The sequence below is a fragment of the Rhamphochromis longiceps genome, linkage group LG14 (genome assembly GCF_057381845.1).
Source record: "Rhamphochromis longiceps isolate RC_006_pf linkage group LG14, R_longiceps_female_GT1.1, whole genome shotgun sequence".
Classification (NCBI taxonomy): Eukaryota; Metazoa; Chordata; class Actinopteri; order Cichliformes; family Cichlidae; genus Rhamphochromis; species Rhamphochromis longiceps.
Genome location: NC_140570.1, coordinates 10,425,380 through 10,546,677, shown reverse-complemented (window position 1 = coordinate 10,546,677; position 121,298 = coordinate 10,425,380). Strand labels below are relative to the sequence as shown.

The window sequence follows — 121,298 nt, the reverse complement described above, 5'->3', positions numbered from 1 at the left end:
TCTGTCTGGTCTAAGTATATTAAAATAGGAACTATTCGCTAACAAGAGTCTATGGAAAGACTGATTTTGTCCGCTTGCCTGAAATAGCGGCTCAAAGCCCGACAAGTTATCCGCTCGCCTGAAATAGGGCTAGAAGCAGTATAACGGTTAGCAGCTCGCCTGAAAGACGGCTGGTAGCAGATACTAAAGAGACACCCAGACTGTCCAGCATAAATTTTACGCGCATAAACTGTTTTTACTGTTTTGTTGGTGGAGTAAGTTGATTTAACAGCACATTAAGGTGGCTGAACTACTCCACTGAATTGTTTACCGTTGATAGCTCACGTACTGGCTGAATGAGAAAAAAAGTTGTGCGTCATCACGTAAAATCGACAACCGCTTTCAAGAATAGCTTGAAAGTAGAAGCCTGTTGTTGATAACTTATCTCGTTCTTCGTGCCAGTGACAGCTTCACGGGTCAGACTGTATATTTAACTCAATAAAATACCTTGTAAACAAACCTTCTACAAAACGAAACCAAATGGGTAATAACGAAACTAAACTCACGGCAGATGAACAGTGGTTAGACAAAAAATATCTCGGCGCCGGCCGAATAAGTGCAGGTAGGTGGAGAAATCCAAAGAAACTAAATTGTCCTGCGTGGGAGGGGAAATGCAGTCCCTCTGCAGTAACTATTTTAAGAGGAACCTTACAAACAGAACTAAACAATGAAATATAGTTGGCATGACGATCATGCCCAGATTGTATAAAATAAACAAAAGGAAATCATTCACATGAAAACCTTTTCTATAAAAAAAGAGAGATGCATAAGGTAGATTAAGACTGTGTCATTGTTCAGCCAAGGAAAGTGTGTGAAAAGGTAAATGTCTCCAGCATCGCTACCTTATCGTGGTGGAGGGGTTTGTGTGTCCCAGGGATCCCAGGGGCTATGTTGTCTGGGGGCTTTTGCCCCCTGGTAGGGTCTCCCATGGCAAATTGGCCCTGGGTGAGGGACCAGACAAAGAGCGATTCAGAAGACCCTTATGAAAAGGATACCGAGGGAACAGTTTACCCTGCCCGGGATAGGGTTACCGGGGCCCCGCCCTGGAGCCAGGCCCGGGGAGGGTGCCCGAGGGCAAGCGTCTGGTGGCCGGGCCTTAGTCCATGGGGCCCGGCCGGGCACAGCCCGAAGAGGAGACATGGGCCCATCCTCCCGCAGGCCCACCACCCGCAGGATGCGCCATAGGGGTCGGGTGCATTGTGTGCCGGGTGGCGGCCAGGAGCGGAGGCCCTGGCGGACTGACCCCCGGCTGCCAAGACTGGCAATAGGGACATGGAATGTCACCTCTCTGGTGGGGAAGGAGCCTGAGTTAGTGCGTGAGGTTGAGAGGTACCGGCTAGATATAGTCGGGCTCACCTATACACATGGCTTGGGCTCTGGAACCAGTCTCCTGGAGAGGGGCTGGACTCTGTCTCAGTCTGGAGTTGCCCCTGGTGAGAGGCGGCGGGCTGGGGTGGGTATTCTAATATCCCCTCGGCTTGCTGCCGGTACGTTGGGGTTTTTCCCGGTGGACGAGAGGGTTTGTTCCCTGCGCCTTAGGGTCGGGGAACGGGTCCTGGCTGTCATCTGCGCTTATGCGCCGAGTGGCAGTTCAGAGTACCCAGCCTTCTTAGAGTCCCTGGGGGGGGGGGGGTGCTGGAGGGTGCTCCACCTGGAGACTCTGTTGTCCTGCTGGTAGACTTCAATGCTCATGTGGGTAACGACAGCGAGACCTGGAGGGGCGTGATTGGGAGGAACGGCCTCCCTGATCTGAACCCGAGCGGTGCTTTGTTATTGGACTTTTGTGCTAATCACAGTTTGGCCATAACGAACACCCTGTTCGAACATAAGAGTGTCCATAAGTGCACGTGGCACCAGGACGCTCTAGGCCGTAGGTCGATGATCGATTTTGTAATCGTATCAGCAGACCTGCGACCATATGTTCTGGACACTCGGGTAAAGAGAGGGGCTGAGCTGTAAACTGATCACCACCTGGTGGTGAGTTGGATCAGGTGGTGGGGGAGGACGCTGGACAGACCTGGTGCACCTAAACGCGTAGTGAGGGTGTGCTGGGAACGTCTAGCAGAGGCCCCAGTCCGCGAGATCTTCAACGCACACCTCCGGCAGAGCTTCAACAGCATTCCAAGGGAGACTGGGGACATTGAGTCCGAATGGACCATGTTCAGCGTCTCCATTGCCGAAGCTGCTGCATTGAGCTGCGGCCGCAAGGTGGTTGGTGCCTGCCGTGGTGGTAATCCCCGAACCAAATGGTGGACACCAGAGGTGAAGGGAGCCACCAGGCTGAAGAAGGAGTCCTATCGGGCTTGGTTAGCCTGTGGGACTCCGGAGGCAGCCGACAGGTATCGACAGGCCAAGCGGAATGCGGCTCGGGCAGTGGCTGAAGCAAAAACGAGGGTGTGGGAGGAGTTCGGAGAGGGCATGGAAAAAGACTTTTGGACTGCCTCGAAGAGATTATGGCAAACCGTCAGGCGTCTCAGGAGGGGAAAGCGGTGCTCTACCTGCACTGTGTATAGTGCTGGCGGAGCGCTGCTGACGTCGACTGAGAAAATTGTCGGGCGGTGGAAGGAATACTTCGAGGACCTCCTTAATCCCACTGACACGTCTTCCGAGGAGGAAGCAGAGTCTGGGGATGAGGGGAATGACCCGCCAATTTCCGGGGGCGAGGTCACTGAGGCAGTTAAACAACTCCTTGGTGGCAGAGCCCCTGGTGTTGATGAGGTCCGCCCCGAGTTCCTGAAGGCTCTGGACGTTGTAGGGCTGTCCTGGTTGACACGCCTCTGCAATGTTGCGTGGAGATCAGGGGCAGTACCTGTGGACTGGCAGACCGGGGTGGTGGTCCCCATCTTTAAGAAGGGGGACCGGAGGGTGTGTTCCAACTACAGGGGGATCACACTCCTCAGCCTCCCTGGGAAAGTCTATGCCAGGGTGCTGGAAAGGAGAGTTCGTCCGCTAGTCGAACCTCGGATACAGGAGGAACAATGCGGTTTTCGTCCTGGTCGCGGAACACTGGACCAGCTCTTTATCCTCTCCAGGATACTTGAGGGTGCATGGGAGTTTGCCCAACCAGTCTACATGTGTTTTGTGGACTTGGAGAAGGCATTCGACCGTGTCCCTCGGGGTGTCCTGTGGGAGGTGTTGCGGGAGTATGGGGTGTCTGGCCCATTGCTACGGGCCATTCGATCCCTATACAACCGTTGCAAGAGCTTGATTCGCATTGCCGGCAATAAGTCGGACTCGTTCCCGGTGGGTGATGGGCTCCGCCAGGGCTGCCCTTTGTCTCCGGTTCTGTTCATAAATTTTATGGACAGGATTTCTAGGCGCAGCCAAGTGGCGGAGGGCTTTCGCTTTGGTGGCCTCAGAATCTCATCTCTGATTTTTGCAGATGATGTGGTTCTGTTGGCTTCTTCGGGTGAGGGCCTCCAGCTCGCACTGGAACGGTTCGCAGCCGAGTGTGAAGCAGCGGGAATGAGGATCAGCACCTCCAAATCTGAGGCCATGGTTCTCAGCCGGAAAAGGGTGGAGGGCCCACTCCGGGTCGGGGATGAGTTCCTGCCGCAAGTGGAGGAGTTCAAGTATCTCGGGGTCTTGTTCGCGAGTGATGGGAGAAGGGAGCCGGAGATCGACAGACGGATTGGGGCTGCAGCTGCAGTAATGCAGACGCTACACCGGTCCGTCGTGGTGAAGAGGGAGCTGAGTGTAAAAGCGAAGCTCTCAATTTACCGGTCGATCTACGTCCTGTTGAAATCTCCCAATTCTTTGAATCTTTGGGCTGAAGGAAGGACAATACTCGGTGTATTTATGCTCAATCAACAATCATTTATTTCCATACAATTCAACACTTAAGAGCATAAGGACCATCATGATGGGGAGACCTGCCTGCAGAGGGTCACAGCAAGTCTCAAAATGGTGACGGGTTGCTCAGCTTTTTATAGTCTCTAGTGGCCCCCACCTAGTCGTAAAAGACCAAACATTAACATTCTTTCTCTCTTACGGCGCCTAAGTTATGACCTCGGCAGTTGTTTCTCTGCTTTCTGTAAGGTGGGGGTGTGGAATGTGGTCTGTCTATCTCCCATGTCTTAGACACAGAGTCTCCTGCTTACAACCTTCTCTTCATGATTCAACAATTAAGCATGTAATACATTCACAGCAGATCAAGGATACAGAGTGATGCACACTTATCTAATAAACTAATCGGTGAATATGTTCTTTTAACTCAAAAGTATAATGAGAACTAAACTACATACAGATCACACACTCTATATTAAAGGGTATAATATGATCTACAGCAGTATTCTAATTCAACTACTTTGATTACATATATAAGGTAACATATAATAACAGAATAATCTAATAATTCCCCCTTTTGATCTCTTAAAAGAGATCACTTATAACCTACACTCCAGGGTCGCAAGGTCCAGTTCTTCTTGGTCCTGAGGCCCTCTGTCCCCCTTTAACGGGTGGACCATATGTGGGATGACCTCTGTGTTCACGCAGTTCAGATGCAAGCAAAGTTAGACTTACGACCATAACAGCAGTTACAGATGACACTCCCATCACTCCCCAATTCTCCCACAGCTTTATTTTGGTGCTCCAGTTTTCCACCCCCTTTTTAATGTCACCTTATACCTTTCAAATGTACTTAGACTAGAACCTCTGTCTAAGGAGCTTTTAACCTTTATTTTTATTGCTGCAGCTACCAGTGTCTTCCAGTTGGGTGATTCTCAGCTTCTTTCTTCGACCTCCGGGGTTAGACCACCCTTTAGTCATTGCACAGTTCTGGGGATTATTCTGCCCCGATTTCAAACAAGGATCTGTGTGTTTTGGGGTCACCTCCGTGTCCCCCTTTTTGCCAAGAGCCTCTTGAACCTCGTTGGTCTGGTGTTCCTGGTTTTCGCCAGCCCCTTCATGGTTATTGCTGTGTTTGTGGGATCCATCTTCTCCAGGAGCCCAAACGCCATGACACTTGACCCCAGTTGCTGTCTCGGCAGTCCCTACATCTGTCTCTGCTGTGAAGGGTCCTCACATCTCCGTGTCCCTGTCTGGTGTCTGTTCCTTTCTCTGCAAGAGACAGAAAACCAAAACACCTCTCTCCCTAGCCTTGATAATCTAATATTGTTATCCATTGTTCTTCTAATGATTCAAATTTGGTTTAAAATATTATGTTCAGGACCTATTCTAATCATAATCTATGTGTGTGTAAAAGAAATCAAAAATTAGTGAACCCTTCCTAAGTCTAACACATTATAAGCTTAAGTGTCTGTGAAGGTTCTCAGTCATCCAGGTCATCGTAGTCAAAGGAGCTTGGAAAGAAAAGCGTCTGGACTTCTTTAAGTTGCTTGAAGACGTTTCACCTCTCATCCGAGAAGCTTCTTCAGTTCTAAGGTCAAATGGTGGAGAGTCCCAGATATAAACCTAGTGGTAGTGACCCCCCACAGAGGGACAAAAGGACCCCCTGATGATCCTCTAATCGCCCGAGCCAAGGTGTGAAACTGGGCGTGGGTCCCAATCAGCCAGAGTTTCGGGTGTGTTCATTGTGAAACCTGGCCCCACCTTGTCATGCGAATTCCTGAGGTCAGATGGCCCAGGATGTGAGTGGGCGTTAAGGCGTCTGGGAAGGGATCTCAAAACTGGATTATAGATGGCAGAGAGTTGGTGTCGTAAACCCCCGCCTCTGTTCAAAGATGGTCGCTCACAGTGGACATAGATGGCTTCTTTCACTCCTCTTTCAAACCATCTGTCCTCTCTGTCCAAAATGTGAACATTGGCATCCTCGAAAGAGTGACCTTTATCCTTTAGATGCAGATGGACAGCTGAGTCTTGTCCTGTGGAGGTGGCTCTTCTGTGTTGTGCCATGCGCTTATGAAGTGGCTGTTTGGTCTCTCCAATGTAGAGGTCTGAGCATTCCTCGCTGCACTGTACAGCATACACCACATTGTTAAGTCTGTGTTTTGGCGTTTTGTCTTTCGGGTGAACCAGTTTCTGTCTGAGTGTGTTGCTGGGTCTGAAATACACTGGGATGTCATGCTTGGAGAAAACTCTCCTGAGTTTCTCTGATACACCGGCTACATAGGGGATGACAATGTTGTTGCGTCTGTCCTCCCTCGCTGGTGTCTGGTCTTCTTTTCTGTGCCTCTTTGCTGACTTTAAGAACGCCCATTTAGGATAGCCGCACGTTTTGAGTGCTTCCTTTACATGTGTGTGTTCCTTCTTTTTCCCTTCAGGCTTAGAGGGAACATGTTCTGCCCGGTGGTGTAGGGTCCTAATTACTCCAAGTTTGTGTTCCAAAGGGTGATGGGAGTCAAAGAGGAGGTACTGGTCCGTGTGTGTGGGCTTCCGGTAAACTTCGATGTTGAGTTTGCCGTTCTCTTCAATGTGCACGGCGCAGTCCAGGAAAGGCAGACAGTTGTCCTTTGTGTCTTCCCTGGTGAACTTGATGTTCTTATCCACAGCGTTAATGTGCGCAGTGAAGGATTCCACTTCTTGTGTCTTGATTTTGACCCAGGTGTCGTCCACATATCTGTACCAGTGGCTGGGTACTCTTCCTTTGAAAGAGCCAAGAGCCTTCCTTTCCACTTCCTCCATGTAAAGGTTGGCTACAATAGGTGACACGGGGGAGCCCATGGCACAGCCATGTTTTTGTCTGTAAAAGCCTTCGTTGTACTTGAAATATGTAGTGGTGAGGCAGAGGTCTAACAGTGTGCAGATCTGATCGGGTGTGAAGTTGGTCCTGTCCTCCAAGGAGCTGTCTTCTTGTAGTCGTTTTCTGACAGTCTCCACGGCCTCCGTGGTGGGTATGCAGGTGAAGAGAGAGACTACATCAAAGGACACCATGGTTTCATCTGGATCCAGGGTAAGTTTCTGGACCTTGTCGGTGAAGTCGGTGGAGTTCTTGATGTGGTGTGGGGTGTTCCCCACGAGAGGCGCAAGGATGGTAGCAAGGTGTTTAGCAATGTTGTAAGTGGCTGAGTTTATGCTACTGACTATGGGTCTGAGTGGGACAGCTTCCTTGTGGATCTTTGGAAGTCCATAGATGCAGGGTATGGCATCTCCTGGGTAAAGGCGGTGATATGTAAGGCGGTCAATAATTTTGTCCTTTTCAAAGTCTTGAAGGCAAGCTATAACTTTCTTTTTGTAGCTGCTTGTGGGGTCTCGCTTTAGGGCTTCGTAGGTATTGTCGTCACTGAGGAGAGTAGTGATCTTTGTATGGTAATCTGTAGTGTTTAGGACCACGGTGCATCTTCCCTTATCAGCTGGTAAAACAGTGATGTTGTGGTCTTTGCTCAGGGAAGCGACGGCCTTCTTTTCCTGTATTGTGAGGTTGGATGGAGGGACTTTGGCACTGGAGAGCGTGGCTGAGACTTTCATCCTGATTTGCTCTGCTTCTGTCTGTGATAATTTATTAATCCGTATGGCAGATTCTGTGGCTGTGATGAGGTCCACTATGGGCAACTGTTGTGGAGAAATGGCAAAATTGAGTCCTTTGGCTAATACTCTCTTTTCAGGTTCAGTGAGAATCCTGTCTGAAAAGTTCTTCACCCATTTCTCCTGACTGACTTCAGGTGTGTTTTCTTCTCTGGGTTGTGTAGATTCAGGATGAGGAGTGTGTGTTTTTGAAAGCAAGGTGTGGAATTTCCTGCGTTGTCTTTCTTTTCCTTTAGAGTGTTGGGTTAGCCTTGTCCACAAACTTGTAAACCTCTTCTAAGATTGGAGAGGGTAGAAGGATTTCCAGTTCTTGCAGGGTCTGGCTGATCTTGATCTGGCTCTTTGACTCTTTGACTCCCATCACCCTTTGGAACACAAACTTGGAGTAATTAGGACCCTACACCACCGGGCAGAACATGTTCCCTCTAAGCCTGAAGGGAAAAAGAAGGAACACACACATGTAAAGGAAGCACTCAAAACGTGCGGCTATCCTAAATGGGCGTTCTTAAAGTCAGCAAAGAGGCACAGAAAAGAAGACCAGACACCAGCGAGGGAGGACAGACGCAACAACATTGTCATCCCCTATGTAGCCGGTGTATCAGAGAAACTCAGGAGAGTTTTCTCCAAGCATGACATCCCAGTGTATTTCAGACCCAGCAACACACTCAGACAGAAACTGGTTCACCCGAAAGACAAAACGCCAAAACACAGACTTAACAATGTGGTGTATGCTGTACAGTGCAGCGAGGAATGCTCAGACCTCTACATTGGAGAGACCAAACAGCCACTTCATAAGCGCATGGCACAACACAGAAGAGCCACCTCCACAGGACAAGACTCAGCTGTCCATCTGCATCTAAAGGATAAAGGTCACTCTTTCGAGGATGCCAATGTTCACATTTTGGACAGAGAGGACAGATGGTTTGAAAGAGGAGTGAAAGAAGCCATCTATGTCCACTGTGAGCGACCATCTTTGAACAGAGGCGGGGGTTTACGACACCAACTCTCTGCCATCTATAATCCAGTTTTGAGATCCCTTCCCAGACGCCTTAACGCCCACTCACATCCTGGGCCATCTGACCTCAGGAATTCGCATGACAAGGTGGGGCCAGGTTTCACAATGAACACACCCGAAACTCTGGCTGATTGGGACCCACGCCCAGTTTCACACCTTGGCTCGGGCGATTAGAGGATCATCAGGGGGTCCTTTTGTCCCTCTGTGGGGGGTCACTACCACTAGGTTTATATCTGGGACTCTCCACCATTTGACCTTAGAACTGAAGAAGCTTCTCGGATGAGAGGTGAAACGTCTTCAAGCAACTTAAAGAAGTCCAGACGCTTTTCTTTCCAAGCTCCTTTGATTATAAGCTTAAGTTTTACCATAGCTAAATTATTAAACACAGAAATAACGTCATAAGATGTTCATAAAACCATTGTTTGATGTTCGGACTCAACTCCCCCCTTTTTGACACACTCCCATGTGTCAATTCATTGGAGCTAGACAATTAAAAGAGAAGGTTAGTGACATCATATCTCAGAAAGTATCAGAAATTCTTCTCTCGAGTACCGTTGCTCCAGCCTTGTCATCCCTGAGGATCTTCAATCCCGGAAATTTCCCTTCTCCTCATGTAATAAAGTCTATCATCCTTCCATGCCCTGGTAACTGGTCCATCCAGAGCTGTAACATTTTGAAATGTACATACAACAAGCCAAACCACACCTTGGTCACACCAACCCTTTTCTGCCCTGAAGATGTCCAACGCCATCTTAGTCTGGACCAGGGTTGTAATAGTTTTGCAATTTTCATTAATTTTTATTTTTATTTAGGTTCGACTTCAGATTTTCAATTTTATATCAGTTTTAATCAGTTTTTATCAATTGTTTGCTAGTTTAGTTTAGTTTTGATTAGTTTCAGTTATAGTTTTAGTCGTGTCTGCAATAATTAAGTGTAGCAAAATCCCAGTCCCATCATATCAGTCATGCTCTTGTGCTTATCCTTGGGTATTGTGACTATTAACTCTTGCAGCACCGGGTGCTCCTAATTTTGGTTCAAGTGAATTTATAAACTTTGTGAAGGGAATTGACTCCTCTGCACACTGGAATAAACATAATCAACATGATCTACATTTTACTGCGTGTTATTTCACCATCTTATTGATTCAAATGCTCCATCCTTCTGTGGTTTGCGACATTATGTTTATCCACTCTGTCTCTAAATGTTTGAAGAATCTTCAAGTTTGGGGTCAAATTTTAAGAATTTGACCATAAGTGAAAGTTATGGTGTTATCACCCCCTTCGGGGCTTACCTTTCCCAGTTTTGATGATATTCCTCCCTATTCTTTGCAAATACCCCCTGTTGGTGGCGAGAAACTGTTGGTGTGGTCAAGTGGGTGCTATAGAAACAAAAGCTCAGGACAGAACAGTTATCAGTAATGTACTTCATACAAATTTTGCATATGTTTTATTTCATATTGATCCTCTGAGTGTAATGGTACATTTTAATTTGAATTTATCCAAACTAAACACAATAGGTTTTTCTTTCTCTACTTTGCTCTTGTTCTTTTGCAGTACCACATCCTATCAAATGTCCCTGTCGATTATATTCTACTTTTAATAACTTACTATTTCAAGCGAGAACCTAAATCACGTGGCCCAATGTTTATTATTGCATATCTCTATTCTGAATGTGGCAAGTCATTCATAGGTATTGTTAAAGTTTTGGCGATTTTCCTCTATAAAATTTAATTGACTTTTTTACAGTGGCCTGCTGTGGTTAATAGTAACATATTCCAGTCATGAGTGATATCAATAGTTTTCTCCACTGTAGCATTTGGCATTCCCAATAATATAACATGATACCTTAATCAAAACACAGCTAATATAGCACAGTTTTCTTAATGCAAACATCAGTAACTCAGACTCAGCAACCAAAGTGTTAAGTCTGCAGTTCATACTTATGTGAAGCTACAGTCTCCTCCTCCAGTCTCTCTTATCCTCCTGCTCCTGAAAAAACAAAACAAAGCGAAGCATCCACCCTTCTCTTGTCCGCTGGGTGAATTGTTTATTGGCATTTACTAATCCTAAAGTGGGTGCAGTCATTGTCTCAGTATCAAGTCAGTCAAAACTTTTAGTCGTCAGTCCATCACAGTCCATTCACATGCATTCATCCACACACATTCATACCAGATTTTGCTGATAACGGAGTCTCCCTATTCGAGCCTCCATCACCAGCAAGATGACGTCATCATTTTAAAAGGAAAACAATTCTTTGTTCTTTTGTTCTGGATTGACTCGCTGCAATCCTTTTAGACTCAGGACTTCTCATATGATCAGTGTCCCCTATACGTGAATTCCTCCCAAGCCAATTACAATCATGGAGAAACACACTTTGCAACTGTTTTTGTAAGAATATTTCATAGCGCTTTAAATTTCAATCTTTCAGGCCTGGTTTAAAGAGCTGATTGTTAAATCATGAACTCACAAAATATCAACATATCACCACCGGTGGATCACACCTCTCAGATTTTCTTATCTCAGTGCACTGTAACAAAAACGAAAACAGACATAACCAACAAAATACTACTAAAATAACACAAACTAGGGCCCGTTGCAGACATGTCCAGCATAAAACTATCCCTCTCTCGCTTACGAGAAAGAACACAAGCCAAAGCTCACTGATAACATCAAGCTAGCGCTAAGCAAAGCCACAAAATCAACCAGAAATTCACAGGAACGTTTTGCTTCCTGCCGGGACAATATTGTGTGGGAATGAGAAGCTCAGGTGCCGTAACACCTTTTGTTCCTCCTTGAATTAAATCTCAATCACAGAAAATGCCATACTCCAACCTAAACTTACACTGTTAATTCATCATTTTCACTCTGTGCCACTGTTCCTCATCAGGGCTGTGTGAAGCACAGCAAAGAATTCAGTCAAGGCCTTGAGCCATAAACATACATCACGCACAGACATTGTTTTCATAACCAAACCGTTTTAGACCTTATTCCTAAAATCTACATAAATGCCCTCTGAGTGACATATAACACATTCTAAGTAATCAATGGTAATCAATGGCTCCTCATAAAAATTATGCATTGGGATGTTTGTGTGCAGCATTTTGCATATCAGCATAAGCAAAGCATTCTTCATTGCATCAGCGTGTATGTGTATGTGTGCATCACTCTTCATTGCACAAGCGTGTGCATGTGTATGTGTGTGTGCATCACTTCTCAGTGGATCAGCATTCCAATGTGTGTGTGAGTGTGTGTATGTGTGTGTGTGTCATTTCTCACTCAATCAACGAGTGCACATGTATTCATGTGTGTATTTCACTTCATTCTGAATCTGTGTGTGTGTAGACGTGTGTGTGTGTGTGTGTTTGTTCATCACTTTCCTGTTCTGGTGTTCTGGGTAAACCACGGCCTGAAGCATGCCCTGGGGTCCTGCCCTCCTCCTTTTCAGTTTGTTTGCGACCATTGCTGCTGCTGCTGCTCAAAGTTCAGTCCGTCCTGGTTCTGAGCCCAATTGGGGCAGTCCTTTCTCCAGTGTCCATGCTCACCGCAGGTGAAACCTGCATCTTCTCCTGTGTTTTTTTGTCCATTCTGAGGTGCCTTCTGTCCTCAGTTACTCCTCCTGTCCCGGTCACGCCCTTTTTGCTGCCCGATCATCCGTGTTGGTCCATCACTGTCCTGCACAGTGTAAATGCAGCATTATCAAGGTCAGCATTCTTTTGCTCAGCCTTACTTTTCCTTCAGGCTTGGCGGGCTTCTCGTCACAGCTCTGTCAGCTGACGCAGTCTGGGAATTTTCCCCCGTGTAGTGAAACGGGCCTTAGGTCTAGTGCTCTCCGTCTCTGCTGCATGAGATCACATTCCTGCAGCACTGTTGACATTTTCAGGTCGTTGTTGTGGGTCCAGCTGTTGCAGCATTTGGTCAGGGTCACGTATGGAGGAGAGCAGGAGTCCAGTCAGCCTCGGCTTTCAGGGCCGGCAAAGCAGCCTGTAATTAAATATATATAGAGAAAAACAAAAAACAAAAACAGACAAAAAACAAAAGCAAACGAACAGGAAAATGATGTTGTGTTGGCTGTATTACAAAGAGAGGGGAGAAACACCGGGACCAGGCCCTGTGTCAGCCTTCTCTCCCCCTTTTTTTTTTTTTTTTTTCTCACCCTATAATCAACTCATGACCCGCCAAGCTGACAGGACAACACAGGTACATATTAAAATTCTTAAGATCATGTTTAAAAGCCCAAAAATGGACTTTTCTTTCATTCAGTAATCACTTGTATTAATCAATCAGCAGAAAACATGTCACAATTTGAATCTTTTAACCCCTAAATTTGTCGTGTCTTCACTGGTTGGTCAGACCAGTGTCTTTTTCTTTGAAGTTAAATTGTTGTCCTGCAACCCAGAGAGTTTATTTGTCAGTAATGTATTTATCCTTTAACAACAGGTGTATGTTAAGTTTCGCTGCTTTAGCCTTGCTGGAAAATCTTCACGTGTTCATGAGTGTAAGCTGTTTCTTCATTGCGTGTGTGTGCATTTGTAGGCAGGCAGGTTAATTTGATCTTTTTTTCAAACTAGGCGTTACCTTAAAAGGAGCCTTTCTCTCAGATTTCTCTGCTTGTGTATGTTTTTGTTTCACCTTTTTGTTGTGATGCTCCGGACGCCTTCCCAACCTCCACAAGTCCGTTGGCCCCAATTTTATGTGTTAAAACTTCTCTTAATTTCTCCTCTAATTCTCTCCTCGCTGCTGTCTTTTTCACAGCTGCTGATTCTTACTGGGTGTGGCTCCCATTACTTATAATTTTGCTTCGGCCGCTGTGCTTGTGGGGGCAGTTGGTCCAGGTCCGCAGCTTCCTGTATTAACACACTAAGAGATTTATTTAATTTCATTTTCATCACTGTTAAACAGATAAGCAGGCAACACGCCTACCTTGACAGCGTAAACTGCACGCCAGTCTCCCAACACATTCCTCTCTCTACTCCTCCATAATTCTCCACTACACACCTCTTACTATCTCTCTTTTTTATTTTTTTATTTTTTTATTACACCACAGAGTAATACACCCAATTATGCCCGTCTATCTCTATGTGGCTCCAAATTCCCTCTTTATTTAATTTCACACTCGTCAGGGGACAGGCACACAACAATTTCAACCACTGAAACGAGGAATTCAACCTTTTTATATTTCACCTATGATAGAACTCAACCTTAGATGTAAAAGCATTCTCTTGTTCTATTCCAGAATAAATGTGAACCCGTGATTACACGGTCGTTCCAGTGTTATTCTGTAGCTATGCGGGGGTCCTCACCTCCCCAAGTCACCACCTCGGCATCCGGACGCCGCCGGGCCTGCCCGCGCGTCCACGAACAGGAGGGTTGCCACTCCTAGGACAAAATTATTTTCCACAGGTACACTAGGCGTCAACCTTAGATCTTAAAGCATCCTCTTCGCACTAGTGTCCTCCTATTCAAACACATCAACCGTCACTGTCACTGTGTTTCACGCTTCCCCCACAGAAACACACTCAGAGCGCGCCTCACACACTCAAAACAGTGAGACCCACAGAGAGCGCTTTTCTTCAGCAGAAATTTGCACAGAAACCTCTGAGCTCAACTGTTAGAATTCTTTTGATGCACAACAACCATAGACCAAAATACCCCTTTCTCTGCGCTTATGGCCGCCACAACGGGGCAAAATCGCATCATAAAAGTGATGCCTGCGTCCCCTGAAGTTATACCAGACACCATAAACCAGGTTTTGCTCTATGTACTTCTTGGCAAGTAAAATTTTACTTTGTTTTATGACCGCAGCCCTTGAGACTCGACTGACGCCATAAACCACCGTCAAACCTCTCTTCAATGTACTAAAACCAGCACCAACCACTACTGCACTTCACGGCCGCACCACCGGAACACGGCCGTATCATAAACCAAACCTACGGATGTGTTTCGCTTTCGCGTTGCCAGTGTTTAACCGCACCGTGAGCCAGCATCTGCTTTTCCTTAAATCAACTTCTATTTCATAGCCGGCAAGAGCCAGGACTTAACCGACACCATAAACAAACTTCAAAACCTCGACTTCAATGTACTGAACTAATGGCCGCGTCTCCAGAAGAAATTCTAATGTATTATTGCTACAGAAGCCAGTCTTAGACAAAATTAAATGTGGAAGGTAAAGTGGCTGCAACTAGTCCAACGTAGTATGTTATTAGTATCTCGGTAGAAGCAGTTTATTTAACACACTGGAATTCAGCCTCAACTTATGTTGTTAGTATCTTGCGCCAAAAACCAGACACTGTATCTTCACAGTTACATGTGAAGATACATGTAACTCAGTGAACAGATTAATTTGGAAAGCCCAATATGCACATTTGGTATTCATAATACAACAGGCTGTGCTTACCTTTTTATATTTGGACCGGTCCTCTGTTCACCTCGCCTCACGATCTCACCAAAGGCCAAATCTGCCCCTCCTCAGCACACCAAAGATTCGGGTCACACGGCACCAAGTTGTTGAAATCTCCCAATTCTTTGAATCTTTGGGCTGAAGGAAGGACAATACTCGGTGTATAAATGCTCAATCAACAATCATTTATTTCCATACAATTCAACACTTAAGAGCATAAGAACCATCATGATGGGGAGACCTGCCTGCAGAGGGTCACAGCAAGTCTCAAAATGGTGACGGGTTGCTCAGCTTTTTATAGTCTCTAGTGGCCCCCACCTAGTCGTAAAAGACCAAACATTAACATTCTTTCTCTCTTACGGCGCCTAAGTTATGACCTCGGCAGTTGTTTCTCTGCTTTCTGTAAGGTGGGGGTGTGGAATGTGGTCTGTCTATCTCCCCTGTCTTAGACACAGAGTCTCCTGCTTACAACCTTCTTTTCATGATTCAACAATTAAGCATGTAATACATTCACAGCAGATCAAGGATACAGAGTGATGCACACTTATCTAATAAACTAATCAGTGAATATGTTCTTTTAACTCAAAAGTATAATGAGAACTAAACTACATACAGATCACACACTCTATATTAAAGGGTATAATATGATCTACAGCAGTATTCTAATTCAACTACTTTGATTACATATATAAGGTAACATATAATAACAGAATAATCTAATAGTCCCTACCCTCACCTATGGCCACGAGCTGTGGGTAGTGACCAAAAGAACGAGATCGCGGATACAAGCGGCAGAAATGAGCTTCCTCCGAAGGGTGGCTGGCCTCTCCCTTAGAGATAGGGTGGGAAGTTCGGCCATCCGGGAGGGGCTCAGAGTAGAGCAGCTGCTGCTCCACATCGAAAGGAGCCAGCTGAGGTGGTTCGGGCATCTGACAAGGATGCCCCCTGGGCGCCTCCTGGGTGAAGTGTTCCAGGCATGTCCCACCGGGAGGAGGCCCCGGGGCAGACCCAGGACACGCTGGAGAGATTATATCTCTCGGCTGGCCTGGGAACGCCTTGGTATTCCCCCGGATAAGCTGGAGGAGGTGGCTGGGGAGAGGGAGGTCTGGGCCTCTTTGCTTAGGCTGCTGCCCCGCGACCCGGCCCCGGATAAAGCGGATGAAGATGGATGGATGGAATTATCCTCATTCAAAAGTCATGTAAGAACCTCATTGGTTTACGGAATTCTGATGTCACAGGCTTCTAAAGCTTTGATCCTTTGAAGCTTTGATCCTCATGAATTCTTAAGTAGGGGTGAGGAGGTACAACTTTTAGTCCGTTATTTGCAGCACTTATGTTAGCAGCATTCAAACGTTCACCAGTAAAGCATTTTCAAACATTTGGATCCTTTTCGTACTCATGGTATACAGACTCCAACATGTCTCAGAAAGAGCAAGAAAGACAAGAAGCTGACCCCAGCTCTATTCCATGGTATGAGTCCCTAGACCCTTACATCAGCTCTCTTCCTTGGGACAAACACGTAGAATTAGAGGAAAAGCGATTGGAAGAAATGGAGAAGGAAAATCTCATGAACAGAGAAAAGATTAAGATCCTGACAGAAGAAAATGAGAGAAAGAGTGCTGAATTAGAAAAATTATCCTACCAGCTTCAGGAAAGGGAAGGTATTATTGAGGAGAAACAATGGGCTCTCCAAGATAAGAAGAATCACGAGCTCCAAGAAAAGCTTGATGAAGCTCTAGAAAAAATTAAAGATCTGCTCCAAAATGAGAAAAAAGAGAGCATTAAAGGGGATAAAATGCTCAAGAAGAATCAGGAGCTCCAAGAAAAGCTTGATGGAGCTCTGGAAAAAAATAAAGATCTGCTCCAAAAGGAGAAAAAAGAGTGCATAAAACAGGAAAACATGGTCAAGAAGAATCAGGAGCTCCAAGGGAAGCTTGACGAAGCTCTGGAAAAACTGAAAGAAATCCACCAAGAATAGAAGCAACAGTCCACACAGCAGAGAGACATGCAGAGCAAACTCCAAGCCATGGAGGAAAAATACAAAGCGCTGCAGGTGAAACATGACAAAACTCTGCACAAAAGTCAACAGTTGCTTCAAGACAAGAAGAAAATGGAAACGAAACAGAAGGAAATGGACTCCAAGCTTGACGAGATGGAGGAAAAACACAGTTTGCTCCAAATCAAGCTTGATAAAACAGTGCACTGAAATAAAGAGTTCATTCAAGAGAGAGAGGAACAAGAAATGCTCGAGAAAGAAACGGACTCCAAGCTTGAAGTCTTGGGAGAAGAACTGAAAATGCTCCAAATAACTCTTGAGGAAACACTGCTCAAAAACAAAGAGTTGCTTCACGAGAAAGACCAACAGAAAATACAAAAGGAAGAAATGGATTGCAAGCTGAGGCACATCAAGAAACAGAATGAAGGCTTGCAAGTGATGCTTGATGAAGCTCTGGAGAGAAATAAAGAGTTGCTTCACGAGAAAGACCAACAGAAAATACAAAAGGAAGAAATGGATTGCAAGCTGAGGAACATCGAGAAACAAAATGAAGGCTTGCAATTACTACTCGATGAAGCTCTGGAGAGAAATAAAGAGATCCTCCAAGACAGGAAACAAGAGCCCGTAGAGCAGAGAGACCTGCAGAGCAAACTCCAAGCCATGGAGGAAAAATACAAAGCGCTGCAGGTGAAACATGACAAAACTCTGCACAAAAGTCAACAGTTGCTTCAAGACAAGAAGAAAATGGAAACGAAACAGAAGGAAATGGACTCCAAGCTTGACGAGATGGAGGAAAAACACAGTTTGCTCCAAATCAAGCTTGATAAAACAGTGCACTGAAATAAAGAGTTCATTCAAGAGAGAGAGGAACAAGAAATGCTCGAGAAAGAAACGGACTCCAAGCTTGAAGTCTTGGGAGAAGAACTGAAAATGCTCCAAATAACTCTTGAGGAAACACTGCTCAAAAACAAAGAGTTGCTTCACGAGAAAGACCAACAGAAAATACAAAAGGAAGAAATGGATTGCAAGCTGAGGCACATCAAGAAACAGAATGAAGGCTTGCAAGTGATGCTTGATGAAGCTCTGGAGAGAAATAAAGAGTTGCTTCACGAGAAAGACCAACAGAAAATACAAAAGGAAGAAATGGATTGCAAGCTGAGGAACATCGAGAAACAAAATGAAGGCTTGCAAGTACTACTCGATGAAGCTCTGGAGAGAAATAAAGAGATCCTCCAAGACAGGAAACAAGAGCCCGTAGAGCAGAGAGACCTGCAGAGCAAACTCCAAGCCATGGAGGAAAAATACAAAGCGCTGCAGGTGAAACATGACAAAACTCTGCACAAAAGTCAACAGTTGCTTCAAGACAAGAATAAAATGGAAATGAAACAGAAGGAAATGGACTCCAAGCTTGACAAGATGGAGGAAAAACACAGATTGCTCCAAATCAGGCTTGATAAAAAAGTGCATGGAAATAAAGAGCTGCTTCAAGAAAAAGACCAACAGAAAATACAACAGGAAGAAGAAAGACTTAATCTCCAGAGGAAAAATCAAGCACTCCAAGAATTGTATAACGAAACGAAGTACAAAACAACTGTACTGGAAGAAGAAAGAAAAAACTGGAAAAACAATGCTCAGCGATGCAGAGTAGCATCAATGAGATGCTGAGAAAAAATACCGAACTTGAGGAACTTTCTAAGACCTTGAAGTACAAAAACACTGAAATCCAGGCGCAAAAGCAAGAACAACAGAAAACACATAAAGACCTGCAGTGTAGACTTCAAGAAACCCAGAAGAGAAAGCAGCAGCTGGAAGACATGCACACAGATGTGCACAAGGCAAAGCGAATAGAGGAGGCAACAGTTAAAGAACTGAAAGACAAGCTTAAAGAAAAACAAGATTAATTAGAAGACATGGTGAAAAGATGCAACAAACGAGAAAGAAAACGCAGAAACAATCGATGAGCTGAAAACCCTCATCATTGAAAAAAAAAGTGCTCGTGGAAGAGTATTTGAAAAAGAAGAAAAAACGCTTCCACTGGTTCTGGAGGAGGGGCACTGCTGCTTCTCACCTGATGTAACCTCGTCTTCCTCCACCTCTATTCCATCTTCATTTCCCCCCTTCCCCTCCCTCCTTTTACTTTTTTCACCCTCACCCCCCGACCAGTCCCGGCAGTTGACTGCCCCCTCCTGAGCCTGGTTCTGCCATAGGTTTCTCCTTTAGGTTTCTTTCACTTTAAAAGGAGTTTTTCCTATCCACTGTCGCCTGGTGCTTGCTCAGAGGGGATTGTTGGGGTTTTCTCTCATCTCTCTCTTTCATTCTTTCTATCCCCCCATTCCCCCCCCCCCCCCTTCTGCCTTTTCCTTTACCCAATAAACACAATTGCGCACATTTTACATGTGTTTGAAAAATGTCTTCATTCAACAATAATTCATCCTAGGTATAAAAACAAGAAATAGGTAATAGCTGCATGTGTGTTTGTGTGTGTGCATAATATACATACTTGTTTCCCAGAAAGAATTAATACTAGATGGATAGAGACAGGTTTTAAAGACTAGAAATGAAAACATGTGAGTCCTGTCTGTCACGGTCTGCGGAGGCAGACCGTGCGGAAATGTGTGTGGTGGACCCAGGAGCGAACACAAGCGAGGATGCAGGAGTGGAGTTAAACAAAAGCGAGCCTTTTATTCTGGCTGATGAAAGGAACAAAACAGAGTGAGGGCAGCATAAGAGTAATAGTTCAAACAGAAACCTAAACTGGACATAAACTAAGGAAAAGCTATAGCTGGAGATACGGAACACAGGGGGTGGTAACACAGACGACGCGACACAGACTACATGAAACACAGAGACTAAATACACAAGAGGGATGATCAGGGGAAGTTGCCACACATGGGAACACAGCTGACACAGATAAACATAACAAGACATGGCAGGAGTAAACAACACTGACGGGAGACTGTCAAAGTAAAACAGGAAGTACACAGGTGCAAACAGGAGGAGAGAGAGAGCGCGGGCATAGTGGGCTGGGGAAACATGGAATGAAACAAGGAGGGGAGATGAGGGCTCACAGATACATAGAGGGGCACACAGGGGATAAAAGTCACAAGGGGAAGTCAAATAAGGAACAACACAACAGGACAACTTAGGAAACATGGCCTAAATAAGGAACGAAATACAAAAATATAAGAAACTAAGAATACTGGGCCCACATGGCCCAGGACCATGACATCACCCCCCCCTCAAGGGCTGGCTCCAGACAGCCCAAACACAGGAAAACAAAAACCAAACAGAAAACGACCCAGGGCGGAGGGCTCGGAACAGAAAACAAAAAGGAAAGCACAGCTCAGTTCAGGGGGCCGGCCGTGCACAAGGCAACGGCGACGACGTGGAAACAGTTCAGGGGGCCGGCCGTGCTCAAGGCAACGGCGGCGACGAAGGAGACGACGGAGCAGTTCAGGAGGCCGGCCGCGCGGAAGGCGGCGGCGGCGAAGGAGACGGAGCAGTTCAGGAGGCCGGCCGCGCAGAAGGCAGCGGCGGCGGCGGCGAAGGAGTTGACGGAGCAGTTCAGGAGGCCGGCCGCGCGGAAGGCAGCGGCGGCTCTCCAGTGTTAGGCGTGCTGGCCATGGCCCGGTGGCCACAGGACCAGACAAGGCAGGACCAGACGAGGCAGGACCAGGCGAGGCAGGACCAGGCGAGGCAGGACCAGGCGAGGCAGGACCAGGCGAGGCACAGGCTGAAGCTGGACCAGACGAGGCAGGACCAGACGAGGCACAGGCTGAAGCTGGACCAGACGAGGCAGGACCAGACGAAGCACAGGCTGAAGCAGGACCAGACGAAGACTCTGAGGCAGGGCCAGACGAGGACGAAGACTCTGAGGCAGGGCCAGACGAGGACGAAGCAGGAGCCGAGGCTGGACCAGGCGACGGCGAAGCAGGGGCTGAGGCCCGAAGCCGGACCAGGCGGAGCAGAAGCAGATGGTGGCTGGACGGGCTCCTCGGGCCCTCCAGCTGACGTGGCATGAGGCCGGACGGGCTCCTCGGGCCCTCCAGCTGACATGGCATGAGGCTGGTGTGGTTCTCCGGAACCACCAGCAGACGAGGAAGGCTGCTGGATGGGCTCCTCGGACCCCCCAGCGGAGACAGGAGGCTGAACAGGCCCCTCGGACCCTCCAGCGGAGACGGGAGGCTGAACGGGCCCCTCGGACCCTCCAGCGGAGACGGGAGGCTGAACGGGCCCCTCGGACCCTCCAGCGGAGACATGAGGCTGAACGGGCCCCTCGGACCCTCCAGCGGAGACATGAGACTGAACGGGCCCCTCGGACCCTCCAGCGGAGACGGGTGGCTGAACGGGCCCCTCGGACCCTCCAGCGGAGACGGGTGACTGAACGGGCCCCTCGGACCCTCCAGCTGACGAGACATGAGGCTGGACGCGTTCACCTGACATCTTACAGTTAACAGTCCAGAAGCAAACAGGTGTCAGATGTCCTGAGGCACAGACCAGCTCATTCACTTCAAGACTCATGTAGGCTGACATAACAGGCTCTAAAACAGAAAGTCCTGCTTCTATATTCCTCCCTTCAGTCTCGAGCAATGACAGAGCTTGACGGCCCAGATAAGCCGGGTCAGCCACAGGGAAAACAAGGACTACAAACATTCCCCAGAAAAACACGACTTAAGCCTTCACGGATAAGCTCCTGGGCAAACATGAAATGTTCAGGAATGAATCTGGGCGATGAGAACTGACCAGCATGATGGCGGTAAGTGTTATATTGACTAGGAACCATGTGTGAGGTGGACTGTAACTCAAGGGTGTTATGTAGTGTGTATGGTGAAATGGGTACGGCTAATGCTGTACTAGCATTCCTAGCTGAGACGGGTGATGTTACACAGGTCATGTTACCCTGATTTGACTCCATGTCGTCATCTTTAAGTACCAACGTGAGTTCATGATCAGCGTTCTCAATTTTAAGTTCATTGGGAATAGGAGCAGCATGCAAAACAGGATTACACATCATCTCACACTCAGTACTCTTATACTTTACGTCATGACCCCCCTTTAAATAATCCTTATGTGCTAAGGAAGCACAGGGGCCTACTTTAAGTAGCTCGTTGGTGAGCGGAGCGGGCTCGGGAAGGGAGGCATTAGCCACAGGTACTTCAGTCTTTGATGGAACCCCAGGCACATTAAATGACACAGAAGAAAACACTTCCACCCCACTCCCCACACAAGCAACATCACGGCCTGTGGAACTCTCTGTCAATCCAAGTGTAGTGTCAGAGGTCCCTACACGATCACTAGGCCTGTCCAAGAGCCTCTCTGAAACAAATTCACTTGGCTGTGGCTTGGTTAGCAGAGCATTACTCAGTCTGAAGTTAGCACTGGCTAATTCCGAAACAGTGGCTTTATTTTCACAAACAGAAACACACGAAACAGGGGATTCCCCGGTCAGCTTAGAGGCTGGACAGTCAAACACCTGTTCGGGTGGCGGTGACAAGAACACCGGCTGAAACTCCCCAGTGTTGGAATTCACAGTCTGAGTGGGTCTTACTCCCTGTTCGTGGAAGCCAGACGAACAGACCACACCATTCACAGTACCAGAGTCAGCCATTGCCACACTATGTGTCTCTGTTAACTTTGACCCGTGGCTTTGTAATTCTGAGTCCAGTTCATCTTCTACGGCTTCAATGGAGGCTGGTGATGACAGGTTGCATTCACTCACCTCCGGTCGTCGCGCAGCGCGACGGGCACGCGAACGCCGTTTCTTCCTGATCGCAGCGTCCGATGAACCAGGCAGGGGCGCCTCATGCGCGCCGGGGGGCGTCGCAGAGGCTGGGGAACTGGGCGCTGATGGAGCGGTAGGTGAGAGTTCTTGGAAGCTCAGGGGACCCCCGAGAGCCAGGCGAGTTCCCCGGAAGACCTCGTCATAGTCAGGAGCAAGCCACGGCTTCCGCCGGAGCTCTTCCTCCAGTCGAGCGCATGCCGCGCGCTGCCGCTCCCTGAGGTCGAAATCCACTGCCTCCACAGCATCCTCGCGTCGCACCGGGGAGGGCGAGACATGCCGTAGCGACGAGCGACGGCGACATGAACGCCGCTTCCTTTTTGAAGTGGTGGTGGGCGAAACGTGGATCTCTGTGGCGACCGGCTCCTCGTCTTCCGACCACATCCGCGCCAGATAATAAGCAGGAGAAAAATAGTCCGACCGAGGCGGCGAGGGCGGGCGGCCGGTCCGAGGCGGGGCGGCTGGCGGGAGCTCCTCCTCGGAGATAAGCCAGGGCTTCCAGCGTAGCTCGTCCTCCCGATACGCCCGCAACACCTGCTGCTGCTCCTCCTCACCGAAGTCAACAGCCTCGGGCATCTCCGTGCAGTCAGGCGGTGGCGAAGATGCGGAAGCCGATGAAGCGGGAGCCAACGGTGTGTCGGTGGTGAGCCTCACCGTTCCGACTCTGACTGCCACTGGCTCATGAGGCAGCGGGGTAACATCGCAACAGCATGGCTCTGGCGAAGGCACACGCACACCGGGCCGCTGCGGCTGCGGATGGAGTTGGAGAGTGGTGACGAGAAAGTCAACGATCAGTGGGTGTAGTGCCTCCCATAACCAGGGGAATACAGACGCGCATACTCCCACTTGCCGGGCTAACTCCTCCCGTTCCTCCACTCCGGAACACTGCAGCCATTTAGTACATAGTGACTCCACCGTCTGGATGATCTTCCTCTCGTGTGTCGCTGGGTCCGGCATGGTCGCGTCGTGCGGAAATGTGTGTGGTGGACCCAGGAGCGAACACAAGCGAGGATGCAGGAGTGGAGTTAAACAAAAGCGAGCCTTTTATTCTGGCTGATGAAAGGAACAAAACAGAGTGAGGGCAGCATAAGAGTAATAGTTCAAACAGAAACCTAAACTGGACATAAACTAAGGAAAAGCTATAGCTGGAGATACGGAACACAGGGGGTTGTAACACAGACGACGCGACACAGACTACATGAAACACAGAGACTAAATACACAAGAGGGATGATCAGGGGAAGTTGCCACACATGGGAACACAGCTGACACAGATAAACATAACAAGACATGGCAGGAGTAAACAACACTGACGGGAGACTGTCAAAGTAAAACAGGAAGTACACAGGTGCAAACAGGAGGAGAGAGAGAGCGCGGGCATAGTGGGCTGGGGAAACATGGAATGAAACAAGGAGGGGAGATGAGGGCTCACAGATACATAGAGGGGCACACAGGGGATAAAAGTCACAAGGGGAAGTCAAATAAGGAACAACACAACAGGACAACTTAGGAAACATGGCCTAAATAAGGAACGAAATACAAAAATATAAGAAACTAAGAATACTGGGCCCACATGGCCCAGGACCATGACACTGTCTTTAAATAAAAATTTATAATTCCCTATATTCCTATCTATTCCAAACAACGGTAATAAGTAACAAAGTTTCAAATTTGCTTTGGTTGCAATCAGATTGCCATAGTCATCTGCAGTTTGCATGTTGGATGCCAACTACTCACAAAGCGGTGGGAAAAGTTTGGTTTGGTTTAGTTTGGCTTTCATCTTTACTTTTGCGTCCTTTCTAAAAACACTAACATATAGGTCTGGTCTACCTGGACTGGCAGCATGCTCGAGGTGTCCCAGTCTCGTCTGTTTGGTGACGCAGTAGATGAGCTCGCCCGGCTCGCTGTCCTGGTCGCTGGCTGACAGCTGCAGCGTGGTCAGCTTCTGAAAAATTACATTTTCTTATGTTGCAAGTCTCAAATCTTGATTGCCTGGATCCATTTAGTGTTTTATCATATGTGCTTTAAGCAGTAAATCTCAGGTAAAATGAACTGTTCTATCTGCCAGGAAGGACACAAACACAGACCCAAGATAAACAAAGACTGGATACAGTCTTTACATTATCTGCATGTCGTTTGAAATCTACAAGACATGCTGACTCCATGTCTGTGTAGGTTCCTAGTCAATCAGGTCATGTTTGTCTTAAGAGAGGCAGCTGGACTCCTTTAAAACATTTCACTTCTCATCCAAGAGGTTTGTTCAGCTTGAAAAACAAAAAGGTGAAGAGTCCCAGCTATTTAAACCCTAATGGAGGTTGTTCTCTATGGAGGTGGTAGCTGACCTACCTACTATTAATCATGAGCTAAGGTTTGAAAAACCGCATTTGTCATTACCAACAGGGGTTCCAAGTAAAACCACTGGCATCATGGGAGAGTGTCTGCATCTAAATTTCACTCTTTCATGGATGCCAGCATATGCTTGTCAAATAAAGCCTGACTTTAGTTTAGTTTTCCTTCTATAAATAGAGATATTTCTAAACTGGAAATGTTCAAACTTCAAACTGGCGCAGAAAAACAATTCAAAGGGTATTGAGTGTCTGATGGTTCAAATTACCTTGAAGGACGATCATTGCAGTATACTGTAAAATGAAACACTGCATATACATATTATACTAGAGAGTACCTGTGTGAAGTATGAATAACATAACCACCACACCAGAGGTGTAAGCACCTTTTGCAAGGCACTCAAGGAAACCAGTGAACAGCCTCAAAAATAAATGAACAGGTGGAGATGCAGACTGTATTTGCAGATTACAGCTCCACCACAAATCAAACTTCCATATTACAGCGAGACTGCTCAGCAAGGAAAAATAGTCAATTTCAGTAAGACTGAATGAAGACAGACTAAAAATTAATGGCATCTGCTCACACATTACTCAGCTGTAAGGTTTTCTAAGTACTCAGATGTAACACTGTGGAGGAAAATCCAAAGAAATGGCAAACAGAAGTTCATTCGAATAAATTGGAAATGTGGATCAAGTCCATCAAAACATTTTAATTAAATCATTAATAAAACAGATAAAAATATTAAGAAGACTCTGTGTAATAAACATCTTCAGGTATGCTGGGTTGTCCTTCTTGCTACCTAACGTGAGCAGACAATGCAAACCAGCTTTCTCGAGCTCTCTCCTTGTCCATCTATTGACAATGGAGAAAGTTTTTTTCAAATCCAAGCAATGACATGTAAATAATGCACAGTGTGTGTGTGTGTGTGTGTGTGTGTGTGTGTGTGTGTGTGTGTGTAAAGACCTGGTAAAATCTGTGAGTCTTCAGTATTAAAGGAAAAATGTAACTTTTGATGCCTAAAGTGGGGGTCTGGGTGCTTGACTTTATCCTTTTAGAGGGAACCATCATTTTAAAGTAGTGTACTTTTTTTTTTCTGATCAATCACCTCTTCAAGGTGAATTTAACATTTACAACGAAGAGAGTGAAAATAATGTAAGATGACAGTGCCATTGGTGGGTCGCGTCCAACAGGGCAGAGAAGGATTTGGTCTTGGCAACCTCGGTGGCAACAGGCATCTGTAACCGAACGTCAAAAAATGGTGGTGGAGGAGGTGTGTCGAAAGGAGGAACCAGTAAGACACGCCAGAGCCATAGCGCTGGCCAAGCAGGGTCACTGGATGAATTGGGAGAGTTTTGAAAAGAGGAAACTCTTATGGAATGGCTGAGCGGTCTAAGACGCTGCGTTCAGGTTGCAGTCTCCCCTGGAGGTGTGGCTTTGAATCCCACTTCTGACATTGAAGCTTTACTCTTCTTGATATTGTGACAAAATACTCTTGGGTTAACCACGAGCTTTCTAAAAACTTGCATATAACAATTGTGCACCATTCATTCCTCATCTTTGCTGCCCATCATTACAACTTTGCTAATGATGGGCAGCAGGTTAGTGTCATGATGTTACCTCAGACATGGTTAAAAGCCCTGTTAACGTAAGTGATTCTCGCCGGGTGCGGTGGCGCGTACCTGTAATCCAAGCTACCGCGAGGCTGAGGTTTGAGGATCGTTTGAGCTCAGGAGCTCTGAGCTGCAGCAGGCTATGTCGATCGGGTGTCCGCATTGCGTTCGGCATTGATATGGTGATCCTGGGGGAGCCTGAGACCACCAGGTCACCTAAGGAGGGGTGCACCGGCCCAGGTCGGAGACGGAGCAGGTCAAAGCCCCCGTGTCGCTCAGTAGTGGGATCGCACCTGTGAATAGATGCTGTAGCGCAGCCTGAGCAATACAGCTAGACCCAATCTTTATACACATCCTTATACTTGTCTCTAGATCACACAGCAGCCTGATCAGCATGTCTTGGTCTTTTTAATTCAAGTCCAAAACACTCACAAATCTGCTGCTCTGCTTGTCCGGCACCACCTCCACCTGCAGGACAGCTGCAACTACATCCTCCACTCTAAACACGCCACCGCCCAGCAGGTGGAGACAAACTCAAAGTAGGACATTTCCTTGGTGAGGAGAGAGGATGGAACCAAAAATGCATTTATCCCCGTGTTCTGTGTTGATGAAAATCACCCAACAGGAAAGCAGCTGGGCATTCATTTGAAACCAGTTCACAGGTTGGGCTGTGGTTCCCCCTCTAGCGTGTCTGCTTGAACTTTCAACTGTGAACCTCTTAGATCCAACCTTCCCAACTGCTCATCTCGCAAAAGACAAAATAGAAGAACCCAGAATGTCTTTTTATACCTGCTCACGCTTTTTCACGCTTCCCTCACAGGACGTCACATTTCACACTTTGGCCATCCAATCAAGTTGTTGACATCTAATCATTCCTGTCCACCACACCTGATCTTTCTATTTCGATCTGACTTACAACATTTAACACAAACTTTTAAATCAATATATTTTCTTAGTAATTATTTTTATTTGTTTATTACATGCACTTAACATACAAGTATGTCAAATGGAAATCAGCAACTGCGTGGGATTATTCAACTAGTTGGCTGCTGCAATGTGTCAGGATGGCCGAGCGGTCTAAGGCGCTGCGTTCAGGTCGCAGTCTCACCTGGAGGCGTGGGTTCGAATCCCACTTCTGACAATTGTATCTTGGCACTTCTTTCTTCCTTCTACTCATGGGTCTTTGATCAGTGGTTGTTGATTAATGGTCATGAGAATTTGCATAATCGTGATGAAGGAACTGACCTCCAAGCCCACTGTTCCTTCAGGGGGCTACTTTCAGTCATTATGCAAATATACTGTTTATAAGATTGGGGAAACCTGCAGTCAGCTGACACTGAAGAAGTCACTTGGATGAGTGACGAGACATTTTTCCCACTGAAAACGCTACATTCAGATGAACAGAATCAACCTTTGGAGACTTCTTACTGTTGTGACAAAATACACTTGAAACTGGCAATTCTATATCAGTGGAGAACCAATTCCAACAGTCTAAGAGATGTCCATCAAGAGCCTGGGACGGTGGTATAATGTAGACCTCAATGATACCTGGCAACTTGACAAACGAAGGCAAAACTTGGCTAATGACCTCAGGCGGATTAACAACACTGCACTCCTTGAGTGAGGCTTGAGATGTCACTCAAGGACTCCCGGGACCCCATAGTGAGGGGCGCTGCTCCCACCCTAGCAACAGGGAGGAAGTGGACCACAGCCACGTCTGTGCTACAGGCCAAATCGGCTCTGAGCCATAATGACATGGTGGGTCGCGTCCAACAGGGCAGAGAAGGATTTGGTCTTGGCAACCTCGGTGGCAACAGGCATCTGTAACCGAACGTCAAAAAATGGTGGTGGAGGAGGTGTGTCGAAAGGAGGAAACAGTAAGACACGCCAGAGCCATAGCGCTGGCCGAGCAGGGTCACTGGATGAATTGGGAGAGTTTTGAAAAGAGGAAACTCTTATGGAGTGAAATCTGGTGAAATCGGTGGGACCTGATTTTTGGGGGGTGAAACCATACTGCATGTCTTCTCTGGCACATTGGATTTCTGTATGACTTGTGTTTTCTGTGAGAGCTTTATAAAATCAAGCAGCTAACCATGACATCTGCCTTTACAAAACACTTGTCAATCACTAAAGAGTTCCTTCACTTGTCAGTCACTATGTGGTACTAAAGAGCTGTCTGAAATTCAGTTACAACCCACACAAAGTTACAGATTGGAGTATCCGAGTGCTGAGGTGCGCTTGTGCGCAAAAGTCACAAACACTCTGCTGACTCACTAACTGTACAGCTCCAAACCTCTTCCGACCTCAAAGTCAGCACAGAAAGTGGGCGCCACGAGCTTCGTAGTATGTGTTTACATGGCTGAACAGCTGCTATATTCGAACAAACGCCTTCAGAGGAGACTGCGACCTGAACGCAGTGCCTTCGCCCGCTTGGCGACCAAAAACAAGTTATCACTATGTGACATGCAGTATGGTTTCACCTCCCAATAAGCAGGTCCCACCGAGATTTGAACGCGGATCGCTGGATTCAAAGTCCAGAGTGCTAACCATTACACCATGGAACCGATGTGAAACTGTGTGAACTGTCATGTCATGGCAACCTGCCTAAAAGTATTCAGCCAAATGATCAGTATGAATGACATTGTAGATTATTCGCACTACGTTTCCATGGCTGAACAGCTGCTATATGTGTTATGAGAAGGATAATGTGTGTTTCTTCCAAAGTATCTAACAGTGGTAACCTCCACCAAACTGGCACTGCAATGTCAGAATGGCTGAGCGGTCTAAGACGCTGCGTTCAGGTTGCAGTCTCCCCTGGAGGTGTGGCTTTGAATCCCACTTCTGACATTGAAGCTTTACTCTTCTTGATATTGTGACAAAATACTCTTGGGTTAACCACGAGCTTTCTAAAAACTTGCATATAACAATTGTGCACCATTCATTCCTCATCTTTGCTGCCCATCATTACAACTTTGCTAATGATGGGCAGCAGGATAGTGTCATGATGTTACCTCAGACATGGTTAAAAGCCCTGTTAACGTAAGTGCTTCACGCCGGGTGCGTTGGTGCGTACCTGTAATCCAAGCTACCGGGAGGCTGAGGTTTGAGGATCGTTTGAGCTCAGGAGCTCTGAGCTGCAGCAGGCTATGTCGATCGGGTGTCCGCATTGCGTTCGGCATTGATATGGTGATCCTGGGGGAGCCTGAGACCACCAGGTCACCTAAGGAGGGGTGCACCGGCCCAGGTCGGAGACGGAGCAGGTCAAAGCCCCCGTGTCGCTCAGTAGTGGGATCGCACCTGTGAATAGATGCTGTAGCGCAGCCTGAGCAATACAGCTAGACCCAATCTTTATACACATCCTTATACTTGTCTCTAGATCACACAGCAGCCTGATCAGCATGTCTTGGTCTTTTTAATTCAAGTCCAAAACACTCACAAATCTGCTGCTCTGCTTGTCCGGCACCACCTCCACCTGCAGGACAGCTGCAACTACATCCTCCACTCTAAACACGCCACCGCCCAGCAGGTGGAGACAAACTCAAAGTAGGACATTTCCTTGGTGAGGAGAGAGGATGGAACCAAAAATGCATTTATCCCCGTGTTCTGTGTTGATGAAAATCACCCAACAGGAAAGCAGCTGGGCATTCATTTGAAACCAGTTCACAGGTTGGGCTGTGGTTCCCCCTCTAGCGTGTCTGCTTGAACTTTCAACTGTGAACCTCTTAGATCCAACCTTCCCAACTGCTCATCTCGCAAAAGACAAAATAGAAGAACCCAGAATGTCTTTTTATAACTGCTCACGCTTTTTCACGCTTCCCTCACAGGACGTCACATTTCACACTTTGGCCATCCAATCAAGTTGTTGACATCTAATCATTCCTGTCCACCACACCTGATCTTTCTATTTCGATCTGACTTACAACATTTAACACAAACTTTTAAATCAATATATTTTCTTAGTAATTATTTTTATTTGTTTATTACATGCACTTAACATACAAGTATGTCAAATGGAAATCAGCAACTGCGTGGGATTATTCAACTAGTTGGCTGCTGCAATGTGTCAGGATGGCCGAGCGGTCTAAGGCGCTGAGTTCAGGTCGCAGTCTCACCTGGAGGCGTGGGTTCGAATCCCACTTCTGACAATTGTATCTTGGCACTTCTTTCTTCCTTCTACTCATGGGTCTTTGATCAGTGGTTGTTGATCAATGGTCATGAGAATTTGCATAATCGTGATGAAGGAACTGACCTCCAAGCCCACTGTTCCTTCAGGGGGCTACTTTCAGTCATTATGCAAATATACTGTTTATAAGATTGGGGAAACCTGCAGTCAGCTGACACTGAAGAAGTCACTTGGATGAGTGACGAGACATTTTTCCCACTGAAAACGCTACATTCAGATGAACAGAATCAACCTTTGGAGACTTCTTACTGTTGTGACAAAATACACTTGAAACTGGCAATTCTATATCAGTGGAGAACCAATTCCAACAGTCTAAGAGATGTTCATCAAGAGCCTGGGACGGTGGTATAATGTAGACCTCAATGATACCTGGCAACTTGACAAACGAAGGCAAAACTTGGCTAATGACCTCAGGCGGATTAACAACACTGCACTCCTTGAGTGAGGCTTGAGATGTCACTCAAGGACTCCCGGGACCCCATAGTGAGGGGCGCTGCTCCCACCCTAGCAACAGGGAGGAAGTGGACCACAGCCACGTCTGTGCTACAGGCCAAATCGGCTCTGAGCCATAATGACATGGTGGGTCGCGTCCAACAGGGCAGAGAAGGATTTGGTCTTGGCAACCTCGGTGGCAACAGGCATCTGTAACCGAACGTCAAAAAATGGTGGTGGAGGAGGTGTGTCGAAAGGAGGAAACAGTAAGACACGCCAGAGCCATAGCGCTGGCCAAGCAGGGTCACTGGATGAATTGGGAGAGTTTTGAAAAGAGGAAACTCTTATGGAGTGAAATCTGGTGAAATCGGTGGGACCTGATTTTTGGGGGGTGAAACCATACTGCATGTCTTCTCTGGCACATTGGATTTCTGTATGACTTGTGTTTTCTGTGAGAGCTTTATAAAATCAAGCAGCTAACCATGACGTCTGCCTTTACAAAACACTTGTCAATCACTAAAGAGTTCCTTCACTTGTCAGTCACTATGTGGTACTAAAGAGCTGTCTGAAATTCAGTTACAACCCACACAAAGTTACAGATTGGAGTATCCGAGTGCTGAGGTGCGCTTGTGCGCAAAAGTCACAAACACTCTGCTGACTCACTAACTGTACAGCTCCAAACCTCTTCCGACCTCAAAGTCAGCACAGAAAGTGGGCGCCACGAGCTTCGTAGTATGTGTTTACATGGCTGAACAGCTGCTATATTCGAACAAACGCCTTCAGAGGAGACTGCGACCTGAACGCAGTGCCTTCGACCGCTTGGCGACCAAAAACAAGTTACCACTATGTGACATGCAGTATGGTTTCACCTCCCAAAAAGCAGATGCCACCGAGATTTGAACGCGGATCGCTGGATTCAAAGTCCAGAGTGCTAACCATTACACCATGGAACCGATGAGAAGCTGTGTGAACTGTCATGTCATGGCAACCTGTCTAAAAGTATTCAGCCAAATGATCAGTATGCATGACATTGTAGATTATTCGCACTACGTTTCCATGGCTGAACAGCTGCTATATGTGTTATGAGAAGGATAATGTGTGTTTCTTCCAAAGTATCTAACAGTGGTAACCTCCACCAAACTGGCACTGCAATGTCAGAATGGCTGAGCGGTCTAAGAAGCTGCGTTCAGGTTGCAGTCTCCCCTGGAGGTGTGGCTTTGAATCCCACTTCTGACATTGAAGCTTTACTCTTCTTGATATTGTGACAAAATACTCTTGGGTTAACCACGAGCTTTCTAAAAACTTGCATATAACAATTGTGCACCATTCATTCCTCATCTTTGCTGCCCATCATTACAACTTTGCTAATGATGGGCAGCAGGTTAGTGTCATGATGTTACCTCAGACATGGTTAAAAGCCCTGTTAACGTAAGTGATTCTCGCCGGGTGCGGTGGCGCGTACCTGTAATCCAAGCTACCGGGAGGCTGAGGTTTGAGGATCGTTTGAGCTCAGGAGCTCTGAGCTGCAGCAGGCTATGTCGATCGGGTGTCCGCATTGCGTTCGGCATTGATATGGTGATCCTGGGGGAGCCTGAGACCACCAGGTCACCTAAGGAGGGGTGCACCGGCCCAGGTCGGAGACGGAGCAGGTCAAAGCCCCCGTGTCGCTCAGTAGTGGGATCGCACCTGTGAATAGATGCTGTAGCGCAGCCTGAGCAATACAGCTAGACCCAATCTTTATACACATCCTTATACTTGTCTCTAGATCACACAGCAGCCTGATCAGCATGTCTTGGTCTTTTTAATTCAAGTCCAAAACACTCACAAATCTGCTGCTCTGCTTGTCCGGCACCACCTCCACCTGCAGGACAGCTGCAACTACATCCTCCACTCTAAACACGCCACCGCCCAGCAGGTGGAGACAAACTCAAAGTAGGACATTTCCTTGGTGAGGAGAGAGGATGGAACCAAAAATGCATTTATCCCCGTGTTCTGTGTTGATGAAAATCACCCAACAGGAAAGCAGCTGGGCATTCATTTGAAACCAGTTCACAGGTTGGGCTGTGGTTCCCCCTCTAGCGTGTCTGCTTGAACTTTCAACTGTGAACCTCTTAGATCCAACCTTCCCAACTGCTCATCTCGCAAAAGACAAAATAGAAGAACCCAGAATGTCTTTTTATAACTGCTCACGCTTTTTCACGCTTCCCTCACAGGACGTCACATTTCACACTTTGGCCATCCAATCAAGTTGTTGACATCTAATCATTCCTGTCCACCACACCTGATCTTTCTATTTCGATCTGACTTACAACATTTAACACAAACTTTTAAATCAATATATTTTCTTAGTAATTATTTTTATTTGTTTATTACATGCACTTAACATACAAGTATGTCAAATGGAAATCAGCAACTGCGTGGGATTATTCAACTAGTTGGCTGCTGCAATGTGTCAGGATGGCCGAGCGGTCTAAGGCGCTGCGTTCAGGTCGCAGTCTCACCTGGAGGCGTGGGTTCGAATCCCACTTCTGACAATTGTATCTTGGCACTTCTTTCTTCCTTCTACTCATGGGTCTTTGATCAGTGGTTGTTGATTAATGGTCATGAGAATTTGCATAATCGTGATGAAGGAACTGACCTCCAAGCCCACTGTTCCTTCAGGGGGCTGCTTTCAGTCATTATGCAAATATACTGTTTATAAGATTGGGGAAACCTGCAGTCAGCTGAGACTGAAGAAGTCACTTGGATGAGTGACGAGACATTTTTCCCACTGAAAACGCTACATTCAGATGAACAGAATCAACCTTTGGAGACTTCTTACTGTTGTGACAAAATACACTTGAAACTGGCAATTCTATATCAGTGGAGAACCAATTCCAACAGTCTAAGAGATGTCCATCAAGAGCCTGGGACGGTGGTATAATGTAGACCTCAATGATACCTGGCAACTTGACAAACGAAGGCAAAACTTGGCTAATGACCTCAGGCGGATTAACAACACTGCACTCCTTGAGTGAGGCTTGAGATGTCACTCAAGGACTCCCGGGACCCCATAGTGAGGGGCGCTGCTCCCACCCTAGCAACAGGGAGGAAGTGGACCACAGCCACGTCTGTGCTACAGGCCAAATCGGCTCTGAGCCATAATGACATGGTGGGTCGCGTCCAACAGGGCAGAGAAGGATTTGGTCTTGGCAACCTCGGTGGCAACAGGCATCTGTAACCGAACGTCAAAAAATGGTGGTGGAGGAGGTGTGTCCAAAGGAGGAAACAGTAAGACACGCCAGAGCCATAGCGCTGGCCAAGCAGGGTCACTGGATGAATTGGGAGAGTTTTGAAAAGAGGAAACTCTTATGGAGTGAAATCTGGTGAAATCGGTGGGACCTGATTTTTGGGGGGTGAAACCATACTGCATGTCTTCTCTGGCACATTGAATTTCTGTATGACTTGTGTTTTCTGTGAGAGCTTTATAAAATCAAGCAGCTAACCATGACGTCTGCCTTTACAAAACACTTGTCAATCACTAAAGAGTTCCTTCACTTGTCAGTCACTATGTGGTACTAAAGAGCTGTCTGAAATTCAGTTACAACCCACACAAAGTTACAGATTGGAGTATCCGAGTGCTGAGGTGCGCTTGTGCGCAAAAGTCACAAACACTCTGCTGACTCACTAACTGTACAGCTCCAAACCTCTTCCGACGTCAAAGTCAGCACAGAAAGTGGGCGCCACGAGCTTCGTAGTATGTGTTTACATGGCTGAACAGCTGCTATATTCGAACAAACGCCTTCAGAGGAGACTGCGACCTGAACGCAGTGCCTTCGCCCGCTTGGCGACCAAAAACAAGTTATCACTATGTGACATGCAGTATGGTTTCACCTCCCAATAAGCAGGTCCCACCGAGACTTGAACGCGGATCGCTGGATTCAAAGTCCAGAGTGCTAACCATTACACCATGGAACCGATGTGAAACTGTGTGAACTGTCATGTCATGGCAACCTGTCTAAAAGTATTCAGCCAAATGATCAGTATGCATGACATTGTAGATTATTCGCACTACGTTTCCATGGCTGAACAGCTGCTATATGTGTTATGAGAAGGATAATGTGTGTTTCTTCCAAAGTATCTAACAGTGGTAACCTCCACCAAACTGGCACTGCAATGTCAGAATGGCTGAGCGGTCTAAGAAGCTGCGTTCAGGTTGCAGTCTCCCCTGGAGGTGTGGCTTTGAATCCCACTTCTGACATTGAAGCTTTACTCTTCTTGATATTGTGACAAAATACTCTTGGGTTAACCACGAGCTTTCTAAAAACTTGCATATAACAATTGTGCACCATTCATTCCTCATCTTTGCTGCCCATCATTACAACTTTGCTAATGATGGGCAGCAGGTTAGTGTCATGATGTTACCTCAGACATGGTTAAAAGCCCTGTTAACGTAAGTGATTCTCGCCGGGTGCGGTGGCGCGTACCTGTAATCCAAGCTACCGGGAGGCTGAGGTTTGAGGATCGTTTGAGCTCAGGAGCTCTGAGCTGCAGCAGGCTATGTCGATCGGGTGTCCGCATTGCGTTCGGCATTGATATGGTGATCCTGGGGGAGCCTGAGACCACCAGGTCACCTAAGGAGGGGTGCACCGGCCCAGGTCGGAGACGGAGCAGGTCAAAGCCCCCGTGTCGCTCAGTAGTGGGATCGCACCTGTGAATAGATGCTGTAGCGCAGCCTGAGCAATACAGCTAGACCCAATCTTTATACACATCCTTATACTTGTCTCTAGATCACACAGCAGCCTGATCAGCATGTCTTGGTCTTTTTAATTCAAGTCCAAAACACTCACAAATCTGCTGCTCTGCTTGTCCGGCACCACCTCCACCTGCAGGACAGCTGCAACTACATCCTCCACTCTAAACACGCCACCGCCCAGCAGGTGGAGACAAACTCAAAGTAGGACATTTCCTTGGTGAGGAGAGAGGATGGAACCAAAAATGCATTTATCCCCGTGTTCTGTGTTGATGAAAATCACCCAACAGGAAAGCAGCTGGGCATTCATTTGAAACCAGTTCACAGGTTGGGCTGTGGTTCCCCCTCTAGCGTGTCTGCTTGAACTTTCAACTGTGAACCTCTTAGATCCAACCTTCCCAACTGCTCATCTCGCAAAAGACAAAATAGAAGAACCCAGAATGTCTTTTTATAACTGCTCACGCTTTTTCACGCTTCCCTCACAGGATGTCACATTTCACACTTTGGCCATCCAATCAAGTTGTTGACATCTAATCATTCCTGTCCACCACACCTGATCTTTCTATTTCGATCTGACTTACAACATTTAACACAAACTTTTAAATCAATATATTTTCTTAGTAATTATTTTTATTTGTTTATTACATGCACTTAACATACAAGTATGTCAAATGGAAATCAGCAACTGCGTGGGATTATTCAACTAGTTGGCTGCTGCAATGTGTCAGGATGGCCGAGCGGTCTAAGGCGCTGCGTTCAGGTCGCAGTCTCACCTGGAGGCGTGGGTTCGAATCCCACTTCTGACAATTGTATCTTGGCACTTCTTTCTTCCTTCTACTCATGGGTCTTTGATCAGTGGTTGTTGATCAATGGTCATGAGAATTTGCATAATCGTGATGAAGGAACTGACCTCCAAGCCCACTGTTCCTTCAGGGGGCTGCTTTCAGTCATTATGCAAATATACTGTTTATAAGATTGGGGAAACCTGCAGTCAGCTGACACTGAAGAAGTCACTTGGATGAGTGACGAGACATTTTTCCCACTGAAAACGCTACATTCAGATGAACAGAATCAACCTTTGGAGACTTCTTACTGTTGTGACAAAATACACTTGAAACTGGCAATTCTATATCAGTGGAGAACCAATTCCAACAGTCTAAGAGATGTCCATCAAGAGCCTGGGACGGTGGTATAATGTAGACCTCAATGATACCTGGCAACTTGACAAACGAAGGCAAAACTTGGCTAATGACCTCAGGCGGATTAACAACACTGCACTCCTTGAGTGAGGCTTGAGATGTCACTCAAGGACTCCCGGGACCCCATAGTGAGGGGCGCTGCTCCCACCCTAGCAACAGGGAGGAAGTGGACCACAGCCACGTCTGTGCTACAGGCCAAATCGGCTCTGAGCCATAATGACATGGTGGGTCGCGTCCAACAGGGCAGAGAAGGATTTGGTCTTGGCAACCTCGGTGGCAACAGGCATCTGTAACCGAACGTCAAAAAATGGTGGTGGAGGAGGTGTGTCGAAAGGAGGAAACAGTAAGACACGCCAGAGCCATAGCGCTGGCCGAGCAGGGTCACTGGATGAATTGGGAGAGTTTTGAAAAGAGGAAACTCTTATGGAGTGAAATCTGGTGAAATCGGTGGGACCTGATTTTTGGGGGGTGAAACCATACTGCATGTCTTCTCTGGCACATTGAATTTCTGTATGACTTGTGTTTTCTGTGAGAGCTTTATAAAATCAAGCAGCTAACCATGACGTCTGCCTTTACAAAACACTTGTCAATCACTAAAGAGTTCCTTCACTTGTCAGTCACTATGTGGTACTAAAGAGCTGTCTGAAATTCAGTTACAACCCACACAAAGTTACAGATTGGAGTATCCGAGTGCTGAGGTGCGCTTGTGCGCAAAAGTCACAAACACTCTGCTGACTCACTAACTGTACAGCTCCAAACCTCTTCCGACCTCAAAGTCAGCACAGAAAGTGGGCGCCACGAGCTTCGTAGTATGTGTTTACATGGCTGAACAGCTGCTATATTCGAACAAACGCCTTCAGAGGAGACTGCGACCTGAACGCAGTGCCTTCGCCCGCTTGGCGACCAAAAACAAGTTACCACTATGTGACATGCAGTATGGTTTCACCTCCCAATAAGCAGGTCCCACCGAGACTTGAACGCGGATCGCTGGATTCAAAGTCCAGAGTGCTAACCATTACACCATGGAACCGATGTGAAACTGTGTGAACTGTCATGTCATGGCAACCTGCCTAAAAGTATTCAGCCAAATGATCAGTATGGATGACATTGTAGATTATTCGCACTACGTTTCCATGGCTGAACTGCTGCTATATGTGTTATGAGAAGGATAATGTGTGTTTCTTCCAAAGTATCTAACAGTGGTAACCTCCACCAAACTGGCACTGCAATGTCAGAATGGCTGAGCGGTCTAAGACGCTGCGTTCAGGTTGCAGTCTCCCCTGGAGGTGTGGCTTTGAATCCCACTTCTGACATTGAAGCTTTACTCTTCTTGATATTGTGACAAAATACTCTTGGGTTAACCACGAGCTTTCTAAAAACTTGCATATAACAATTGTGCACCATTCATTCCTCATCTTTGCTGCCCATCATTACAACTTTGCTAATGATGGGCAGCAGGATAGTGTCATGATGTTACCTCAGACATGGTTAAAAGCCCTGTTAACGTAAGTGATTCTCGCCGGGTGCGGTGGCGCGTACCTGTAATCCAAGCTACCGGGAGGCTGAGGTTTGAGGATCGTTTGAGCTCAGGAGCTCTGAGCTGCAGCAGGCTATGTCGATCGGGTGTCCGCATTGCGTTCGGCATTGATATGGTGATCCTGGGGGAGCCTGAGACCACCAGGTCACCTAAGGAGGGGTGCACCGGCCCAGGTCGGAGACGGAGCAGGTCAAAGCCCCCGTGTCGCTCAGTAGTGGGATCGCACCTGTGAATAGATGCTGTAGCGCAGCCTGAGCAATACAGCTAGACCCAATCTTTATACACATCCTTATACTTGTCTCTAGATCACACAGCAGCCTGATCAGCATGTCTTGGTCTTTTTAATTCAAGTCCAAAACACTCACAAATCTGCTGCTCTGCTTGTCCGGCACCACCTCCACCTGCAGGACAGCTGCAACTACATCCTCCACTCTAAACACGCCACCGCCCAGCAGGTGGAGACAAACTCAAAGTAGGACATTTCCTTGGTGAGGAGAGAGGATGGAACCAAAAATGCATTTATCCCCGTGTTCTGTGTTGATGAAAATCACCCAACAGGAAAGCAGCTGGGCATTCATTTGAAACCAGTTCACAGGTTGGGCTGTGGTTCCCCCTCTAGCGTGTCTGCTTGAACTTTCAACTGTGAACCTCTTAGATCCAACCTTCCCAACTGCTCATCTCGCAAAAGACAAAATAGAAGAACCCAGAATGTCTTTTTATAACTGCTCACGCTTTTTCACGCTTCCCTCACAGGACGTCACATTTCACACTTTGGCCATCCAATCAAGTTGTTGACATCTAATCATTCCTGTCCACCACACCTGATCTTTCTATTTCGATCTGACTTACAACATTTAACACAAACTTTTAAATCAATATATTTTCTTAGTAATTATTTTTATTTGTTTATTACATGCACTTAACATACAAGTATGTCAAATGGAAATCAGCAACTGCGTGGGATTATTCAACTAGTTGGCTGCTGCAATGTGTCAGGATGGCCGAGCGGTCTAAGGCGCTGCGTTCAGGTCGCAGTCTCACCTGGAGGCGTGGGTTCGAATCCCACTTCTGACAATTGTATCTTGGCACTTCTTTCTTCCTTCTACTCATGTATCTTTGATCAGTGGTTGTTGATCAATGGTCATGAGAATTTGCATAATCGTGATGAAGGAACTGACCTCCAAGCCCACTGTTCCTTCAGGGCCTGCTTTCAGTCATTATGCAAATATACTGTTTATAAGATTGGGGAAACCTGCAGTCAGCTGAGACTGAAGAAGTCACTTGGATGAGTGACGAGACATTTTTCCCACTGAAAACGCTACATTCAGATGAACAGAATCAACCTTTGGAGACTTCTTACTGTTGTGACAAAATACACTTGAAACTGGCAATTCTATATCAGTGGAGAACCAATTCCAACAGTCTAAGAGATGTCCATCAAGAGCCTGGGACGGTGGTATAATGTAGACCTCAATGATACCTGGCAACTTGACAAACGAAGGCAAAACTTGGCTAATGACCTCAGGCGGATTAACAACACTGCACTCCTTGAGTGAGGCTTGAGATGTCACTCAAGGACTCCCGGGACCCCATAGTGAGGGGCGCTGCTCCCACCCTAGCAACAGGGAGGAAGTGGACCACAGCCACGTCTGTGCTACAGGCCAAATCGGCTCTGAGCCATAATGACATGGTGGGTCGCGTCCAACAGGGCAGAGAAGGATTTGGTCTTGGCAACCTCGGTGGCAACAGGCATCTGTAACCGAACGTCAAAAAATGGTGGTGGAGGAGGTGTATCCAAAGGAGGAAACAGTAAGACACGCCAGAGCCATAGCGCTGGCCAAGCAGGGTCACTGGATGAATTGGGAGAGTTTTGAAAAGAGGAAACTCTTATGGAGTGAAATCTGGTGAAATCGGTGGGACCTGATTTTTGGGGGGTGAAACCATACTGCATGTCTTCTCTGGCACATTGAATTTCTGTATGACTTGTGTTTTCTGTGAGAGCTTTATAAAATCAAGCAGCTAACCATGACGTCTGCCTTTACAAAACACTTGTCAATCACTAAAGAGTTCCTTCACTTGTCAGTCACTATGTGGTACTAAAGAGCTGTCTGAAATTCAGTTACAACCCACACAAAGTTACAGATTGGAGTATCCGAGTGCTGAGGTGCGCTTGTGCGCAAAAGTCACAAACACTCTGCTGACTCACTAACTGTACAGCTCCAAACCTCTTCCGACCTCAAAGTCAGCACAGAAAGTGGGCGCCACGAGCTTCATAGTATGTGTTTACATGGCTGAACAGCTGCTATATTCGAACAAACGCCTTCAGAGGAGACTGCGACCTGAACGCAGTGCCTTCGACCGCTTGGCGACCAAAAACAAGTTACCACTATGTGACATGCAGTATGGTTTCACCTCCCAAAAAGCAGATGCCACCGAGATTTGAACGCGGATCGCTGGATTCAAAGTCCAGAGTGCTAACCATTACACCATGGAACCAATGAGAAGCTGTGTGAACTGTCATGTCATGGCAACCTGTCTAAAAGTATTCAGCCAAATGATCAGTATGCATGACATTGTAGATTATTCGCACTACGTTTCCATGGCTGAACAGCTGCTATATGTGTTATGAGAAGGATAATGTGTGTTTCTTCCAAAGTATCTAACAGTGGTAACCTCCACCAAACTGGCACTGCAATGTCAGAATGGCTGAGCGGTCTAAGACGCTGCGTTCAGGTTGCAGTCTCCCCTGGAGGTGTGGCTTTGAATCCCACTTCTGACATTGAAGCTTTACTCTTCTTGATATTGTGACAAAATACTCTTGGGTTAACCACGAGCTTTCTAAAAACTTGCATATAACAATTGTGCACCATTCATTCCTCATCTTTGCTGCCCATCATTACAACTTTGCTAATGATGGGCAGCAGGATAGTGTCATGATGTTACCTCAGACATGGTTAAAAGCCCTGTTAACGTAAGTGCTTCACGCCGGGTGCGTTGGTGCGTACCTGTAATCCAAGCTACCGGGAGGCTGAGGTTTGAGGATCGTTTGAGCTCAGGAGCTCTGAGCTGCAGCAGGCTATGTCGATCGGGTGTCCGCATTGCGTTCGGCATTGATATGGTGATCCTGGGGGAGCCTGAGACCACCAGGTCACCTAAGGAGGGGTGCACCGGCCCAGGTCGGAGACGGAGCAGGTCAAAGCCCCCGTGTCGCTCAGTAGTGGGATCGCACCTGTGAATAGATGCTGTAGCGCAGCCTGAGCAATACAGCTAGACCCAATCTTTATACACATCCTTATACTTGTCTCTAGATCACACAGCAGCCTGATCAGCATGTCTTGGTCTTTTTAATTCAAGTCCAAAACACTCACAAATCTGCTGCTCTGCTTGTCCGGCACCACCTCCACCTGCAGGACAGCTGCAACTACATCCTCCACTCTAAACACGCCACCGCCCAGCAGGTGGAGACAAACTCAAAGTAGGACATTTCCTTGGTGAGGAGAGAGGATGGAACCAAAAATGCATTTATCCCCGTGTTCTGTGTTGATGAAAATCACCCAACAGGAAAGCAGCTGGGCATTCATTTGAAACCAGTTCACAGGTTGGGCTGTGGTTCCCCCTCTAGCGTGTCTGCTTGAACTTTCAACTGTGAACCTCTTAGATCCAACCTTCCCAACTGCTCATCTCGCAAAAGACAAAATAGAAGAACCCAGAATGTCTTTTTATAACTGCTCACGCTTTTTCACGCTTCCCTCACAGGACGTCACATTTCACACTTTGGCCATCCAATCAAGTTGTTGACATCTAATCATTCCTGTCCACCACACCTGATCTTTCTATTTCGATCTGACTTACAACATTTAACACAAACTTTTAAATCAATATATTTTCTTAGTAATTATTTTTATTTGTTTATTACATGCACTTAACATACAAGTATGTCAAATGGAAATCAGCAACTGCGTGGGATTATTCAACTAGTTGGCTGCTGCAATGTGTCAGGATGGCCGAGCGGTCTAAGGCGCTGCGTTCAGGTCGCAGTCTCACCTGGAGGCGTGGGTTCGAATCCCACTTCTGACAATTGTATCTTGGCACTTCTTTCTTCCTTCTACTCATGTATCTTTGATCAGTGGTTGTTGATCAATGGTCATGAGAATTTGCATAATCGTGATGAAGGAACTGACCTCCAAGCCCACTGTTCCTTCAGGCGGCTACTTTCAGTCATTATGCAAATATACTGTTTATAAGATTGGGGAAACCTGCAGTCAGCTGAGACTGAAGAAGTCACTTGGATGAGTGACGAGACATTTTTCCCACTGAAAACGCTACATTCAGATGAACAGAATCAACCTTTGGAGACTTCTTACTGTTGTGACAAAATACACTTGAAACTGGCAATTCTATATCAGTGGAGAACCAATTCCAACAGTCTAAGAGATGTCCATCAAGAGCCTGGGACGGTGGTATAATGTAGACCTCAATGATACCTGGCAACTTGACAAACGAAGGCAAAACTTGGCTAATGACCTCAGGCGGATTAACAACACTGCACTCCTTGAGTGAGGCTTGAGATGTCACTCAAGGACTCCCGGGACCCCATAGTGAGGGGCGCTGCTCCCACCCTAGCAACAGGGAGGAAGTGGACCACAGCCACGTCTGTGCTACAGGCCAAATCGGCTCTGAGCCATAATGACATGGTGGGTCGCGTCCAACAGGGCAGAGAAGGATTTGGTCTTGGCAACCTCGGTGGCAACAGGCATCTGTAACCGAACGTCAAAAAATGGTGGTGGAGGAGGTGTGTCGAAAGGAGGAAACAGTAAGACACGCCAGAGCCATAGCGCTGGCCGAGCAGGGTCACTGGATGAATTGGGAGAGTTTTGAAAAGAGGAAACTCTTATGGAGTGAAATCTGGTGAAATCGGTGGGACCTGATTTTTGGGGGGTGAAACCATACTGCATGTCTTCTCTGGCACATTGAATTTCTGTATGACTTGTGTTTTCTGTGAGAGCTTTATAAAATCAAGCAGCTAACCATGACGTCTGCCTTTACAAAACACTTGTCAATCACTAAAGTTATCCTTCACTTGTCAGTCACTATGTGGTACTAAAGAGCTGTCTGAAATTCAGTTACAGCCCACACAAAGTTACAGATTGGAGTATCCGAGTGCTGAGGTGCGCTTGTGCGCAAAAGTCACAAACACTCTGCTGACTCACTAACTGTACAGCTCCAAACCTCTTCCGACCTCAAAGTCAGCACAGAAAGTGGGCGCCACGAGCTTCGTAGTATGTGTTTACATGGCTGAACAGCTGCTATATTCGAACAAACGCCTTCAGAGGAGACTGCGACCTGAACGCAGTGCCTTCGCCCGCTTGGCGACCAAAAACAAGTTATCACTATGTGACATGCAGTATGGTTTCACCTCCCAATAAGCAGGTCCCACCGAGATTTGAACGCGGATCGCTGGATTCAAAGTCCAGAGTGCTAACCATTACACCATGGAACCGATGAGAAGCTGTGTGAACTGTCATGTCATGGCAACCTGCCTAAAAGTATTCAGCCAAATGATCAGTATGGATGACATTGTAGATTATTCGCACTACGTTTCCATGGCTGAACAGCTGCTATATGTGTTATGAGAAGGATAATGTGTGTTTCTTCCAAAGTATCTAACAGTGGTAACCTCCACCAAACTGGCACTGCAATGTCAGAATGGCTGAGCGGTCTAAGACGCTGCGTTCAGGTTGCAGTCTCCCCTGGAGGTGTGGCTTTGAATCCCACTTCTGACATTGAAGCTTTACTCTTCTTGATATTGTGACAAAATACTCTTGGGTTAACCACGAGCTTTCTAAAAACTTGCATATAACAATTGTGCACCATTCATTCCTCATCTTTGCTGCCCATCATTACAACTTTGCTAATGATGGGCAGCAGGTTAGTGTCATGATGTTACCTCAGACATGGTTAAAAGCCCTGTTAACGTAAGTGATTCTCGCCGGGTGCGGTGGCGCGTACCTGTAATCCAAGCTACCGGGAGGCTGAGGTTTGAGGATCGTTTGAGCTCAGGAGCTCTGAGCTGCAGCAGGCTATGTCGATCGGGTGTCCGCATTGCGTTCGGCATTGATATGGTGATCCTGGGGGAGCCTGAGACCACCAGGTCACCTAAGGAGGGGTGCACCGGCCCGAGACGGAGCAGGTCAAAGCCCCCGTGTCGCTCAGTAGTGGGATCGCACCTGTGAATAGATGCTGTAGCGCAGCCTGAGCAATACAGCTAGACCCAATCTTTATACACATCCTTATACTTGTCTCTAGATCACACAGCAGCCTGATCAGCATGTCTTGGTCTTTTTAATTCAAGTCCAAAACACTCACAAATCTGCTGCTCTGCTTGTCCGGCACCACCTCCACCTGCAGGACAGCTGCAACTACATCCTCCACTCTAAACACGCCACCGCCCAGCAGGTGGAGACAAACTCAAAGTAGGACATTTCCTTGGTGAGGAGAGAGGATGGAACCAAAAATGCATTTATCCCCGTGTTCTGTGTTGATGAAAATCACCCAACAGGAAAGCAGCTGGGCATTCATTTGAAACCAGTTCACAGGTTGGGCTGTGGTTCCCCCTCTAGCGTGTCTGCTTGAACTTTCAACTGTGAACCTCTTAGATCCAACCTTCCCAACTGCTCATCTCGCAAAAGACAAAATAGAAGAACCCAGAATGTCTTTTTATACCTGCTCACGCTTTTTCACGCTTCCCTCACAGGACGTCACATTTCACACTTTGGCCATCCAATCAAGTTGTTGACATCTAATCATTCCTGTCCACCACACCTGATCTTTCTATTTCGATCTGACTTACAACATTTAACACAAACTTTTAAATCAATATATTTTCTTAGTAATTATTTTTATTTGTTTATTACATGCACTTAACATACAAGTATGTCAAATGGAAATCAGCAACTGCGTGGGATTATTCAACTAGTTGGCTGCTGCAATGTGTCAGGATGGCCGAGCGGTCTAAGGCGCTGCGTTCAGGGCGCAGTCTCACCTGGAGGCGTGGGTTCGAATCCCACTTCTGACAATTGTATCTTGGCACTTCTTTCTTCCTTCTACTCATGGGTCTTTGATCAGTGGTTGTTGATCAATGGTCATGAGAATTTGCATAATCGTGATGAAGGAACTGACCTCCAAGCCCACTGTTCCTTCAGGGGGCTGCTTTCAGTCATTATGCAAATATACTGTTTATAAGATTGGGGAAACCTGCAGTCAGCTGACACTGAAGAAGTCACTTGGATGAGTGACGAGACATTTTTCCCACTGAAAACGCTACATTCAGATGAACAGAATCAACCTTTGGAGACTTCTTACTGTTGTGACAAAATACACTTGAAACTGGCAATTCTATATCAGTGGAGAACCAATTCCAACAGTCTAAGAGATGTCCATCAAGAGCCTGGGACGGTGGTATAATGTAGACCTCAATGATACCTGGCAACTTGACAAACGAAGGCAAAACTTGGCTAATGACCTCAGGCGGATTAACAACACTGCACTCCTTGAGTGAGGCTTGAGATGTCACTCAAGGACTCCCGGGACCCCATAGTGAGGGGCGCTGCTCCCACCCTAGCAACAGGGAGGAAGTGGACCACAGCCACGTCTGTGCTACAGGCCAAATCGGCTCTGAGCCATAATGACATGGTGGGTCACGTCCAACAGGGCAGAGAAGGATTTGGTCTTGGCAACCTCGGTGGCAACAGGCATCTGTAACCGAACGTCAAAAAATGGTGGTGGAGGAGGTGTGTCGAAAGGAGGAAACAGTAAGACACGCCAGAGCCATAGCGCTGGCCGAGCAGGGTCACTGGATGAATTGGGAGAGTTTTGAAAAGAGGAAACTCTTATGGAGTGAAATCTGGTGAAATCGGTGGGACCTGATTTTTGGGGGGTGAAACCATACTGCATGTCTTCTCTGGCACATTGAATTTCTGTATGACTTGTGTTTTCTGTGAGAGCTTTATAAAATCAAGCAGCTAACCATGACGTCTGCCTTTACAAAACACTTGTCAATCACTAAAGAGTTCCTTCACTTGTCAGTCACTATGTGGTACTAAAGAGCTGTCTGAAATTCAGTTACAACCCACACAAAGTTACAGATTGGAGTATCCGAGTGCTGAGGTGCGCTTGTGCGCAAAAGTCACAAACACTCTGCTGACTCACTAACTGTACAGCTCCAAACCTCTTCCGACCTCAAAGTCAGCACAGAAAGTGGGCGCCACGAGCTTCGTAGTATGTGTTTACATGGCTGAACAGCTGCTATATTCGAACAAACGCCTTCAGAAGAGACTGCGACCTGAACGCAGTGCCTTCGACCGCTTGGCGACCAAAAACAAGTTACCACTATGTGACATGCAGTATGGTTTCACCTCCCAAAAAGCAGATGCCACCGAGATTTGAACGCGGATCGCTGGATTCAAAGTCCAGAGTGCTAACCATTACACCATGGAACCGATGAGAAGCTGTGTGAACTGTCATGTCATGGCAACCTGTCTAAAAGTATTCAGCCAAATGATCAGTATGCATGACATTGTAGATTATTCGCACTACGTTTCCATGGCTGAACAGCTGCTATATGTGTTATGAGAAGGATAATGTGTGTTTCTTCCAAAGTATCTAACAGTGGTAACCTCCACCAAACTGGCACTGCAATGTCAGAATGGCTGAGCGGTCTAAGAAGCTGCGTTCAGGTTGCAGTCTCCCCTGGAGGTGTGGCTTTGAATCCCACTTCTGACATTGAAGCTTTACTCTTCTTGATATTGTGACAAAATACTCTTGGGTTAACCACGAGCTTTCTAAAAACTTGCATATAACAATTGTGCACCATTCATTCCTCATCTTTGCTGCCCATCATTACAACTTTGCTAATGATGGGCAGCAGGTTAGTGTCATGATGTTACCTCAGACATGGTTAAAAGCCCTGTTAACGTAAGTGATTCTCGCCGGGTGCGGTGGCGCGTACCTGTAATCCAAGCTACCGGGAGGCTGAGGTTTGAGGATCGTTTGAGCTCAGGAGCTCTGAGCTGCAGCAGGCTATGTCGATCGGGTGTCCGCATTGCGTTCGGCATTGATATGGTGATCCTGGGGGAGCCTGAGACCACCAGGTCACCTAAGGAGGGGTGCACCGGCCCAGGTCGGAGACGGAGCAGGTCAAAGCCCCCGTGTCGCTCAGTAGTGGGATCGCACCTGTGAATAGATGCTGTAGCGCAGCCTGAGCAATACAGCTAGACCCAATCTTTATACACATCCTTATACTTGTCTCTAGATCACACAGCAGCCTCATCAGCATGTCTTGGTCTTTTTAATTCAAGTCCAAAACACTCACAAATCTGCTGCTCTGCTTGTCCGGCACCACCTCCACCTGCAGGACAGCTGCAACTACATCCTCCACTCTAAACACGCCACCGCCCAGCAGGTGGAGACAAACTCAAAGTAGGACATTTCCTTGGTGAGGAGAGAGGATGGAACCAAAAATGCATTTATCCCCGTGTTCTGTGTTGATGAAAATCACCCAACAGGAAAGCAGCTGGGCATTCATTTGAAACCAGTTCACAGGTTGGGCTGTGGTTCCCCCTCTAGCGTGTCTGCTTGAACTTTCAACTGTGAACCTCTTAGATCCAACCTTCCCAACTGCTCATCTCGCAAAAGACAAAATAGAAGAACCCAGAATGTCTTTTTATACCTGCTCACGCTTTTTCACGCTTCCCTCACAGGACGTCACATTTCACACTTTGGCCATCCAATCAAGTTGTTGACATCTAATCATTCCTGTCCACCACACCTGATCTTTCTATTTCGATCTGACTTACAACATTTAACACAAACTTTTAAATCAATATATTTTCTTAGTAATTATTTTTATTTGTTTATTACATGCACTTAACATACAAGTATGTCAAATGGAAATCAGCAACTGCGTGGGATTATTCAACTAGTTGGCTGCTGCAATGTGTCAGGATGGCCGAGCGGTCTAAGGCGCTGCGTTCAGGTCGCAGTCTCACCTGGAGGCGTGGGTTCGAATCCCACTTCTGACAATTGTATCTTGGCACTTCTTTCTTCCTTCTACTCATGGGTCTTTGATCAGTGGTTGTTGATCAATGGTCATGAGAATTTGCATAATCGTGATGAAGGAACTGACCTCCAAGCCCACTGTTCCTTCAGGGGGCTGCTTTCAGTCATTATGCAAATATACTGTTTATAAGATTGGGGAAACCTGCAGTCAGCTGACACTGAAGAAGTCACTTGGATGAGTGACGAGACATTTTTCCCACTGAAAACGCTACATTCAGATGAACAGAATCAACCTTTGGAGACTTCTTACTGTTGTGACAAAATACACTTGAAACTGGCAATTCTATATCAGTGGAGAACCAATTCCAACAGTCTAAGAGATGTCCATCAAGAGCCTGGGACGGTGGTATAATGTAGACCTCAATGATACCTGGCAACTTGACAAACGAAGGCAAAACTTGGCTAATGACCTCAGGCGGATTAACAACACTGCACTCCTTGAGTGAGGCTTGAGATGTCACTCAAGGACTCCCGGGACCCCATAGTGAGGGGCGCTGCTCCCACCCTAGCAACAGGGAGGAAGTGGACCACAGCCACGTCTGTGCTACAGGCCAAATCGGCTCTGAGCCATAATGACATGGTGGGTCGCGTCCAACAGGGCAGAGAAGGATTTGGTCTTGGCAACCTCGGTGGCAACAGGCATCTGTAACCGAACGTCAAAAAATGGTGGTGGAGGAGGTGTGTCGAAAGGAGGAAACAGTAAGACACGCCAGAGCCATAGCGCTGGCCAAGCAGGGTCACTGGATGAATTGGGAGAGTTTTGAAAAGAGGAAACTCTTATGGAGTGAAATCTGGTGAAATCGGTGGGACCTGATTTTTGGGGGGTGAAACCATACTGCATGTCTTCTCTGGCACATTGAATTTCTGTATGACTTGTGTTTTCTGTGAGAGCTTTATAAAATCAAGCAGCTAACCATGACGTCTGCCTTTACAAAACACTTGTCAATCACTAAAGAGTTCCTTCACTTGTCAGTCACTATGTGGTACTAAAGAGCTGTCTGAAATTCAGTTACAACCCACACAAAGTTACAGATTGGAGTATCCGAGTGCTGAGGTGCGCTTGTGCGCAAAAGTCACAAACACTCTGCTGACTCACTAACTGTACAGCTCCAAACCTCTTCCGACCTCAAAGTCAGCACAGAAAGTGGGCGCCACGAGCTTCGTAGTATGTGTTTACATGGCTGAACAGCTGCTATATTCGAACAAACGCCTTCAGAGGAGACTGCGACCTGAACGCAGTGCCTTCGCCCGCTTGGCGACCAAAAACAAGTTATCACTATGTGACATGCAGTATGGTTTCACCTCCCAATAAGAAGGTCCCACCGAGACTTGAACGCGGATCGCTGGATTCAAAGTCCAGAGTGCTAACCATTACACCATGGAACCGATGTTAAACTGTGTGAACTGTCATGTCATGGCAACCTGTCTAAAAGTATTCAGCCAAATGATCAGTATGCATGACATTGTAGATTATTCGCACTACGTTTCCATGGCTGAACAGCTGCTATATGTGTTATGAGAAGGATAATGTGTGTTTCTTCCAAAGTATCTAACAGTGGTAACCTCCACCAAACTGGCACTGCAATGTCAGAATGGCTGAGCGGTCTAAGACGCTGCGTTCAGGTTGCAGTCTCCCCTGGAGGTGTGGCTTTGAATCCCACTTCTGACATTGAAGCTTTACTCTTCTTGATATTGTGACAAAATACTCTTGGGTTAACCACGAGCTTTCTAAAAACTTGCATATAACAATTGTGCACCATTCATTCCTCATCTTTGCTGCCCATCATTACAACTTTGCTAATGATGGGCAGCAGGATAGTGTCATGATGTTACCTCAGACATGGTTAAAAGCCCTGTTAACGTAAGTGCTTCACGCCGGGTGCGTTGGTGCGTACCTGTAATCCAAGCTACCGGGAGGCTGAGGTTTGAGGATCGTTTGAGCTCAGGAGCTCTGAGCTGCAGCAGGCTATGTCGATCGGGTGTCCGCATTGCGTTCGGCATTGATATGGTGATCCTGGGGGAGCCTGAGACCACCAGGTCACCTAAGGAGGGGTGCACCGGCCCAGGTCGGAGACGGAGCAGGTCAAAGCCCCCGTGTCGCTCAGTAGTGGGATCGCACCTGTGAATAGATGCTGTAGCGCAGCCTGAGCAATACAGCTAGACCCAATCTTTATACACATCCTTATACTTGTCTCTAGATCACACAGCAGCCTGATCAGCATGTCTTGGTCTTTTTAATTCAAGTCCAAAACACTCACAAATCTGCTGCTCTGCTTGTCCGGCACCACCTCCACCTGCAGGACAGCTGCAACTACATCCTCCACTCTAAACACGCCACCGCCCAGCAGGTGGAGACAAACTCAAAGTAGGACATTTCCTTGGTGAGGAGAGAGGATGGAACCAAAAATGCATTTATCCCCGTGTTCTGTGTTGATGAAAATCACCCAACAGGAAAGCAGCTGGGCATTCATTTGAAACCAGTTCACAGGTTGGGCTGTGGTTCCCCCTCTAGCGTGTCTGCTTGAACTTTCAACTGTGAACCTCTTAGATCCAACCTTCCCAACTGCTCATCTCGCAAAAGACAAAATAGAAGAACCCAGAATGTCTTTTTATAACTGCTCACGCTTTTTCACGCTTCCCTCACAGGACGTCACATTTCACACTTTGGCCATCCAATCAAGTTGTTGACATCTAATCATTCCTGTCCACCACACCTGATCTTTCTATTTCGATCTGACTTACAACATTTAACACAAACTTTTAAATCAATATATTTTCTTAGTAATTATTTTTATTTGTTTATTACATGCACTTAACATACAAGTATGTCAAATGGAAATCAGCAACTGCGTGGGATTATTCAACTAGTTGGCTGCTGCAATGTGTCAGGATGGCCGAGCGGTCTAAGGCGCTGCGTTCAGGTCGCAGTCTCACCTGGAGGCGTGGGTTCGAATCCCACTTCTGACAATTGTATCTTGGCACTTCTTTCTTCCTTCTACTCATGTATCTTTGATCAGTGGTTGTTGATCAATGGTCATGAGAATTTGCATAATCGTGATGAAGGAACTGACCTCCAAGCCCACTGTTCCTTCAGGGCCTGCTTTCAGTCATTATGCAAATATACTGTTTATAAGATTGGGGAAACCTGCAGTCAGCTGAGACTGAAGAAGTCACTTGGATGAGTGACGAGACATTTTTCCCACTGAAAACGCTACATTCAGATGAACAGAATCAACCTTTGGAGACTTCTTACTGTTGTGACAAAATACACTTGAAACTGGCAATTCTATATCAGTGGAGAACCAATTCCAACAGTCTAAGAGATGTCCATCAAGAGCCTGGGACGGTGGTATAATGTAGACCTCAATGATACCTGGCAACTTGACAAACGAAGGCAAAACTTGGCTAATGACCTCAGGCGGATTAACAACACTGCACTCCTTGAGTGAGGCTTGAGATGTCACTCAAGGACTCCCGGGACCCCATAGTGAGGGGCGCTGCTCCCACCCTAGCAACAGGGAGGAAGTGGACCACAGCCACGTCTGTGCTACAGGCCAAATCGGCTCTGAGCCATAATGACATGGTGGGTCGCGTCCAACAGGGCAGAGAAGGATTTGGTCTTGGCAACCTCGGTGGCAACAGGCATCTGTAACCGAACGTCAAAAAATGGTGGTGGAGGAGGTGTGTCGAAAGGAGGAAACAGTAAGACACGCCAGAGCCATAGCGCTGGCCGAGCAGGGTCACTGGATGAATTGGGAGAGTTTTGAAAAGAGGAAACTCTTATGGAGTGAAATCTGGTGAAATCGGTGGGACCTGATTTTTGGGGGGTGAAACCATACTGCATGTCTTCTCTGGCACATTGAATTTCTGTATGACTTGTGTTTTCTGTGAGAGCTTTATAAAATCAAGCAGCTAACCATGACGTCTGCCTTTACAAAACACTTGTCAATCACTAAAGTTATCCTTCACTTGTCAGTCACTATGTGGTACTAAAGAGCTGTCTGAAATTCAGTTACAGCCCACACAAAGTTACAGATTGGAGTATCCGAGTGCTGAGGTGCGCTTGTGCGCAAAAGTCACAAACACTCTGCTGACTCACTAACTGTACAGCTCCAAACCTCTTCCGACCTCAAAGTCAGCACAGAAAGTGGGCGCCACGAGCTTCGTAGTATGTGTTTACATGGCTGAACAGCTGCTATATTCGAACAAACGCCTTCAGAGGAGACTGCGACCTGAACGCAGTGCCTTCGCCCGCTTGGCGACCAAAAACAAGTTATCACTATGTGACATGCAGTATGGTTTCACCTCCCAATAAGCAGGTCCCACCGAGATTTGAACGCGGATCGCTGGATTCAAAGTCCAGAGTGCTAACCATTACACCATGGAACCGATGAGAAGCTGTGTGAACTGTCATGTCATGGCAACCTGCCTAAAAGTATTCAGCCAAATGATCAGTATGGATGACATTGTAGATTATTCGCACTACGTTTCCATGGCTGAACAGCTGCTATATGTGTTATGAGAAGGATAATGTGTGTTTCTTCCAAAGTATCTAACAGTGGTAACCTCCACCAAACTGGCACTGCAATGTCAGAATGGCTGAGCGGTCTAAGACGCTGCGTTCAGGTTGCAGTCTCCCCTGGAGGTGTGGCTTTGAATCCCACTTCTGACATTGAAGCTTTACTCTTCTTGATATTGTGACAAAATACTCTTGGGTTAACCACGAGCTTTCTAAAAACTTGCATATAACAATTGTGCACCATTCATTCCTCATCTTTGCTGCCCATCATTACAACTTTGCTAATGATGGGCAGCAGGTTAGTGTCATGATGTTACCTCAGACATGGTTAAAAGCCCTGTTAACGTAAGTGATTCTCGCCGGGTGCGGTGGCGCGTACCTGTAATCCAAGCTACCGGGAGGCTGAGGTTTGAGGATCGTTTGAGCTCAGGAGCTCTGAGCTGCAGCAGGCTATGTCGATCGGGTGTCCGCATTGCGTTCGGCATTGATATGGTGATCCTGGGGGAGCCTGAGACCACCAGGTCACCTAAGGAGGGGTGCACCGGCCCGAGACGGAGCAGGTCAAAGCCCCCGTGTCGCTCAGTAGTGGGATCGCACCTGTGAATAGATGCTGTAGCGCAGCCTGAGCAATACAGCTAGACCCAATCTTTATACACATCCTTATACTTGTCTCTAGATCACACAGCAGCCTGATCAGCATGTCTTGGTCTTTTTAATTCAAGTCCAAAACACTCACAAATCTGCTGCTCTGCTTGTCCGGCACCACCTCCACCTGCAGGACAGCTGCAACTACATCCTCCACTCTAAACACGCCACCGCCCAGCAGGTGGAGACAAACTCAAAGTAGGACATTTCCTTGGTGAGGAGAGAGGATGGAACCAAAAATGCATTTATCCCCGTGTTCTGTGTTGATGAAAATCACCCAACAGGAAAGCAGCTGGGCATTCATTTGAAACCAGTTCACAGGTTGGGCTGTGGTTCCCCCTCTAGCGTGTCTGCTTGAACTTTCAACTGTGAACCTCTTAGATCCAACCTTCCCAACTGCTCATCTCGCAAAAGACAAAATAGAAGAACCCAGAATGTCTTTTTATACCTGCTCACGCTTTTTCACGCTTCCCTCACAGGACGTCACATTTCACACTTTGGCCATCCAATCAAGTTGTTGACATCTAATCATTCCTGTCCACCACACCTGATCTTTCTATTTCGATCTGACTTACAACATTTAACACAAACTTTTAAATCAATATATTTTCTTAGTAATTATTTTTATTTGTTTATTACATGCACTTAACATACAAGTATGTCAAATGGAAATCAGCAACTGCGTGGGATTATTCAACTAGTTGGCTGCTGCAATGTGTCAGGATGGCCGAGCGGTCTAAGGCGCTGCGTTCAGGGCGCAGTCTCACCTGGAGGCGTGGGTTCGAATCCCACTTCTGACAATTGTATCTTGGCACTTCTTTCTTCCTTCTACTCATGGGTCTTTGATCAGTGGTTGTTGATCAATGGTCATGAGAATTTGCATAATCGTGATGAAGGAACTGACCTCCAAGCCCACTGTTCCTTCAGGGGGCTGCTTTCAGTCATTATGCAAATATACTGTTTATAAGATTGGGGAAACCTGCAGTCAGCTGACACTGAAGAAGTCACTTGGATGAGTGACGAGACATTTTTCCCACTGAAAACGCTACATTCAGATGAACAGAATCAACCTTTGGAGACTTCTTACTGTTGTGACAAAATACACTTGAAACTGGCAATTCTATATCAGTGGAGAACCAATTCCAACAGTCTAAGAGATGTCCATCAAGAGCCTGGGACGGTGGTATAATGTAGACCTCAATGATACCTGGCAACTTGACAAACGAAGGCAAAACTTGGCTAATGACCTCAGGCGGATTAACAACACTGCACTCCTTGAGTGAGGCTTGAGATGTCACTCAAGGACTCCCGGGACCCCATAGTGAGGGGCGCTGCTCCCACCCTAGCAACAGGGAGGAAGTGGACCACAGCCACGTCTGTGCTACAGGCCAAATCGGCTCTGAGCCATAATGACATGGTGGGTCACGTCCAACAGGGCAGAGAAGGATTTGGTCTTGGCAACCTCGGTGGCAACAGGCATCTGTAACCGAACGTCAAAAAATGGTGGTGGAGGAGGTGTGTCGAAAGGAGGAAACAGTAAGACACGCCAGAGCCATAGCGCTGGCCGAGCAGGGTCACTGGATGAATTGGGAGAGTTTTGAAAAGAGGAAACTCTTATGGAGTGAAATCTGGTGAAATCGGTGGGACCTGATTTTTGGGGGGTGAAACCATACTGCATGTCTTCTCTGGCACATTGAATTTCTGTATGACTTGTGTTTTCTGTGAGAGCTTTATAAAATCAAGCAGCTAACCATGACGTCTGCCTTTACAAAACACTTGTCAATCACTAAAGAGTTCCTTCACTTGTCAGTCACTATGTGGTACTAAAGAGCTGTCTGAAATTCAGTTACAACCCACACAAAGTTACAGATTGGAGTATCCGAGTGCTGAGGTGCGCTTGTGCGCAAAAGTCACAAACACTCTGCTGACTCACTAACTGTACAGCTCCAAACCTCTTCCGACCTCAAAGTCAGCACAGAAAGTGGGCGCCACGAGCTTCGTAGTATGTGTTTACATGGCTGAACAGCTGCTATATTCGAACAAACGCCTTCAGAAGAGACTGCGACCTGAACGCAGTGCCTTCGACCGCTTGGCGACCAAAAACAAGTTACCACTATGTGACATGCAGTATGGTTTCACCTCCCAAAAAGCAGATGCCACCGAGATTTGAACGCGGATCGCTGGATTCAAAGTCCAGAGTGCTAACCATTACACCATGGAACCGATGAGAAGCTGTGTGAACTGTCATGTCATGGCAACCTGTCTAAAAGTATTCAGCCAAATGATCAGTATGCATGACATTGTAGATTATTCGCACTACGTTTCCATGGCTGAACAGCTGCTATATGTGTTATGAGAAGGATAATGTGTGTTTCTTCCAAAGTATCTAACAGTGGTAACCTCCACCAAACTGGCACTGCAATGTCAGAATGGCTGAGCGGTCTAAGAAGCTGCGTTCAGGTTGCAGTCTCCCCTGGAGGTGTGGCTTTGAATCCCACTTCTGACATTGAAGCTTTACTCTTCTTGATATTGTGACAAAATACTCTTGGGTTAACCACGAGCTTTCTAAAAACTTGCATATAACAATTGTGCACCATTCATTCCTCATCTTTGCTGCCCATCATTACAACTTTGCTAATGATGGGCAGCAGGTTAGTGTCATGATGTTACCTCAGACATGGTTAAAAGCCCTGTTAACGTAAGTGATTCTCGCCGGGTGCGGTGGCGCGTACCTGTAATCCAAGCTACCGGGAGGCTGAGGTTTGAGGATCGTTTGAGCTCAGGAGCTCTGAGCTGCAGCAGGCTATGTCGATCGGGTGTCCGCATTGCGTTCGGCATTGATATGGTGATCCTGGGGGAGCCTGAGACCACCAGGTCACCTAAGGAGGGGTGCACCGGCCCAGGTCGGAGACGGAGCAGGTCAAAGCCCCCGTGTCGCTCAGTAGTGGGATCGCACCTGTGAATAGATGCTGTAGCGCAGCCTGAGCAATACAGCTAGACCCAATCTTTATACACATCCTTATACTTGTCTCTAGATCACACAGCAGCCTCATCAGCATGTCTTGGTCTTTTTAATTCAAGTCCAAAACACTCACAAATCTGCTGCTCTGCTTGTCCGGCACCACCTCCACCTGCAGGACAGCTGCAACTACATCCTCCACTCTAAACACGCCACCGCCCAGCAGGTGGAGACAAACTCAAAGTAGGACATTTCCTTGGTGAGGAGAGAGGATGGAACCAAAAATGCATTTATCCCCGTGTTCTGTGTTGATGAAAATCACCCAACAGGAAAGCAGCTGGGCATTCATTTGAAACCAGTTCACAGGTTGGGCTGTGGTTCCCCCTCTAGCGTGTCTGCTTGAACTTTCAACTGTGAACCTCTTAGATCCAACCTTCCCAACTGCTCATCTCGCAAAAGACAAAATAGAAGAACCCAGAATGTCTTTTTATACCTGCTCACGCTTTTTCACGCTTCCCTCACAGGACGTCACATTTCACACTTTGGCCATCCAATCAAGTTGTTGACATCTAATCATTCCTGTCCACCACACCTGATCTTTCTATTTCAATCTGACTTACAACATTTAACACAAACTTTTAAATCAATATATTTTCTTAGTAATTATTTTTATTTGTTTATTACATGCACTTAACATACAAGTATGTCAAATGGAAATCAGCAACTGCGTGGGATTATTCAACTAGTTGGCTGCTGCAATGTGTCAGGATGGCCGAGCGGTCTAAGGCGCTGCGTTCAGGTCGCAGTCTCACCTGGAGGCGTGGGTTCGAATCCCACTTCTGACAATTGTATCTTGGCACTTCTTTCTTCCTTCTACTCATGGGTCTTTGATCAGTGGTTGTTGATCAATGGTCATGAGAATTTGCATAATCGTGATGAAGGAACTGACCTCCAAGCCCACTGTTCCTTCAGGGGGCTGCTTTCAGTCATTATGCAAATATACTGTTTATAAGATTGGGGAAACCTGCAGTCAGCTGACACTGAAGAAGTCACTTGGATGAGTGACGAGACATTTTTCCCACTGAAAACGCTACATTCAGATGAACAGAATCAACCTTTGGAGACTTCTTACTGTTGTGACAAAATACACTTGAAACTGGCAATTCTATATCAGTGGAGAACCAATTCCAACAGTCTAAGAGATGTCCATCAAGAGCCTGGGACGGTGGTATAATGTAGACCTCAATGATACCTGGCAACTTGACAAACGAAGGCAAAACTTGGCTAATGACCTCAGGCGGATTAACAACACTGCACTCCTTGAGTGAGGCTTGAGATGTCACTCAAGGACTCCCGGGACCCCATAGTGAGGGGCGCTGCTCCCACCCTAGCAACAGGGAGGAAGTGGACCACAGCCACGTCTGTGCTACAGGCCAAATCGGCTCTGAGCCATAATGACATGGTGGGTCGCGTCCAACAGGGCAGAGAAGGATTTGGTCTTGGCAACCTCGGTGGCAACAGGCATCTGTAACCGAACGTCAAAAAATGGTGGTGGAGGAGGTGTGTCGAAAGGAGGAAACAGTAAGACACGCCAGAGCCATAGCGCTGGCCAAGCAGGGTCACTGGATGAATTGGGAGAGTTTTGAAAAGAGGAAACTCTTATGGAGTGAAATCTGGTGAAATCGGTGGGACCTGATTTTTGGGGGGTGAAACCATACTGCATGTCTTCTCTGGCACATTGAATTTCTGTATGACTTGTGTTTTCTGTGAGAGCTTTATAAAATCAAGCAGCTAACCATGACGTCTGCCTTTACAAAACACTTGTCAATCACTAAAGAGTTCCTTCACTTGTCAGTCACTATGTGGTACTAAAGAGCTGTCTGAAATTCAGTTACAACCCACACAAAGTTACAGATTGGAGTATCCGAGTGCTGAGGTGCGCTTGTGCGCAAAAGTCACAAACACTCTGCTGACTCACTAACTGTACAGCTCCAAACCTCTTCCGACCTCAAAGTCAGCACAGAAAGTGGGCGCCACGAGCTTCGTAGTATGTGTTTACATGGCTGAACAGCTGCTATATTCGAACAAACGCCTTCAGAGGAGACTGCGACCTGAACGCAGTGCCTTCGCCCGCTTGGCGACCAAAAACAAGTTATCACTATGTGACATGCAGTATGGTTTCACCTCCCAATAAGAAGGTCCCACCGAGACTTGAACGCGGATCGCTGGATTCAAAGTCCAGAGTGCTAACCATTACACCATGGAACCGATGTGAAACTGTGTGAACTGTCATGTCATGGCAACCTGCCTAAAAGTATTCAGCCAAATGATCAGTATGGATGACATTGTAGATTATTCGCACTACGTTTCCATGGCTGAACTGCTGCTATATGTGTTATGAGAAGGATAATGTGTGTTTCTTCCAAAGTATCTAACAGTGGTAACCTCCACCAAACTGGCACTGCAATGTCAGAATGGCTGAGCGGTCTAAGACGCTGCGTTCAGGTTGCAGTCTCCCCTGGAGGTGTGGCTTTGAATCCCACTTCTGACATTGAAGCTTTACTCTTCTTGATATTGTGACAAAATACTCTTGGGTTAACCACGAGCTTTCTAAAAACTTGCATATAACAATTGTGCACCATTCATTCCTCATCTTTGCTGCCCATCATTACAACTTTGCTAATGATGGGCAGCAGGATAGTGTCATGATGTTACCTCAGACATGGTTAAAAGCCCTGTTAACGTAAGTGCTTCACGCCGGGTGCGTTGGTGCGTACCTGTAATCCAAGCTACCGGGAGGCTGAGGTTTGAGGATCGTTTGAGCTCAGGAGCTCTGAGCTGCAGCAGGCTATGTCGATCGGGTGTCCGCATTGCGTTCGGCATTGATATGGTGATCCTGGGGGAGCCTGAGACCACCAGGTCACCTAAGGAGGGGTGCACCGGCCCAGGTCGGAGACGGAGCAGGTCAAAGCCCCCGTGTCGCTCAGTAGTGGGATCGCACCTGTGAATAGATGCTGTAGCGCAGCCTGAGCAATACAGCTAGACCCAATCTTTATACACATCCTTATACTTGTCTCTAGATCACACAGCAGCCTCATCAGCATGTCTTGGTCTTTTTAATTCAAGTCCAAAACACTCACAAATCTGCTGCTCTGCTTGTCCGGCACCACCTCCACCTGCAGGACAGCTGCAACTACATCCTCCACTCTAAACACGCCACCGCCCAGCAGGTGGAGACAAACTCAAAGTAGGACATTTCCTTGGTGAGGAGAGAGGATGGAACCAAAAATGCATTTATCCCCGTGTTCTGTGTTGATGAAAATCACCCAACAGGAAAGCAGCTGGGCATTCATTTGAAACCAGTTCACAGGTTGGGCTGTGGTTCCCCCTCTAGCGTGTCTGCTTGAACTTTCAACTGTGAACCTCTTAGATCCAACCTTCCCAACTGCTCATCTCGCAAAAGACAAAATAGAAGAACCCAGAATGTCTTTTTATAACTGCTCACGCTTTTTCACGCTTCCCTCACAGGACGTCACATTTCACACTTTGGCCATCCAATCAAGTTGTTGACATCTAATCATTCCTGTCCACCACACCTGATCTTTCTATTTCGATCTGACTTACAACATTTAACACAAACTTTTAAATCAATATATTTTCTTAGTAATTATTTTTATTTGTTTATTACATGCACTTAACATACAAGTATGTCAAATGGAAATCAGCAACTGCGTGGGATTATTCAACTAGTTGGCTGCTGCAATGTGTCAGGATGGCCGAGCGGTCTAAGGCGCTGCGTTCAGGGCGCAGTCTCACCTGGAGGCGTGGGTTCGAATCCCACTTCTGACAATTGTATCTTGGCACTTCTTTCTTCCTTCTACTCATGTATCTTTGATCAGTGGTTGTTGATCAATGGTCATGAGAATTTGCATAATCGTGATGAAGGAACTGACCTCCAAGCCCACTGTTCCTTCAGGGCCTGCTTTCAGTCATTATGCAAATATACTGTTTATAAGATTGGGGAAACCTGCAGTCAGCTGAGACTGAAGAAGTCACTTGGATGAGTGACGAGACATTTTTCCCACTGAAAACGCTACATTCAGATGAACAGAATCAACCTTTGGAGACTTCTTACTGTTGTGACAAAATACACTTGAAACTGGCAATTCTATATCAGTGGAGAACCAATTCCAACAGTCTAAGAGATGTCCATCAAGAGCCTGGGACGGTGGTATAATGTAGACCTCAATGATACCTGGCAACTTGACAAACGAAGGCAAAACTTGGCTAATGACCTCAGGCGGATTAACAACACTGCACTCCTTGAGTGAGGCTTGAGATGTCACTCAAGGACTCCCGGGACCCCATAGTGAGGGGCGCTGCTCCCACCCTAGCAACAGGGAGGAAGTGGACCACAGCCACGTCTGTGCTACAGGCCAAATCGGCTCTGAGCCATAATGACATGGTGGGTCGCGTCCAACAGGGCAGAGAAGGATTTGGTCTTGGCAACCTCGGTGGCAACAGGCATCTGTAACCGAACGTCAAAAAATGGTGGTGGAGGAGGTGTGTCGAAAGGAGGAAACAGTAAGACACGCCAGAGCCATAGCGCTGGCCGAGCAGGGTCACTGGATGAATTGGGAGAGTTTTGAAAAGAGGAAACTCTTATGGAGTGAAATCTGGTGAAATCGGTGGGACCTGATTTTTGGGGGGTGAAACCATACTGCATGTCTTCTCTGGCACATTGAATTTCTGTATGACTTGTGTTTTCTGTGAGAGCTTTATAAAATCAAGCAGCTAACCATGACGTCTGCCTTTACAAAACACTTGTCAATCACTAAAGTTATCCTTCACTTGTCAGTCACTATGTGGTACTAAAGAGCTGTCTGAAATTCAGTTACAGCCCACACAAAGTTACAGATTGGAGTATCCGAGTGCTGAGGTGCGCTTGTGCGCAAAAGTCACAAACACTCTGCTGACTCACTAACTGTACAGCTCCAAACCTCTTCCGACCTCAAAGTCAGCACAGAAAGTGGGCGCCACGAGCTTCGTAGTATGTGTTTACATGGCTGAACAGCTGCTATATTCGAACAAACGCCTTCAGAGGAGACTGCGACCTGAACGCAGTGCCTTCGCCCGCTTGGCGACCAAAAACAAGTTATCACTATGTGACATGCAGTATGGTTTCACCTCCCAATAAGCAGGTCCCACCGAGATTTGAACGCGGATCGCTGGATTCAAAGTCCAGAGTGCTAACCATTACACCATGGAACCGATGAGAAGCTGTGTGAACTGTCATGTCATGGCAACCTGCCTAAAAGTATTCAGCCAAATGATCAGTATGGATGACATTGTAGATTATTCGCACTACGTTTCCATGGCTGAACAGCTGCTATATGTGTTATGAGAAGGATAATGTGTGTTTCTTCCAAAGTATCTAACAGTGGTAACCTCCACCAAACTGGCACTGCAATGTCAGAATGGCTGAGCGGTCTAAGACGCTGCGTTCAGGTTGCAGTCTCCCCTGGAGGTGTGGCTTTGAATCCCACTTCTGACATTGAAGCTTTACTCTTCTTGATATTGTGACAAAATACTCTTGGGTTAACCACGAGCTTTCTAAAAACTTGCATATAACAATTGTGCACCATTCATTCCTCATCTTTGCTGCCCATCATTACAACTTTGCTAATGATGGGCAGCAGGTTAGTGTCATGATGTTACCTCAGACATGGTTAAAAGCCCTGTTAACGTAAGTGCTTCTCGCCGGGTGCGTTGGCGCGTACCTGTAATCCAAGCTACCGGGAGGCTGAGGTTTGAGGATCGTTTGAGCTCAGGAGCTCTGAGCTGCAGCAGGCTATGTCGATCGGGTGTCCGCATTGCGTTCGGCATTGATATGGTGATCCTGGGGGAGCCTGAGACCACCAGGTCACCTAAGGAGGGGTGCACCGGCCCGAGACGGAGCAGGTCAAAGCCCCCGTGTCGCTCAGTAGTGGGATCGCACCTGTGAATAGATGCTGTAGCGCAGCCTGAGCAATACAGCTAGACCCAATCTTTATACACATCCTTATACTTGTCTCTAGATCACACAGCAGCCTGATCAGCATGTCTTGGTCTTTTTAATTCAAGTCCAAAACACTCACAAATCTGCTGCTCTGCTTGTCCGGCACCACCTCCACCTGCAGGACAGCTGCAACTACATCCTCCACTCTAAACACGCCACCGCCCAGCAGGTGGAGACAAACTCAAAGTAGGACATTTCCTTGGTGAGGAGAGAGGATGGAACCAAAAATGCATTTATCCCCGTGTTCTGTGTTGATGAAAATCACCCAACAGGAAAGCAGCTGGGCATTCATTTGAAACCAGTTCACAGGTTGGGCTGTGGTTCCCCCTCTAGCGTGTCTGCTTGAACTTTCAACTGTGAACCTCTTAGATCCAACCTTCCCAACTGCTCATCTCGCAAAAGACAAAATAGAAGAACCCAGAATGTCTTTTTATACCTGCTCACGCTTTTTCACGCTTCCCTCACAGGACGTCACATTTCACACTTTGGCCATCCAATCAAGTTGTTGACATCTAATCATTCCTGTCCACCACACCTGATCTTTCTATTTCGATCTGACTTACAACATTTAACACAAACTTTTAAATCAATATATTTTCTTAGTAATTATTTTTATTTGTTTATTACATGCACTTAACATACAAGTATGTCAAATGGAAATCAGCAACTGCGTGGGATTATTCAACTAGTTGGCTGCTGCAATGTGTCAGGATGGCCGAGCGGTCTAAGGCGCTGCGTTCAGGGCGCAGTCTCACCTGGAGGCGTGGGTTCGAATCCCACTTCTGACAATTGTATCTTGGCACTTCTTTCTTCCTTCTACTCATGGGTCTTTGATCAGTGGTTGTTGATCAATGGTCATGAGAATTTGCATAATCGTGATGAAGGAACTGACCTCCAAGCCCACTGTTCCTTCAGGGGGCTGCTTTCAGTCATTATGCAAATATACTGTTTATAAGATTGGGGAAACCTGCAGTCAGCTGAGACTGAAGAAGTCACTTGGATGAGTGACGAGACATTTTTCCCACTGAAAACGCTACATTCAGATGAACAGAATCAACCTTTGGAGACTTCTTACTGTTGTGACAAAATACACTTGAAACTGGCAATTCTATATCAGTGGAGAACCAATTCCAACAGTCTAAGAGATGTCCATCAAGAGCCTGGGACGGTGGTATAATGTAGACCTCAATGATACCTGGCAACTTGACAAACGAAGGCAAAACTTGGCTAATGACCTCAGGCGGATTAACAACACTGCACTCCTTGAGTGAGGCTTGAGATGTCACTCAAGGACTCCCGGGACCCCATAGTGAGGGGCGCTGCTCCCACCCTAGCAACAGGGAGGAAGTGGACCACAGCCACGTCTGTGCTACAGGCCAAATCGGCTCTGAGCCATAATGACATGGTGGGTCACGTCCAACAGGGCAGAGAAGGATTTGGTCTTGGCAACCTCGGTGGCAACAGGCATCTGTAACCGAACGTCAAAAAATGGTGGTGGAGGAGGTGTGTCGAAAGGAGGAAACAGTAAGACACGCCAGAGCCATAGCGCTGGCCGAGCAGGGTCACTGGATGAATTGGGAGAGTTTTGAAAAGAGGAAACTCTTATGGAGTGAAATCTGGTGAAATCGGTGGGACCTGATTTTTGGGGGGTGAAACCATACTGCATGTCTTCTCTGGCACATTGAATTTCTGTATGACTTGTGTTTTCTGTGAGAGCTTTATAAAATCAAGCAGCTAACCATGACGTCTGCCTTTACAAAACACTTGTCAATCACTAAAGAGTTCCTTCACTTGTCAGTCACTATGTGGTACTAAAGAGCTGTCTGAAATTCAGTTACAACCCACACAAAGTTACAGATTGGAGTATCCGAGTGCTGAGGTGCGCTTGTGCGCAAAAGTCACAAACACTCTGCTGACTCACTAACTGTACAGCTCCAAACCTCTTCCGACCTCAAAGTCAGCACAGAAAGTGGGCGCCACGAGCTTCGTAGTATGTGTTTACATGGCTGAACAGCTGCTATATTCGAACAAACGCCTTCAGAAGAGACTGCGACCTGAACGCAGTGCCTTCGACCGCTTGGCGACCAAAAACAAGTTACCACTATGTGACATGCAGTATGGTTTCACCTCCCAAAAAGCAGATGCCACCGAGATTTGAACGCGGATCGCTGGATTCAAAGTCCAGAGTGCTAACCATTACACCATGGAACCGATGAGAAGCTGTGTGAACTGTCATGTCATGGCAACCTGTCTAAAAGTATTCAGCCAAATGATCAGTATGCATGACATTGTAGATTATTCGCACTACGTTTCCATGGCTGAACAGCTGCTATATGTGTTATGAGAAGGATAATGTGTGTTTCTTCCAAAGTATCTAACAGTGGTAACCTCCACCAAACTGGCACTGCAATGTCAGAATGGCTGAGCGGTCTAAGAAGCTGCGTTCAGGTTGCAGTCTCCCCTGGAGGTGTGGCTTTGAATCCCACTTCTGACATTGAAGCTTTACTCTTCTTGATATTGTGACAAAATACTCTTGGGTTAACCACGAGCTTTCTAAAAACTTGCATATAACAATTGTGCACCATTCATTCCTCATCTTTGCTGCCCATCATTACAACTTTGCTAATGATGGGCAGCAGGTTAGTGTCATGATGTTACCTCAGACATGGTTAAAAGCCCTGTTAACGTAAGTGATTCTCGCCGGGTGCGGTGGCGCGTACCTGTAATCCAAGCTACCGGGAGGCTGAGGTTTGAGGATCGTTTGAGCTCAGGAGCTCTGAGCTGCAGCAGGCTATGTCGATCGGGTGTCCGCATTGCGTTCGGCATTGATATGGTGATCCTGGGGGAGCCTGAGACCACCAGGTCACCTAAGGAGGGGTGCACCGGCCCAGGTCGGAGACGGAGCAGGTCAAAGCCCCCGTGTCGCTCAGTAGTGGGATCGCACCTGTGAATAGATGCTGTAGCGCAGCCTGAGCAATACAGCTAGACCCAATCTTTATACACATCCTTATACTTGTCTCTAGATCACACAGCAGCCTGATCAGCATGTCTTGGTCTTTTTAATTCAAGTCCAAAACACTCACAAATCTGCTGCTCTGCTTGTCCGGCACCACCTCCACCTGCAGGACAGCTGCAACTACATCCTCCACTCTAAACACGCCACCGCCCAGCAGGTGGAGACAAACTCAAAGTAGGACATTTCCTTGGTGAGGAGAGAGGATGGAACCAAAAATGCATTTATCCCCGTGTTCTGTGTTGATGAAAATCACCCAACAGGAAAGCAGCTGGGCATTCATTTGAAACCAGTTCACAGGTTGGGCTGTGGTTCCCCCTCTAGCGTGTCTGCTTGAACTTTCAACTGTGAACCTCTTAGATCCAACCTTCCCAACTGCTCATCTCGCAAAAGACAAAATAGAAGAACCCAGAATGTCTTTTTATACCTGCTCACGCTTTTTCACGCTTCCCTCACAGGACGTCACATTTCACACTTTGGCCATCCAATCAAGTTGTTGACATCTAATCATTCCTGTCCACCACACCTGATCTTTCTATTTCGATCTGACTTACAACATTTAACACAAACTTTTAAATCAATATATTTTCTTAGTAATTATTTTTATTTGTTTATTACATGCACTTAACATACAAGTATGTCAAATGGAAATCAGCAACTGCGTGGGATTATTCAACTAGTTGGCTGCTGCAATGTGTCAGGATGGCCGAGCGGTCTAAGGCGCTGCGTTCAGGTCGCAGTCTCACCTGGAGGCGTGGGTTTGAATCCCACTTCTGACAATTGTATCTTGGCACTTCTTTCTTCCTTCTACTCATGGGTCTTTGATCAGTGGTTGTTGATCAATGGTCATGAGAATTTGCATAATCGTGATGAAGGAACTGACCTCCAAGCCCACTGTTCCTTCAGGGGGCTGCTTTCAGTCATTATGCAAATATACTGTTTATAAGATTGGGGAAACCTGCAGTCAGCTGACACTGAAGAAGTCACTTGGATGAGTGACGAGACATTTTTCCCACTGAAAACGCTACATTCAGATGAACAGAATCAACCTTTGGAGACTTCTTACTGTTGTGACAAAATACACTTGAAACTGGCAATTCTATATCAGTGGAGAACCAATTCCAACAGTCTAAGAGATGTCCATCAAGAGCCTGGGACGGTGGTATAATGTAGACCTCAATGATACCTGGCAACTTGACAAACGAAGGCAAAACTTGGCTAATGACCTCAGGCGGATTAACAACACTGCACTCCTTGAGTGAGGCTTGAGATGTCACTCAAGGACTCCCGGGACCCCATAGTGAGGGGCGCTGCTCCCACCCTAGCAACAGGGAGGAAGTGGACCACAGCCACGTCTGTGCTACAGGCCAAATCGGCTCTGAGCCATAATGACATGGTGGGTCGCGTCCAACAGGGCAGAGAAGGATTTGGTCTTGGCAACCTCGGTGGCAACAGGCATCTGTAACCGAACGTCAAAAAATGGTGGTGGAGGAGGTGTGTCGAAAGGAGGAAACAGTAAGACACGCCAGAGCCATAGCGCTGGCCGAGCAGGGTCACTGGATGAATTGGGAGAGTTTTGAAAAGAGGAAACTCTTATGGAGTGAAATCTGGTGAAATCGGTGGGACCTGATTTTTGGGGGGTGAAACCATACTGCATGTCTTCTCTGGCACATTGAATTTCTGTATGACTTGTGTTTTCTGTGAGAGCTTTATAAAAATCAAGCAGCTAACCATGACGTCTGCCTTTACAAAACACTTGTCAATCACTAAAGAGTTCCTTCACTTGTCAGTCACTATGTGGTACTAAAGAGCTGTCTGAAATTCAGTTACAACCCACACAAAGTTACAGATTGGAGTATCCGAGTGCTGAGGTGCGCTTGTGCGCAAAAGTCACAAACACTCTGCTGACTCACTAACTGTACAGCTCCAAACCTCTTCCGACCTCAAAGTCAGCACAGAAAGTGGGCGCCACGAGCTTCGTAGTATGTGTTTACATGGCTGAACAGCTGCTATATTCGAACAAACGCCTTCAGAAGAGACTGCGACCTGAACGCAGTGCCTTCGACCGCTTGGCGACCAAAAACAAGTTATCACTATGTGACATGCAGTATGGTTTCACCTCCCAAAAAGCAGATGCCACCGAGATTTGAACGCGGATCGCTGGATTCAAAGTCCAGAGTGCTAACCATTACACCATGGAACCGATGAGAAGCTGTGTGAACTGTCATGTCATGGCAACCTGTCTAAAAGTATTCAGCCAAATGATCAGTATGCATGACATTGTAGATTATTCGCACTACGTTTCCATGGCTGAACAGCTGCTATATGTGTTATGAGAAGGATAATGTGTGTTTCTTCCAAAGTATCTAACAGTGGTAACCTCCACCAAACTGGCACTGCAATGTCAGAATGGCTGAGCGGTCTAAGGCGCTGCGTTCAGGTTGCAGTCTCCCCTGGAGGTGTGGCTTTGAATCCCACTTCTGACATTGAAGCTTTACTCTTCTTGATATTGTGACAAAATACTCTTGGGTTAACCACGAGCTTTCTAAAAACTTGCATATAACAATTGTGCACCATTCATTCCTCATCTTTGCTGCCCATCATTACAACTTTGCTAATGATGGGCAGCAGGTTAGTGTCATGATGTTACCTCAGACATGGTTAAAAGCCCTGTTAACGTAAGTGCTTCACGCCGGGTGCGGTGGCGCGTACCTGTAATCCAAGCTACCGGGAGGCTGAGGTTTGAGGATCGTTTGAGCTCAGGAGCTCTGAGCTGCAGCAGGCTATGTCGATCGGGTGTCCGCATTGCGTTCGGCATTGATATGGTGATCCTGGGGGAGCCTGAGACCACCAGGTCACCTAAGGAGGGGTCCACCGGCCCAGGTCGGAGACGGAGCAGGTCAAAACCCCCGTGTCGCTCAGTAGTGGGATCGCACCTGTGAATAGATGCTGTAGCGCAGCCTGAGCAATACAGCTAGACCCAATCTTTATACACATCCTTATACTTGTCTCTAGATCACACAGCAGCCTGATCAGCATGTCTTGGTCTTTTTAATTCAAGTCCAAAACACTCACAAATCTGCTGCTCTGCTTGTCCGGCACCACCTCCACCTGCAGGACAGCTGCAACTACATCCTCCACTCTAAACACGCCACCGCCCAGCAGGTGGAGACAAACTCAAAGTAGGACATTTCCTTGGTGAGGAGAGAGGATGGAACCAAAAATGCATTTATCCCCGTGTTCTGTGTTGATGAAAATCACCCAACAGGAAAGCAGCTGGGCATTCATTTGAAACCAGTTCACAGGTTGGGCTGTGGTTCCCCCTCTAGCGTGTCTGCTTGAACTTTCAACTGTGAACCTCTTAGATCCAACCTTCCCAACTGCTCATCTCGCAAAAGACAAAATAGAAGAACCCAGAATGTCTTTTTATACCTGCTCACGCTTTTTCACGCTTCCCTCACAGGACGTCACATTTCACACTTTGGCCATCCAATCAAGTTGTTGACATCTAATCATTCCTGTCCACCACACCTGATCTTTCTATTTCGATCTGACTTACAACATTTAACACAAACTTTTAAATCAATATATTTTCTTAGTAATTATTTTTATTTGTTTATTACATGCACTTAACATACAAGTATGTCAAATGGAAATCAGCAACTGCGTGGGATTATTCAACTAGTTGGCTGCTGCAATGTGTCAGGATGGCCGAGCGGTCTAAGGCGCTGCGTTCAGGTCGCAGTCTCACCTGGAGGCGTGGGTTCGAATCCCACTTCTGACAATTGTATCTTGGCACTTCTTTCTTCCTTCTACTCATGGGTCTTTGATCAGTGGTTGTTGATCAATGGTCATGAGAATTTGCATAATCGTGATGAAGGAACTGACCTCCAAGCCCACTGTTCCTTCAGGGGGCTGCTTTCAGTCATTATGCAAATATACTGTTTATAAGATTGGGGAAACCTGCAGTCAGCTGACACTGAAGAAGTCACTTGGATGAGTGACGAGACATTTTTCCCACTGAAAACGCTACATTCAGATGAACAGAATCAACCTTTGGAGACTTCTTACTGTTGTGACAAAATACACTTGAAACTGGCAATTCTATATCAGTGGAGAACCAATTCCAACAGTCTAAGAGATGTCCATCAAGAGCCTGGGACGGTGGTATAATGTAGACCTCAATGATACCTGGCAACTTGACAAACGAAGGCAAAACTTGGCTAATGACCTCAGGCGGATTAACAACACTGCACTCCTTGAGTGAGGCTTGAGATGTCACTCAAGGACTCCCGGGACCCCATAGTGAGGGGCGCTGCTCCCACCCTAGCAACAGGGAGGAAGTGGACCACAGCCACGTCTGTGCTACAGGCCAAATCGGCTCTGAGCCATAATGACATGGTGGGTCGCGTCCAACAGGGCAGAGAAGGATTTGGTCTTGGCAACCTCGGTGGCAACAGGCATCTGTAACCGAACGTCAAAAAATGGTGGTGGAGGAGGTGTGTCCAAAGGAGGAAACAGTAAGACACGCCAGAGCCATAGCGCTGGCCAAGCAGGGTCACTGGATGAATTGGGAGAGTTTTGAAAAGAGGAAACTCTTATGGAGTGAAATCTGGTGAAATCGGTGGGACCTGATTTTTGGGGGGTGAAACCATACTGCATGTCTTCTCTGGCACATTGAATTTCTGTATGACTTGTGTTTTCTGTGAGAGCTTTATAAAATCAAGCAGCTAACCATGACGTCTGCCTTTACAAAACACTTGTCAATCACTAAAGAGTTCCTTCACTTGTCAGTCACTATGTGGTACTAAAGAGCTGTCTGAAATTCAGTTACAACCCACACAAAGTTACAGATTGGAGTATCCGAGTGCTGAGGTGCGCTTGTGCGCAAAAGTCACAAACACTCTGCTGACTCACTAACTGTACAGCTCCAAACCTCTTCCGACGTCAAAGTCAGCACAGAAAGTGGGCGCCACGAGCTTCGTAGTATGTGTTTACATGGCTGAACAGCTGCTATATTCGAACAAACGCCTTCAGAGGAGACTGCGACCTGAACGCAGTGCCTTCGCCCGCTTGGCGACCAAAAACAAGTTATCACTATGTGACATGCAGTATGGTTTCACCTCCCAATAAGCAGGTCCCACCGAGACTTGAACGCGGATCGCTGGATTCAAAGTCCAGAGTGCTAACCATTACACCATGGAACCGATGTGAAACTGTGTGAACTGTCATGTCATGGCAACCTGCCTAAAAGTATTCAGCCAAATGATCAGTATGGATGACATTGTAGATTATTCGCACTACGTTTCCATGGCTGAACTGCTGCTATATGTGTTATGAGAAGGATAATGTGTGTTTCTTCCAAAGTATCTAACAGTGGTAACCTCCACCAAACTGGCACTGCAATGTCAGAATGGCTGAGCGGTCTAAGACGCTGCGTTCAGGTTGCAGTCTCCCCTGGAGGTGTGGCTTTGAATCCCACTTCTGACATTGAAGCTTTACTCTTCTTGATATTGTGACAAAATACTCTCGGGTTAACCACGAGCTTTCTAAAAACTTGCATATAACAATTGTGCACCATTCATTCCTCATCTTTGCTGCCCATCATTACAACTTTGCTAATGATGGGCAGCAGGTTAGTGTCATGATGTTACCTCAGACATGGTTAAAAGCCCTGTTAACGTAAGTGATTCTCGCCGGGTGCGGTGGCGCGTACCTGTAATCCAAGCTACCGGGAGGCTGAGGTTTGAGGATCGTTTGAGCTCAGGAGCTCTGAGCTGCAGCAGGCTATGTCGATCGGGTGTCCGCATTGCGTTCGGCATTGATATGGTGATCCTGGGGGAGCCTGAGACCACCAGGTCACCTAAGGAGGGGTGCACCGGCCCAGGTCGGAGACGGAGCAGGTCAAAGCCCCCGTGTCGCTCAGTAGTGGGATCGCACCTGTGAATAGATGCTGTAGCGCAGCCTGAGCAATACAGCTAGACCCAATCTTTATACACATCCTTATACTTGTCTCTAGATCACACAGCAGCCTGATCAGCATGTCTTGGTCTTTTTAATTCAAGTCCAAAACACTCACAAATCTGCTGCTCTGCTTGTCCGGCACCACCTCCACCTGCAGGACAGCTGCAACTACATCCTCCACTCTAAACACGCCACCGCCCAGCAGGTGGAGACAAACTCAAAGTAGGACATTTCCTTGGTGAGGAGAGAGGATGGAACCAAAAATGCATTTATCCCCGTGTTCTGTGTTGATGAAAATCACCCAACAGGAAAGCAGCTGGGCATTCATTTGAAACCAGTTCACAGGTTGGGCTGTGGTTCCCCCTCTAGCGTGTCTGCTTGAACTTTCAACTGTGAACCTCTTAGATCCAACCTTCCCAACTGCTCATCTCGCAAAAGACAAAATAGAAGAACCCAGAATGTCTTTTTATAACTGCTCACGCTTTTTCACGCTTCCCTCACAGGACGTCACATTTCACACTTTGGCCATCCAATCAAGTTGTTGACATCTAATCATTCCTGTCCACCACACCTGATCTTTCTATTTCGATCTGACTTACAACATTTAACACAAACTTTTAAATCAATATATTTTCTTAGTAATTATTTTTATTTGTTTATTACATGCACTTAACATACAAGTATGTCAAATGGAAATCAGCAACTGCGTGGGATTATTCAACTAGTTGGCTGCTGCAATGTGTCAGGATGGCCGAGCGGTCTAAGGCGCTGCGTTCAGGTCGCAGTCTCACCTGGAGGCGTGGGTTCGAATCCCACTTCTGACAATTGTATCTTGGCACTTCTTTCTTCCTTCTACTCATGGGTCTTTGATCAGTGGTTGTTGATCAATGGTCATGAGAATTTGCATAATCGTGATGAAGGAACTGACCTCCAAGCCCACTGTTCCTTCAGGGGGCTGCTTTCAGTCATTATGCAAATATACTGTTTATAAGATTGGGGAAACCTGCAGTCAGCTGAGACTGAAGAAGTCACTTGGATGAGTGACGAGACATTTTTCCCACTGAAAACGCTACATTCAGATGAACAGAATCAACCTTTGGAGACTTCTTACTGTTGTGACAAAATACACTTGAAACTGGCAATTCTATATCAGTGGAGAACCAATTCCAACAGTCTAAGAGATGTCCATCAAGAGCCTGGGACGGTGGTATAATGTAGACCTCAATGATACCTGGCAACTTGACAAACGAAGGCAAAACTTGGCTAATGACCTCAGGCGGATTAACAACACTGCACTCCTTGAGTGAGGCTTGAGATGTCACTCAAGGACTCCCGGGACCCCATAGTGAGGGGCGCTGCTCCCACCCTAGCAACAGGGAGGAAGTGGACCACAGCCACGTCTGTGCTACAGGCCAAATCGGCTCTGAGCCATAATGACATGGTGGGTCGCGTCCAACAGGGCAGAGAAGGATTTGGTCTTGGCAACCTCGGTGGCAACAGGCATCTGTAACCGAATGTCAAAAAATGGTGGTGGAGGAGGTGTGTCGAAAGGAGGAAACAGTAAGACACGCCAGAGCCATAGCGCTGGCCGAGCAGGGTCACTGGATGAATTGGGAGAGTTTTGAAAAGAGGAAACTCTTATGGAGTGAAATCTGGTGAAATCGGTGGGACCTGATTTTTGGGGGGTGAAACCATACTGCATGTCTTCTCTGGCACATTGAATTTCTGTATGACTTGTGTTTTCTGTGAGAGCTTTATAAAATCAAGCAGCTAACCATGACGTCTGCCTTTACAAAACACTTGTCAATCACTAAAGAGTTCCTTCACTTGTCAGTCACTATGTGGTACTAAAGAGCTGTCTGAAATTCAGTTACAGCCCACACAAAGTTACAGATTGGAGTATCCGAGTGCTGAGGTGCGCTTGTGCGCAAAAGTCACAAACACTCTGCTGACTCACTAACTGTACAGCTCCAAACCTCTTCCGACCTCAAAGTCAGCACAGAAAGTGGGCGCCACGAGCTTCGTAGTATGTGTTTACATGGCTGAACAGCTGCTATATTCGAACAAACGCCTTCAGAAGAGACTGCGACCTGAACGCAGTGCCTTCGACCGCTTGGCGACCAAAAACAAGTTACCACTATGTGACATGCAGTATGGTTTCACCTCCCAAAAAGCAGATGCCACCGAGATTTGAACGCAGATCGCTGGATTCAAAGTCCAGAGTGCTAACCATTACACCATGGAACCGATGAGAAGCTGTGTGAACTGTCATGTCATGGCAACTTGTCTAAAAGTATTCAGCCAAATGATCAGTATGCATGACATTGTAGATTATTCGCACTACGTTTCCATGGCTGAACAGCTGCTATATGTGTTATGAGAAGGATAATGTGTGTTTCTTCCAAAGTATCTAACAGTGGTAACCTCCACCAAACTGGCACTGCAATGTCAGAATGGCTGAGCGGTCTAAGAAGCTGCGTTCAGGTTGCAGTCTCCCCTGGAGGTGTGGCTTTGAATCCCACTTCTGACATTGAAGCTTTACTCTTCTTGATATTGTGACAAAATACTCTTGGGTTAACCACGAGCTTTCTAAAAACTTGCATATAACAATTGTGCACCATTCATTCCTCATCTTTGCTGCCCATCATTACAACTTTGCTAATGATGGGCAGCAGGTTAGTGTCATGATGTTACCTCAGACATGGTTAAAAGCCCTGTTAACGTAAGTGATTCTCGCCGGGTGCGGTGGCGCGTACCTGTAATCCAAGCTACCGGGAGGCTGAGGTTTGAGGATCGTTTGAGCTCAGGAGCTCTGAGCTGCAGCAGGCTATGTCGATCGGGTGTCCGCATTGCGTTCGGCATTGATATGGTGATCCTGGGGGAGCCTGAGACCACCAGGTCACCTAAGGAGGGGTGCACCGGCCCAGGTCGGAGACGGAGCAGGTCAAAGCCCCCGTGTCGCTCAGTAGTGGGATCGCACCTGTGAATAGATGCTGTAGCGCAGCCTGAGCAATACAGCTAGACCCAATCTTTATACACATCCTTATACTTGTCTCTAGATCACACAGCAGCCTCATCAGCATGTCTTGGTCTTTTTAATTCAAGTCCAAAACACTCACAAATCTGCTGCTCTGCTTGTCCGGCACCACCTCCACCTGCAGGACAGCTGCAACTACATCCTCCACTCTAAACACGCCACCGCCCAGCAGGTGGAGACAAACTCAAAGTAGGACATTTCCTTGGTGAGGAGAGAGGATGGAACCAAAAATGCATTTATCCCCGTGTTCTGTGTTGATGAAAATCACCCAACAGGAAAGCAGCTGGGCATTCATTTGAAACCAGTTCACAGGTTGGGCTGTGGTTCCCCCTCTAGCGTGTCTGCTTGAACTTTCAACTGTGAACCTCTTAGATCCAACCTTCCCAACTGCTCATCTCGCAAAAGACAAAATAGAAGAACCCAGAATGTCTTTTTATAACTGCTCACGCTTTTTCACGCTTCCCTCACAGGACGTCACATTTCACACTTTGGCCATCCAATCAAGTTGTTGACATCTAATCATTCCTGTCCACCACACCTGATCTTTCTATTTCGATCTGACTTACAACATTTAACACAAACTTTTAAATCAATATATTTTCTTAGTAATTATTTTTATTTGTTTATTACATGCACTTAACATACAAGTATGTCAAATGGAAATCAGCAACTGCGTGGGATTATTCAACTAGTTGGCTGCTGCAATGTGTCAGGATGGCCGAGCGGTCTAAGGCGCTGCGTTCAGGTTGCAGTCTCACCTGGAGGCGTGGGTTCGAATCCCACTTCTGACAATTGTATCTTGGCACTTCTTTCTTCCTTCTACTCATGTATCTTTGATCAGTGGTTGTTGATCAATGGTCATGAGAATTTGCATAATCGTGATGAAGGAACTGACCTCCAAGCCCACTGTTCCTTCAGGGGGCTGCTTTCAGTCATTATGCAAATATACTGTTTATAAGATTGGGGAAACCTGCAGTCAGCTGACACTGAAGAAGTCACTTGGATGAGTGACGAGACATTTTTCCCACTGAAAACGCTACATTCAGATGAACAGAATCAACCTTTGGAGACTTCTTACTGTTGTGACAAAATACACTTGAAACTGGCAATTCTATATCAGTGGAGAACCAATTCCAACAGTCTAAGAGATGTCCATCAAGAGCCTGGGACGGTGGTATAATGTAGACCTCAATGATACCTGGCAACTTGACAAACGAAGGCAAAACTTGGCTAATGACCTCAGGCGGATTAACAACACTGCACTCCTTGAGTGAGGCTTGAGATGTCACTCAAGGACTCCCGGTACCCCATAGTGAGGGGCGCTGCTCCCACCCTAGCAACAGGGAGGAAGTGGACCACAGGCACGTCTGTGCTACAGGCCAAATCGGCTCTGAGCCATAATGACATGGTGGGTCGCGTCCAACAGGGCAGAGAAGGATTTGGTCTTGGCAACCTCGGTGGCAACAGGCATCTGTAACCGAACGTCAAAAAATGGTGGTGGAGGAGGTGTGTCGAAAGGAGGAAACAGTAAGACACGCCAGAGCCATAGCGCTGGCCAAGCAGGGTCACTGGATGAATTGGGAGAGTTTTGAAAAGAGGAAACTCTTATGGAGTGAAATCTGGTGAAATCGGTGGGACCTGATTTTTGGGGGGTGAAACCATACTGCATGTCTTCTCTGGCACATTGAATTTCTGTATGACTTGTGTTTTCTGTGAGAGCTTTATAAAATCAAGCAGCTAACCATGACATCTGCCTTTACAAAACACTTGTCAATCACTAAAGAGTTCCTTCACTTGTCAGTCACTATGTGGTACTAAAGAGCTGTCTGAAATTCAGTTACAACCCACACAAAGTTACAGATTGGAGTATCCGAGTGCTGAGGTGCGCTTGTGCGCAAAAGTCACAAAAACTCTGCTGACTCACTAACTGTACAGCTCCAAACCTCTTCCGACCTCAAAGTCAGCACAGAAAGTGGGCGCCACGAGCTTCGTAGTATGTGTTTACATGGCTGAACAGCTGCTATATTCGAACAAACGCCTTCAGAGGAGACTGCGACCTGAACGCAGTGCCTTCGACCGCTTGGCGACCAAAAACAAGTTATCACTATGTGACATGCAGTATGGTTTCACCTCCCAATAAGCAGGTCCCAACGAGATTTGAACGCGGATCGCTGGATTCAAAGTCCAGAGTGCTAACCATTACACCATGGAACCGATGTGAAACTGTGTGAACTGTCATGTCATGGCAACCTGCCTAAAAGTATTCAGCCAAATGATCAGTATGGATGACATTGTAGATTATTCGCACTACGTTTCCATGGCTGAACAGCTGCTATATGTGTTATGAGAAGGATAATGTGTGTTTCTTCCAAAGTATCTAACAGTGGTAACCTCCACCAAACTGGCACTGCAATGTCAGAATGGCTGAGCGGTCTAAGAAGCTGCGTTCAGGTTGCAGTCTCCCCTGGAGGTGTGGCTTTGAATCCCACTTCTGACATTGAAGCTTTACTCTTCTTGATATTGTGACAAAATACTCTTGGGTTAACCACGAGCTTTCTAAAAACTTGCATATAACAATTGTGCACCATTCATTCCTCATCTTTGCTGCCCATCATTACAACTTTGCTAATGATGGGCAGCAGGTTAGTGTCATGATGTTACCTCAGACATGGTTAAAAGCCCTGTTAACGTAAGTGATTCTCGCCGGGTGCGGTGGCGCGTACCTGTAATCCAAGCTACCGGGAGGCTGAGGTTTGAGGATCGTTTGAGCTCAGGAGCTCTGAGCTGCAGCAGGCTATGTCGATCGGGTGTCCGCATTGCGTTCGGCATTGATATGGTGATCCTGGGGGAGCCTGAGACCACCAGGTCACCTAAGGAGGGGTGCACCGGCCCAGGTCGGAGACGGAGCAGGTCAAAGCCCCCGTGTCGCTCAGTAGTGGGATCGCACCTGTGAATAGATGCTGTAGCGCAGCCTGAGCAATACAGCTAGACCCAATCTTTATACACATCCTTATACTTGTCTCTAGATCACACAGCAGCCTCATCAGCATGTCTTGGTCTTTTTAATTCAAGTCCAAAACACTCACAAATCTGCTGCTCTGCTTGTCCGGCACCACCTCCACCTGCAGGACAGCTGCAACTACATCCTCCACTCTAAACACGCCACCGCCCAGCAGGTGGAGACAAACTCAAAGTAGGACATTTCCTTGGTGAGGAGAGAGGATGGAACCAAAAATGCATTTATCCCCGTGTTCTGTGTTGATGAAAATCACCCAACAGGAAAGCAGCTGGGCATTCATTTGAAACCAGTTCACAGGTTGGGCTGTGGTTCCCCCTCTAGCGTGTCTGCTTGAACTTTCAACTGTGAACCTCTTAGATCCAACCTTCCCAACTGCTCATCTCGCAAAAGACAAAATAGAAGAACCCAGAATGTCTTTTTATAACTGCTCACGCTTTTTCACGCTTCCCTCACAGGACGTCACATTTCACACTTTGGCCATCCAATCAAGTTGTTGACATCTAATCATTCCTGTCCACCACACCTGATCTTTCTATTTCGATCTGACTTACAACATTTAACACAAACTTTTAAATCAATATATTTTCTTAGTAATTATTTTTATTTGTTTATTACATGCACTTAACATACAAGTATGTCAAATGGAAATCAGCAACTGCGTGGGATTATTCAACTAGTTGGCTGCTGCAATGTGTCAGGATGGCCGAGCGGTCTAAGGCGCTGCGTTCAGGTCGCAGTCTCACCTGGAGGCGTGGGTTCGAATCCCACTTCTGACAATTGTATCTTGGCACTTCTTTCTTCCTTCTACTCATGGGTCTTTGATCAGTGGTTGTTGATCAATGGTCATGAGAATTTGCATAATCGTGATGAAGGAACTGACCTCCAAGCCCACTGTTCCTTCAGGGGGCTGCTTTCAGTCATTATGCAAATATACTGTTTATAAGATTGGGGAAACCTGCAGTCAGCTGACACTGAAGAAGTCACTTGGATGAGTGACGAGACATTTTTCCCACTGAAAACGCTACATTCAGATGAACAGAATCAACCTTTGGAGACTTCTTACTGTTGTGACAAAATACACTTGAAACTGGCAATTCTATATCAGTGGAGAACCAATTCCAACAGTCTAAGAGATGTCCATCAAGAGCCTGGGACGGTGGTATAATGTAGACCTCAATGATACCTGGCAACTTGACAAACGAAGGCAAAACTTGGCTAATGACCTCAGGCGGATTAACAACACTGCACTCCTTGAGTGAGGCTTGAGATGTCACTCAAGGACTCCCGGGACCCCATAGTGAGGGGCGCTGCTCCCACCCTAGCAACAGGGAGGAAGTGGACCACAGCCACGTCTGTGCTACAGGCCAAATCGGCTCTGAGCCATAATGACATGGTGGGTCGCGTCCAACAGGGCAGAGAAGGATTTGGTCTTGGCAACCTCGGTGGCAACAGGCATCTGTAACCGAACGTCAAAAAATGGTGGTGGAGGAGGTGTGTCGAAAGGAGGAAACAGTAAGACACGCCAGAGCCATAGCGCTGGCCGAGCAGGGTCACTGGATGAATTGGGAGAGTTTTGAAAAGAGGAAACTCTTATGGAGTGAAATCTGGTGAAATCGGTGGGACCTGATTTTTGGGGGGTGAAACCATACTGCATGTCTTCTCTGGCACATTGAATTTCTGTATGACTTGTGTTTTCTGTGAGAGCTTTATAAAATCAAGCAGCTAACCATGACGTCTGCCTTTACAAAACACTTGTCAATCACTAAAGAGTTCCTTCACTTGTCAGTCACTATGTGGTACTAAAGAGCTGTCTGAAATTCAGTTACAGCCCACACAAAGTTACAGATTGGAGTATCCGAGTGCTGAGGTGCGCTTGTGCGCAAAAGTCACAAACACTCTGCTGACTCACTAACTGTACAGCTCCAAACCTCTTCCGACCTCAAAGTCAGCACAGAAAGTGGGCGCCACGAGCTTCGTAGTATGTGTTTACATGGCTGAACAGCTGCTATATTCGAACAAACGCCTTCAGAAGAGACTGCGACCTGAACGCAGTGCCTTCGACCGCTTGGCGACCAAAAACAAGTTACCACTATGTGACATGCAGTATGGTTTCACCTCCCAAAAAGCAGATGCCACCGAGATTTGAACGCAGATCGCTGGATTCAAAGTCCAGAGTGCTAACCATTACACCATGGAACCGATGAGAAGCTGTGTGAACTGTCATGTCATGGCAACTTGTCTAAAAGTATTCAGCCAAATGATCAGTATGCATGACATTGTAGATTATTCGCACTACGTTTCCATGGCTGAACAGCTGCTATATGTGTTATGAGAAGGATAATGTGTGTTTCTTCCAAAGTATCTAACAGTGGTAACCTCCACCAAACTGGCACTGCAATGTCAGAATGGCTGAGCGGTCTAAGGCGCTGCGTTCAGGTTGCAGTCTCCCCTGGAGGTGTGGCTTTGAATCCCACTTCTGACATTGAAGCTTTACTCTTCTTGATATTGTGACAAAATACTCTTGGGTTAACCACGAGCTTTCTAAAAACTTGCATATAACAATTGTGCACCATTCATTCCTCATCTTTGCTGCCCATCATTACAACTTTGCTAATGATGGGCAGCAGGTTAGTGTCATGATGTTACCTCAGACATGGTTAAAAGCCCTGTTAACGTAAGTGATTCTCGCCGGGTGCGGTGGCGCGTACCTGTAATCCAAGCTACCGGGAGGCTGAGGTTTGAGGATCGTTTGAGCTCAGGAGCTCTGAGCTGCAGCAGGCTATGTCGATCGGGTGTCCGCATTGATATGGTGATCCTGGGGGAGCCTGAGACCACCAGGTCACCTAAGGAGGGGTGCACCGGCCCAGGTCGGAGACGGAGCAGGTCAAAGCCCCCGTGTCGCTCAGTAGTGGGATCGCACCTGTGAATAGATGCTGTAGCGCAGCCTGAGCAATACAGCTAGACCCAATCTTTATACACATCCTTATACTTGTCTCTAGATCACACAGCAACCTGATCAGCATGTCTTGGTCTTTTTAATTCAAGTCCAAAACACTCACAAATCTGCTGCTCTGCTTGTCCGGCACCACCTCCACCTGCAGGACAGCTGCAACTACATCCTCCACTCTAAACACGCCACCGCCCAGCAGGTGGAGACAAACTCAAAGTAGGACATTTCCTTGGTGAGGAGAGAGGATGGAACCAAAAATGCATTTATCCCCGTGTTCTGTGTTGATGAAAATCACCCAACAGGAAAGCAGCTGGGCATTCATTTGAAACCAGTTCACAGGTTGGGCTGTGGTTCCCCCTCTAGCGTGTCTGCTTGAACTTTCAACTGTGAACCTCTTAGATCCAACCTTCCCAACTGCTCATCTCGCAAAAGACAAAATAGAAGAACCCAGAATGTCTTTTTATACCTGCTCACGCTTTTTCACGCTTCCCTCACAGGACGTCACATTTCACACTTTGGCCATCCAATCAAGTTGTTGACATCTAATCATTCCTGTCCACCACACCTGATCTTTCTATTTCAATCTGACTTACAACATTTAACACAAACTTTTAAATCAATATATTTTCTTAGTAATTATTTTTATTTGTTTATTACATGTACTTAACATACAAGTATGTCAAATGGAAATCAGCAACTGCGTGGGATTATTCAACTAGTTGGCTGCTGCAATGTGTCAGGATGGCCGAGCGGTCTAAGGCGCTGCGTTCAGGTCGCAGTCTCACCTGGAGGCGTGCGTTCGAATCCCACTTCTGACAATTGTATCTTGGCACTTCTTTCTTCCTTCTACTCATGGGTCTTTGATCAGTGGTTGTTGATTAATGGTCATGAGAATTTGCATAATCGTGATGAAGGAACTGACCTCCAAGCCCACTGTTCCTTCAGGGGGCTACTTTCAGTCATTATGCAAATATACTGTTTATAAGATTGGGGAAACCTGCAGTCAGCTGACACTGAAGAAGTCACTTGGATGAGTGACGAGACATTTTTCCCACTGAAAACGCTACATTCAGATGAACAGAATCAACCTTTGGAGACTTCTTACTGTTGTGACAAAATACACTTGAAACTGGCAATTCTATATCAGTGGAGAACCAATTCCAACAGTCTAAGAGATGTCCATCAAGAGCCTGGGACGGTGGTATAATGTAGACCTCAATGATACCTGGCAACTTGACAAACGAAGGCAAAACTTGGCTAATGACCTCAGGCGGATTAACAACACTGCACTCCTTGAGTGAGGCTTGAGATGTCACTCAAGGACTCCCGGGACCCCATAGTGAGGGGCGCTGCTCCCACCCTAGCAACAGGGAGGAAGTGGACCACAGCCACGTCTGTGCTACAGGCCAAATCGGCTCTGAGCCATAATGACATGGTGGGTCGCGTCCAACAGGGCAGAGAAGGATTTGGTCTTGGCAACCTCGGTGGCAACAGGCATCTGTAACCGAACGTCAAAAAATGGTGGTGGAGGAGGTGTGTCGAAAGGAGGAAACAGTAAGACACGCCAGAGCCATAGCGCTGGCCAAGCAGGGTCACTGGATGAATTGGGAGAGTTTTGAAAAGAGGAAACTCTTATGGAGTGAAATCTGGTGAAATCGGTGGGACCTGATTTTTGGGGGGTGAAACCATACTGCATGTCTTCTCTGGCACATTGAATTTCTGTATGACTTGTGTTTTCTGTGAGAGCTTTATAAAATCAAGCAGCTAACCATGACGTCTGCCTTTACAAAACACTTGTCAATCACTAAAGAGTTCCTTCACTTGTCAGTCACTATGTGGTACTAAAGAGCTGTCTGAAATTCAGTTACAGCCCACACAAAGTTACAGATTGGAGTATCCGAGTGCTGAGGTGCGCTTGTGCGCAAAAGTCACAAACACTCTGCTGACTCACTAACTGTACAGCTCCAAACCTCTTCCGACCTCAAAGTCAGCACAGAAAGTGGGCGCCACGAGCTTCGTAGTATGTGTTTACATGGCTGAACAGCTGCTATATTCGAACAAACGCCTTCAGAGGAGACTGCGACCTGAACGCAGTGCCTTCGCCCGCTTGGCGACCAAAAACAAGTTATCACTATGTGACATGCAGTATGGTTTCACCTCCCAATAAGCAGGTGCCACCGAGATTTGAACGCGGATCGCTGGATTCAAAGTCCAGAGTGCTAACCATTACACCATGGAACCGATGTGAAACTGTGTGAACTGTCATGTCATGGCAACCTGCCTAAAAGTATTCAGCCAAATGATCAGTATGCATGACATTGTAGATTATTCGCACTACGTTTCCATGGCTGAACAGCTGCTATATGTGTTATGAGAAGGATAATGTGTGTTTCTTCCAAAGTATCTAACAGTGGTAACCTCCACCAAACTGGCACTGCAATGTCAGAATGGCTGAGCGGTCTAAGGCGCTGCGTTCAGGTTGCAGTCTCCCCTGGAGGTGTGGCTTTGAATCCCACTTCTGACATTGAAGCTTTACTCTTCTTGATATTGTGACAAAATACTCTTGGGTTAACCACGAGCTTTCTAAAAACTTGCATATAACAATTGTGCACCATTCATTCCTCATCTTTGCTGCCCATCATTACAACTTTGCTAATGATGGGCAGCAGGTTAGTGTCATGATGTTACCTCAGACATGGTTAAAAGCCCTGTTAACGTAAGTGCTTCTCGCCGGGTGCGGTGGCGCGTACCTGTAATCCAAGCTACCGGGAGGCTGAGGTTTGAGGATCGTTTGAGCTCAGGAGCTCTGAGCTGCAGCAGGCTATGTCGATCGGGTGTCCGCATTGCGTTCGGCATTGATATGGTGATCCTGGGGGAGCCTGAGACCACCAGGTCACCTAAGGAGGGGTGCACCGGCCCAGGTCGGAGACGGAGCAGGTCAAAGCCCCCGTGTCGCTCAGTAGTGGGATCGCACCTGTGAATAGATGCTGTAGCGCAGCCTGAGCAATACAGCTAGACCCAATCTTTATACACATCCTTATACTTGTCTCTAGATCACACAGCAACCTGATCAGCATGTCTTGGTCTTTTTAATTCAAGTCCAAAACACTCACAAATCTGCTGCTCTGCTTGTCCGGCACCACCTCCACCTGCAGGACAGCTGCAACTACATCCTCCACTCTAAACACGCCACCGCCCAGCAGGTGGAGACAAACTCAAAGTAGGACATTTCCTTGGTGAGGAGAGAGGATGGAACCAAAAATGCATTTATCCCCGTGTTCTGTGTTGATGAAAATCACCCAACAGGAAAGCAGCTGGGCATTCATTTGAAACCAGTTCACAGGTTGGGCTGTGGTTCCCCCTCTAGCGTGTCTGCTTGAACTTTCAACTGTGAACCTCTTAGATCCAACCTTCCCAACTGCTCATCTCGCAAAAGACAAAATAGAAGAACCCAGAATGTCTTTTTATACCTGCTCACGCTTTTTCACGCTTCCCTCACAGGACGTCACATTTCACACTTTGGCCATCCAATCAAGTTGTTGACATCTAATCATTCCTGTCCACCACACCTGATCTTTCTATTTCGATCTGACTTACAACATTTAACACAAACTTTTAAATCAATATATTTTCTTAGTAATTATTTTTATTTGTTTATTACATGCACTTAACATACAAGTATGTCAAATGGAAATCAGCAACTGCGTGGGATTATTCAACTAGTTGGCTGCTGCAATGTGTCAGGATGGCCGAGCGGTCTAAGGCGCTGCGTTCAGGTCGCAGTCTCACCTGGAGGCGTGGGTTTGAATCCCACTTCTGACAATTGTATCTTGGCACTTCTTTCTTCCTTCTACTCATGGGTCTTTGATCAGTGGTTGTTGATTAATGGTCATGAGAATTTGCATAATCGTGATGAAGGAACTGACCTCCAAGCCCACTGTTCCTTCAGGGGGCTGCTTTCAGTCATTATGCAAATATACTGTTTATAAGATTGGGGAAACCTGCAGTCAGCTGAGACTGAAGAAGTCACTTGGATGAGTGACGAGACATTTTTCCCACTGAAAACGCTACATTCAGATGAACAGAATCAACCTTTGGAGACTTCTTACTGTTGTGACAAAATACACTTGAAACTGGCAATTCTATATCAGTGGAGAACCAATTCCAACAGTCTAAGAGATGTCCATCAAGAGCCTGGGACGGTGGTATAATGTAGACCTCAATGATACCTGGCAACTTGACAAACGAAGGCAAAACTTGGCTAATGACCTCAGGCGGATTAACAACACTGCACTCCTTGAGTGAGGCTTGAGATGTCACTCAAGGACTCCCGGGACCCCATAGTGAGGGGCGCTGCTCCCACCCTAGCAACAGGGAGGAAGTGGACCACAGCCACGTCTGTGCTACAGGCCAAATCGGCTCTGAGCCATAATGACATGGTGGGTCGCGTCCAACAGGGCAGAGAAGGATTTGGTCTTGGCAACCTCGGTGGCAACAGGCATCTGTAACCGAACGTCAAAAAATGGTGGTGGAGGAGGTGTGTCGAAAGGAGGAAACAGTAAGACACGCCAGAGCCATAGCGCTGGCCAAGCAGGGTCACTGGATGAATTGGGAGAGTTTTGAAAAGAGGAAACTCTTATGGAGTGAAATCTGGTGAAATCGGTGGGACCTGATTTTTGGGGGGTGAAACCATACTGCATGTCTTCTCTGGCACATTGAATTTCTGTATGACTTGTGTTTTCTGTGAGAGCTTTATAAAATCAAGCAGCTAACCATGACGTCTGCCTTTACAAAACACTTGTCAATCACTAAAGAGTTCCTTCACTTGTCAGTCACTATGTGGTACTAAAGAGCTGTCTGAAATTCAGTTACAGCCCACACAAAGTTACAGATTGGAGTATCCGAGTGCTGAGGTGCGCTTGTGCGCAAAAGTCACAAACACTCTGCTGACTCACTAACTGTACAGCTCCAAACCTCTTCCGACCTCAAAGTCAGCACAGAAAGTGGGCGCAACGAGCTTCGTAGTATGTGTTTACATGGCTGAACAGCTGCTATATTCGAACAAACGCCTTCAGAGGAGACTGCGACCTGAACGCAGTGCCTTCGCCCGCTTGGCGACCAAAAACAAGTTATCACTATGTGACATGCAGTATGGTTTCACCTCCCAATAAGCAGGTCCCACCGAGATTTGAACGCGGATCGCTGGATTCAAAGTCCAGAGTGCTAACCATTACACCATGGAACCGATGTGAAACTGTGTGAACTGTCATGTCATGGCAACCTGCCTAAAAGTATTCAGCCAAATGATCAGTATGGATGACATTGTAGATTATTCGCACTACGTTTCCATGGCTGAACAGCTGCTATATGTGTTATGAGAAGGATAATGTGTGTTTCTTCCAAAGTATCTAACAGTGGTAACCTCCACCAAACTGGCACTGCAATGTCAGAATGGCTGAGCGGTCTAAGACGCTGCGTTCAGGTTGCAGTCTCCCCTGGAGGTGTGGCTTTGAATCCCACTTCTGACATTGAAGCTTTACTCTTCTTGATATTGTGACAAAATACTCTTGGGTTAACCACGAGCTTTCTAAAAACTTGCATATAACAATTGTGCACCATTCATTCCTCATCTTTGCTGCCCATCATTACAACTTTGCTAATGATGGGCAGCAGGTTAGTGTCATGATGTTACCTCAGACATGGTTAAAAGCCCTGTTAACGTAAGTGCTTCTCGCCGGGTGCGGTGGCGCGTGCCTGTAATCCAAGCTACCGCGAGGCTGAGGTTTGAGGATTGTTTGAGCTCAGGAGCTCTGAGCTGCAGCAGGCTATGTCGATCGGGTGTCCGCATTGCGTTCGGCATTGATATGGTGATCCTGGGGGAGCCTGAGACCACCAGGTCACCTAAGGAGGGGTGCACCGGCCCAGGTTGGAGTCGGAGCAGGTCAAAGCCCCCGTGTTGCTCAGTAGTGGGATCGCACCTGTGAATAGATGCTGTAGCGCAGCCTGAGCAATACAGCTAGACCCAATCTTTATACACATCCTTATACTTGTCTCTAGATCACACAGCAGCCTCATCAGTCTTTTTAATTCAAGTCCAAAACACTCACAAATCTGCTGCTCTGCTTGTCCTGCACCACCTCCACCTGCAGGACAGCTGCAACTACATCCTCCACCCTAAACACGCCACCGCCCAGCAGGTGGAGACAAACTCAAAGTAGGACATTTATTCAGGTGATTTTTTGGTTTCATATTTGCATCTTATACTGTATATAAAATGACCTGTTTTGAAAGTATCTTTATGACTCTGCATTGTTTTACATACATTATAATGAATCCAGTCCTTTTTGGTCCCTTAAAGTGTGTTTATAGAATTGTTATGTTACATTTGTTCTAATCCCTTCTGCCCTCTTGGTCAGATCTGTTTTGAAAATATTTTTTTCCAAAAAGCTGATTGCAGCTTCTATCTTGTGATAGGAATGCTCTTTCTTGTCAAAATGACTCAATATCATTCATGAGAGACATGTTTGATATATTTGTTTGACAGATTATAAGCCAACAAGTCATTTATTTTTTTAACAGTTTAAATTCTCTGACACAGTGACCAGTTTGGTGTCTGGTTTGTGTTCACTAAGTATTTCAAATGTGTCACTGAATAGAACAAGACCTCAGATAATCCTGAAGAAAGAGAAAGAGATCAAAACTAAAAGTGAGTGACTTTATTTGTCCTCTGTCCTAAATTGCTCAATGCCTCCTCTTCCCGTTAGGTCCTCTGTGTTAATGGGTAATCAGTCATCAAATAAAGGAACTGACTGCATGTCAATAGAAACACTCTTGTTGCGGCTTCTGTTACTTAAAGGTAAAAAAGAAGTTGCTACAGAGACCAGCCATGCACCCCAGGTCTATACTATGGATCCTCCTCCTCGTGTTGGTCCATAGAGGTGAGCATTTCACTTTTAAGTGCATTTGATTGTGTCAGATGTGTGTGGACTGGTGCCACATGTGTGCGTGCAGAGCTGCATGTTTGTTACCCACAGTTTTACTGCGTGCGCTCTAGGGTCCCTGCAAAAGACCGACTACGACTATGTATATGAAACGTACGATGATGAAGAGCCCGTGAACTGCTCGGTCACAGAGAGCATCAAAGGTGGACATGTCACCTACTCCAAGGTAACAAAAGTAATATGTGCACCTGGGGGAGAGGTTTAAGTAAAATGCAAATGTACAGCATTTTAAATAGTGTAAATATTCAGTTTTAGTTCTCATAGTTTTAGTGCAGTTTTAACGTTGCTGACAACAGAAGAATTAGAATTTTCTGGTTATGATAAAAAAACAAAAAAAGAAAATAAAATCCAAGTGATGCAACAGGGACATGGCTTTACTGGAAAACCTCATGTTACCTAATCTATTTATTTAAACAACTGTTTGTTTCCTCACCAGGGAGGGCTGGTGGGCAGCGTGCTGACCTATCACTGCGGTCCAGAGAAATACCCGTCCCCAGTTAGCTACAGGACATGTGAAGAACATGGGGAGTGGTCGCCCATGAGACTAGCCAGTGGGAGGCTTGCATCTAGGGCCACATGCAAAGGTAATGTTGATGATGATGATGATGCCTTCGGTATCATACACACATGAAAGCGGTCCCATTCTGGTGTGCACATACATCTTCCTCTCACCCAGACGTGCTGTGTCCGGCTCAGCTGCAGCTGGATCATGGTGACTTCTGGCCCAGGGACCAGTGGTTTGCTGTTGGGGCGACACAGAGCTTCTCCTGCCAGGAAGGCTTCACCCTGTATGGCTCAGCTGAGAGAAACTGCACTCTCTCTGGGGAGTGGACGGGAGAAACTCCCATCTGTAACAACCATGGTGAGAAAAGAAGAAATTAAAAAGCAAATCTTTCTGTATGAATCATATAATTTTAAGGAACTCCACTTACGTTTGCACGGGTCTTCTTCCAGTTTATCACACTTGCTTATGCTGCAGTTTACACTGCAATGATAATATTATTTCATTGTGACGTGCAAATATTCTGATGTCTCAAAAAGACCATTTGCATAATTTCAACATGCTACATAGTTGCTTTTTTTATAATAAAACCTAATTCTTTAGTCACTGTAATAGTGAAAACATGAAAAGCCTTTTCAAAGATGCTGAAATTCCCAGAAATCACTATTTTATATTTTTTGCATCTGTTTGCAAATTCAGCTGATGACTGTGACGACCCGGGGATCCCACCCGGTGCCCTGAGGTCAGGAGGCCGGTTCTTCAGGGGTGAAAAGTTGACTTACCGGTGTCAGACCGGTCTGGATCTGCTCGGGTCGGCTGAAAGGTTCTGTCTGGAGCACCGGGAATGGAGCGGATCAAAACCACGTTGCCATGGTGCTTAAAATTTAGTTTTCTGTCTATAATTTCACAGGACATTAATTCTTTAATAACAAAAAAAGAAAAGAAAATTGAGCATCATGACAGCAAATTAACAATGTGTTGCTTTGTCACAGGTCCAAATACCTTTGACTCCCCCAGTGCTGTGGCTGCAGCCATGACGGGATCACTTGCAGGACTAATGGATGTACTGTCACCTGACGACAAAAAGAAAGGTGGTTACCATGAAATGTTAAGCACATGTTGATATAATTGGAATACACATAATCAGTAACAAAAAGCCAAAAAAAAAGAAAAATCCACTTTGTGTGTTTAAGAGGAAAGCATTTCCTTTGGCCGAACCTTCCGCGTGGCTGAAGTCAGCCGTATGCACATCTACATCTTACTGGACACATCAGGAAGCATCGAAAGGGAGGAGTTTGAGAAATCCAGGGATGCCACCATTGCTCTGATCAGAAAGGTCAGCATTGAAACAGCTCAGCGTGACGACCTGAGACCCAACAGTGAAATCCTTGATGCACTTATGATCCTAGTTTATGTGTCTTCCTCTTTCAGCGAGTAAGAAACCCACTCATGTTCTTCATTTTTTCTCCAGCTGGACAGTTACGATGTAAAGTTGAATTTCCACGTGTTGTCTTTTGCCACCGAGGCCAAAGACATCGTCGACATCATAGACGAAGAAAGTGGTAACATTGACGACGTCATCTGGAGCATCATGGATTTTAACTACACGAGTATGACTCTGCTTGTTCTGCCTTTATTGGAAAACCACGTCTTTTGATCTGAGTCAGTCTGCATAGCATCACAACTGTGATGCATTTATTTCCATAGTGATTTATTCCTCTTTGTTTGTTCACTTACAGGCCACGGGCGCAAGACAGGCACCAACATCCACGGTGCTCTAAAGCGCGTCGAAGAGAGGATGAGCATCTTTAAGCGCAACAACAATCAATTTAATGAGACCCAGAACATCATCATCATAGCAACAGATGGTGACAACACTCGGAGACACTGTTTTAATGCTGTATATATTACACTAAGTCTGAATATGTAAGATGATATAGTCTGAATAGAATGAAAGTCTGAATACATTGAGTGACGTTACAAAGGATTTGGGACCATCTTTATATATATATAAATGGTAAATGGCCTATATTTATATAGCGCTTTACTAGTCCCTAAGGACCCCAAAGCGCCGCTTTACACATCCAGTCATCCACCCATTCACACACAGGTGATGGCAAGCTACATTGTAGCCACAGCCACCCTGGGGCGCACTGACAGAGGCGAGGCTGCCGGACACTGGCGCCACCAGGCCCTCTGACCACCACCACCAGTAGGCAACGGGTGAAGTGTCTTGCCCAAGGACACAACGACTGAGACTGTCCAAGCCGGGGCTCGAACCGGCAATCTTCCGATTACAAGGCGAACTATATATATCACATTGTAACACAAAGTGTTTCTAGAAAAGCACTTTGTAATGCTGGTTTTAAAAGTGCTGTAAAAATATCATCAGAAAATAAAAGTCAACATTTATTCTGTCTTAATGTTTATCTACCCACAGGTTACTCCAACACAGGGAAATCGGCTAAGATTGTCCTCACAAAGATCCGGCATTTGCTGGGTTATAGTAACCCAGACCCAGACCATACAAATGAGAAAATGCTAGGTATTGTGATGGAAATAACATATTAAAAAGGCTGAGCTGGAGTTGGCGCACTTATCTGCATTTATGCTTCCATGTGCACTTTCAGACGTCTATGTGTTTGGCGTCAAGGAGAAGGTGAATAAAGAGGAGTTGAATTCTTTGGCCTCAAAAAAACGTGGTGAGACTCACGTGTTCATCCTCAAAGATTATGACAAACTGGGAGAAGTGTTCAACAGCATCATTAGTAAGTGGAAGTCAACCCTCCACTCTAACACAAAACAGCCAAATGAAACAACATTAGTGATTTATCTTTCACATTTCATGTTTGTTGAAAAAAACAAAAGTGAAAAACTGAAGTGGAAACATTCATTTGTTTAATCTATAAATCAGGTGACGAGAGTGTGACCATGTGTGGGGTGGCTCAGGAAGACATCTCCAAGGATGAGCAGGACGGCGGGAAGAGAGCTTACACCACCCCCTGGCACGTGACTCTGAAATCAGTAAGAACTTTATTTCAATAAGGAATTCTTTGTGTTCAATATTATCAATATTATCGAGTGGATTTTTACATACTGACATTTTCCTTCCCTGTAGCCTGAATGGGGAAAGGACAAGTCCTGCTTTGGATCCATTGTAAGCCAGAACTGGGTGCTGACGGCTGCTCATTGCTTTGCCAGAGAAAGCACGGGCAGTGTCCCACGGCAGCTGGACATAGAATATGGTCAGTGGTTATTGTGGAAAATTCTTAAATGTGTAGATCAGGACGTCAATATCATTTTACACTGTGGGCTACATACAGCCCATTTAGATCATAAGGTGGCCAGACCAGTGAAACTACATAATAAATGTGTGAAATTACATAAAAAGTCAGGATAGTTCGTTGCACAGACTATCCTGAAATTATAAAATATAAATATGTTACTATGGACTCAATAATAAAAATAAAAAAAACTGTTAGTGAATTACTTTGGTATAATCCCATTTTATAAACCTTATTTAGTGTTTAATCTTAATCTTAAGATTCTCATTAAATATGAATTCTGTTTACTTTTTCATTCTAATTTAATTTAAATCCTAATCAGGTGGTTTTTAACCCTAAAAAAAGTCTTAATCAGTAATATAGTGTTTTATCCTATTTTCTATTTGATCATATTTCTATCTAATTTACCTTTTTATCTTACTCAAGTTTAAAGCTGGGTGACAAATTATAATCTAATTTAATCGAATTTACTTTTTAATTCTAATATTCTTTTTAATCCTTTTTCATTTTAATTGCTGATAAAGTTTTAATTTTAATACGTTCTTTTAAATTGTAATTTAGTTTCAATATTCACGATCAATTAAAAAGAAATCCCAGTTAATTTTGTAATTTGCTTCTAAATCCTAAAAAAATGACATAAAAATGTCATCTTTTAATCCTGATTAAAACCCTCCAGTTGTGTGCAACCCCTTACTTTATTGTTCTGGGGGGGTTCTGGGGGGGTATGGGGGTGGATTCCCATTCATTTCCTTTCGACCGGGAGCACCACAGATGCAACAAAATTGATAAAAACAGTCAAAATTGAACGAAAGAGGTGCTCATCACTTTTATATGTTCAAGTGCATAGTGTGGAGGATGTCATAAGGCCTTGAAGCAATCAGATGTAAAACACAATATTTTTGAGTTTTTTAATTTGTAAATCAGTCAGATTTGCCCCGAACACAACAGGAGTATTTAATCCTAGTTTAGCTTTTAATGAATAAACTGCAGGTGCTAATCATTGTGTTATAGGCTGTGGTTGTTTGTCCTCAGGTCTCCCACCCTCCCAGTCAAATGTCAAATTTAAGAGAGTGATCATGCACCCCAGCTACAGCACCAGCGCACTCAAACACAGAAACGTCTCAGAGTTTTATGACTATGATGTAGCTCTGGTGGAGACAAACAGGAGCATCCCACTGTCATGGATGGCCAGGTAAGACGAGTTATACATTGTGTGCGTTTCTAATCCTCTTGTCATGCTTATTGTCTGTGTGCCGTACAACAGACCCATCTGCCTGCCATGCACCGTACCAGGCTCCCGAGCCATGAAGAAAGTCAACTCTACCTGTGCAGACCACAGTACGTGACCTTTACCTTCTCCACAACGTGATTTGTGATGAGTCTGTTATAGTGTGACACAAAACTGAGGATAAATCGTTGAATAAATGATAATTTATTCTGAATAAAATTAATGTTCCAGGAGTGGAGTTACTAACGCTCGAGCAGACTCCTGCTTTTTTCAATCATAAGATCTCAGGAAGCAACGAACGCAAAGAAACACATATTCATACAGGGCGTCAGGTGAGCGCTGCTTTCATCTTATCATCAGTACTGTGTTAACAGGGATTTGTTACAGTGCATCATTTGTCTGCAGAGGCTTGGCTGTGTGGAGAAGGCAAGGAAGCTTGTGGAGCACACGGATGTGACTTTGGATGAGTTTGTACCTGACAGATTCCTCTGCTCTGGGGGAACTGCAGGATATCAGGATGCTATCACCTGCCAAGGTCTGGTCTCTTCTGCATAGTAATCCTAACAGTTTGACCAACAGCGGAATCACCTAACAGCTCAATGCGTTTCTTTCTAGGCGATTCTGGTGGGTCCCTGTTTCTGCAGAAAAAGAAGCGCTACTTTCAGGTCAGTTTGCCGATATTTATAAGAGCCTAACTTTGCTGGGGAATCAGGATCAAAGCGACAGTTTCCTTCTCTAATCACCAGGTTGGTGTGGTGTCTTGGGGCATCGTAGATGTGTGTAAAATAATAGGATACACGAGGAGGCCTCCTCCAGATGCTCGAGACTTTCACATTGACCTCTTCAAGATAATGCCGTGGTTGAAGCAGCATCTGGGGAAGGAGATCCAGTTCCTGCCTGAGATAAACTGAGCGGGTCCAGGATTAGACTGCAGATTTCAACAGAGCAAACACAGAGGAGGTGAACTCTCTCCAAACTTAAATACTTACAACCAATCAAATAGATTTTCTAAAGCTTTATTGACATATTCAAGCTGTGCAGTAAAATTACACAACGTACATACTACGTGACGCATCAAACTACTGTTATGTTTATTCATATAGATGTTCAACTGGCCTTTGTTAAAACACCATTTTAATAACGTCTCTGACTTTGGAGTTGGACTTTGTGGCTAGAGATCTTACTGAATGCAGCTTGAAAACACTGGGCTGAAATAAATGTGGACGTCTGCTGATGTTACTGGGTACCATTTGTGTTTTTTCTTTGTCAGTAAAGTAAAAGGTGTCCAGTCAGCCCTCAGAAAACTGTCTGAACAGAGTTTCTGATTGCTTGTCTTTGAAGCTTGGAACAAAATGGATTTGGAGGATCTCGGAGAATCCCTCGGAGAGAGCAGGAGCCTGGAAATGTTTCCTGTTCAGGGAGAGACGGAGAATCTTTTAGAATAAAGAATTAACCCGGTACTGAAAATGGTAGACATGGGCCTTTTGCTACAACAAACAAATATGTCTTAAACTTAAAGAATGAGGGAGGGAGGGCTGTCCTTCCTGACCAGTGTTACTTACTTATAGCTGTGGAAAACCATGTCATTGACCTTGGCGTGTTTGCTGTCTGACGGAGCCATCTCACGGAACTGCCGACAATAATGATGCTTTTTAAAAAAACACAACACAAAAACCCACGAGTGTATAATGGGGCAGTGTGGACGAGTGAGTCATACCCTGTTGTTGTGTTTGGCCTGCTCCAGAGTGGCAGAGAAGTGAAAGCAGCGACAAGGAACACCTGCTGCTTTGGCCACATCCACATAGCTACAAAATACACACAAATACACACAAAGGAACAAAAATAAAATGATGAAACACAACAATAACAATCACTTTTCTGTAAGGGTAAAATTAGTGCTTGTCATGGCTCTTCTCTCTCTTTACTTATCAAACTTGAAATACAGCACCAGAGTCAAACAGTCTGTCACATAATTCAATGTGACAGACTTTGGTGAGCTGATTCCAGAAACACCAAGCAGATAAGTGACTCTATTAGACTTCAGTGTAAACAGGGTGAATATCTCCACCCTGATTGCAAATATCTGATATATACGATAGATACGTGTTCATCTTTGAATGACTCCCCAGCCCAGTGAGTGTTCAGGTCAGGTGGGTTTGAAGATATGGGGGTACTATGACAAGTCAGGACACACACCCACACATGCACTCAGACTGAGGTGCTTTACCGTTTGCGAGACTCTGGGTCTGGATTTGTGTTGTCTACGGTGACGCTGCGGCCCTCCTTCAGAGCACGCTCACATGCCGACACGCAGTTTTGCCACGAACCGAGTGTGTCCTGACCCGGAAACAAATGGAGAGGTGTCAATGTGTGTGAATAAATGCTTTGAGTGCTCAGGGAGAGTAAAAAAAGCACCAGATAAGAACCAGTCCATATATGCCATATAGATAATTTTCACTATAGTTAAAATAGTTCGGTGCAAAGACAAAATTAAAGTGGATAAGCACATATTGCCGCAAGCGCCACTCACCCTGTTGACATAAACGTAGCCCTTTGGAATAACGTGGGTGTGGAAGAAGGTGGATTTACCCGCTGCAGATCAAAGGAAGACAGAATGAGATCAGAAGGGTGTTTGTCAAAGGTGAGAACAGAACGATGACTCTGTGGTTTTCTTACATGCTGGGAATCCCACGGCAACAATGACTTCGGTGTCACCGGAGGTGAGGGAGGCAGACGGTGGGTCGTACAGCCTGGCAGCAGAGTCGAGCTTAGTCTAGCGATTTAAATAAAGACAAGCGTCAACGAAACACTGAAGCAGAAGACATATATAGTGTAATATGTACAGTCTATATTGTACCCACAGGGTTAAGTTCAGGCAGGTTGTAGGGGGCGCGCTTCCAACCCAAAAAGTACTCCTCTGGGGTGTAGAACTGCAATCCGATGTTCAGAGCAAACTATGACATAAGAAATATACATCCTCCGTTAACATAAAGAGACAACAGGTAATACTTGACATGCCACAAAAGATCAAGAGTGTAAATAGGGTTTCCTCTAAGCTGCTAACATAGCTCTTACCAAGCGATCACTGCAGGAGAAGTCCTTTTTCTTCTTCCCTGGAGCCCAGTTTTCTGGTCTTCCTGCGGCATCTGAGCACAGATGTAAGTCACACGCTGTGTGTGCATGTTTGTGCAGCTTGCATGTGATTGAGTTAATGCGTAGGTTAATTTAGGAAGGAGACGGGGGAGGGACTGAAGTTAGTTTAGTCTCCAAACTGCAGAACTTAGTAGGTAACGCGCAATTTAACAATGGTTAAATGTTCAAAAATAGCCCGACATTTTCTTCTGTTTATGATGAAAACAAGTTTGTGCTCTGTGACAACAGCTGGAATAAATGGACAAAAAAATAAGCAAACAGGAGAAAAAAATAAAACATTAAATGTACTCGCACTTATATAACACTGTTCTAGTCTTCCTGACACTAAATGTGCCATACAAGTCCCACTTTAGATTTGTTTAGCACTTAATTCTATGCATTTCAAGCCTCTCTCTCTCTCACACACACACTCCTACTTGTTACTCAGTGTTATTTCAGATTTCAGCATTTATACTCTTCACTGCTGGGCTCTAGATAACAGCCAGTCCTGCATTACGTATGGGCAGCTCACTGTGAAAAGAAGCTGGGATCACTCACCTCCAACATAAAAACTCTGCGTCATGTCAACAGTCACGTCATCATTGGCCTGAGCGGGAAACATACATGCAAAAACATTCAAACTAAATAATAATATATTTTTTAATAAGGACTTGCTGAAACACAAGTATATGTTACACTCACATAAACACATTAAAATACATACACTCATTACACCATTGGATCGTTTTTAATGGTCCTGTTCATTAAAACTGTGTTTGTGGATCACATGACTTTTTAAAATGATTTCATAATCAAATCAAAGGATTTTTCATTTACTTTTTGTTGTCTTACTCTTCTTTGTTTGAAATGAGAAAAGATGAGTGCGGCTTCTATGACTCATCACATCTGTTAACTGCTTCTTTGTGCAGGCTGTGTCTGTGTAAATAACAGATGAGGTGTGGCTCTTAAGTGGGCGTGTGCGCCTTTTTCATGGATGTTACCTGGCATTTACCTTCTCACATAGGTGATTCCACATTCCCATGACTGGTTTCCTGTAAATACCAGGACCTGTTGCTACAAACACCTGAAACACAGACAGTGAGATCACCTATAAATAGTACTATAAACAATGGGAACCAGCTCATGCAACATGACCAACCTGCACAGGCAGCTTCAGAGTGGCAAGGATGTCCTCCACTTTGGACTTGAACACTTCTGGTCTCAGTTTGCCTTTAGCAATCCCCAACTGGTTGGTGAAGAAGACCACCTGCAGGACAAGAGACAAACCCAGTGACAAATGCTGCCAGAGCAAATCAAATTTAACCTTGCAAAAGTACACTTTAGCATTAGCATCACATTAGCTTCTCCTCACCTTGTAACCTTTCTTGAGCAGGCTGGCTAGCTTGGGCTGAATCTCTGGGTACAAAATTCTGGTAATTGAACACAAACAAACCGTGAAAGTCTGACAAACAATCTGGAAATGAAACTACGAAAAAAAAAGAAAACACAGACACTTATTTGTAACTCTTAATAAAATCAAATAAAATGGAATGAGAAAGATGAACAGGAAAAGCTGAGGAGTGCAGACGTACTTCCAGTCGTCTGGTGCTGTGGGAAAGACTTTGCCAGACTTGGTGGTGATGATGCAGCCATCAATGTCAAACCCAGCGATCTGGAGTTAGAAGAGGCAAATTAGCCATATCTTTCACAAAACCTTGTGCATAACACATAAACCTGAATTTTAACATCTTTTTCATCTCCGAGTCAAGCTCATCTGCTCATGCAACTCTGGTGTGTAAGCCCACGACTGCACGCATCATGAGCTCTGCAGTTCAAACAAACCTTAAACTCGTTCAGGCAGCAAGCACCGACTCCTCTGACAAACTGACCCAAATTTCACATGAAGGATCATCGCTGGTGATGGCAGCCGGGCCTTTCACACAGCGAGACCAGGAGCATGCTCAGTGCCCCGTTCCCCTCCTCCCTGCACCCAGACCTCAATACCAAAATCTCTGCCCACTGCTCACCCCACACAGCATATTTGAATCCATGTGACACACTGGAGGTGATCCAGCAGTCACTGGACAGACACAAATCAAAGGGGACAGGATGGGAATTCCACTGAGAAATGTAAAAAAAAGAAGCAGCTGTGATGGAAGACCTCCAGAGGAGCCTGAGAAGATGATCTTGAAGGGGTAAACGGTCGTGATTTTAATCAGGTAAGGCTTTTTTATTTTGATGGGTGCATTTTTTGACCTTTTGGATCCCAGTTCACACAATAACAAAAAGAGTTGCTGATTAATTTTCTGAGAAGAGCTGAACATGATATGCTGCAGAGTTTTTTAGGTCTTTCGCTCATTTGAACGTTATATAAAACACTGCCTGCTGTAGATAAAGACTCCATATCTGCTGATCATCTGAATGAATCACTCCCCACCTTGTCACTCCCTTTGACACCAGCGGCTGTGTAAACCATTAAGCTGCCAAACTGCTGCCAGCTGCTCTTTAGACTTGGTTTTGAAGACGATGACGGCTGATTGCTGCTGCTCTCCTCTGTCAGGGACTTTTTGGCAAATTCCTGAAGGTACTTGAGCCGTTCGCCAGCCAGTCTCTCCTCCTCATCCTCCTCCTCTTTCATCTGCCAATCAGAAGCTTCCTCCTCTATTCTTTGGCGCTTCACCTCAGGTTGCTCTTTCTTTGGGCTCAGTTGCCTTTTAGATGACTAAATAACAAGGAACAAAACAGCAATTTCTCTCATTCTGGCTTCTCTTTATACATATGCTTGTAGACAGCTAGATCCATGAATCAATACATCACAGAGGTTTACCTTCATGGGAGAGCTGGGGAAGAAATCCTTTATGTTGCGTTTGGGTGTGGGACTGGACTGTGCCTCTTTTTCTTTTGAACTCGTCCCTCCTTTTGTCTTATCTGCTGCTTTCAGCCCTCTCTGTGCTGTGCTGGAGGTGATTCCATTGGAGCTCAGAGAGTAGTTCAGTGTGAATGGGTGGCTCTGGTTAACTAGGTAGAGAGTACCTCCATGGCTGAGTTTACCAGACTGACCCCGGCCCAGCTTCTCACCATCCAGAGAACTGGGGTTGGGACCCAGCTGTGGAGAAATGGACATTGGACTGTAGCAGTTACAGTTAGCACATGAGCTGTGAGGTAACAAGAGTGGACAAAGAGGACAATGTGCTGACATCAGCTTTGAACATAATGACACGCCGGTTGCTGTGGATCAGGTGTAATTGCTTGGGGTTAAATATTAATTCGCGGTGATGTTGAAGGGAGTGTGCTCTAGTTTAATAGGCAGGGTCATTATTCTACTGTGGAGGCACCCAGTGTTTGTTCTTCATACCTGTGTAACAACAACATCCTGGTCTGCAAAGCAAGCCACCACCTTCACTGTAATAAATAAAAAGACACACACACATTTCGTATGTATACACATCTAGAGCTGGGACCAAAAAAACTAAAAGAAGACAAAACAACAACTTTCTAACTCATTTTAATGCAGATTTTCCATTTAAATGCAGTTTTTATTTTGCAATATGAAAACTAAATGCATAAAAAAAATGCCTCGGCTAATTTTGAAAATTACCATGTGCCATTACATACAGTACTGTGCAAAAAAGGTCTTGAGCCACCCATGTTGTCTTTATACTTTAACAGACTTGTTTTTTTTTTTAAATAAGTCTTGAGTAATAGTCCTCCTGGATTTCTCAAGGTCTTCAAAGTTTTCTTTGGACATTAGCTGCTTTTTCACTCATTTTCAACCCACTCCTTGTACCTGACCGTTTTCAGAGAGATGTTTTTTTAAATTTTGTTTTGTTTTATTTTTTTTTATTTTTTTTTAGGCCACTTAACACTGAACTAGTCAAGGAAGGAAGTAGTGTTGTGTCTTTAAATAAAAGCTAAAGAACCAATTCCAAACTGTGTTGCAAGAACACAGTCATTTGTTGCCATTTCTTTAATTGAACCTATGAGAAATATCAAAGATAACTCAGTCTACCAGGCAAAAAACTGTATGTATGCACCAATATGGTGATTCCCAAAAAACTATTGTAGGGCACATCTGGCCCCACTAAAACATTTATATACATACCTACTGATTTTCAAAGAGAAAAAAAGTACCAGCCTGGTTCTTTTTCTTGCTCTATTTGACTCCCCGTGGATGCAATTTTAAGCTCCTCACTTATTAAGTACATATGTATGTATGTAAAACTGTAACCAAAGTTCAGTCATCATGAGTTTAAATCCCTGTTAGTGACTTGTAGAGTGAATGCAAGACACTCAAAACACAAAACTCAGTCAGCCCCACTGATTTACTTTCTCACATAAATACATGAATGAATTAAAGCTTACAGCCACATTAGCAGTATTTTCTTGCGTTGTACACTGTAAAGTAATTTACAGCTTTAGGGTGGTTTGTTATAAAGTTAAGCTTCAGCAGAGCACGAGCACTAACAGCTTCGCAGATTTAAATCTAGAGTCTCGCGATAAATGTGACACATAAGCGGGACGCCTCACCCTGATGTCTGGAGCACTTCTTATCTGTGACACCAGTGTCCGGATCCCGGCCCAGAATCACAGCCCGTCCATCTTCCAGGGAGATCCGAGCTCCAGAGGCGCCAACCAGCGTGCAGGACATTCGAACAAGCGGCCACAGAGAGGCTGTTTGCCCCTTAATATGTTGTGTTTAAGAGTCTTTTTTTAAGTCAAGCCAAAGTACAGGACATTAAACGGCCTCACGCAGTAGTGTTTAGCATCATTACAATTTCAACTACCTCAATTTCTTTTCGTCTTCTAAAGAAAAACTTGAAGAATGTGTGAACTACAAACTACACGGGTCTGATTTTGCAGCGTTGTCCCCGCGGTCCGACGCAAAAATAATTACGTTTAGCAACGTCGTCCCCGCGTGAGGTTCCGCTCAAAGTGTAGGTTACATGAGCAAAGTCGCGGTCAAGCTAGCAGGAGCTGAAATTATTTGGTTTCTTTTCTTTTTTGGAGGGGAAAGTCAGCGTTGAAATAACTTTTAAAGTTTTAAAAAAAAAAAAAAAAAAAAAAAAAAAATATATATATATATATATATATATATATATATATATATATATATATATATATATATATATATATATATATATATACATACATACATATAATGCGTAATGTAATAATGATAATGTACAATCATTGTGGACTGCGCAATCACATGGTAAAAAAACAAAACAAACCCTACAGGATAAAGAAAACTATTCTGTTGGGTTTCTGAGTCATTCGGCACTGGTACCGTGTTATCAGAAAGAAAAGCGCAACAACATTCTAGGTGCCGCTGACTGAACCACAACATAATGTTTCCACTCTCTCGTTGTTGACACGTGTAATATAACAACAATGCATATTCATATTACTCTCCCTAGATGGAATAAGACGTTGTCATTTGTTGTCCATTGAAGGAGTTAAATATTTAACACATCAGTATTGGTGAGTCACTATTTTCCTTTTCAGGTCCTTTAATGGGCGAGACGGGAGAAAAAGATAATACGGAAATAAGACAAAGTAACACATTGTTCTGGTTACACTTTCAGCTAAAAGCTCATCTAAAGACTAATTTAGTGTGACGGACAAGTGATCACTATTTATTATGCAAACTTTAAGTCTAAAGCGGAACGACGAACGAATAAAGTGTAATCACGCTATGGTCAAGCTGAAAGATGTAATACTTCGATATAATGCAAAACCCAGAGAATAAAAAAACACCATATTCTGCTGTTTATTTTACCTCCAGAAAGTTCTGTGTTGTGCTTTTCATCATTCACAACTATTTACTAAAGATGACAGGAGGAGCAGGTTTCTCTACATACTCGTTTAGGGTGTATCAGCAGTGGCGGTCCTAGCCTGTTTGGCGCCCCCGGGCGAACACTCCCTCAGTATTCTGATTTTGACTCTGATTGTTTCAGGATGACCTGCCATTATCCAATGACACATCTGCTTACCTGTATCCTTTGCTCGTTTCTCTTCCTCTTCTTTTCTATTTTTTCTAAACTGAGCACCTGGTGGCTTTGAACTTTTCTTGTCCATCTTCCATTGGTTTTAATTTTGCACTCCAGTATGAACACAAATGCCCCAACTCGAGGATCGCCACAACATAACCTAATAGACCTACACCTTAGTTCACAGATTCACTTTGTCTAGGGTTTATTTCTGGGATTTCACACAACCCAGGATTCAAATCAGGAATACATAATGGGCTTGGATTTACAACATTATGAATGAAATGCGCTCTGTTTGGAAGCAGCCGCCCCCCTCCCCTTTCGACGGGTTGTGTGTGAGACTTTAAATCATCAAACTGTAAATTATAAATTTTCAATTGTTATTGATCCCTTTACCCCAAGTCCTGAAGTGTATATTTATTTTCTTACTCTTCTTATATATATTGTTTGTTTACTTGCTCTGCTGTAACTGGAGCCTCGTCTCTTGTCTCTCTATATACTGGACTGTGTGTAGCAGAGATGACAATAAACAACCGCCCGTATCAAAAACTGCTACTGTGTATCAGTGATTATACCATTGACACATTGATAATGTTGATACTGCTGTCATTTTCCCTGCTTCTGTTTATTTTTTGTTGTGCTCAGTAGCCCGTCCTCATCGTAAACCTACTCATGATCTTATCTCCTCAACTCCTCAAATAGGCACTCACTTCCACATTCTTTATTCTGTCAGGTGGAGCTCCTTGTGTGTCACCCGCCTTCAAAAACTATTGAGCTGCACCGGAAAGTCATCTTGCAGGTAAAATATATATATAAATAAATAAAAGAATGTCCTTTTTAAAGGTGTTTAGTAGTAACCAGATATGTAAACTCTGAGTCTTGGTGCTATCATGTGTATTTAACTTTTCATCTCTGAACCTGCTTTATTTTCAGAATTTGCTGTAATGTCTTGTCATGGTGTATGAGGCATTAGTCACCAGTCATACTTTCACTTTATTTGTTTTTGTTATTCACAGTACACTGTGAATGTGCTTCTTGTTATTCTGTGAATACATTTCTTGTTTTTGCATATATTACCTACTTTAACTGCTGTCTAAGTGCAAAAGTTTGTTTCACCTCAAGTGAATACATGTGCTCAAATGATAATAAAACTACGTAATTCTTTTTTTCCCTCTATCTCTAATTGATGCAAGAAATACTGTGAAGTCGAATCTGCTGGCACAACTTGCCCTCGATCTTCATCATTCTTCAGAGTATAAATCCTCTACACTATGTCGTCCAACCAATCATTCAAAAGCCAACATGAAGAAGCCTACATGTCTCTGATGAGAGGCCTGAAGGAGCTGGACCTACAGGGACCCTGTGTTCCCAGTGACCTGTTGCTGATCGGAGACCATGCCTTTCCTTTAGCAATGAACAGCCGAGGTCAGGTCCTGATGGCTGCCTCTCTGTACGGCAGTGGAAGGATTGTGGTCCTGGGTCATGAGGGCTACTTGACAGCCTTTCCTGCTCTGGTAGAAAATGCTCTGACCTGGCTGAGAGGTGATGGATCTGATAACCTCTCTGTAGGGGTGCACAGAAATGTCAGTGCAGTTGCTAATAACCTCCAAAAATCCAGCTTCCAAGTAGAAGTTGTGGGAGCTTTCAGTGACAAACTGGGAGTTGGTGTTTATGTGACCGATGCCTACAGCGTGGGCTCAGACCCAGTGGAGCTTGTAGCATTTCTGAAAGCTGGAGGAGGGGTGCTGATAGCTGGGCAGGCGTGGGGCTGGGCTGCAGATCACCCCAAAGAGAACGCACTGCATCAGTTTGATGGGAATAAAGTGTCAGGAGTGGCAGGAATCTACTTCACTAAGCGTTGTGGTGAGGCGGAGAACCTGCCTGTCTACCCTCAGATCCCGTCCTCCTGGATGTCTGTGGTGTGAGTACATGCTATAACTATTATAGATTCCATGTTAGTTTTTTTTAAACCCACAAGTTAACTATAACATGAAATAAATTGCAATCTACTATAGACTATATGTACAGTATTTTTACAGGAACTTGTTGATAATAACATTAAGAAAATCAATTTTATGTTGAAGTTTCATATTTATTGTTTTTATACATAGTCACTGGTAATAATTATACAACATGAATGCAATTCAAATTTTCATGGTGATAATCTTCCAAAAATGTAAAAAATACAATTACTTGTATGTTGGTTAATTGTTTTGTTAACATGCAAAGACTCATTTGAAAACGCAATTTGCACAATTATTCTTAATAGTGTCTCTCATTCCTGCCATGACTCTTCCACCTTTCAGCTTGGGTAAGGATTTTGAAGACGACTTGCAGTTCTTACTCCAGGGGGTTTCAGAGTTCCAGCTCCCGTCTAATTTAACTGCTTCGGAGGTTTTAGTCCATGGACCGCTAGCATTTCCCATCGCGACCACAGGTGATGGACGGGCATTCCTGGCAGGAGGCTACTATGGACAGGGACGAGTGATTGTGGCTACACATGAAGGATTTCTGGGACTTGAGGTAAATTAGGCATTTGTTATTTTCACTATATATATTTTTTAGTATTGTATATTTCTGTCAGCACTTTGATGCTTACTGTAGATTTAGACCATCTGTGATGAGAGAATATAAAAGAACATTCTAACTGTTTGATGTCTGAGCCATCATTGGTGATAACTCTAACTCTGTATGAGGCACGACGCAGGGGTTAGATATCGTTGTCTACTAATCTAAAGGCTTGTCTGTTGATCCCATGCTTCTTCAGTTTGGATGTTGAAGTATACTCGGCAAATATGCTGAACCCTAAGTTTCTTTTGATGTCTATAGTGTGAGTACCCGAGTCTGAGCATGGTGAATGTTGGTTAAACCATCAATGGTTAAAAAAGAAATGCTTCTGCTGTTCCGAGAAATCTTTTATACATCACATGTACACGTAACTGCCTTTGTTCCTGCTTTCCTTCCATTTTTTAGAGTATGGCTCCATTTTGGCAAAATGCCATTCACTGGTTGGATGAAGGCCGCAGAGGGGTTGTTGGTGTTATGAATATAGATGCTGCAATCAAAATTCTCAGCAAGTCAGGGCTGAAGTGTGAGAAGACAAAATTCAGGAAAGACCTCAGCGTGTTTGTGTGTAAAGCGTATATCACTGAGCATTTGGAGGAAATCAAAAACTTTGTGGCAGAGGGAGGAGGCCTGCTGATTGGAGGACATGCCTGGTACTGGGCACAGACACATAGTGGGCAAAATCCACTTACAGAATTCTCAGGTATGAAAGTGCACGACCAATGCATCTGATTAGTGTGACATCTCCAACAATACACCAGAGTATTTTAAGTCAGATTTGTTTTAATGTCTTTCAGGAAACAAGATCTTAAATCAAATGGGATTGAGCCTGTTGGGCGCAACAATCAAAGGAGGAACATACAAAGCTCTCGTACCCACCCAGGCTATTAAAGACAGCTACCACTTCCGCCACCTTCTATACCGCTTTGCTGCCCATGTGACTGCAGGTGAAAAACTTAGCAAACATGAGGAGGGATGTCTGAAAAAGCTGGGCAACGACTGCAATGCCTACTTGCAGATGAAAGCCCATGACTGCTCCCACTACCGGCAAGTGTTGGCCACACTCACTGACTTATTAAAGAGGTCAGGCCTGCCACAGGTGAGTAGCTGCCCTTTATGGATGGGGTTTGTTGAGGGGTCGCTCGTCTGCCCTTTTTTTTGCAGATAGTGTCATAATGTGGGGACATATCTAATAACATTCACCATTCACTTTCAAGGTGAGTGACAGCTGCCCTGTAAAGAGTCCCAAAGACCACCTCCTCCTCGCTGTGGGTACCCAGGTATATAAGGTTTGCCCAGATCCCGATGCCCTCCTGCCCTATCTTATCAAGGACAACCCAATGATGCCTGTTGTCTATAACCACCGGATCAAGGTTGATGTTGATACAGCAGGTCAGATCTCACTGCTGTGTTCAAAAATGTGAATGTGGTTATTTGAATTTAGGTACAAATTTAAATTGTACAGCATCGTTCAGCATGATGCAGCAATGCCTGTTGTTCAGTGTCACACAGTATTAATACATGCACCTCTTTGTAGACACTGAAAACTGTGAAATACATTTTTTAAATGCATATTTTATACATGTAAACGTCCCTGACTGTCATCTTTTATAATTGTGTGTTTCAGATAAGGAAGAGTGGATCAGTACAGGTCTCTACCTCTCTCCTGGTATGAAGACCTACATCGCTATACCACCTCAGATTGTCAAAAAGAATTGGAAGGTAGAGCATATGAAATCAATTGATTTTGAGTTCACTCAGAATGTTGCAACTTTGTTACCTAAAGATAGTGAGGTGCCAGAAACTGAAAAATTCCAGACACAAAACTTGTCTCTGGTGAATAGATACTGTAAGCTGTTTCAGGCCATTTAGTTGTTTAAACACAGAGCAGTCATTGCAATTTTTAGTTATTCCTTTTTACAGTGTTGCACACTTTGTGGTATTGCTTATATTATTATATTTTTGCTTGTATTATTGCTTATAATGCATTTTCCTTTTCTTCTGCAGATTCAGATAGGATGTCAAACTGATTCTCTGCACAAGAACGATGTCCTGAAGAGACCACCGTCTGTCCATGAGCGATTTCCTGTCACCTCAGAGATGATACAAGTTTGGAACCTTTGGGGAGGACTCATCTACCTGGTGGCCCCACCCAAAACACAAGTGAAGGGGTTGGAGGTCACAGCACAGATGGCTGTACCTGCTCCATATTATAAGACTGGTGAGTCTGCGGTAGATTGAACTTTAATATGTGTTTGCACTAGTGTGTACCTTTGTTTGTACTGGTCTAATAGACTATTTTTTAAACAGTCTATAATTTGAAGGGCTGAGGGCAGCATCTCCCAGGTAATAATGCAAAGCAATTTAATAGATCCACTCCTCTCTGTTCTTTTCAGGTGTAACAACTGCAGCTGAGTGGTCGTCGCTGCGCACAGCTCCTTCACCCTGGGCAGAGTTGGAGTTTGAAAACATCATCCTCACCGTACCATCAGATGCTGTTCGGGGTCTGGAGCGCCCTGACAAGGTGGCTGCTCTGTGGGATGAAATCATGAGGGCCATTGCAGATCTGGCTGCCAAACCACACAAATTTCCCCGCAAGGAGCGCTTTGTGGCAGATGTGCAGATTTCTCACGGTAAGTGCATTTTGCCTCATGTTGTACAGTACACACCTGCCTATTATTTTCTTATCATATATAGAGTCTCAAGTAATGCTGGGTGACAGGCAGGGTATGCATGAACCAGTTCTCTGGAATAGAACTAGCAAACAGAAAGTATTCAGTCACCAATCCAAATTCAATTTTTCAATTCAATTCAATCTTATTTATGCAGCGCCAAATCACAACAACAGTCGCCTCAAGGCGCTTTATATTGTAAGCTAGACCCTACAATAATACATACAGAGAAAAACCCAACAATCATATGACCCCCCATAAACAAGCACATTGGCTGTGACCAGTTGTTGTGATAAAAAAAAAAAACAGGATAAGAAAACATGCTGTGAAAGAGAGCCAGCGACTGATAACAAGTAGGATTCAATGTAGAGAGGTCTGTTAACATATAGTGAGTGAAAAGAGTGAGTGGAGGAGAAATATTTAAGGCATCATGGGAATCTCCCAGCACCCTAAAACTATTGCAGCATAACTAAGGGAGGATTCAGGGTCACCTGATCCAGCCCTAAGTATATGCTTTTTTCATCACCAAGCACAATGCAAAGCACTCATTCAGAATGGGATGTCACTCAAGTTCATATGGGTGTGAAGGCAGACGTGCAAATACTTTTGGCAAAATAGTGCATATATACAATTACAATGCTGGCTTTACCTGTCTATCAAGTTTGAGAAAATGAAGTAAGCGTGTGTACGCTTAATCCCTGTAAGCTGAAAGCTCAGGCTTTAGAGCTCTAAATGCTCATTTTTTCCTTCTACTTTTGGTTCTGGTTGAAATCCCTGAGGCCATCCACTGGAGTCTATCCCAGCTGTCACACGGCAAAAGGCTGAGTAGACCCTGGACTGTTGCATTGAAAAACCATAATCATGTCATACTTTTGCTTGTTTGTTTGCTTGTTTGTTTGTTTTTACATAAGAATCATCACTGTACTACTGTTCATTTCTCCTTTTTCTGTTCAGGTTTTATGCATGCAGGTTATCCTATCATGGTACAAAAAAACTCAGCTGCTAACCTGGTTGACGTTAAAAAAGGTAAAGGCATGTGGGGCCCCATCCACGAGATGGGACACAACCAACAGAGAGGCTGCTGGGAGTTCCCACCACACACCACAGAGTGTACATGCAACCTGTGGTCAGTGTATGTGCATGAAGAGGTGCTGGGCATCAAGAGGGAGAAGGTGGAGTAAATCACATGCATCTTTCAGACCAATGGCCAGAAAAGCTTTTGTTGAATTGTGATGCTTTTCATATCAATCAGTTTTAGAAAGCATAACTCTTTTTTTGATATCCTATGAGGACAGAAGACTTAACACTGTTTTCCTTAGAGTAAAATGCTTAACAGTCACCTCATTACATACTATTCAATGCAGGCTCATGGAGCTATGACTGCAGCAAAACGACAAAGTCGAGCCAAGGATTACGTCGCAGGAGGCAGGAAACTTGAGAGCTGGAGCATGTGGGTGGCTCTGGAAACATATATGCAGGTGAGAGAATTCTACTCTGTAGAGAAACTGTCCTTTGTCCACACACCTGCTTTCACTGGAAAAAAATGATTGCATGTAAAACTGAAAGCAGAGTGTGAAACAAGGCACGTTCCAGAAACTGTAAGATGATACCTTTTAAATCAAGTCACTATCAAGAAAGCGTGGAGACAGAATTAAAACAGTATCTTAACAAACAGAAATAAGCCTGACACAAACACTTTATTAGACATAACATGATTATCAGCATTATGATTTTTGTCTCCTCATCTGCAGCTCCAGGAAAGGTTTGGCTGGGATGCCTTTAAGAAGGTGTTTACTGCGTATCATCACATGAAAGACATCCCCAAGGACAAGAAAAGAAAAATGAATCTGTATGCTGAGACCTTCTCCCAGACTGTGGGGATGGACCTGACTGGCTTCTTTAAGGCCTGGGGCTGGCCAATAGAAACAGCCACTAAAGGGAAGCTCTCCCAGCTGCCTTCCTGGAACGATCACCCCATGACCCAGTATGACTAAACCTCAAACCACTGCAGTGTGCAGAGAAATGTCTTCAACCAATATCTTAATTTGAAGTGAATGATGAGCAACACGGTGAACTGATTTGGTGTCTGGTGTTCTGTTTCAACAACATTTATTAGAGTATCTGAATAGAGAAACAAATCCTGTACATAGCTTGTACTCACTACAGCCTGTACATACTTATAGTTATAGAATATTCACAACATACTTCATACCGTGTACATTATAACACACCATAATAGACCCATTTCTGTAATATACTTACATATCTATATTATTGCTAATATATATTGTAATATATCTATATCACTAAAGCACTTCTGGATGGATGCAAACTGCACTTCGTTGCCCTGTACCTGTGCATGTGCAATGACAATAAAGTTGAATTCTATTCTAATTCTATTCTATTCTAAATGATGTGGTGAGGTTGTAGTTATTGAATTCAGTTTGAATTTTTTTTTTCCCTTATGTACCTGTACGGGGTAGGTACAGTAGGCTTTCACTTACTGCCAGGTAGACTAGACATTCGATGATAACAAGAGTGGATCTTTGCCTTTGTTTTGTACAGGGCTGAAATCATAGCAAGACATTGCACTACTATAACATACAACGCAATACACTTGCCTTACACTGTGCTCTACTGAATACGTTCACTGCAACCCTTTCCTTAAAAAATAGTAGTCTTTTATGAGGACACAGGATTTTTATAAGGACACTTATATTATTAGAAATGTGGATTTTCTTTATGTGAATAAGCATAATATTGAAACTCTCATTTGCTCTGCTGCTGTATTTTCATGTTTGCATTATGTTGGGTTGCAATAAAGAGGTCAGACTTTATAATAAAAGAACTTTAGTCTTTAGTTTCACTACACTGATATCTGAAACAGCTTCAATAATAATCCACTTTATCTTTTTCCATTAAGAGAGAGAAAAAAAGTGAAAGACTTCATTTCATTCTGAAATACTGTTATATTGTAGCTGCATCAATATGGTGATTCCCAAACAGCCATTAGCTGAATACTGCATATCTCAACATGGTCTGCTGTTTGTCCTTACAAATATTTTGAGGACCCCCCATAAGCATACCCTCTTGGGACCTGTGTGAGGCCAGATTATGATTATGTATTTACAGTCTAGGTTTATTTTTTTTCTAAAATATTCAGCAATATTATCCAACATTAATCACGTGCAGAGTTGGGAGTCAGCATTGAAATCACTTGATGTGCGATGTGCGATAGTTTGTTAATATAGCAAAACTTGTGCTGGGCTGCGCAGTCAGATGGTGAAAAACTGCAGGATAAAGAAAACTTTATCCCGTTGGCTTTCTGAGTCACTCGGCACCCGTACCGTGTTATCTGAAAGAAAAGCGCAACAACATTCTAAACTTCTGCTGACTGGACCACATTTCCATCTCATTTTTGGACTCTGTCTTTGTTGACACGTGTAATATAACAACAATGTGTATTTATAATACTCTCACTGGATGTAATAAGACGTCGTTATTTGCTACTCACCGAAGGAGTTAAATATTTAACACATCCGCATTGGTGAGTCACTATTTTGGTTTTCAGGTCCTGTAATGGGCGAGGCAGGGAGAAAAAGTTGATACGGAAAGAAGACAAAGTAACACATTGTCCTGGTTACATTTTGAGCTAAAAGCTCATCTGAAGACTAATTCAGTGTGGCAAAATAGTGAGCACTATTTATTATCCAAACATGAGAGTCTAAAGCCTAACGATGAACGGATAAAGAGTAATCACGCTATGCTATCCCGCTATGGTAATGCTGAAAGATGCAATAATTTGATATGGTGCAAAACACACTGAATTAAAAACACCACATTCTTCTGTTTATTTTACCTGCAGAAAGTTCTGCGCTGTGCCCTTTAGCGTTCACAACTAGTTACTAAAGATGGCAGGATGAGCAGGTTTCTCTGTGGGCTTCATACTCGTTTAGGGTGTATCAGTAATTACAACATTCACACAATGGGAATGTTGACATACTGCTGTCATTTTCCATGCTTCTGTTTATTTTTTTGCTGTGCTCAGTAGCCCGTCTGTGGGCTGTCCTCATCGTAACCTACCACTCATGATCTCCTCAACTCCTCAAATAGGCACTCACTTTCACATTCTTTATTCTGTCAGGTAGAGCTCTTTGTGTCACCTGCTTTGAAAAACTCTTGAACTGCACCGGAAGGTCATCTTGCAGGTAAAAATATTATTAAATAAAAGAATGCATTTATTTTTTTTAAGTTGTTTAGTAGTAACGAGATATGTAAAATCTGGGTCTTGGTTGTACCAAGTGGAAAGCAGCTATTTAACTTTTTATCTCTGAATCAGCTTTATATAGTGTAATGTTTTGTCATGACTTATGAGGCATTAGTCAGCAGTCATACTTTCATTTTATTTATTTATTTATTTTTGTTATCTTATTCACACTACACCGTGGATATGATTCTTGTTTTTGCATATATTACCTACTTTAACTGCTGTGTGAGTGCAAATTTTTTGTTTCACCTCAAGTGAATACGTGTGCTGGAATAATAATAAAAAACAATGAATTTTTTTCTGCCCTATTTCCACAGGTCACCTTGGCATACATTGATGCAGGAAATACTGTGAAATCAAATCTGTTAAGACAACTTGCCCTCGACATTCAGTCTTCAGAGTAAAAATCCTCTACACTATGTCATCTAACCAGTTGTTCAAAAGCCAACATGAAGAAGCCTACATGTCCCTGATGAGAGGCATGAAGGAGCTGGACCTACAGGGACCCTGTGTTCCCAGTGACCTGGTCCTGATCGGAGACCATGCCTTTCCTTTAGCAATGAACAGTCAAGGTCAGGTGCTGATGGCTGCCTCTCTGTACGGCAGTGGAAGGATTGTGGTCCTGGGTCATGAGGGCTACTTGACAGCCTTTCCTGCTCTGGTAGAAAATGCTCTAACCTGGCTGAGAGGTGATGGCTCTGATAACCTCTCAGTAGGGGTGCACAGAAGTGTATGTGCAGTTGCTAATAACCTCCAAAAATCCAGCTTCCAAGTAGAAGTTGTGGGAGCTTTCAGTGACAAACAGGGAGTTGGTGTTTATGTGACCGATGCCTACAGCGTGGGCTCAGACCCAGTGGAGCTTGTGGCGTTTCTGAAAGCTGGAGGAGGGGTGCTGATAGCTGGGCAGGCGTGGAGTTGGGCTGCAGATCACCCCAAAGAGAACGCACTGCATCAGTTTGATGGGAATAAAGTGTCGGGAGTGGCAGGAATCTACTTCACTGAGCGTTATGGTGAAGTGGAGAACCTGCCTGTCTACCCTCAGATCCCGTCCTCCTGGATGTCTGTGGTGTGAGTGTTTAATGTAGTTCTGTTTTGTTGTTATTGTTACTGTTAGTTTAAACCCACAAGTTAACTATAACATGAAATAAATTGCAAACTACTATAGATTGCATATAGAGTTTTAAAAAAATATTATTATTATATTTAATGTAAACTTTTACATAATTTTACATGGATTTATCAGTTTTGACATTTTCTGCCTAAGCAATAAAACAAAGTATCTATTGATGTCAAACTCAGCACCTGTGAATTTACAAAAGGACTGTATTTTTACAGGACTGTGTTTATAATAACAGTAGGAAAATCAATTTTATGTTTCATATTTATTAATTTAATATCAGAATACTTTATTGATCCCTAGGGGAAATTATTTTGGTTACAGTGCTCTGGTACAAACAGTAACAAAGACAGACAATACACTACAGTAAGAAAATAGCACAATATATACAAAATATACATATATATATATATATATATATATATATATATATATATATATATATATATATATATATATATATATATATATATATATATTGATAAATATCTGAATAAGAAAGAAGAGCATGTGCAAAAAAGGTGTAGCTACTGCAGTATACAGTGTGTTAAGTGGATGAGTTGTACAGGGAGATGGCAACAGGCAGGAATGTATTCCTGTGTTGTTCAGTGGTGCTTTTTTACATTCTGAAAATGTAAAAATTAAACTTGCTTGTATGTTGGTTAATTGTTTTCTTAACATGCAAAAACAGATAAAAAAAATGCAATTTACACAATTATTCTTAAGTTTGTCTCTCATTCCTATCATGACTCTTCCACCTTTCAGCTTGGGTAAGGATTTTGAAGACGACTTGCAGTTCTTACTCCAGGGGGTTTCAGAGTTCCAGCTCCCGTCTAATTTAACTGCTTCGGAGGTTTTAGTCCATGGACCGCTAGCATTTCCCATCGCGACCACAGATGATGGACGGGCGTTCCTGGCAGGAGGCTACTATGGACAGGGACGAGTGATTGTGGCTACACATGAAGGATTTCTGGGACTTGAGGTAAATGTGAGAGTTGGTCTTCCTTTCCAAGCACTCATAGGTCAGAATCAGCACGTGATTCGGACCTATGAATGAACAGGTTTCCTTTGATTTTACAAGTTTGATTTGCATCAGAAGGTTTTTATGTGTGTCACTGTAATGAATAGTTTCTTTGTTAACTGATTGCCAAGACTTGGGTGAATAATTTAATTTAAAACAAAGCTATTCTTATTGCCTAGGATGGATAGAGGGATGGAGGTTAAAGTTTAGGTTAGGGTTGGGTTCTCCACTGATGATGACTCAGGCCTCAGAGGGTTAAAAATGTGAGTAGTAGTAGTTTGTGCAACTCGGAATGGATGTATGACTGTTTTTATTGTGTTTCTCCCTGACTTTGAGCAAACATTGCAGATAACATAAATTGTGTATTGTGATAGGGTTAGAGTTAGGAGTTAGTGGTAAGCAGACCTATAATGGTTAAAAAGGAGATGTTTCTGCTGTTTTGATGCAATTTTTATACATCTTATGTACACATGACTGCATCTGTTCCTGATTTCCTTCTATTCTTTTAGAGTATGGCTCCATTTTGGCAAAATGCCATTCACTGGTTGGATGAAGGCCGCAGAGGGGTTGTTGGTGTCATGAATATAGATGCTGCAATCAATATTCTCAGCAAGTCAGGGCTGAAGTGTGAGAAGACAAAATTCAGGAAAGACCTCAGCGTGTTTGTGTGTAAAGCGTATATCACTGAGCATTTGGAGGAAATCAAAAACTTTGTGGCAGAGGGAGGAGGCCTGCTGATTGGAGGACATGCCTGGTACTGGGCACAGACACATAGTGGGCAAAATCCACTTACAGAATTCTCAGGTATGAAAGTGCACGACCAATGCATCTGATTAGTGTGACATCTCCAACAATACACCAGAGTATTTTAAGTCAGATTTGTTTTAATGTCTTTCAGGAAACAAGATCTTAAATCAAATGGGATTGAGCCTGTTGGGCGCAACAATCGGAGGAGGAACATACAAATCTCTCGTACCCAGCCAGGCTATTAATGACAGCTACCACTTCCGCCACCTTCTATACCGCTTTGCTGCCCATGTGACTGCAGGTGAAAACCTTAGCCAGCATGAGGAGAGATATCTGAAAAGGCTGGGCAACGACTGCAATGCCTACTTGCAGATGAAAGCCCATGACTCCTCCCACTACCGACAAGTGTTGGCCACACTCACTGACTTATTAAAGAGGTCAGGCCTGCCACAGGTGAGTAGACAAAAATAATATGAACACCTTTTAAAATAACAAAATTAAACAAAGCTATGCTAGCTGATGTGGTTTGTGACCATTATGTGTGCCAAAACATTACAGTGCATGTCACAGCTATTAGTTGGTATATTACAGTTATCAACAAGTAATATGTGTCTCAAAAATGTGTTTTAAAAAAGAAACAACACCAATGTGTTTTAAATATGATTGACCACTGCTTTTTATGGATGGGGTGTGGTGGAGGTGGAGACTAGTTGCCTTTGTTTCTGCAGATAGTGTCATAATATGGGGACATATATAATGAGATTGACTATTCACTTTCAAGGTGAGTGACAGCTGCCCTGTAAAGAGTCCCAAAGACCACCTCCTCCTCGCTGTGGGTACCCAGGTATATAAGGTTTGCCCAGATCCCGATGCCCTCCTGCCCTACCTCATCAAGGACAACCCAATGATGCCTGTTGTCTATAACCACCGGATCAAGGTTGATGTTGATACAGCAGGTCAGATCTCACTGCTAAAAATGTGTTAATATATGCAGCTCATTGCAAACACTGGAAACTGTGAAATACAGTTTTTAAAATGCATATTTTATACCTGTAAACGTCCCTGATTGTGATCTTTTATAATTGTGTGTTTCAGATAGGGAAGAGTGGATCAGTACAGGTCTCTACCTCTCTCCTGGTATGAAGACCTACATCGCTATACCACCTCAGATTGTCAACAAGGATTGGAAGGTACAGCATATGAAGTCAATTGATTTTGAGTTCAACCCCATATAAGTCTCTGTCTCCAGTAGTGACAGAGACTCACCACAAGTACAGCTCATGTCCACATGGCAAGGTGCCAGAACCTGAATTTTTTTTTGCGGTGAATAGATACTGTAAGTTGTTTCAGGTCATTTAGGTGTCTAAACACAGAGGAGTCCTTGCAATTTTTAGACATTCCTTTTTACAGTGTTCAATACTTTAGCATATAGAGATTGCTTACAGTGCATTTTTCTTTTCTTCTGCAGATTCAGATAGGATGTCAAACTGATTCACTGCACCACCATGAGGAGCTGAAGAGACCACCGTCTGTCCATGAGCGATTTCCTGTCACATCAGAGATGATACAGGTTTGGAACCTTTGGGGAGGGCTCATCTTCCTTGTGGCCCCACCCAAAACACAAGTGAAGGTGTTGGAAGTCATAGTGCAGATGGCTGTACCTGCTCCATACTATAAGTCTGGTGAGTCTGTGGTGGATTTGACTTTGTTAACTTTTTTTGTACTGGTCTAATAGACTATTCTCAAACAGTTTATAAGGCGATTTAAGGGGCTGAGGGCAGCATCTCCCTGGTTCTAATCAAATATGAAGTGTTAGGAGTGTTAGAAATGTTCAGTAAAGTAAAGTAAATATCCAACAGTTTAACGTCTGATACAATGAATTAGGCTTCCCTAACTGTTAATATTTCAAGTTGGTGTTAGCTAGCCCTTGATTCTGTTTTTATGTGTTGGAGCCTGAAGCATTTTAATAAATTCACTCCTCTCTTTGTTCTTTTCAGATGTAACAACTGCAGCTCAGTGGTCGTTGCTGCGCACAGCTCCTTCACCCTGGGCAGAGTTGGAGTTTGAAAACATCATTCTCACCGTACCGTCAGATGCTGTTCGGGGTCTGGAGCGCCCTGACGAGCTAGCCGCTCTGTGGGATGAAATCATGAGGGCCATTGCAGATCTGGCTGCCAAACCACACAAATTTCCCCGCAAGGAGCGCTTTGTGGCAGATGTGCAGATTTCTGCTGGTAAGTGCATTTTGCCTCATGTTGTATATACACCTGCCTTTAACTGGCTTGTCATATATAGAGTCTCAAGTAATGCTGGGTGACAGGCAGGGTATGCATGGTCCAGTTCTCTGAACTAGCAAACAGAAAGTATTTAGTCACCAATACAAATCATTGGGGTAAGGTGTTCCAATCACTTCCATGACACAGGTGTATAAAATCAAGCACCAAAGCATGCAGACTGCTTCTATGAACATTTGTAAAAGAATTGGTCGCTCTCAGGAGCTCAGGGAATTCCAGTGTGGTAATGTGATAGGATACCACCTCAGCATGAAGTCCAGTCATGATATTTCCTTGCTACTAAACATAGTGAGTAGTGGAAGGGACTGGGAACAACAGCAACTCAGCCACAAGGAGGCAGGCTAAGTAAAATCACAAAGCAGGGTCATCGGATTGGGAAGTATATAGCGTGCAGAGGTTGCCAACTTTCTGCAGACCTGCAAACTTCATTTGGCCTTCAGATTAGCTCAAGAACAGTGCACAGAGAGCTTCATGGAAAAGGTTTCCATGCCTGAGCACCTGATTCCAAACTTTACACCACGAGGGACAGTGCAAAGCATATAAACCTTTGCATTTAATGCTTTGAACTAGTGCAAAGCATTGTGCTTTGGTGATGTACAGAATGCTGCTACTGGACTCTTTGTATCTGACCACACAAATGTGCTTCTGGATGGTCAAAAATTCCCATAAACACACTCCTAAATGTTGTGGAAAACCTTCCCAGAAGAGCTGAAGCTGTTATATCTGCACATGGTGGGCTTACATCATATTAAACCCTATGGATTCAGAATGGGATGTCTCCCAAATTTGTGTGGGTGTGAAAGTGGACGAACAAATACTTTTGGCAAAATAGTGCATATATACAGTAACAATGCTGGCTTCAGCTGTCTAACAAGTTTCAGAAAATGAGGTGTGTGCACACTTAATCCCTATAAGCTGAAAGCTCAGGCTTTAGAGCTCTAAATGCTTATTCATCAGACAGTTTTTCCTTCTACTTTTGGCTCTGTTTGAAATCCCTGAGGGCATGTATCCCCAGCTTAGCTTCTGAGTGCAGAAGCTCTACCCATTTGTTATTGAAGTCTTGTGTTTATAAAGAACTGCCAATCAGAGAAACTTGTTTAAACGTCTATCCATCCACTGGCGTCTATCTCAGCTGTGACAGGGCAAAAGGTTGAGCAGACCTTGGACAGGTCGCAAGACCACTGCAGGGTTACCACAGAGACAGATGAATATTTACACTTAACATGACTAACTTTTACCGAAGAACCATAATCATATCATGCTTTTGGTTGTTTGTTTGTTAATTGTTTATTTTTTTTAAATAAAAGCTATCAAATCTATAAAATCTAAAATCTATAAAAAATAAAGAATCATCACTATACCACTGTTCATTTCTCTTTTTCTGTTCAGGCTGGATGCATGCAGGTTATCCTATCATGGCACACAAAGTCTCAGCTGCTGAGCTGGTCGGTGTTAAAAAAGGTAAAGAAATGTGGGGCCCCATCCACGAGCTGGGACACAACCAACAGAGAGGCTGCTGGGAGTTCCCACCAAACACCACAGAGTGTACATGCAACCTGTGGTCAGTGTATGTGCATGAAGAGGTGCTGGGTCTCCACAGAGGACAGGTAGAGTAAATCACATGTGTCTATTTTGATATCCCATGATAACTGATGATTGAACTCAGTTTTTACTAAAAGTAAAATATTTTACAATCATCTCATTCCATGTTTTTAATGCAGGCTCATGGAGCTATGACTGCAGAAAATCGACAAAGTCGAGCCAAGGATTACGTCGCAGGAGGCAGGAAACCAGAGAGCTGGAGCATGTGGGTGGCTCTGGAAACATATATGCAGGTGAGAGAATTCTACTCTGTAGAGAAACTGTCCTTTGTCCACACACCTGCTTTCACTGGAAAAAAATGATTGCATGTAAAACTGAAAGCAGAGTGTGAAACAAGGCACGTTCCAGAAACTGTAAGATGATACCTTTTAAATCAAGTCACTATCAAGAAAGCGTGGAGACAGAATTAAAACAGTATCTTAACAAACAGAAATAAGCCTGACACAAACACTTTATTAGACATAACATGATTATCAGCATTATGATTTTTGTCTCCTCATCTGCAGCTCCAGGAAAGGTTTGGCTGGGATGCCTTTAAGAAGGTGTTTACTGCGTATCATCACATGAAAGACATCCCCAAGGACAACAAAGGAAAGATGAACCTGTATGCTGAGACTTTCTCCCAGACTGTGGGGATGGACCTGACTGGCTTCTTTAAGGCCTGGGGCTGGCCAATAGAAACAGCCACTGAAGGGAAGCTCTCCCAGCTGCCTTCCTGGAACGATCACCCCATGACCCAGTATGACTAAACCTCAAACCACTGCAGTGTGCAGAGAAATGGTTTCAACCAATATCTTAATTTGAAGTGAATGATGAGCAACACGGTGAACTGATTTGGTGTCTGGTGTTCTGTTTTAACAACATTTATTAGAGCATCTGAATAGAGAAACAGAAATGGTGGACTGAGGTTGTAGGTATCGAATCTTTCCCTTTATTTTGTACAAAGCCAAATAATTTTGTTCCCTGCAGAAAATGCAACTTGATGTTTGTGACTTGTGAAAACTGGAAGACATTACATTACTAAACAGAGATTGTTTCTGAAGATGAAAATGTTCTTGCATGTTTGCATATTTATTACTTACTTGCATTTCTTTACTTGCATCCAAAACTGCCATGGTTTTCTTCCACACATAAACACACACAGTGACATATAGGATGCTATTGCAGAGCCAGCCCTTAAAACTAGATGAATGAGTGCGTAATAAAGCCTGGGTGTGTCGCTTGTCTGAGTTTTAAAAACAGATGCAGAATGTTGACTAACAGGTTTTGAAGCCTTCTCTGTTCACTGACACCTCGTCTTTCACTTAATTCCATCAGCCTGAGTCAGTCGGTTGCCCTGACTAAAGTCACTCCTCTAATTGTCTTTGTCTTTTTCACTCAAGTAGCCCCTCCTGTTCTTATTTGTATACACTCACTTGCTGTTGTTGCAAAGTTTTCACCAGTCGTTCTAAACAAACCACAGATTCAGCCAACCCTATAGGCTGAGGAAGGCTGTTTCAGCTACAACATCAAAATTTGATGGCCTCTGATTATAACATAAGAGCTTGAAAATAAGGCTTGAAGAGCCAACAGCAGTAGCAGTATAATGTCTGGGAATCTCTGCTATATACCCGGGACCCTGGCCATGTAGGACTTTGTTATTAAGATTATTAAGACCCTCGATCAGTCCAAGTAACTGACGGGCCACAGCTTTCTCTCAAATGGAAGGGATGGAGACAGGACAAAGGTGACACCCTGGTTGTGTCTTTGCCGTGTAATTTGTATTTTACTGCGTGCATTCAGCCTTTATGCACTTCTTTCTATGGTGACATATAATCATTGATCCAAGGGAAAACATTGATGGCTCAAGGTAATCCAGATTTTAAAGGGGCTACACTATCAAGAAATGATCAACACAGATCATTAAATCATTCATGTAAATCACTGAAAACCCAGGTGTTCAAATGTAAAAATAGGAGAACAGAGCTGCTGAATTGTCATTAACAATGCCAGACTAAGTCTGCTATGGGAACACAAAATTAGTGACGTTATATTTTGACAGTAAATCAGACGTACAAGGGTTGTTTAAGGACAGGCCACAAGTAGAAACATACTCCAGGGTGTGCTCACCAATAAGAACGGGACTATTAAGAATATTACAACCAGAGGAAAGATCTAAGAAAGAAGATGTGAAAGTTAAAGTCACCAACCATAATGAACTGCTCAAATGAAAGAACAACAGATGAAAACACATTTGAGAGTTTATTTAGGAATTCAGAAGGAAATTTAGGAGGATGATAGAAAACAAGGAGACTGGATTCTTACACAAAGTATTTTGAATGAATTGAAAAAAGAAGAAGCGAGAAGTAAATGGAACACAATTTAAGTTGTTCCTGTAAACCCTTCTGTTGAATGAAAAAATTAAGAAGGGAGTAGAAATTTGATGAAAATGTTACAGTCTCCTTCTGTGTGTTATAATTACAGAGTTTGGTTAACCTGATCAGATTTTGAGGTCAGTGACTTATCATTTTCTCTTAAATTGTGATCACTAAGTAATTTGGATAATAAGTACAACGTAGCATAAGATAGGTTACGGGGGGTGATAGTGTTGTGGACATAGGATAGCAACACAGTGGACTTAGTTTGTGAGGCCTGCAGAGAAAGCTTGTTATGGAACGGCTGTGTGCAGGCAGGGAAAGGACCCAAAGTGCAGATGCTCGGAGACACAATGTAAACTCAAAACAGTTTTAATGCTGAACTCAAAAGGGTAACAAAACTGAGAATACACAATACTTAAATACACAGAGGAAGCAATCAGGGAATGGGTAACAGGAGGGAAACACCGCTGGGGCAAATCAGGCCTAACGAAACAGGAGAAGCAAAACCAGACACATTAACATAAGACAAGGACCTTCAAAACAGGAAACATAAC

At 45.1% G+C, this 121,298-nt stretch overlaps 4 protein-coding genes, 51 non-coding genes and 1 pseudogene across 57 annotated transcripts; 45 read left to right on the top strand and 11 right to left on the bottom strand.

The window, feature by feature from the left end:
* Positions 1-16,205: 16,205 nt before the first annotated feature.
* LOC146653654 (uncharacterized) lies at positions 16,206-18,945 on the top strand (annotated as a pseudogene).
* A 7,705-nt stretch (positions 18,946-26,650) lies between these two features.
* LOC146653653 (signal recognition particle RNA) lies at positions 26,651-26,949 on the top strand. The gene has a single exon (XR_014907404.1).
* A 711-nt stretch (positions 26,950-27,660) lies between these two features.
* Positions 27,661-27,743, top strand: trnal-cag (transfer RNA leucine (anticodon CAG)). The gene has a single exon. It is a non-coding gene; the product is annotated as a tRNA-Leu (tRNA).
* Positions 27,744-29,094: 1,351 nt separating this feature from the next.
* trnaq-uug (transfer RNA glutamine (anticodon UUG)) lies at positions 29,095-29,166 on the bottom strand. Its single transcript has one exon. It is a non-coding gene; the product is annotated as a tRNA-Gln (tRNA).
* Positions 29,167-29,654: 488 nt separating this feature from the next.
* Positions 29,655-29,953, top strand: LOC146653650 (signal recognition particle RNA). Its single transcript, XR_014907403.1, has one exon.
* Positions 29,954-30,664: 711 nt separating this feature from the next.
* trnal-cag (transfer RNA leucine (anticodon CAG)) lies at positions 30,665-30,747 on the top strand. Its single transcript has one exon. It is a non-coding gene; the product is annotated as a tRNA-Leu (tRNA).
* Positions 30,748-32,658: 1,911 nt separating this feature from the next.
* Positions 32,659-32,957, top strand: LOC146653648 (signal recognition particle RNA). Its single transcript, XR_014907397.1, has one exon.
* A 711-nt stretch (positions 32,958-33,668) lies between these two features.
* trnal-cag (transfer RNA leucine (anticodon CAG)) lies at positions 33,669-33,751 on the top strand. The gene has a single exon. It is a non-coding gene; the product is annotated as a tRNA-Leu (tRNA).
* A 1,351-nt stretch (positions 33,752-35,102) lies between these two features.
* trnaq-uug (transfer RNA glutamine (anticodon UUG)) lies at positions 35,103-35,174 on the bottom strand. Its single transcript has one exon. It is a non-coding gene; the product is annotated as a tRNA-Gln (tRNA).
* Positions 35,175-35,662: 488 nt separating this feature from the next.
* LOC146653645 (signal recognition particle RNA) lies at positions 35,663-35,961 on the top strand. Its single transcript, XR_014907396.1, has one exon.
* A 711-nt stretch (positions 35,962-36,672) lies between these two features.
* On the top strand, positions 36,673-36,755 carry trnal-cag (transfer RNA leucine (anticodon CAG)). Its single transcript has one exon. It is a non-coding gene; the product is annotated as a tRNA-Leu (tRNA).
* Positions 36,756-38,106: 1,351 nt separating this feature from the next.
* Positions 38,107-38,178, bottom strand: trnaq-uug (transfer RNA glutamine (anticodon UUG)). Its single transcript has one exon. It is a non-coding gene; the product is annotated as a tRNA-Gln (tRNA).
* A 488-nt stretch (positions 38,179-38,666) lies between these two features.
* On the top strand, positions 38,667-38,965 carry LOC146653642 (signal recognition particle RNA). Its single transcript, XR_014907395.1, has one exon.
* Positions 38,966-39,676: 711 nt separating this feature from the next.
* Positions 39,677-39,759, top strand: trnal-cag (transfer RNA leucine (anticodon CAG)). Its single transcript has one exon. It is a non-coding gene; the product is annotated as a tRNA-Leu (tRNA).
* A 1,910-nt stretch (positions 39,760-41,669) lies between these two features.
* LOC146653640 (signal recognition particle RNA) lies at positions 41,670-41,968 on the top strand. Its single transcript, XR_014907402.1, has one exon.
* Positions 41,969-42,679: 711 nt separating this feature from the next.
* On the top strand, positions 42,680-42,762 carry trnal-cag (transfer RNA leucine (anticodon CAG)). The gene has a single exon. It is a non-coding gene; the product is annotated as a tRNA-Leu (tRNA).
* Positions 42,763-44,113: 1,351 nt separating this feature from the next.
* trnaq-uug (transfer RNA glutamine (anticodon UUG)) lies at positions 44,114-44,185 on the bottom strand. The gene has a single exon. It is a non-coding gene; the product is annotated as a tRNA-Gln (tRNA).
* Positions 44,186-44,673: 488 nt separating this feature from the next.
* LOC146653637 (signal recognition particle RNA) lies at positions 44,674-44,966 on the top strand. Its single transcript, XR_014907407.1, has one exon.
* Positions 44,967-45,677: 711 nt separating this feature from the next.
* On the top strand, positions 45,678-45,760 carry trnal-cag (transfer RNA leucine (anticodon CAG)). Its single transcript has one exon. It is a non-coding gene; the product is annotated as a tRNA-Leu (tRNA).
* A 1,911-nt stretch (positions 45,761-47,671) lies between these two features.
* On the top strand, positions 47,672-47,970 carry LOC146653635 (signal recognition particle RNA). The gene has a single exon (XR_014907394.1).
* Positions 47,971-48,681: 711 nt separating this feature from the next.
* On the top strand, positions 48,682-48,764 carry trnal-cag (transfer RNA leucine (anticodon CAG)). The gene has a single exon. It is a non-coding gene; the product is annotated as a tRNA-Leu (tRNA).
* Positions 48,765-50,115: 1,351 nt separating this feature from the next.
* Positions 50,116-50,187, bottom strand: trnaq-uug (transfer RNA glutamine (anticodon UUG)). The gene has a single exon. It is a non-coding gene; the product is annotated as a tRNA-Gln (tRNA).
* Positions 50,188-50,675: 488 nt separating this feature from the next.
* LOC146653632 (signal recognition particle RNA) lies at positions 50,676-50,974 on the top strand. Its single transcript, XR_014907401.1, has one exon.
* Positions 50,975-51,685: 711 nt separating this feature from the next.
* Positions 51,686-51,768, top strand: trnal-cag (transfer RNA leucine (anticodon CAG)). Its single transcript has one exon. It is a non-coding gene; the product is annotated as a tRNA-Leu (tRNA).
* A 1,350-nt stretch (positions 51,769-53,118) lies between these two features.
* trnaq-uug (transfer RNA glutamine (anticodon UUG)) lies at positions 53,119-53,190 on the bottom strand. The gene has a single exon. It is a non-coding gene; the product is annotated as a tRNA-Gln (tRNA).
* A 488-nt stretch (positions 53,191-53,678) lies between these two features.
* LOC146653629 (signal recognition particle RNA) lies at positions 53,679-53,971 on the top strand. Its single transcript, XR_014907406.1, has one exon.
* A 711-nt stretch (positions 53,972-54,682) lies between these two features.
* trnal-cag (transfer RNA leucine (anticodon CAG)) lies at positions 54,683-54,765 on the top strand. The gene has a single exon. It is a non-coding gene; the product is annotated as a tRNA-Leu (tRNA).
* Positions 54,766-56,676: 1,911 nt separating this feature from the next.
* LOC146653627 (signal recognition particle RNA) lies at positions 56,677-56,975 on the top strand. The gene has a single exon (XR_014907393.1).
* Positions 56,976-57,686: 711 nt separating this feature from the next.
* On the top strand, positions 57,687-57,769 carry trnal-cag (transfer RNA leucine (anticodon CAG)). Its single transcript has one exon. It is a non-coding gene; the product is annotated as a tRNA-Leu (tRNA).
* Positions 57,770-59,120: 1,351 nt separating this feature from the next.
* trnaq-uug (transfer RNA glutamine (anticodon UUG)) lies at positions 59,121-59,192 on the bottom strand. The gene has a single exon. It is a non-coding gene; the product is annotated as a tRNA-Gln (tRNA).
* A 488-nt stretch (positions 59,193-59,680) lies between these two features.
* On the top strand, positions 59,681-59,979 carry LOC146653624 (signal recognition particle RNA). Its single transcript, XR_014907400.1, has one exon.
* A 711-nt stretch (positions 59,980-60,690) lies between these two features.
* On the top strand, positions 60,691-60,773 carry trnal-cag (transfer RNA leucine (anticodon CAG)). Its single transcript has one exon. It is a non-coding gene; the product is annotated as a tRNA-Leu (tRNA).
* Positions 60,774-62,123: 1,350 nt separating this feature from the next.
* trnaq-uug (transfer RNA glutamine (anticodon UUG)) lies at positions 62,124-62,195 on the bottom strand. Its single transcript has one exon. It is a non-coding gene; the product is annotated as a tRNA-Gln (tRNA).
* A 488-nt stretch (positions 62,196-62,683) lies between these two features.
* Positions 62,684-62,976, top strand: LOC146653621 (signal recognition particle RNA). The gene has a single exon (XR_014907408.1).
* A 711-nt stretch (positions 62,977-63,687) lies between these two features.
* trnal-cag (transfer RNA leucine (anticodon CAG)) lies at positions 63,688-63,770 on the top strand. The gene has a single exon. It is a non-coding gene; the product is annotated as a tRNA-Leu (tRNA).
* Positions 63,771-65,681: 1,911 nt separating this feature from the next.
* On the top strand, positions 65,682-65,980 carry LOC146653619 (signal recognition particle RNA). The gene has a single exon (XR_014907456.1).
* A 711-nt stretch (positions 65,981-66,691) lies between these two features.
* trnal-cag (transfer RNA leucine (anticodon CAG)) lies at positions 66,692-66,774 on the top strand. The gene has a single exon. It is a non-coding gene; the product is annotated as a tRNA-Leu (tRNA).
* A 1,912-nt stretch (positions 66,775-68,686) lies between these two features.
* Positions 68,687-68,985, top strand: LOC146653617 (signal recognition particle RNA). Its single transcript, XR_014907399.1, has one exon.
* Positions 68,986-69,696: 711 nt separating this feature from the next.
* Positions 69,697-69,779, top strand: trnal-cag (transfer RNA leucine (anticodon CAG)). The gene has a single exon. It is a non-coding gene; the product is annotated as a tRNA-Leu (tRNA).
* Positions 69,780-71,130: 1,351 nt separating this feature from the next.
* On the bottom strand, positions 71,131-71,202 carry trnaq-uug (transfer RNA glutamine (anticodon UUG)). The gene has a single exon. It is a non-coding gene; the product is annotated as a tRNA-Gln (tRNA).
* Positions 71,203-71,690: 488 nt separating this feature from the next.
* LOC146653614 (signal recognition particle RNA) lies at positions 71,691-71,989 on the top strand. The gene has a single exon (XR_014907455.1).
* A 711-nt stretch (positions 71,990-72,700) lies between these two features.
* Positions 72,701-72,783, top strand: trnal-cag (transfer RNA leucine (anticodon CAG)). The gene has a single exon. It is a non-coding gene; the product is annotated as a tRNA-Leu (tRNA).
* Positions 72,784-74,694: 1,911 nt separating this feature from the next.
* LOC146653612 (signal recognition particle RNA) lies at positions 74,695-74,993 on the top strand. The gene has a single exon (XR_014907454.1).
* A 711-nt stretch (positions 74,994-75,704) lies between these two features.
* Positions 75,705-75,787, top strand: trnal-cag (transfer RNA leucine (anticodon CAG)). Its single transcript has one exon. It is a non-coding gene; the product is annotated as a tRNA-Leu (tRNA).
* Positions 75,788-77,698: 1,911 nt separating this feature from the next.
* Positions 77,699-77,997, top strand: LOC146653610 (signal recognition particle RNA). Its single transcript, XR_014907453.1, has one exon.
* Positions 77,998-78,708: 711 nt separating this feature from the next.
* On the top strand, positions 78,709-78,791 carry trnal-cag (transfer RNA leucine (anticodon CAG)). Its single transcript has one exon. It is a non-coding gene; the product is annotated as a tRNA-Leu (tRNA).
* A 1,911-nt stretch (positions 78,792-80,702) lies between these two features.
* Positions 80,703-80,989, top strand: LOC146653608 (signal recognition particle RNA). Its single transcript, XR_014907410.1, has one exon.
* Positions 80,990-81,700: 711 nt separating this feature from the next.
* On the top strand, positions 81,701-81,783 carry trnal-cag (transfer RNA leucine (anticodon CAG)). The gene has a single exon. It is a non-coding gene; the product is annotated as a tRNA-Leu (tRNA).
* A 1,911-nt stretch (positions 81,784-83,694) lies between these two features.
* Positions 83,695-83,993, top strand: LOC146653606 (signal recognition particle RNA). The gene has a single exon (XR_014907452.1).
* Positions 83,994-84,704: 711 nt separating this feature from the next.
* On the top strand, positions 84,705-84,787 carry trnal-cag (transfer RNA leucine (anticodon CAG)). Its single transcript has one exon. It is a non-coding gene; the product is annotated as a tRNA-Leu (tRNA).
* A 1,351-nt stretch (positions 84,788-86,138) lies between these two features.
* Positions 86,139-86,210, bottom strand: trnaq-uug (transfer RNA glutamine (anticodon UUG)). The gene has a single exon. It is a non-coding gene; the product is annotated as a tRNA-Gln (tRNA).
* A 488-nt stretch (positions 86,211-86,698) lies between these two features.
* On the top strand, positions 86,699-86,997 carry LOC146653603 (signal recognition particle RNA). Its single transcript, XR_014907405.1, has one exon.
* A 772-nt stretch (positions 86,998-87,769) lies between these two features.
* On the top strand, positions 87,770-94,044 carry LOC146653602 (complement C2). The gene is made up of 19 exons (XM_085379957.1): positions 87,770-87,903; positions 88,020-88,132; positions 88,403-88,550; positions 88,643-88,828; positions 89,168-89,341; positions 89,461-89,559; positions 89,662-89,804; positions 89,940-90,078; positions 90,208-90,336; positions 90,909-91,013; positions 91,099-91,236; positions 91,383-91,492; positions 91,587-91,713; positions 92,785-92,944; positions 93,017-93,090; positions 93,212-93,312; positions 93,386-93,515; positions 93,596-93,645; positions 93,727-94,044. The coding sequence occupies exons 1-19, from the start codon at positions 87,852-87,854 to the stop codon at positions 93,889-93,891; spliced, it is 2,343 nt and encodes a 780-aa protein (XP_085236083.1). The 5' UTR covers positions 87,770-87,851; the 3' UTR covers positions 93,892-94,044.
* pnkp (polynucleotide kinase 3'-phosphatase) lies at positions 93,981-101,019 on the bottom strand. Its single transcript, XM_085379958.1, has 17 exons — positions 100,640-101,019; positions 99,468-99,514; positions 98,940-99,218; positions 98,550-98,834; positions 97,705-97,784; positions 97,485-97,542; positions 97,272-97,379; positions 97,125-97,196; positions 96,671-96,719; positions 96,056-96,126; positions 95,842-95,934; positions 95,657-95,753; positions 95,511-95,572; positions 95,208-95,317; positions 94,698-94,785; positions 94,543-94,610; positions 93,981-94,390 (listed from the first exon to the last, which is right to left on the bottom strand). Exons 1-17 carry the CDS (start codon positions 100,758-100,760, stop codon positions 94,270-94,272), a joined length of 1,809 nt encoding a protein of 602 aa, XP_085236084.1. The 5' UTR covers positions 100,761-101,019; the 3' UTR covers positions 93,981-94,269.
* Positions 101,020-102,835: 1,816 nt separating this feature from the next.
* LOC146653600 (TRPM8 channel-associated factor homolog) lies at positions 102,836-109,705 on the top strand. The gene is made up of 12 exons (XM_085381025.1): positions 102,836-102,901; positions 103,296-104,023; positions 104,409-104,625; positions 105,076-105,370; positions 105,465-105,766; positions 105,885-106,059; positions 106,295-106,389; positions 106,675-106,888; positions 107,064-107,300; positions 108,294-108,511; positions 108,704-108,817; positions 109,091-109,705. The coding sequence occupies exons 2-12, from the start codon at positions 103,374-103,376 to the stop codon at positions 109,331-109,333; spliced, it is 2,760 nt and encodes a 919-aa protein (XP_085237151.1). The 5' UTR covers positions 102,836-102,901; positions 103,296-103,373; the 3' UTR covers positions 109,334-109,705.
* On the top strand, positions 102,849-119,437 carry LOC146653599 (TRPM8 channel-associated factor homolog). Of its 3 annotated transcripts, none has more exons than XM_085381023.1 (13): positions 110,686-110,886; positions 111,488-111,547; positions 111,924-112,674; positions 113,489-113,705; positions 114,254-114,548; positions 114,643-114,944; positions 115,273-115,447; positions 115,587-115,681; positions 115,960-116,173; positions 116,489-116,725; positions 118,175-118,392; positions 118,507-118,620; positions 118,894-119,437. In XM_085381023.1, exons 3-13 carry the CDS (start codon positions 112,025-112,027, stop codon positions 119,134-119,136), a joined length of 2,760 nt encoding a protein of 919 aa, XP_085237149.1. In that variant the 5' UTR covers positions 110,686-110,886; positions 111,488-111,547; positions 111,924-112,024; the 3' UTR covers positions 119,137-119,437. The 3 variants fall into 3 exon arrangements, with proteins under 3 accessions (XP_085237150.1, XP_085237149.1, XP_085237148.1); XM_085381022.1 differs by having other exon boundaries at positions 111,484-111,547; XM_085381024.1 differs by lacking the exons at positions 110,686-110,886; positions 111,488-111,547 and adding an exon at positions 102,849-102,901.
* The last annotated feature ends 1,861 nt before the right edge of the window (positions 119,438-121,298 follow it).

Excerpts from the sequence above, each read along its gene's own strand:
- LOC146653600 (XM_085381025.1), top strand. The coding sequence starts at position 103,374 with ATGTCGTCCAACCAATCATTCAAAAGCCAACATGAAGAAGCCTACATG. Across the intron at positions 104,024-104,408 it reads TCCTCCTGGATGTCTGTGGT|CTTGGGTAAGGATTTTGAAG; the intron begins GTGAGTACATGC and ends TCCACCTTTCAG. Across the intron at positions 108,512-108,703 it reads TGGGCATCAAGAGGGAGAAG|GCTCATGGAGCTATGACTGC; the intron begins GTGGAGTAAATC and ends TATTCAATGCAG.
- LOC146653599 (XM_085381024.1), top strand. The coding sequence starts at position 112,025 with ATGTCATCTAACCAGTTGTTCAAAAGCCAACATGAAGAAGCCTACATG. Across the intron at positions 112,675-113,488 it reads TCCTCCTGGATGTCTGTGGT|CTTGGGTAAGGATTTTGAAG; the intron begins GTGAGTGTTTAA and ends TCCACCTTTCAG. Across the intron at positions 115,682-115,959 it reads TTGTCAACAAGGATTGGAAG|ATTCAGATAGGATGTCAAAC; the intron begins GTACAGCATATG and ends TTTCTTCTGCAG.
- pnkp (XM_085379958.1), bottom strand. The coding sequence starts at position 100,760 with ATGTCCTGCACGCTGGTTGGCGCCTCTGGAGCTCGGATCTCCCTGGAA. Across the intron at positions 99,219-99,467 it reads AGGATGTTGTTGTTACACAG|CTGGGTCCCAACCCCAGTTC; the intron begins GTATGAAGAACA and ends ATTTCTCCACAG. Across the intron at positions 98,835-98,939 it reads TCCCCAGCTCTCCCATGAAG|TCATCTAAAAGGCAACTGAG; the intron begins GTAAACCTCTGT and ends CTTGTTATTTAG.
- LOC146653602 (XM_085379957.1), top strand. The coding sequence starts at position 87,852 with ATGCACCCCAGGTCTATACTATGGATCCTCCTCCTCGTGTTGGTCCAT. Across the intron at positions 88,551-88,642 it reads ATCTAGGGCCACATGCAAAG|ACGTGCTGTGTCCGGCTCAG; the intron begins GTAATGTTGATG and ends CCTCTCACCCAG. Across the intron at positions 91,237-91,382 it reads AGTGTTCAACAGCATCATTA|GTGACGAGAGTGTGACCATG; the intron begins GTAAGTGGAAGT and ends TCTATAAATCAG.